At 63.1% G+C, this 135,703-nt stretch overlaps 5 protein-coding genes across 16 annotated transcripts; 1 reads left to right on the top strand and 4 right to left on the bottom strand.

Moving 5' to 3' along the window:
- Nucleotides 1-22,918: 22,918 nt before the first annotated feature.
- Nucleotides 22,919-44,145, bottom strand: MICALL2 (MICAL like 2). Of its 5 annotated transcripts, none has more exons than XM_061207824.1 (17): nt 43,827-44,145; nt 35,543-35,591; nt 33,090-33,231; nt 32,124-32,281; nt 31,340-31,452; nt 30,345-31,118; nt 28,478-28,746; nt 27,510-27,603; nt 26,497-26,651; nt 25,904-26,068; nt 25,264-25,328; nt 25,054-25,177; nt 24,849-24,939; nt 24,666-24,739; nt 23,982-24,096; nt 23,484-23,530; nt 22,919-23,130 (listed from the first exon to the last, which is right to left on the bottom strand). In XM_061207824.1, the coding sequence occupies exons 1-17, from the start codon at nt 43,967-43,969 to the stop codon at nt 23,036-23,038; spliced, it is 2,673 nt and encodes an 890-aa protein (XP_061063807.1). In that variant the 5' UTR covers nt 43,970-44,145; the 3' UTR covers nt 22,919-23,035. The 5 variants fall into 5 exon arrangements, with proteins under 5 accessions (XP_061063807.1, XP_061063808.1, XP_061063809.1 ...); XM_061207825.1 differs by having other exon boundaries at nt 25,054-25,153; XM_061207826.1 differs by having other exon boundaries at nt 32,157-32,281.
- A 9,359-nt stretch (nt 44,146-53,504) lies between these two features.
- On the bottom strand, nt 53,505-82,716 carry INTS1 (integrator complex subunit 1). 2 transcript variants are annotated; one of them, XM_061210062.1, is made up of 47 exons: nt 82,360-82,716; nt 81,486-81,776; nt 79,036-79,232; nt 78,810-78,947; nt 78,421-78,580; nt 78,166-78,271; nt 77,880-78,066; nt 77,648-77,793; nt 77,417-77,558; nt 76,984-77,160; nt 76,226-76,334; nt 75,504-75,624; nt 75,000-75,077; nt 74,209-74,366; nt 73,471-73,567; nt 71,111-71,202; nt 70,871-70,931; nt 69,584-69,781; nt 69,179-69,308; nt 68,682-68,861; nt 68,423-68,572; nt 67,836-68,015; nt 67,653-67,757; nt 66,495-66,662; nt 66,265-66,418; nt 65,248-65,409; nt 64,461-64,607; nt 64,065-64,163; nt 63,673-63,797; nt 63,036-63,290; nt 62,359-62,518; nt 61,978-62,118; nt 61,648-61,822; nt 61,436-61,559; nt 60,578-60,708; nt 59,976-60,063; nt 59,642-59,868; nt 59,293-59,416; nt 58,193-58,326; nt 57,618-57,810; nt 56,954-57,081; nt 56,561-56,673; nt 55,694-55,807; nt 54,779-54,849; nt 54,314-54,405; nt 54,042-54,151; nt 53,505-53,863 (listed from the first exon to the last, which is right to left on the bottom strand). In XM_061210062.1, exons 1-47 carry the CDS (start codon nt 82,415-82,417, stop codon nt 53,748-53,750), a joined length of 6,612 nt encoding a protein of 2,203 aa, XP_061066045.1. In that variant the 5' UTR covers nt 82,418-82,716; the 3' UTR covers nt 53,505-53,747. The 2 variants fall into 2 exon arrangements, with proteins under 2 accessions (XP_061066045.1, XP_061066046.1); XM_061210063.1 differs by having other exon boundaries at nt 66,307-66,418.
- An 18,530-nt stretch (nt 82,717-101,246) lies between these two features.
- Nucleotides 101,247-112,908, top strand: MAFK (MAF bZIP transcription factor K). 4 transcript variants are annotated; one of them, XM_061210187.1, is made up of 4 exons: nt 101,247-101,422; nt 105,421-107,099; nt 109,346-109,425; nt 110,263-112,908. In XM_061210187.1, the coding sequence occupies exons 2-4, from the start codon at nt 106,646-106,648 to the stop codon at nt 110,695-110,697; spliced, it is 969 nt and encodes a 322-aa protein (XP_061066170.1). In that variant the 5' UTR covers nt 101,247-101,422; nt 105,421-106,645; the 3' UTR covers nt 110,698-112,908. The 4 variants fall into 4 exon arrangements, with proteins under 4 accessions (XP_061066170.1, XP_061066172.1, XP_061066171.1 ...); XM_061210188.1 differs by lacking the exon at nt 101,247-101,422 and adding an exon at nt 104,722-104,919; XM_061210189.1 differs by lacking the exon at nt 105,421-107,099.
- Nucleotides 112,909-115,507: 2,599 nt separating this feature from the next.
- On the bottom strand, nt 115,508-123,488 carry TMEM184A (transmembrane protein 184A). 4 transcript variants are annotated; one of them, XM_061209282.1, is made up of 11 exons: nt 123,288-123,488; nt 122,825-122,988; nt 122,454-122,630; nt 122,020-122,124; nt 119,703-119,868; nt 119,109-119,199; nt 118,923-118,998; nt 118,722-118,813; nt 117,770-117,939; nt 117,100-117,297; nt 115,508-116,295 (listed from the first exon to the last, which is right to left on the bottom strand). In XM_061209282.1, exons 3-11 carry the CDS (start codon nt 122,628-122,630, stop codon nt 116,177-116,179), a joined length of 1,194 nt encoding a protein of 397 aa, XP_061065265.1. In that variant the 5' UTR covers nt 122,825-122,988; nt 123,288-123,488; the 3' UTR covers nt 115,508-116,176. The 4 variants fall into 4 exon arrangements, 3 of the variants coding, with proteins under 3 accessions (XP_061065265.1, XP_061065267.1, XP_061065266.1); XM_061209284.1 differs by having other exon boundaries at nt 117,770-117,846; XM_061209283.1 differs by lacking the exon at nt 115,508-116,295 and adding an exon at nt 116,305-116,991.
- Nucleotides 123,489-130,870: 7,382 nt separating this feature from the next.
- PSMG3 (proteasome assembly chaperone 3) lies at nt 130,871-132,766 on the bottom strand. Its single transcript, XM_061208797.1, has 3 exons — nt 132,356-132,766; nt 131,924-132,161; nt 130,871-131,366 (listed from the first exon to the last, which is right to left on the bottom strand). The coding sequence occupies exons 2-3, from the start codon at nt 132,137-132,139 to the stop codon at nt 131,214-131,216; spliced, it is 369 nt and encodes a 122-aa protein (XP_061064780.1). The 5' UTR covers nt 132,140-132,161; nt 132,356-132,766; the 3' UTR covers nt 130,871-131,213.
- Between the last annotated feature and the right edge of the window lie 2,937 nt (nt 132,767-135,703).

Raw genomic sequence — 135,703 nt, 5'->3', positions numbered from 1 at the left:
CTGATTGATTAGCCCCGCCCATCACCAACCAGCTCCCCCCACCCCGGGCACCCCAGCCCCCTGGAGAATGGCTCTCCCCAGAGCAGGGCAGCGGCGGGGTCCCCAGGAGGACCACACATAGGGGTCGGGGCAGGGGGCTGACAAGCCCTATCGGCCTACAAGCCACCCTCTTCCCCATGCAGGAACCCTCTCTCTCCCGCCCTGTCCTTCCCTCCTCATTTCCTGGGTGTTTTTCGCTCACGCATTTGTTTGTTTTTCAACTTATTGATTCATTTAAAATATATTCATTTCCATCCTTGCTCCAAACTGGAAGGAAGGTGACACCACCTCATTAACCCACCGCCAGCCACAAGCTGCACCCCCCCCCGGTGGCACTGCACCCCCGGGGACCAAGGTGACTGTCACGCCCCTGCCCTGGCTGAGCTCCTGGGTGCTGAGCCCCTGACATGCGCACTGTTGATGGAGCTCAGGGCGCTGGGGGAGCCTGCGCACCTGAGGGCAGAGGACAGGCCCCGGGAGGTGGCTTCTGGGGGGAGGGTGTGGATTAGTGGGGTGCCAGGCATCACATGGCAGGAAAATGGGGGGCTGCTGGGGCCCCAAAGGCACCGGCTCCTCATGAGTCCCAGAGCCAGACCTCACCCCCTTGGCCTCCGCTTTCAAACCTGCAAAATGGGGGCATCACAGCCGCGCTTTCCAGGAACAAAAAGGCTCAGGGTCTTCAGGGCCAGAAGACACGGCGGCCACCCGAGGCCACCCAGGCCACATGTCCGCGGATGAGGCGCTGCAAAGCACTCACGAGGGCAAGTGGGTCCGTTCCCACCTGGCGTCGGAGTGTGTGGCCCCCACGGGTCCAAATTCCCAGGCTGGGGCCTCGCTCCATTCTACAGGTGGGGAGAGTGAGGCTGGGGGGCCGGGGGTGGATATTGCTCAAGGTCACACGGGCCCTCTGCATGTCCCCCTCCAGTGCTGAATGGTCACCTTTGGCTGTTGTTTGAGGATTTTATTTCCCAGCAGCAAGAAAGGATTGTTTTACTCAGCAAGTGTTCCAATGAGCTTTCCCCTCTCTGGGCAGGGGTGAGTCCCAGAGCCCCCCGGGGTGAGGACAGCAGGGGTGGGAGGGGCTGTGGGTAGGTGATGGAGAAGGGGCGGGGCCACACGTCGGCCAGTCAGGTGGCTGGAAGTGGCAGCCACATGGCCACGCTTTAGTGTCCATCCTCTGACACGGGCAAGTGGGCTGGGGGCTTCTGTGGACGGGGAGGGCCCTGTCGCATTGCCCAGGTGCAGACAGCTGCATGTGCGGGCCAGCCGGCGGGCCTCGGGGAGCCTGGCGTTGGCGTGTCAGTCACACACCTGGAGGCCGCCCAGGCTCCCACAGCCCATGCCAATTAGGAACTCACTTTACATTATTTTAATTTGTCTCTGGGGTCCTGGAAGGAAAGTCACGCGATTATTATTATATTTTGGCTGGAAACTGCAGCCACCATTATATAAATTACATATAGTTGAATCCACCAGTTTCTTTTAAACAACCATGTTTTCCCTTCCCCAGCAACAGGCAACTTCTCCTCACCACTCGCCTCCGTGCCCCTGGTGAGAACTTTCTGGCCCTGGGAGGAGGAGGGAGGCCTGCAGACCACCCGACCGCCTCACCCACGGGGGGCAGGGGGCTTTGAAATCCAACCCTTGTGGGTCTGCCCCTGCGGCACCACTGCTCGCTGTGTGACCTCGAGCTAGGTGCCTACCCTCTCTGAGCCTCAGTTTTCTCACCTGTGACAGCCTCTGCCTCAAAGGGCTGGCGTGAGGTTTAAAGGCAATAATGCCTAGATCGCCCTCGGGGTGGTGCCCACGGGGAGCATCCTGCTGGGAAAACTCGGTGTCCAGCCACCCAGCCCGCAGCACGGGCACCTAGTACTGGGGTCTGTTTTGTCAGGTGTGGGGGACACACAGACTCAGAAGTGATTATCCTGAAAGAAGAACATCGTGTTATGATCACAGCCCCCTGGAAACAAGAGGCCGCACACACGCAGGGCCACGCCAGGAAGCTCCGGGGTCAGGCAGGAGGCAGGGGCAGGGGCGCTTCGGGCCAGGGGCTGTCCCTGGTGGTCTGGGAGCTGCCGGAGATGAGGGCAGGTGGACCGTGGCCGGGAGTGTGCCAGCCTGTGGGGCAGGGGGTGGGGCAGGCTCTGCATTAGGTGTTTGCCTCTGAAAACACACTCTGGCAGGCGAGTCCTAACTGTGTCTAGGACTTGGCTAACCCTGGGGAGGGCTTAGCAAGGCCCCGGATGTCAGAGCACCAAACATACAGAAAATAAGAAAACACAGTTAATGCAATGGCATCAAAGTGATGCCAGCGACTGATCCCTCTGTGAGTGCTGAGAGAGGAGGCTGCCCAGAGCACAGGCGAGGACGCTGAGGCCCAGGGGGAAGCCACATGCTTGAGGTCCCCCAGGGAACTGGGCAGGGCCTGGCGAAGACCAGCCTAGGGTGGCCTCAACCTCCTTGGGCTTCGGGCTGTTGGGGGAGAGAGGGAGGAGCCTGCCGGTGGGTTGGATGTGGGTGGACGCAGGCCGTGTTGGTCTGTGTCAGGGTCCCACGATGCCGTATCTGTGGCACACGGGTGCATAGCCAGGGCTCCATAAGCACTCGTTCTCTGGGTGACCTTGGACAAGCCCCTGCCCCCTCCAGCCCTGTCTCCCTGTCCACACTGCAGGGGATGCCATGTTGGGTCAGGGGCTAGGCTCTCAGATGGCACGTGCCCCTCGCCCTGGCACGCTTGCCTCTGGGAACGTATCCCACGATGCTCTCGGACACGGGGCCCAAGTGGCGCCCCAGCTGATCCCCGCACACCCCGTTTGGCGGTAACTGCCTGGAAGCGACTCACAGAGGGGCTGGTGGGCTGGGGCTGCAGACAGGACCCTGTGCCGGACCCTGTGCCGGCCAGCAAGACGCAGGACGGACGCTGTCACCGTGGGGAAAGGGGGGAGGTCAACTTTATTCCTCATACAACCACAGGGTGCTTCTGGATACACAAGAGACCGCTGGCGGGCCTGCCAGCCCGGGATCCGCAGTGAAAGGGAAACTTATTTGTCAGCCCATCCCTTCCGTGCCCGAGATTGTTTTTTACCATGTACCTGTGTTACTTTCTTTTTAAAGAGATTTCAAGCACTTCTAAGTGTACATCCAAGAAAATTGAGAACATTTGTCCATGCAAAGATCTGTACACGGGTGTTCAAAGAAGTGTGACTTACAATAGCCAAAACGTGGAAAGAGCGCAAACGCCCATCACAGGATGAGTGGATAAACAAATGTGGTCCATCGGCACCAAGGAATATGATTCAGCCTCAGAAAGGAAGGAAGCACTGACCCCGCTACAACATGGATGAACTTTGAAGACGTATACACAAAAGTGAAAGAAGCCAACACAAAAGGACACATACCCCACTTATTAAAAAAATGTCCAGAATAAGCAAATCTACATAAACAGAGAGGGCTGGGGGTTGGGGAGGACGGGGAGCAGGGCTTCTTCCGGCGGTTATGACAGTGTTCTGGGATCAGGTAGCGGTGATGGCCACACTGCTCCGTGTGTGCACTGAAAACGCTGAACTATACACTTCAGAGAAGAGCGTTGTACCGTACAGTGTGTGAGTTTCCCAGGGCTGCTGTAACAAAGCACCACAAACTAGGTGACCTGAAACCACAGGTCCTGGAGGCCAGAAGCCTGAGCTCAAGGTGTCGGCAGGGCCAGCCTCCCTCCAAACACTCTAGGGGAGGGTCCTGACTGGCCTGCTTGCCTCCTGCGGGGCAGGGGGCATCCTTGGCTAGTGGCCGCATGTCTCCAATCTCTGCCTGCGTCTTCCTGTGGCTTTCCCTCTTCTTGTAAGGACACCAGTCACCCTGTTTTAGAGCCCGCCCTAAAGACCTCATCTCAGTTGGATTACCTCTGCAAAGACCTTATTTCCAGCCAAGGTCCCATTTACAGGAACTGGAGGTTAGGACTTCAGCATATCTTTCAGGGGTCACAGTTCACCCCACCGCATATGTGATTTGTATCTCAATAAAGCTGTTATTTATTCTAGAAGGTTTTAAACAATAGAATATAAAAAGAGAGAGAAGAAATATATCCCAGTGTAGGGGCACGGAGCCTGAATCAGTTGGGGAGGTGACCTCACAGAGCAGACGGGACACCCCGCTGGGGAGACCTCTGCCACCCTGGGCTCTGTGATAATCTCTCGAACGTTCCTGAGAACAGCAGCAGTGATAACCGTTCCTGAGAACAGCAGCAGTGATAACCGTATCCCTGGCCTGCGTCTTGGTCCCTCCTCCTCTGCCCTGTATCACCAGGCCTTCCTCTAAGGTCCGCCCCTGGCCTGCCCTTGAGCTCTGGCCCCGCCCACCCCTCCTGGCACCTCCCTCCCCACCCCCCACCCCCCGCAGGCCTGTCAGGCACCCACGTCCCCAACTTGTAAAGTAACAACCTGTCACACGCACAACCTCTTTGCACCCAAAATGTTCTCTGATCTGTGTAAACTGCAATTGAAGCTGCAGCGCTTGATATTAATATCTTTTGTTTGTGTGTCAGGGTTCTGCAGAATCTAATTAAGGCGTGTTCTCTGCGTATCCGGGGTGTTGGAACAATTCCACGGAGTAGACAATGCAAGCTGTTGACCTGCAAGATAAACTGTGCTTGTGGAGGATTTGGGGGTGGTGGGCAGGGGGCACACGGCTGTTCTTTTCTGCTGGGGCACCAGCCTCCCTGCCTACGGGTCACCCCTGTGTGTGGGTGGCAGAGGCATCTTCACTGGGGGGCGTTTATCACAGCAGCGGTTTTCTGTGTGTACTTCTGTGTATACACACGTGCACACGCACAGGTACACACGCACGTGGGAGCTAGGCCTCCCTGGCCAGGCGACTCCTGTCTCAACAGCCCTCTCCCTGCGGTGTCTGCGAGGTGCGAGTACTGACCCATTACACAGATGGGGAAGCCGAGGCCTGTGATGCATGTGTTCAGGTGGGAGCTTGGCTGACTCTGAGCAGCCACTGGGTGCCAGAACAAACCCACGTCTGGGAGGGCTGGGCCTGGGCTCGGACCGGGTCAGGTGAAGACACCCAGCCCACCCTCCAGCGCAGGCCCAGGTGAAACTGTCATCCCTCCTGGACAGACGGGGAAACCGAGGCCCAGAGAGGGCAGGGGCTTGTCCATGACACACAGCGAGCTGGTGGCAGAGCTGGGCCCTTCCTGACCCTGCGGCCCACAGCCTGGAGGCTGAAAATAAGTGTCCTTCAGTTTGAGGGCAGCTTTGGGACCCTTGGACCTGAGGCCCTGGCCCCATGTGTGGTGACCTTGGCCAGCGCCCGGCCCACTGCGACTTCAGTTACTCCCTGGGAGGAAGGGGTGAGGAGAGCATCACAGCAACGCGGCCTGCCCGCCAGCCCTGCCCAAGCGGCGCCCAGTGGGGGCGGGTGCTTGGAGCTGCCGTCATCACTGCTCCTGTCCCAGCTCTAGGGTCGGCGACTCCACCGCCCTGCAGTGTGCCCACTCCAGCCCGCCCACCCGCCCAGCTCAGGACCTGCCTGCCCGCCAGTGCGCCAAATAGAGTTGTTCGCTCCAGGTTGGGGGGGCATCCTTTGGGCTTTCCTCTCCCCATCTGCAAGATGCAGAGGGGATCCCAGACTCTGAGTGCCCCGAACAGAGAAAACCAGAGGCCAGGTCTGCTGAAGTCCGGGTGGGGAAAGACTCCAGGACCCGGGATGCAGGTGGAGGAGGCCACCCCGACGGGGCACACGGTGAGGACAAAGGCCTGCAGACAGCCTGAGCTCTGGATTCAGGGCAGAGCAGGTGTTTGGGTGAGAAAACCAGTGTGACCGTGCGCTGCGCGGGTCTGCGCCCGTGTGTCCATGTGTGTAATGGATGGGCAGGCACGCGGCTTACGTGTGCATGCAATCGGGTGCACGCAGCATCCGTGCACAGCGTGTCCGGCTGTGCACAGCGTGTCCGGCTGTACACGAGGAATACCTGCCTCGCGGACCCGGCAGGGCCTCGCCGCCCGCGCCCCTTAGGAAACGCCGCAGCACCACCTGCCGGCCGCGCTCCGGGCCGCACAGAGGGCGCGGGGCGCGGGGCGGGGCGCGGGGCCCCGCCCCTCCACCGAGGCCCCGCCCCAGGCCACACCTCCGGTGCCCCGCCCCCGCCCCTGGGGACGTGGCTCAGGAGGCGGCTCTGGGACCCTGACCCACTGGTGCCTTGGAGAGGCGGGCACCTGGGTCTGGGCTTTTGAGGTCCCGGCTGAAGTGGGGACAACTGCGAGGATTAAACACGCACCAGGGAGACAGTGAGCGCACCGCCCCGATATGGCCCCATTTCACAGATGCGGAAAACGTCACCCGCCAAGGTCCCACGGGGGGCGAGGCCGAGCGGGCTTTGAGCCCGGCAGCCTGGGTGCAGTGTGCATTCAGCCACGACCAGCAAACTGAGATGTATTTGTTAACTATTAACGAACCCATTCGCCCTCATACCGCTTTGTGGAGGTATGCTGACAGCCGCTGCAGGAGTGAAGGGCTGAGAATTGCCTGTATCCGGAAGTGACCTGGCAAGACTCACCCCCGCCTTCTGGGCAGTCTCCAGTACCTGACGTGGGCAGGAATTTGGGGTGCGGGCGGGAACGGTCAGGATTTCAGAGCAAAGTCAGTAGTGCTTGACCCCCTATAGGCCTCAGTTTCCACACTGTACGGTGGGGTGGGTAGGGGGAGCTAGAATAGATATTTTCTCAGGTTCTGTCCCTGAGCCTCGCCCCCCACCCCCAAGGCAGTGCAGGATGCCAGGAATCCATGAAGGACTGAGCTGGTGCAGGGACTGGGGGTTCAGGTGGTCTATCCCCTGGCCCAGCCCCCCGAGGGGTCCCTCCCGATGCCCATGGCTGTCCCTGACGGGAAGTTTGAGCGCCTCTGCCAGCATCTCCTGCCCAGGGCCCCACCCCCTACATCCCCCTACATCCCCCTCCAAGGAGGAGGCATCTCCGAGGGTACGGGGCTGCCAGGGGCAGGTGGCATCGCCCTGGTGCCAGCCCAGCTGAAGTCGCCAGAGGAGCCGGCAGAGCCTGCTGCCCCAGAAAGCCTCTTCCAAGTGCATGGTGAGTCCTGCACCGGGGGCGGGGGGGGGCCGGGAGGTCATGCTGGGGAGACCCTGAGGTGGGGGGGAGGGGCAACTGCCGGCCTGGCTCAGCAATATCCCTGACAAGCTTGACCTTGGGCAAGGCCTTCTGCCTGGTCTCCTCCTCTCCTGGGCCCCAGGCTCCTGTTAGCCGAACTCCTGCCCACCAGCTACTGTGTCACTCGGGGGCCCAGTCACACACAGCTCCATTCACACCCCAACTGTGCCCCTGACTGGCTGTGTGGCCTCGGGCAGGTCGCCTCACTTCTCTGAGCCTCAACGGCCTCGTCTGGAAAATGCGCTGACACCTGGGCTGGCTCTGGCCAGCGTGTGGGCCCAGAACCGGAGCCTGGAGCGGAGGAGGGCAGTTCTGCAGCCCCGGGTCTGACTACAGCAGGTCTCAGGAGGCCCCACCGTGCACTGGTGCAGCATCGGACGCAGGTCACTGCTGTCCACTCCGTCCTCACAACTGGCCCAAGAGTCAGGCCAGAGTGCCTTCCCAAGGAAGTGACGAGTCAGCTGTAAGCAGGGCTCGAAGTGGATCACGGCACCCCATCCTCAGGCCCAGGGGTCCCCCAGTCTCACACCTGGCCTGGCCCGGGTCCTGGACGCTGGGACTCCTGGAGAGAGGAAGTCCACAGAGTTCGCAGATGCTTGGAACGTGGCTCCTCCTCCCAGACAGGGGCGCAGCTGAGCCCTTCAACCCATTTTATGGACGGGCAGCCCAAGGCTGAGGCAGAGCTAGGGGGGGAGCCCGAAGTGTGTGTGCCTCTGAAGACCACCGCCGTCTGGACACAGCATGGGCGGCATGGCCACCCGGCCCCGCTAACACCCGGCACGTGGCACATGCAGCCCCTTTCACCACGGTCACATCCCCACACCGACGCACAGGCCCCTCTGGGGCCCCAGAGAACAGCAGGAGCAGAGAGGTCGGGCACCTGCTTTCCTCCGTCCTTGGGTTCAATCCCCAGCCTGCTCAGGGCAAGGAGGCCTGAGACCAGGGGCTCAGAACTAATGTCCCTCCAGGCTGTGACCATTTGCCCAATCCCCCTCACACACACATGTGCACACACATATGCACACAGGTGTGCCCAGGCTCACACCTGCCCACCCACCCACCACAGGTGTGCCTGCTAGGCTGAGCTAAGTCAGGTACCTACTTTTGTACGTTCAGACACTGGGCAGCCAATATAACCCTACAGACATCCACTGCAGTTGCTGGATGGATGGAAGGATAGATGGGGCAGGAGGGACAGACAGATGGACAAATGGAAGAGTGGCTGGTGGGTAGAGAGACTAAAACTAAGAGTGGCCGAGTACACTGCTGACACCCCCTTGTTTCCCGGTGGAGGTGGCTTACTCTGAGGCCTGCTATGAGCCTATTTTATAGATGAGGCAACAGAGGCAGGAGGTAGGAAGTGACTGGCACAGGGTCATACAGCGAGCTCTCAGTGACGCCCAGGACCTAGTCCTCAGGGAGGCACCTGCCTGGCCTAAGTGGCACAGGTGGTGTCGGCACCACAGCCACGCAGATCCCCTGAGACCGCAGATGGGCACCCACTCTGGCACCTCCGGCAGTCCTGTCCCGGCAGTCCACCTCCTCCCCTGGGCCTGCATGTCAGGCCTCAGTGACCTGAGGACCTGCCCCACCCACCTCTCTAGAGCCCCCCTCACCACATGGGCCAGACACGAGGGGCTCAGAAGCAGGGCACGGTGGGATGAAGGCCGGGAACTCTGCCCACCCGTGGCAATCACAGTGCAGCGTTACACGGGAGCTGGTAATTAAACACTGGAGCATCATCAGACACCCCAGCACGGTGCCTGATGAATTAATTACAAGAACACCAGACTCCCTACTTTTCAGCCTCCCCACTGAGTGTGGAGTGGTGGCCCTGAGCTCTCAAGTGGGGGAGACATTCTAGGACAGCAGATCCCACCCTCACGGCCTCCACAGCCCTCCACAGGCCCCCTCCCGCCCCCAGCGCCGTCAGCCACCCACGCCCATCCAAGCGCCCAGGCCAGAAACCGAGGTCCTCCTGGCCCCGCTCCCCAACTGCTCCAGACTCAGCTCCTGAGCCGCCCACCTGCCCCTCCCCTCACCGTCCTCTGGCCACCCCAGCCCCTCTCCCCCGCCCCTCCTGCACCCGAGTCCCGTCCATCCCACCCTAAAGGGCCTGGATGCAGCCACCGCCCACACTGGCCTCCTGCTCCCCCACACCACCTCCCCAGGCAGCCAGACTCATATTCTCAAAACCCAGATCTGATGGTGGGAATCTTCCTCCAGAAACCCAGAACCCCAGTCTAACCACGGGAAAAAGCTCGGACAAACCCAAATCGAGGGGCGCCCTGAAAAATACCTGACTAGTATTCCTCAAACCTGCCAAGGTCCTCAAAAGCAATGACAGTCACAAAACAAAGGAGGCCAAGGAGACGTGAGGACGAAATGCACGTGGGATCCTGGAACAGAAAAGGGGATTAGCGAAAACGAGGAAATCTAAGTAGAGCGTGGGATTAACTACCAGGAAGGTACCAGCCTAGGTGTCTCAGCGCTGACACCCACCGGAGTGACGTAAGGTGTTAACATGAGGGGGAATGGCGTGCGCATGTGCAGGGACCCTCCGTGCTGTCTTTGCAACTGCTCTGTAAATCTAAACTATTGTAAAATAAAAATTTGTTTCAAAATGAGAGAGAGTACGTACAAGGGATCTGATTAAAGTACGGTGAAATGTTCACAGTTGTTTAATCTTGGTGGTGGGTCAATAAGTATCTATTATATTGTTTTTTGTGTGTTTGAAATGTCTCATAATTAAACATTTAAGAAAAAACAAACCCAGATCCAATATGTCACCCCGGCCTGCCACCCTCCAAAGTCTCCCTTGAACTTTAGGATTAAGTGCAAAATTCTTAACCCCGCCCACAAGACAGACCAGGACCCTCCGGTCCGCCACTCTGCCCCTGACATCACACAGGGCCTGGCCAATCCCAGTGTCTGGCCGCCTGATGTCACGCAGGGCCTGGTGCCTTCCCTTCCGCCCAGTTCGGGCCCCTGGACCAGGCTCCCCTTCTGCAACTCTGGAAGGTTCAGCCTTGGCAGGGAGGGGTCACAGGTCCCAGCCCACCGTGAGGTCACCTCACTGGACATCACTGGTTGTGGTTCACGAAGCCCTTCCCTCCCCCAGGCCTGGGTCTGGGGGCCACCTGTGAGGCAGGCATCGTTCTCCCATTTCACAGATGGGGAAGCTGAGGCTGCCCAGTGATCAGAGGGATGTGGGCTAGAATCCAGAGTCTGTCCCCCGGTCCAGCGCTCTCCACCACGCTGCCCTCCCGGCCGTGGTTTCCCACCTGTGAAATGTTCCAGGGGCCATGAACGCAGCCTCCTGCCCAGCCTGGGTGGAAGAAATTGTCAGGCCCTTGTGTTCTGGGCCCTGTTACCTCTCCCCCCTCGGGTGAAGGACACCATATTAATCAATCGATCCATCAACTGATTAATTAGGCAAAAATGTCCTGAGCACCTAGTACGCGCCAAGCCCTGGGGATACGGCAGCAACAGATCAAGACGCTGCCACCGTGGGGCTTGTGTTCCGTGTCGGGGCGGGGGGCGCACAGTAAGCAAGCAGGCGCGTGATGTTCTGACTGGAGGTGTGTGACCGAACACAGGAGGGAGAGCGGATGGGATGTCATGGGAGGGTTCCTGGGAGACCCCCTGAAAAACCAAGACCTCCTTGAGGAGGTGAGGGAGCCAAGCAACGACTCCAGGAGGGACATCTCAGGCTGGCAAGAGCAGATGCAAAGGCCCTGAGGCAGGAGCTCATCTGCCCTCTCTGAGAACAGCAGAGAGGCCGGCGCTGCTGGAGCAGAGTGAGGGGACACGAGGAGAGTGGTGAGGGCGGCTGCTAACCCCAGGGCCTCCTGGGTGAAAAGCCCCCCAGGAGGACACTGGTGGTCACAGGCCACAAAAGGCCAGGCTGCTGGAGTCTAAGGACTGGCCAGCTGGTGGACCCTGGGTGTCATGGGCACCAACGGCACCAGGCTCATCCACCATCTTCAGAGGTGCCTCTGGTTTGGTGAATGTCCCCCCCGCCCCCACCAACCCCACCACAGGACTGGCAGGGAAATGGAGGCCGGCAGGGGTGGGACAGGAGGGGCGGCCAACAGTCTTCAGCGTCTGCACAGCCCAACTCCCGTTGTACCAAAGGGAAACCGAGGCCCCGAGGCATAATACCTGGCTCAGATCCCTCAGAAACTCAGGACAAGCTGCTGGGACCAGCTCTTGGGTCCCCTGCTTCCTCGGCCAGGTGTGTACAGGTTGGTAGGCAGGTGCGTGGCTTACCTGGTGGGCGGGTGTCCCAAGGCACAGCAGAGTGTTTTGGTGGGAGAACTTGGCCCTGTGAGGCCACGGCCCTGTGAGGCCAGCTGGGCCCAACACCTTGGCTTCAAGAAAGGGAAACTGAGGCCCCAAGAGGGCCTGCCCCTTCCCAAGATGCTCCAGTGCACCTGGGTCAGCTGGTCCCCCATCTTCCTGCCCTACCGCCCGGCCTCGTGACAAAAAGAAGCCTGGGCCTGGGGCTGCGGCCCACCCTGGACTCACCCTGCCCCAGCCTCCAAGGAACAATTTACCTTTCAGAGCCGGTCCAAGATATTAATTAAGATAAATCTACCTCAATTTTGAGATTCTCTTATCATGTAATTTATCAAAATTATGTTAATTATTTCTGTAGGGCAGCAAAATTATTACCTCTTTTGTGTCTGATTTGTATTAATATTCATAATTTAATAATTCAGCATCCTGGCCATCTGGTCCTGGAGCAGCTCCCTCCCCTCCCTCAGTCCCAGCCGAAGTGTCCCCACCACACCCACCCAGTGTCCCTGGGGCTGGGCCTGCCCCTCCCCACGCCTTCCGCGTCCAGCCGGGTGGCCACTGCACCCCCCCCTCCGCTCGCCCCAGGCCCGCCTGCCCCCAGCGCCCGCAGGTTGGAGCGCAGGTACAGCGCACAGGCCGCCACCCTCGCCTGGCAGGTGAGCCAAGCTGAATTGACATTTTCCACACTTTGTGAGTTTTACACTGTAATTTGACATAATTAATGCCTACATTACTGCTGATAATTTAGCTAGTTAATTAAACTCGGAGGAGATAATTAAGGAAAGGCTACTGCTTGGATTGCTAATTGTTTTTGTCATTATTTCAGGGGCCGACAGCTGCCGGCTGAGTCATCCTGTTTTGTCAGCTGACGGGTCATGTGACACAGGGGTCCCCCGGGGCCCCCCACTTCCAGGGGAGGGAGGCACGCAGCCGGCTACCTGGCTGCTGCCTGGAGCCCCGCCAAGCACTGCTGGCTGGTCCCGCCCTTCCCCCTTCTCCCCTCCCCACCTCCCCTCCCACTCCCCCCTCCTCCACTCTCCCCTCTTCCCCCTCCCCCTCCCCCTCATCCCCCTCCCCCCCTCCTGTGGGTAGTGACAGCCACCCCACACACAGAGCCCCTGCCTGAGAGCTGGCCTGGGGTCACTCGAAGGTCAGCCTGAGCAAGCCAGAGGAGGTTGGGGGGACCCCTCCCAGCCCCACATCCAAGCCCAAGGGCTAAAGTAGCCCTGGCAGCACCCCAGCCTTCTGCAATGGTCAGATAGGAGGTAGGACTTCCTGGGCCCACTGGAAGTCAGAATAGATTATCCCACATGGCAGAGAATGACGGGAGATTGTGGGAGCAGGGGAGGGGGAGAGAGGACGGTGGGGCGGGGCTGTGAGCCCAGCTCTTTGACATTGATGGGGTGGACGGAGCTGGGTTTGGAGAAGTTCTCTGACTCTGCTCCAACCCTCCCAAGGCCCCATGCCACCCACCCACCTGGTGGCAGGTAGATCTGAGACCAGAGGAAAGTGGGAGCTGCTGAGCTCCCCACCCCGCCACGGGCCACACTCCCTGGGACCGGCCGACAGCACCTCCTGCATACAAAGTCACCTGCAAACAGTACGGCATGGGGTGTATCACTGTCACCCGGTGTCTCCATTTTCCAGGGAAGCCAGGGCCCTGCTTGAGGCCACACCACAGACCGGATGCAGGCCCTGTGGAGGGCGGTGAGCAGGACAGACGCTGAGCCCAGAGCCACACGGTCCCGGATGGGCTGGGACAGCAGCTCTGCCCCCTGAGCAGGCCCTGAGGAGGGTGTGACTGTGCGTGCAGTGCCAGGTCCTCATCTTCATGGGGCTCACAGGCTGGGTGGGGGCACACACAGGCAAGGGGAGAGGGCCGCACCACGTAGCTGGCCGTCCTTAGGGTGCTCAACTTGGCTATCAGAACATGCAAGACAGAGGCTCAAACAATCCTGGTTTATTATCCCTCAGAACAAGAAGTCTACATGTAAGAAGGTTCTAGATTGGCTAATTCAGGGCTCAGCGACAGCCACGGGATGTCCACTAAGACCCAGGAGGCTTCCCTGTTTCTGCCCTGCCAGTCTCTGCTTGGTGGCCATATCTTCCCGCATGGTCCCAAGCTGGCTGCTGTGGCACCGTGAATCTCAAGTCCCACCGTGGCACCCCACATCCCAGAAGACATCCAGCAAAGATGGGAGGAGAGCAGTGTCCCACGTAATCATATTATTGTCTTAATGGGCCTAGAGAGGCCCATTAAGACAATAATTTGTCTGTCCTAATTGCAGAGAAGCCTAGAAACTCGAGGTTTTCTCCTGCTGAGCCTCCTACTTCCTTTCCGCTGTTGGCAAGAGCTTTAACTTGGACCAAAGGAACTGGCTTTCCTCTCACAGCAAAGCTCCTTTGTGGAATGCTTAATCAGTTTAGATGCCTCGCCTTGGACAAAAGTGCTCTTTTAGCAAATCCAAAATGTCCTTCCACTAGCTTTCAGGTTGGCTGCCTTCACTCCAAACTCACCTCTCTCGTATGACTTACCAAAAGCCGCAAGAAGTAGTCAATCAATACTGATATTCTGAATATTTTCCTACTATTTTCGCAGCCTTGATGAATTTGTGGTCTGGGATCCAAGGTACCACAGGTAACAGCTGTATCTAATTTTACGTGAGATCATCTCAATGATCACCAGCCTCCCAACTGGAACGTGAGCCTCACTGCCCGGTACCCGCCAGCCCCCCCTTAGACAATTCCACATCTGAGGTCCTGTTAGTTGTCACACCCCCACTCCTGGAAATAAATTCCAAATCATCTGCAAATATCAGAAAATCTGAGTAAAAGTTTAACCAGAAAGGAGATTATTTTCCCATATGTGGTGGGTTGAATGGTGCGCCCCCCGCAAAAGTTCATGTCCACCCAGAACCTCAAAATGTGACTTTATTTGGAAATGGGGTCATTAGGGTGCACCCTAATGCATTGTGACTGGTGTCCTTGTAAAAAGGAGGCATCTGGACACAGATGCAGACAGGCTGATGGCCACAGGAAGCGATTGGAGGGAGACAGCCACAAACCAAAACACCAAGGATTGCTGGCAACGCCAGGAGCTGAAGAGAGGCCTGGAACAGACTCTCCCTCACAGCCTTAGCAGGAGCCAACCCCACCGACACCTTGGTTTCAGACTTCTAGCCTACAGGGCTGCAAGAAAATTAATTTCTGGGTTTTTTTGGCTGTGCCACACGGCTCGTAGGATCTTAGTTCCCCAACCAGGGATCGAACCCGGGCCGTTGGCAGTGGAAGTGCAGAGTCCTAACCACAGGACCGCTGGGGAATTCCCAAATTTCTGTTTTTTTAAGTTACCAAGTTTGTGGTATTTTGTTTTGGCAGCCCTAGGAAATTCATACACCATAAGAAATCCAGAGATAGGGAGGTTCTAGGACTAGCTAATTCAATGATGTCATGAAAGACCCAGGTGTCTTCAATGTTTCTGCCCTGTCATCCTCAACATATCAGCCATGTTCCCCCTCATGGTCACAAAACAGCTGCTGCAGCACCATGCATCCAGACAGGTATGCTATCCTCCAGCAAAAAAAGAGGGTGTGTCCTCCCAGTGGTGCCTCCTTTATTGGGGATGAGAAGGGCCATGATTGGCTTGAATTAAATATGATTCATTTCCTAGGGTTGGGGAGGGGGCCATTTCTCCTGAGCCTACAGGACGGGGTGGGGTTGGGGGGCGACATCCAAACAAAATAGGGAAAACCAGCAATGTCTGCCATCATGCACACCCAGGGTCCCGGGAGTGAGTGGCAGACGAGACTGCAGCACACAGAGGCAGGAGGGGAATGTTGTGGGGTCTCTGGGGGGCGGGGGGAAGCAGGTAGAAATAGGTCCCCTGTGGGTGACTGGGCAGCAGACGCTCGGCCCTGCCCGCTGCAGCCTAGTCAGAGCTCGACTTTGGGCACTGGCCGCCCTCGCCGCCAGACAGCGTGGCCCCTGGACCCCCGGCACCATCACCCACACCTGCCCGAGGGAACCACGAAATCATCCGTGTGTGTCTCTGGCTCACCTTCAGGACTCAGGGCCCAGCTGGGTCCCACAACTGCCCCCGGGTGCCGGAGCAGGCGGGGAGGGCCTGCGGCCTCAGCAAGCCTGCGAATTATCCTGTTAGGGGTTGACTTGCCTCCCAAAAGATATGCTGAAGTCCCAACCCCCAGAAGCTATGAAATGGGGTCTTTGCAGGTGTGATTGGTCAAGATGGGCACACGCTGGACCGGGGTGGGCTGCAGTCCGATGACCGGGGTCCTTATAAGAAGAGGGGAGTCTGGACGCAGACCCGCAGGGAGAAGAGGGCCGTGCGAGGACACAGGTGGGCGGGAGCGAGGCGGCCGCAAGCGGAGGAGCGCCAGAGGCCCCCGGAGCTGGAGGAGGCCGGAGGGACCTCCCCCAGAGCCCTCAGGCAGAGGCAGCCCTGCCCGCACCTCAGTCCTGGACTTCTGGCCCCCAGAACTGGGAAAGGATAAACTTCCCCTCTTGTAAGCCCCCCAGCCTAGGGTGCTTGGTTACAGCTGCCCCCCACCCCGGGACGCTCAGAATCCCCAGGATCCTGCGGCCTACGTGGAGGCCTGGATGCAGACGACACTCCCCAGTGCCTTTGCAGCCCGGCGCGGCCACGCCGCGAAATTCTGAGTACAGAGCACGTCACGCTGAGCAGCCCTGGGTGGGGTGGGGGTGACCCGAGCTGCCCCCACGTGTTCCCCCTTTCCCTGATCACGGGGTTCCCACCTAAGGCTGCTCTCCAGCCGAGTCCGAGCTGCAGCCAGAACCCCCCTCCTGACTCAGGGCCCCTGCACAGCTGCCGCCCGCATTCGTCCCCTGACCCCCTCACCCTGCTCGCCTCTCCTGGGCCGTCCTTTCCCGCGGAGCCCCCTCTGGGACTGCAGCTCCCCGTGCTTGCCGTCCGTGCGCCGAGCCCTCAAGGCAGGAGCTGGCCTCTGGTCTGCGGGTGGAGCCCGGTGCACGGACGTGCCTGTGACCTCTTGCTGCATGAGCAGGGCGTGGCGGTGCGAGCCCCACACGGAGTCTCCCCCCGCAACAAGCAGAGATTTCTCCCCCCGAGGCGGGGATCTCGGCACGAGGGTGGACTCCCTGCAGGGTAGTGGGGAGACCCCGAGGGTTTCAGCCTCTTGGGTGAGTTGGGAGCGCGGGGAGACGCCCAGAGGACCAGGGGAGAAGAAAGCTCAGATTCGGGAAACATTTTGAGAGAAAACGGACAGGGAGTGGACAGAGCGGGGGCCGGGGCGGGGGCGGGGGCGGGGGCGGGCCGGGGGCAGGCCGGGGGCGGGGGGCGATGGCAGTGCCCACACCCCAGAGGTGATGAGGAATGAAGGGACACAGAGCTGGCACAGGCGGACACCCCAAAACTGGCAAACAGGATCGGGATGAGCCGTTGACATGGTCAGTAGCCCTGCCCACCAGAGGGAGAATGCAAGCCACGATTGCAAGGGCCGTGTGTATGATTTTGAATTTTCTAGTAGTTGCATTTAAAAAAAAAGTAAGAGGGATTTCCCTGGTGGTCCAGTAGCTAAGACTCTATGCTCCCAACGCAGGGGGCCCGGGTTGGATCCCTGGTCGGGGAACTAGATCTCGCATGCCACAACTAAAGATCCCGCGTGCAGGCAAATAAATAAATAAATATTTTTTTAAAAAAAAGTAAGAGACGAGATTAGTTTTGATAACATATCTTAGTGAATCCGATATATATGAAATGTGTCCATCTCAACATGTGATCAATATATAATTCTATAAGCGAGCTGTCACATCCTTTCTGTGGGCTCAGTGTTGGAAATCCCGCGTGTCTCTCACTCTGAGGGCGCGTCTTACCTCGGACCAGCCGCGCCGCAGGTGCCCGATGGCCACACGTGTTGCGCCCGCTGTCACCGTCCCCCAGGGCCATCTGAACGCCTCTCTTCCATGGACTGACAGGGAGGGGCTCTGTCGGAACTCAAGGCTGCAGCAGAGCGTCTTTTGCTCCCAGGAAGCCCAGCAGACCAGGCCCCATCCTCAAGGTCACACCTCTGTTCGCCCACCAGCCCACCCTCTGTCCCCCAGCCCTGGGGACCTTCCTTCCTGGACTTCTGCCCCGCTCCCCGTGCCCTCGCTGGCCCCTCGGCTTGTCCCTCACTGTGCCACCAATTCCTGCATCTTCCCCCCCGCCCCATCCTAGACACAGCATTTTACAGCTAAAACTGCCCCCGTCCCGAGAGGAGGCTCGGGCCCTGACCCCAGCCCCCCTCACCCCCCCCACGTGCTCACAGAGGGGGCGGGTCCACCCCAGGCGCCGGCCCCAGAGCCTGACGCCTCCGCGCACCCGTCCTATCACCTCTTTCCAGAAAGTTCTCCCTCATCAATAAATGAGAATAGAAATGGCCCATATGGAAATATTGTTGTCAAAACCACTGATTAAGTTTTACACAACCAGTGCGAGAGCAAATGAAAAGGTTTTAACTTTAATTTAAGGAAAGAGGAATATGATATAATTTCAATTTGTGATAAGATGTTCTCAAGACTGCATTTCGATTGGATTACATCCTCGCGGACTTTGTGAAGTGTCAGCTGCAGGTGAAGGTGCGGGGGATGTTCGTTATTAACAACGTAACGGGCCGGCGTTCACGCCATCCGCCTTCAGCAGCATCTCCTGGGCCCACCTGAGAGACCTCGTTAGGGCAGAACCTGGAACTCCGGCCTGGGACAGGAGGGCTTGGGGAGGCACCTAAGTGGACCCGCAGAGGGGCCCTCAGGACCTGCCCCGGCCACCTGGGCACAGGCCTCTGCTGGGCGGGGAGGTAGGGGGCGGAGGCCCAGGGTGGGGGGAGCCCAGAAGTCAGAGCTCCTGACTTGGGGGTGAACGGGAGCCAAAGCACCCTCGGAGGGGAGGAAGGTCCCAGTTTGCAGAGGCAGCGTGCAGAAGGGCGGGGTCTGCAGCGCATGCCTGGTAGGAGGAGGGGCTGGGACCCCTGTCCTCTGGCTGCACCCCTCCAGGGGGGTTGGGGGCCTGCTGGGCCGAGGGGATGAAACCACCCCAAGCTCACGTCCACCACCCACAGCACAGCGCCGGGTACGCGGCCTCCAGAATGCCATGACCTGACCGCACAGCCCCAAAGCCCCCCTTGGGGCTTCATGAGCCCCCAGCCACTCGTGTGCACGCCCCTAGGCCTACCCCGCGTCCACCACAGGCAGGGAGGCCCCTCCCAGGGCAGGACAGACCCCGGTGGGAAGCGAACGGGGTGGCCCGCGGGTCCCGGGGAGGCCCCTCCCCTGAGCAGGCCCGGCTCGACCCCTGGGCGCCCTCTCAGTGATTCCGCGATGAAGGCACAGCCAGCCCTGGGGTCAGTGGCCCAGGAGGGACCTGGTGGGTGTGAGGAAGCCTGGTCACACCTCAATGTGTCACGTAGAGACCTGGGCAACCCTTTCCTTCCAGGACCCCGAGAGATGCTGGGATGTGAAGACATAAGACCACACAGAGATTGTTTGTGGGGCGACTGTGGCTCCCGCCCGCGCTCAGCCAAACAGGGCTCCTCCCCTGGGGAGCTCCCAAGCGGGAGGGTGCCCTGGCCGGGGGAGCCCAGGCTCTGCTCCCCGCACCTCCCAGACGGAGGCCAATGACACCAAAACCCAGGCCCCAGCCATGCCCCTGCTTCCCGGGGGGCCAACCCCTGCATCCCCATCCCAGTGGTCCCCCTCTGCCAGCTCTGCCCAGCCAAGGACAGCCCTGCTGTCCCCTCCTCCTCCTGCATCTGTCCTTTGTGCTGTGTGACCCAGGGAAGGCCCTTCCCCTCTCTGGGCCTCAACCCTTTCCTCTGGGAAAGGAGGGGAGTTGGCTGGGGGGTGGGCACAGGGAGCTCAGGTGCCATACATGGGAAGGGCCAGGCCAGCCTCAGTTGTCACAGACCAAGACCACTGCCCTATGCATACCCCCTGACCTCCACCCAGGCCCTGGCTGAGGGGGGAGGCTGGGACCAGCCAGTGGGGGATGCAGGGGTGAAGGAGGCAGGTGGGGACACCCCCCGGGGTCTCACAAATATTTACAGCCGCTGGGGCCTCATGTGCCTGCTAATGCCCCGCTCCTGGTCAGGGGCCGTGTCGGATGGGGGTCGCCGAAGGGAGCCCCTCTCTCTGACGCTCCGGGGGTGGGGGCCCGCAGGCTGTGCAGACCCCTGCACAGGTGCGGGGGCAACAGCAAGTGGAAACTGAGGCTGGGGACGGGGTCGCAGCGTCCCGCGGGCCAAGCTCCCTCTGGGCCTGGGAGGCAGGGCCACCAGCTTTGAGATGCCCCAGAAAGCGCCCGAGCTCTTGAACCCCTTCCTGCATCCTTCCTGTCTCTCTCAGGTCCAAGTGGGGTGGGAGGGGCCTGCCGTGTGCCCTCCCACACCCCGTGGGCGCTCTGCCCACCTGAGCCCACGTACTTCTCCAGCCCCGGTGGGCCCCAACCACAGCAGGTCTGTGCCCGGCCCAGGGTTCAGGCAGGCTCTGTCCCCGGGGGGCTATGGATACCCAGCAGCTTCGCTATCCCCCTTCCCAGGTGAGAAAACTGAGGCCGGAAAGGCCGGCCGAGTGGTCCAGCGTCACAGCTTGAGATGCAGGTTTCATTCATTCACTCACTCACTCACCGGACAAAGTGTGCTGAGCTCCACCACGTGCCAGGCACCGTCCCGCGTGCTGGCGACACAGCCCAGCTCCCTGACTAGGGGACGTGGAGCATCCATCTCAGAAGACAAAACACCAAAATTCGAAAGGTGACCTCCAAGTGTTGAAAACGGGCCCGGGCGACGGGCAGAGTCAGGGGCTCAGGGGAGCCTCTCCGAGGAGAGACCTGTCATAAGGAGCCAGGCTTGTGGACGGCGGGGCTCCAGGCGGAGGGGCTGCAAGGGCAGGGCCCTGCGGCACGTCTTCCTGGAGGCCTTCCTGGAGGCCGGGGCGCGCCATGAAGCAGAGGCAGCAGTGGGAGGAGGCCAGCTTCCCCGGGGCAGGCAGGAGCCCCTGCTGGGTCGCTCCCCCCACCCTTCCTGCTGCAGCCACGCCGGCCCACTCCCCACCCTGAGTTCCCAACAGCCCAGACCCTCCACACGGCCAGGCCTAAGTCCGAGGGTCGCCTCGGCCCTGAATGTCCTTCAGTTCAGGCCCCAGGCCCTCGGGGCTGCGGGGTGTGTGTGGGTGTGAGGGGCGCTGCCCAGGGAACAGTCCTCCCTGAACCTCCCCCCACCGGACCCCGTCCACGGATGGGAACATGGTTCCTCTGGGCCATGTCTGGGGAAAGGCCCTGATACGTATTAAGCACCTCCTGTATGCACAGGCGGGATCTCAAAGCCCCAGGAACCACTCAGCAGACAGGGGCTTGCGTCCAGCTGGGCCTCCCACTCGGTGCCATGCCCTGCCGTGCCCTGCCATGCCCGGCTCCCCTCTGGGGTGTGGACCCCCTTGCGGTTGTCAGGGTCCCTGGGGCGGGTGAGCACTGGCTGATTCTCTTCCAAGTTGGGGGGCAGCAGTGCAGCCAGGCCCCGCCTGTACCCTCAAGGGTGGTCCCATGGTCTCCCCTGCCCTGCCCCCTGGCTGAATGGACGTTGCATGACCTGGTAACTCCCCTGCCCCTGAGGACACCTCCGTGCCTGTCCTGCCGTGACTGGGTTGTACGGGGCCTGCTGGCGGCTTGGGGCCTGGGGACGTGACCACCAGAAGGGGCTCTGCTACCTGAAGCCCACCCAGCACCCCCGGGGCGGCCTCTGGGCTCCCAGGGAGCAGCCATGATGGAGGGCAGCGTGCGTGTCCCCAGCAGGACCAGCCCCAGTTGCCCACAGCCTAATGGGCTGGACAATACACTGTCGGTGGAATCCTCCCTGCCCTGTCCTAAAGATGCCTCGTTCACCCCAGCCCACCCGGGGTCCCAGGACCACGTGGAGGGCACAGCCCTGGGAGTGCTGGAGGTGGGCCTCATGCTCCAGTCCCAGGCCACAGCTAACTTGCTGTGTGACTCCAGGGGGGTCGCCTTGCCTCTCTGAGCCTCAGTTTCCTTATCAGTAAAATGGAGCTCCTTTCCTGAGTGGCCCTCTGCTTCCCCCTGGTGGTGAAGAGGCCACATTGCCGCAGGTCCCAGGTGGGGCATGCCTGGAAGGACAGCTTGCGGGAGGGGCTCTCAGCTAAAGGGTCAGGCAGGCTGGTCCAGGCCGCCCTCCACGGCCCTCCTCCTAACACGCAAGTCCCACCAGGGCCTCTGCTCAGAACCGCCCATGGCGCCCAGCGCCTGAGGAAGGAAGCCAAGCTGCCCCACCTGGCCAAGTCCCTGCACGGTCCAGGCCCCACCAACCAGTCAGGGCCACCCATCTCCCTCTATCACCCCACCCTCCAGTGGGGGGCTCACTGTGATGGAGGGCAGCAGGCAGTTTCTGAGCTCCTCCACCATCACTGCTGGTCCAGACACAACCATGTGACCCCATCGACCTCACAGGCAACAAGCAACCCATCGGTCACCAAAGGCTCAGAGAGGGCAGGGCCCTAGCCCAAGGCCACACAGCTGAGCGGCACAGCCGCGACTGTGAATCCGTCTCCACGCCAGGCAGCTGCCCTCCTCGTCCCAGATCACATCCTGACCTCAAGTTCCAAAAATCCCCACCTGAGACCCTCCACCACCCCGTAAAGGCAGCAGGAGCAGTGAGACCTCCTGGGGCCCAACACACTCAGCCAGGGTCTCCCAGCTCTGCCCCCACCAGGGCCCACGGGGTCCTGACCCGGCCTGCCACCAGGTGGGGGAGGACTGGCACTTTGCCATCGCTGAGGGTCCACCGGGACCACCATGAAGGTCTCTGCAGTGGCTGCAGACAGCACAGGAAGACACAGCTACAGCTGCCGTACACAGGTGAGGAAGCTGACGCCCGGAGGGGAGGTTACTCTGCAGGTCTCCCGAGGGTGGGGGGCAGCGCTGCTGAGGACTCAGGGCTGGGCCGCAAGGAGGCTCTGCTCCCTCAGTCCTTCCCTGCATGGCCGTGGCCCCCCACCAGAAGTCGGGAAGGGCGGTGGGCCCCATTCCCTTGCTGGACGCCAGGAACTCAGTCCCAGGGCCCAGCCGGCCTCCGTCCTAAAGGTCAAAGTCACAGATCTTGACTGCGACCCCCACATGGGGGTGGGGCCAGCACCGAGTGCAGCTTCGAGACCTGTCCCGTCCCAGTTCCTGTAAGGCTCGTGTCTAGCCTGTCCACGCAGCCAGGTCAGGAAGTGGCTAAAATGCCCGTCTCAGAGGGCCCGAGCCAAGCCCAGAGGGTCAGCGTCTTCTCAAGGCCATGGGCACATCCACGCTGGTGCAGAAATGGAACGTGGCCAAGACCCCTGGGCTGCCCAGGAGCGCGTGACCACATAGGACAGGGAACCCAGGCCACATGGTCAGTTTCTTTATTGAGGCTGCCCAGACCCCACAGAGAGGGCGGTGCAGCTCCCGCCGCCCACATTCCTACCCCACCCACGGGTGAAGGTCCCGGAGCCCCGCCAGGCAGCTACTCGGGGGTCCTGCTTCTGCTCTTCGGGGACCAGATGTTGGACAAGCGGAACCTGGGCTTCTTCCTCTGGTCCCCACCACTCCTCTGCAGGTCTGGGGGACAGACACAGAGGGGTCACTCGCCCACCTGATGGCCAGTGCCCTGCGGCCTTCCCTGCCACCCGCAGAGCCTCCCGGGCCCCAGCAGAGCCCAACCCGCTGCCCTCCCCGAGGGAACCACCATGTGCCTGCCCTTAAGAGTGTCCACTGGGCTGGGCACGGCTGGAGGGCAAAGCACTCCCCTCACCCTGCCCACAGGGCCATCCGTGCTTCTTGGATCCCTCAAGCGATGGGGAACTCACTCCCTTAGGGTGAGCCTGCCATGTGGGTCCCAGCACCCACTCCTACAGGAGGCCCAACTCCCCCTGGGTCCAGCCCAGCCCCGACCTCCCACGCCGCCCAGTCACCCAGCTTCCGGATCATGTTCTGCAGCATCTCGTCCTCCTCTTGCTCCCTGAAACAGAACGGGCTGTGAGGACCACGCCCGCGGTGGGACTGCCTGGGTCGTTGTCACACCAGGGCCCTGAGCCCACCCAACGCCAGGGGCACCTGCCCATAAGCCACACCCTGGCACCACCCTCTCCCCTCCCAGGGCAGGTGCCTGCCCCCTCGGGGCCCAGCCCCTCAGCAGTGACCTGGGGACAGGAGGGGCCTGGGTGCACAAGAGGCCTCATCGGGGGAGAAACTCGAAGACAGGCTGCCTGGCAGGGCCTGCCCTCGGCCTCCGGCCCCACCTGCAAGACGTACCTGGTGGGTCTCCTCCTCCTGATGATCGATGATCGGGAGGGGAAGGTTCTGAGCGTGAGGTGAGAACCTGGGCCCCCCGCCCCTGGGCTCCACCCTCACCTGGGCCCCAAGGCCCTGCCCTCCCCTGGGCTCTACCCTCCCCTGGGCCCCGCCCTCGCCTGAGCCGGTCCTCATCCAGGAAGTCGATGATGTCACTGCGGTCGTTGACGGTGTTCACGTACTGGCTCAGCAGGTCCTGCTCCCGCTGCCGGTCCTGGGGGGACTTCAGACCCTCTGCAGGGACAGCTGGATCAGCCGGAGCCCTGCTGTCCCCACCCTGCTCAGGGACACAGTGACCCCACTCCCCAAGGGTCAGGCTCCTCCACTGGAGGAGGGGGTGGGGTCTTGGGGCCTATGGTGGGCTCTTGGCAACGCCGGTTGAATGAATAAGTGAATGTATGAATAAGTGAGTGGATGAATGAATGAATGAATGAGTGACTGAGTGAGCAAACGACCAGCCGTATCACAGACTGGGCACTCACTACCCGCCCCCTGCACACATTAACTCAGTCCTCACAACAGCTGAAGGAGGTGGCACTAGAACTGCCCCCACTTTGCAGGGATGAAACCCAAGCACAGAGAGGTTGAGTGACTCAGCCAAGGACACACAGCCAGGAAGGGGAGGAGCTGAAACTCCACTGCGGCTCGAGAGAGAGTGTGCCATGATCGCCTCCTCCTGGCAGCCAGCCATGAGAGGGCCTTGGAAAGCCCACACCCGTACCCACCTCCTGGGACTGAGCCCCCCCTCACACCCCCTCCCACCCCCGCCGGCCTGGGCTCCACGCTGGGTGCGGGGGACGCACCCGGCTTGGCCATCAGCCGGCGCAGCTCCCCCTCGATGTCCAGCTGCTGTTCCTCCAGGCGCTGGTCCCTGGCCCTGCCGAGGTGACACGGATGTGAGCCCGGCCCGGCCACCGGCCTCCCCGCGCCAGACAGGCCCGTGCGGAGAGGAGGGCTTTCCGGGAGGCCTCGGGGGGACCACGCACTTGTACATCAGCTCGGACTCCAGCCTCAGCAGTAGCTGCTTCTCGTGGATGAGCCGGAACCAGTCCACCATGAGGGCGTCCTCCGAGGCGTCTGCGGAGAGGAGCTGGCTGGGCACGGGGCGGGCGGGGCCTGCGCGGGGGCGGGGCCGGGGCCCAGGGTCGAGCTGGCAGAGGGCGTTGGGGAGGGGGTCGGCCTGGGGCTCACCCTCCTCGGCTGCACGCAGGCGCTTCTCCAGCTCCACACCCCGGAGCTCCAGGGCGTCCAGCTGCCTCTCGATGTCCTGCACCTGCCGCTGGATCTCCTCCTGGGGCACGTAGTCAGGGTGCAGCTGGGGATGAGGACGTGGTGAGGGGGTGGGGGCGGGGGGCCCCCCGGGGCTGAGCCCCTCACCCACCTGCACCCTAGCCTACTCACCCTGACCGGGGAAGGCACTGACTCGCCAGGCGGAACAGGGATGCCGGCTGGGCCCGAGGGCCTCCCTGGAGAAGGGGCAGGACAGGCCTCTTCAGGCACCGGGCCCAACGTGACCCAGGCGTGGTCTGGAAGGGGGCCTGACCCCCCACCCAGCCCCATCCTCCCGGGACACCCCCTACACCCCGGCTTCCCTGCCGCACCCAGCAGGCCCCTGGGCAGCCCCGGCTGGTGTCCAAAGGGCGAGAGGCTCACAGGCCCCGTCCCCGAAGTCCCCGTGCCCACCCGGGCCCCTGCCCTCCTCCAGGTCAGCAGCATCGGACACGCTGCCAGCACCCCGGCCACCCTTCCCACCAGCTGCCAGGAGCAAACGCTCCATCGTCGCTGAGCGTCTGCGGACTCAGGCACCAGGAGGCAGGTGAGGCCCCCTCCAGGCCTCCCACCCCGCCCAGCCTCCTCGCCCAGCCTCCTCGCCCAGCCTCCTCCAGGTGCGCGAGGCTGCTCGCCCCCAGGCTCGTCTTCCCTCCATTCTAGGCTCCGTGGGCTCCTATACATCTTCCAAACCCCCGCCGGGCACATCCTCCTAGAGGAGCCCCCTTCATCTGCACCCCAAGCAGGAACCGGGCAGCGTCCCTGGGCTGACCTGGTTCGCCCTGGGGAGGGGCTTTCTCCTCCTTCTTCCGGCTCCAGGCAGGGGCTTCCTTCCCCGAGGGCTCCGGCTGAAGCCAGTTGCCAGAAACGTCCAGGCTGGCAGGGACCGCCAGCTTCCTGCGGCGGGATGGGGATTGCAACGGGGAGGGGGATGCAGCTGCCCACGGGTGGGGGACAGAGTCACATGTCAGGTCAGCAGGCCCGGCGCCCTCCCCCCACCGCTTCCCTGAGCTGGGCCCCCCCAGAGGGGCACCAACACGGGAGTCAGCCCGCATAGCCACGTCCTGCCCGACGGGAGGGGTCACGTCCACGGGAGGGGGAAGGGGCAGAATCCTGACCCTCGACAGCACACGGGGCAACGAGCCCAGTGCGTTGGTGACCTGTGCAAGGGCGGCTGAGTGCTAAGAACAGACACGCACAGTCACGCACGCGCACAGGCATGCACACACGCATCACACGCACACACCCCCCGCCAGGACCACCAGCTCCCCTGGCCAGGCAGGGCCACTGCCCCCAACGAGAGGACCACCCAGACCCGGGTTGCCTGGCTGGGGACGGCCGGGGGGGCCTTCTGTCTGGCATTACCTAGGAGGCTGGTCCCGGCCGGGCCTGGTGTCCTGTCCACTCGCACAGGGGTCAGGGTGATGCGGACGCCGCCCTCGGAGCTCCCGGAGACCTTCTGGGGTGCATCACCCGCCCTCGGCTCTCCCAGGACCTGAGGCTCCTTCAGCTCCAGAGCCCTGAATGGAAGGCAAGAGGTCAGGGTGGGGGGGACAGGCTGCCCAGCACCCCTGTGCAGACAAGCCTGGGGGAAGCATGCCGGCCCAAAGGAGGGGCCTCGTGGTGCCCATCGGGCTCGCGTCCCTGACTCTCCCACCTCCTGGAGCACAGGTGCATGTGGACAGGTGCACCTACATCACAGGTGTGAGCATGTGTTCAGGTACCCACAGCCGATGCACACATGGGCACCGGCCCCACCCCTACCTGGGACCCCGAGCATGTGTGACGGACCCCCGCGGGGCACACAGGGCAGCCACCACACACTGTGGACCCGGACCAACATGGGCTCAGTCTCCTGTGTGACCCCAGCGGCTGTGACCTCATCCACGGAAGGCTGCAGTGGCCTTCTCTCCCTCTCCATCCTAACTGAGCTTTCTGGGGGGGCCGCCCCCTCTCCATAGTGAATGGGGGTCCCAGCCCAGCACCAGGGTCAGGCCTGGTGGGCGCACACCAGCGAACGTGCCCTCATTCCCCAGGGCCTCCAGACTGGTTCAGAGCGACGATACCGAGGGTCCTGATGGACCCTCCCTGACCTTCCAAGTCCAGTTACCCGAGGGCACTTGGCCTGTGTCACTCAGGCTGGCACGAGCTGGTTTCTGCTTCTACAGCTGACACGCACGGTGAGGCGTGCACACAGCCCTGCTGTGGATGTCAGTTCACATCCTCCCGGTGTGTGTGTGTGCTGTCATTCACCTGCAGGCACGTGTGAAGCGCCTACTGTGTGCCAGGCCCTGTGCGTGCCCCGGACACAGGCTCCTGTGCGCACAAACCCACGGCACGGGCATAGGTCCAGTGCCCCCAGCCCACCCACCCCTCACCTTTCAGCGGGGCTTTTCTTCTCCACGGGCTTCAGGCGGGCCCTCCATCCTGCCGGCCCGTCCTCCTGGCCCTCCTGGGGGCTGGCACTCGGGCCTGGGCGGGGGTGAGGAGGGGTGGTCTGCTGGAAAGGCTGCACCTCCCCCACCCCTTCTTCCTGCTGCCATCCCACCCTCAGGTACCCCTGCGGCCGGCCTGGCTCCCGGGAAGGAGCCCTGGCTGAGCTGGGGACAGGACTCTACCCTGTGCTGTGTGTGCCTGGGGGATTCAATTCACTGCCCCTCTCTGGGCCCCAACTTCCCCTGCTGCCAAACAGGCAAGCGTGTGGCGGGCGAGCCCCAGGGATGCAGACCGTCTGTGTGTGGGGCGGTGACGATCTGCAGGCCTCCTTGGCTCAGGGGAGAGTGGCCTTCAGGCTGGAGGCTCAGCCATGGGAAGGAGTGGGAAGGATGCTTTGCATGGTGCGTGCTCTGAGCCAGCTCAGTGACACCACGGGTGCCCCGAAGAGACAGCCCAGCACCCAGAAGGGACCAACTCTGCAGTTCCGCAGAAAGTGTCCAAAACAGCCCAGAGCCCAAGGCCAGGGCAGTCAGGGGGGCTTCAGAGCCTTCAGAGCACAGGGCCACCGTCGCCAGGACAGGGCAGTGATGACAGACGCACACAGACAGCGGCGGCAAACCCCACAGGAGCGGGGAGACCCCCCAGAGTGCGGCAAAGCGGGAGAGCAGCATGGCTGCCCACCGGGCGCTGTCACCAGGGACAGCGGCGCTGCAGGGACTGGGCCCCGGGGCGTCCGGCAGGTGGGCGATGGTGACACAGGGTGACGGATCCCCAGGCCGGACCCCGGGAGCCAGACTGTGCAACAGCAAACCGCGGCAGAACCGCAGGCCGGGGAGCAGAGCGGCCGCGACGCATGGCGACAGCCTGGGCGCAGTGACCCCAGCTCCACCCGTGACGTGGGGGCCCTTACCCTCGGCCCGCGGGGCCTCCGGCTTCAGCCTGGAGCCAGCACCCGCCCCGACGGCCCCTGAGGGTGCAGCCGAGCCTTTCCTGCCCGCCTGGGGCGGCGCGGACACCCGCGAGGTGCTGCCCACACTCAGGGCGGCCGGCGGCGCGGTCCTCGCAGCGGGGCTAAGGGCCTGCAGAGACGCCGACTGGGACCGCTTGGCTGATGGACTTGCTCCTGGGCCTTCGGATGTGGGATGGGAACCGGGAGCAGGGCCGGTGGCGAGGGAGGGCCTGTGGGTGAGGGCGCAGGTGTCGGGCATGGGTGCATCCGGAAGCCCCCCGCCACGACCCCCAGGCAGAAGCCCCTCGGCCTCCCCTGGCAGCTGCTCCCCAGTGCCCACCCTCCCCTCCCGAGGGATGAGGCGGGCCATAGGCAGACGTCACCCTCCTGTTCAACCCCGGTATCAGCTGACATTAACACACCCCCAGACGCACCGCACCTAGGGCGCTGCCGTGGGGTCTGCCCCCCCGGTGCCTCCCTCCTCCACCCACCCGCCCGCCCAGGAGCAGCTGGGCCTTCAGCGTGGAGGCCGAGCTCCATCCTGAGCCACATCCAGGAGGCCCACACACGGCCACCCTGCGTCCCCCCACGTGCACACGTGCAGGAAGTAAGGCTGTCGGCAGGGCCCCCGGGCACCCCCGCAAGCCAGGGAAGCTCCTCCGTGTGCCCCGGGCCCCTTATGCGACCAAGTTCTCTCCCCCTGCTCCTCCCCCATCCCAGGCTGGGCTCCCAGGAGGACCTGGGCCAGATGCGCCCCAGGGAGCACTCCCGGGGGAGTCCTTACACACCCTCACCCCCGACAGCCTCGGACACCCCTCAGCGCTGGGGCGGCAGGCGGGCCCGCTCTCCCCCGCCCTGTGCCCTCCCTGGGAGCCCCTGGCACCACCAGCTGGCCCAGCGGGGGTCAGCAGCTCCAAGCCGGGAAGGCCCCCCACAGGAGAGGCAGCACGAGGCAGTGGGCGCAGCCCTGTCGCCAGCCTGGTGTGGAAACTTGCTGGGCGACTGTAGTGGGGCCAATGGTGTCCCCCCAGATTTCCACCCCCCGGAAGCTCAGGGTGTGACCTGATTTGGAAGCAGGCTCTTGGCAGGTAAAATCAAGTTAGGATGAGGTCATCCTGGACTAGGGAGGCCCTGACACCGAAAACAAGCGCGAAAAGGAGAGGACAGACGCACAGAGAGGAGGCCGTGAAGACAGAGGAGACACGAGTCGAGGGCCGCGGGCGCCCCCAGGAGCTGGAAGAGGCAGAGGGAGCCCCCGCGAGCCTGCGGAGGGAGTGGCCCTGCCCACACCTGGAGTTCCGACTTTGGGCCTCCAGCTCTGTGAAGGAATAACGTCCGCTGTTCCAGCCACCCAGGCTCGGTGCTGTGTCCAGCAGCCCCAGGACAGCAGCATGGCGACCCTCCTTCACCCCGTCACCCCGGCTGCTCCGTGTCCATTGTGCAGAAGGCACGAGGCCCTGGGCAGCCCCGCTCGGGTCAGACCAGCCAACGCTCGGACCACCCCCGGCCTGTTTCCTCATCTGTGAAATGTGTCCTCACGTAGGACTGGGTGTGGCCAGGCCCCGGGCGGCAGCGTCACTGCACCCGTGCCCCCAAGCACGTCAGACCGGCTCTACAGTGTACAGCCGTGTCCCCGTCCTGCCGGCCACCTGGCACTCTGCTCCCTTGTCTACATCGCCACATTTCCCAGACGAGGAAACTGAGGCAGGGGACATGCAGCCCCGCCGTCACACAGCCCCGCAGGGCCAGAGCCCAGAAGCCCTCCCCGGCCGCCCCAGCCCCTCTGGCCTCCTGGGGTCGCACCCCCTGCCCCTCCTCCTCCACCCACCTGCCGGGTGCCTGAGCGCCAGCCGCCCCCAGCTCGGGGAGGGCCTTCCGGAGGAAGCTCAGCGCCTGCTCCCTGCTGCCATCCCTGGAAGGAGCGTCCGCGGCAGCTGGGGCCCTGCCAGCCGGGCCAGGGCCGGGGACGGCTCCAGGCGTCTGGAAGAACCTCTCCCGGGCCTGCTGCGTCCTGGAGGACGATGGGGTCCAGGCCGCGGCGCTCGCTGGGACCGGAGACGCTGGCCTTGAACTGAGCTTGGTCTGAGGGGCTGCTCCTCGGGGGGTTACCCGGCCTTGTGGTGTGGCCGGGCGAGAGTCCCGGGCACTCGGGGTCACGGCGGAACGAGGGCTGCCTGCCGGCGACGACCACCCCGTCGGAGAGCTGTTGGTCACGTGAGTGCTGGCCTTGCCACCCACAGGGCCCACCGAGAGCCTGGCCCCGGCTGGGCTCCCCGCGTGGACGTGGGAGCAGGCGGTGGCCAGAGGGTCAGCTGCAGCTGGAGGGGAACCTTTGGCAGTCGAGCTGCCCACCGCGGGCCCCCACGCCGGCGGCCTGGCCTTTGGCCCTGCGTCTCTCTGCCCGCTCGCCTCCTGGGCCTTCTTCGGGGAGCCAGGGGTCTTGGAGTCCATGGACATGGCTCCAGGCCGCCTGGGGGTCAAGCCCGGCAACGTGGGGCCGGCAGAGGCGGTTTCAGGGCAGTGGCCGGAGCAGACGAAGACGCCGGGCTCTGCCGTGGCCTTGTAGGCCCCCGAGTGCAGCGTGTTGGAGCACTGCTTACACCTGGGGGTGGGCGGGGAAACCGGAGGGGGCTCCAGCCACAGGCGCGTTCACTCGCGCCTCCCCAGAGCAGGCACACGTGGATCCCGGGTCCCCTCGTGCGGGTGGCGGCTCACTCAGCAAACACCTCTTCTCCCAGGCTCCCCCAGGGTCCTCATCCGGGCTGCTCATCCCATCAGCACGCACACGGGTGCACACTCGCGCACACACGCACACGGGCCCACCTGAAGCAGCTCCGGTGGTACAGCTTCCCATCTGCCAAGTGCCGCTGCACAAGATGCACATGCCGCCCGCAGACGCCACAGGTGCTGCTGACAGAGCCAACTGCAGCCTGGCCCTGGGGGGGAAGCCATTGACGGGCCTGCCCCACCTTCCCTCCTCACAGCCACCCCGTCAGCGGCCAGAAGATCCCACTGTGCAGACCGGAGGGCGGAGGTCCCAGAGAAGGCTCGTGCCCAGGCCGCCGGACTCTGCGTTCAGGGTCTCCAGCCTGGCCCAAGGGGAGCGGGCTGGGGGCTGACTTTGGGGGTCTCCGGGGGCCAGGAGGCAGATTCTGGCACCTCCTATTCCCACCCCAAGGTGCAGAAATCCTACCCAATCCCCAGTGCCCCGCCCCAAGTCATCACCCTGTCCTGTCTCCACCTCTGAAAAGTGGGGCAAGCCTACCTCACTTTGCAGGGCTGGCCTGGGAGTGAAGGACATGCCCACGTGCTCTCCTGGCCCTACGGGGTGGGGGGGGTGGCCTAGGCAAGACACCCGCTCGGGGCCCTACTTGGCCTTCGGGGTCTCCCTGGCCTCGGTTTACCTGTCTGTACAACGGGGATCATATCCCGACCACCACTCGGGGAGCCAGTCCAGGGGGCAGCTGAGGCCGTGTCTGGGACCCGAGGGGATCCCACCCCACCCTGGGCACTGTGGGTGAGGGACACACTCAGGCCCAAGAGCCCCACTCAGTGAAAGCTGGTGGAAAACCCAAGAACCAAAGGGAGGGCGGGCCAGGGCGCTTACAGCCTTCCGCTGGACAGTGGGGTTTGTGCTGACCGGAGACAGCGGCTGCCCCCGGGCTGGGGTGGCCGAGGGCCTGGCAGGTTGGGACGGGGCCTTCTTTCCAGACGGTTCCTCACTGGCGTCCGACAGGGGCCTCTTCACGCCGGCCATGCCCCCGACTGGCACGAGACATACAGGGTCAGGGGCCCCGGCCCCACATGCTGGCTCTGAAAGACTCTGGGGCCACCCCTGGTCCGGGTTCCCTGGAGGTGCCAGTGCCCAGCCCGAGACCTGGAGCGGGGGGTGGGGATGGGCGGCCCCTGCTCTCTGGGGGCCGGGGAGGGGTAGCCCCAGCGAGCATCCATTCCCAGCAGGGGCCTGGCCTCCCCCACGCTCCTCCCCTCCCCTCCGAGAGCCCCGATCTGAGGTCAGGGAAAAGGGACTTTCTGTTTCTCCACCAAGTAGGGCTCTAAGGCAGGCTGGCCGTGCGCCCAGAGCGATTCCGGGGATTTCTAAGCCCGGGTGAGGCGGGGCGGGGCGGGGGGCTGGCACTGAGCTGCTGGTGCACAAAGTGGCTGGAATGATGAACCCAGGGCGGCCCCTCCCCTGCCCGGCCTGCTCTCAGCCACCCTGCCAGGGCCAGCTGACCATCAGCACCACGTGGGGGCCTCTGCAGCAGGGCCTGGGAGCCCACACGGGGTCAGCCACGCCGCCCGAGGCAAGAGCTGTGCGCACAGATCCCAGGCGAGCAGACGGGCGAACCCAGGCCCAGGGAGGGAAAGGCGGGGAGCTGGGTGTGTCTGCCCGGTGGACAGGGCGGGGGACGGCTGAGCCTGCTCCAGCAGGGGCAACGGGAGGCCTGGGGGCCTGGACCCCGCTTGTCACTTGCAGCAGGACGTGGAGGAGGTGGCAGCACCCACGGCAGTGCTGGGTGCGGGCTGGGGGGCCGGGCGAGGACCCGAGAGGGAGGGCCATGCGGGCACTCACTGGGGGAGCGCCCGTGGAAGTAGTTGTAGTACTGGGACACGTAGGTCAGGATGCTCAGCCGGTCGGGCACCTTCAGGGCCACCATGTCCTCGGCGTCCAGCAAGGCCGGGATGCCCAGCTGCTCCTCAGCCACACGGAAGGCCTGGGTGGGGGGGGGTGGTCAGTGGGGTGGGCCGGGAGGCCCCTCCCCCACCTCGGCCAGGCCATCAGCTCCCCCCGGAGGGAAGGTGGGAGGGGCCCGAGGCAACAGAGCCGCTTGGAGCCCAGAAAGGTCTGCGTTCAAGGTTCGAGTCCTGCTCAGCCGGCATGGCCTCCCTGGCCTCGGTTACCCGTCTGTACCCCGGAGAGCACAGCCCAATCACAGGATCGAAGGAGCGCTGGGGCCCATCCCGGCAGGTCCTCGGTAACAGCAGCTGAGGCCATGGCCCAGTCCTGAGGGGGCCCTGCCCAGCTCGGGCTATTTGCTCTGGGACTTCAGCCCCAGGTCACCGTGGAGACCCCCTCAACGGCCCCCACACCCCTAAATCTGTACGCCCCTGGCCGACACCGACCTTACAGGTCAGGGGGCAGCTTTCTCCATGGGAGGAGCCTTCCCCAGGCCAGGGGGGACACCTGTGTCCTAGGAGACAAAGCCGGGCAAGGGACACTCACTGGGCGGGGGTGGGGGTGGGCTCCCCGCCCCGGGGGACGCAGATCTCTGCTGCTGCTTCTTCCCCGCCCCCGCCACAGTTGCTTCCTCTGCCCCCTCCACTCTGCAGTGGCCTGTGGGGGCTCCTCCCCCGTCCCCTCCCTCCCCTCCCTCCCCTTCCCTCCCTCCCCTCCCCTCCCTCCCTCCTCTCCCTCCTCTCCCTCCTCTCCCCTCCCTCCCCTCCCCTGTCCTCCCTCCCTTCCCTCCCCTCCTCTCCCTCCCTTCCCTCCTCTCCCTCCCTTCCCTCCCCTCCTCTGCCCTCCCTCCTCTCCCCTCCCTCCCTTCCCTCCCTCTCTCCTCCCCTCCCCTCCCTCCTCTCCCCTCCCTCCCTCCCTCCTCTCCCCTCCCTCCCTCCCTCCTCTCCCCTCCCTCCCTCCTTCCTCTCCCTCCCCTCCCTCCCTCCCTTCCCCTGCCCTGCCAGCCCAGCGGGGCTCCTGCCTTCACACTCTAGCCCTCCCCTAAACTACCACGACCCCCACCTCAATCTTTGTGCGTCTAAGATGAGGCCCCTGGGCTCTCAGACCCGCAGGCTCCAGCAGTGACCACCCCGCCACACTAGGAACAAAGGCCTCCTATTGCCTCTGACTCCTTCAAAATATTGACTTGGCCAAAAAGTTCGTTTGGGTTTTTTCGTAGGATCTCATAGTAAAACCTGAACGAACTTTTCGGCCAACCCAATATACCCAGAAGCTGGCCACTCCGGCTGCCAGCGCCGGCCCCCTAACCCCACCCTGCTCTCTGCACAGAGCCTGTGGAACCGAGCAGCTCCTATAGCACAGCAGCCTTCAGAGAAGAAGCCAAGTCCCCCCACACCCCAGCCTCCTCTCTCTGTCCCAGCCTCACCGCCGCCCACCCGTCCCTCTGTTCCCGCCGCACCCCCCTTGCTGCTTCCCACAAGCTTGGTGCCCTCCAGCCCCAGAGCCTTCACCCCTGCAGCTCCCTCTCCTTCGTCTTCACCCAGCGTCCCTGCCCCTCACCACGCCCCCACCCCACCTCTTCCCTGCGGCTCCCGTTCCCGCCCACACGCTATCCGTGGTCAGCGTGGTCCGACGACCCTGTCACGGTGGACACATCCTACTCCGAGCCATCCACGCGTGGCTAGTGAGTGCCTGAAACGTGGCCAGTGCAGCTGAGGAACTGAATGTGTCATTTTATTTCATCTCAGTTAAGTTAAATTTAAATTCCAATCGCCAGCACTGGGGGTGCTGCCCCCAGACTCGCAGACCTGACGGGGGCGGGCGTCCTGCTCGCGGCTGCACCCCGGCAGGGACCACAACGGAAGCGCAGAGAACACGGGCCAAGTTTCTGGGCATCAGCCCCGTGGGGTCATGGAGCTCATTTTGCAGCAGGGAAGCTGAGGCTGGCTGGCACAGGGTGGGGTCCCACAGCAGGATGGCTGGGCAGGACTTGAACCCAGCCAGCCTGAGAGCGGGTCCATCCCAGGACCCACCCGGGGGCCCTGCCCCACAGAGCCACCTCTGACCCTGCTCTGCCTTGGGTGGGAAGGAGGGTCTGGCCCTCCCCTCCCCTCCCCACCGAGAAAAAGAGGGATGAGGAGGCCTGGCTACGAGATCAGGGGCTATTCTGGGGAGCTGCGGTTGCCCAGCTCGGGACAGGCTGTAGAGCCTGGCGGCGAGTGCCCGGCCTCCCCCTGCCCACCTGTGGGCAGCAGTGACTCCGCGGCTACCCCGGGGGAGGTTGTGCCCACTCGGGTCCCTGGCACACGGGCTGGGGACGGCGCAAACCGGGCTGAGAAGGCACTCACCAGTTTGTTGTTCTCGTAAATGTTTTCCTTCCTGAGGGCATCGAAGTTTCTGGAAAATTAAAACACAAGTGTTCAAAGTAGCTCAGGGTCCAAAAAGGGAGGGGCCACAAGGGCCTCAAAGGTCATCTTGCCCAAAGGGGGAAACCGAGGCCAGGGGTGGGGCAGTGAAGGAGCGAGGTCACACAGCGACCAAGAGGAGGGTAGGGCTGGGCACCAGGCCTCAGGTTCTGGCCCTGCCCTGTGCCCGGGGATGCCGTCCAGCACCTCCCGTGACCTGGGGCCCAACGGCCCACACAGGCCCCCAGCTGCAGACTCCACCCCTCGCCCTGCAGAGGCTGAGCCCCACCTCTGCGCCGCCCAGTTAGGTGCAGCTGGAAGCAGGCCCTGGGTGGCCGAGCGGGTGGCCCAGCCAGGGCCCAGCTCAGGGTGGGCTGCTTCCCCCTGGGCAGCTCACGGGCCTGGTGGGTCACGGGAGGCCGATGTCCTGGGGTTGAAGGGCTCCTGTGGGCGGAGCTCCACGCTGCCCACTGGTCAGGGCAAGCCGGGCCCTCGTTCCACCTCCCGGTTCCCACCATTTGCTTTATTTACCCAGCGCCTCCCATGAGCGCTGCTGTTCTCAGCTCTTTAAAAATATCAACTCGCACCTGCAGACGCCGTCAATGCCCGCCTCTCACAGATGAGGCGATGTGGCACAGAGAGGCTCCGTGACTTGCCTGAGGTCACACAGTGGGAAAGCAGGACCAGAGCAGGGCCTCGGCCCCAGCGTCCAGGTGTTTGGGGTTCGAACGTGCCCACCAGGTGCCCAGCCGTCCTCCCGAGGGGGCAGACCCTCAAGGCTAAGAATATTAGAACGCCCGCTGCCTCCCACACACACTTGACCATAGGGGTGCAGGGGCCCCAGGCCCGGCCAGAATGGTAGGCCTCCCCGGAGAGGCCAGGAGCACAGCGATTGTTCCGAAAGGAGGAGAAGCCCAGCGCCAGCTCCAGGCCGGTCCCAGCACTCCACACACACGCCCTGCACAGCACACCCGGGAGGGCGCTCTGACCGGAAAACACAGCCAGACCCCAGCAGGCGGCCGGCCCAGCACGGGACATTCGGCTACGCGGCCCAACACCTTCGGGAGGGCTGGTTAAATACAGATCTGTCTGTCTGTCCATGTGCTGGGCGGCAGCCTTGCACTCTGAGGTCAACTGGCTTGTTCTGGAAGCCTCGTGGCACAGGAGAGAGCTGGGGGCAGGGCAGGGGGGCCCCATCCCAACTCATCCCGGCCGTGCTGTCTGACCCGGGCGGGCCCTCCTCTTCTCTTGGGGCCTCAGGGTCCCCGTCTAAGAGGGTGACCACAGCTTCTCATGGTGAATTTGAGGGCGCTGGCTCAAGGTCGGGCAGGTGGCAGACAGAGGGGGGAGGGGAGACCCTGCGGCCACCTGGCCTAGGATGGCCTGGCTCCCAGCCCTGACCGTGCACTGACCCCACCTCCCTGACCCTGTGACATCCCCGGGAGGCCTATTACACAGATGAGGAAACTGAGGCTGGGGCAGCGGCTGGCCCTGGGCCACACTTTGGGGGTGGGAGAAGGACAGGGGCTGCGGTTGGCCCACCTCCCGCCTCAGGGGCCCCATCGGCCTCCAGCTGCCGTTCATCAACCTGCCCGGCTCTTCGGGAAGCCTCCCAGTTTCCGCCTGGACCACCTCCCAGGTAACATGTTCCAGATGTGAGACCACCCCAGGAGAACAGAGGGTGCTTTGTGCCCAGGACAGGACGGCGGACAGACCTGTCTGTGGGGGACAAATGGCCGGAGGAGTGGGAGGGTGGGCGTGGCAGCCCGACACCCAGCGATGTCCACGGCACGTGGAGTGGCCGGGCTCCATCCGCCGCCCCGGGGGCTCTCAGCCGTGCAGGCCCCTCCATCCTCAGCGACTGGGGTCTCGGGAGCGCCTCTCCCTCCCTCCCCCCACCACCCCTTTGAAAGCTCAATCTCTTCTCCAGACCTGCCCAGGGTCACTGACCGAAACGGCCGTGTCCTCAGCAAGATGCCCGGTGCTGGAGGGCAGGATAACAAGGTCTGTTTTGTCTCCAAACAAGAAGGAGAAGGAAGCCCTCTGCCCCCTGCATTGGCCTCGGTCCCCCCGGGGGGCTGCAACGGCTCCGTCTTGCGATCTGGGGCAGCCAGCTGCCCCCAGCGCCCTCTCTGCCTGCAGACCCACAGTGAGGGTCTCAGAGCTCAGCGTAAATCAGGGCACCCACGACGCAGTGCCAGCCCCCCTGAGCAGGGTCAAAGGCATGCTGGCCAGAGGGTGCAGAATTGCCCTTCCACTCAAGTTCAAGGACCACCACCCTCAGCACCAAAGCCAAGCTGCCTCCCTGGACCCGCAAGGCTCCACGGCTGGGCCGGACCACCCTGGCCAGTCCCATGACTACCACGCCCCTCCCAGACTGAGCTCCCTCCAAGCACCCCGGGGCCTTGGTTCACGCTGCTGCCCGTGCCCAGAGTGCCCCTGCCCATCTCCCGAGGCCTGAGCTCACATCCCCTCAGCAGGGGGTTCCGCCAGCATCAACTGGGTCCCTGAGAGCTGCGGGCCCGGAGCTCTGAGGCCAGCGGGCTGGCGGAGACGGGCGAGGGGTCAGAGCTGCCTCGCAAATCCCTTCAGAGAGTGCCAAGGAGAGGCCCGCCCGTCCCCGTCAGGAAGTCCAACGGGACCAGGTTTCTGCCAGCAGGCGAACCCCTGGTGGGATGGGCTGAATTGTCCCCCAAAAGAGGCCCGATGGAGTCCTAACCCCCACGACCTCAGGATGAGACCTTATTTGGAAACAGGGACTTTACAGAATCAAGTTAAAGTGGGCCACTGGGGGGCCCTAATCCAAAATGACTGGTGTCCTCACAAACAGGGGAAATTTGGACGCAGAGATGTGCAGAGAGGGAGGACGAGAAGGAGGCCTGGGGAGCAGACAGCGTCTGCACACCCAGGGCGGAGGCCCCAGAAGGAACCAGCCCTGCTGACACCCGCCCTGGGCTCCTGGACAGAACAGGTGGACGGCTCCTTTCTGTCGTCTCAGCTGCCCATTTGCAGGACCTTGATCAGCAGGCCTCGCGGGCTGATACCTTGGGCTGACCTCAGGGAGGTGGCCGGCTTGCGTTTAAGGCCTTCCAGGATCAAACCGCATCAGCATCTTCATCCGAGAACCTGCGCACCGGCGGGTGGGGACCCAGGGCACCCTCCCCAGGCAGATCATTTTTTTAGGTGAACTCCTGTATTTAAAATCAGGGATGTTCTGGAAATTCCCTGGTGGTCCAGTGGTTAGAACTCCACGCTTCCACTGCAGGGGGCACGGGTTCGATCCCTGGTTGGGGAACTAAGATCCCACAAGCCGCTTGGTATGGCCAAAAATAAAAATAAAAAAATAAAAATCAGGTGTGTTCTGCTATGACTCCAAGGTACCTGCCTGGGGCCAGGCACACAGCTGGCACTCTGTGAACGGTGCTGATGAGTTAGTTTGTCCAGTGCTTGCTGAGTGAGGGGCCTTCGGTGGCATTTGTTTACTCTTTCAGCACCGGCCTAATGAATGAGCTCACTGGGTCTGTGTGCCGTGCCCTGCCCTGGCCGGCGCCGGGCCTGGCTGAGAGAGCCCGAGGCACGCACGGCCCCTCCCGGCCTGCTTCCCGCCGGCCACAGCTGACCAGGGCTGCTGACCTCCTCCTGCCCCCAACGCCTCAGGGGCTCTTGGGAATGTGTACCCCCTTCCAAATTCCTGGAGAGCTGACCTCACGCTGTTTATTTCCTGGAACTAAATGCAACGGCACGGGGGTGGGTGCTGGGACTGGGGGCGGAGTGGGGTGTGGGGGGAGATGACAGAAGCCCAGCCTTTTTTCTGGGCATCCCCAGCACATCTGGAGTTAATCCCACCGGGAAGGGGAGCAGAGAGGGAGAGTGAGAGACAGACAGACAGACAGAGAGGCTGAAATACAGATGGAGGGAGACATGGGTACCAAAGTGCCCAGAGACGAGACAGGAGAGCCCACAGGGCAGAAGCAGGGGGGAGGCGGGGTTCAGGGACAGAGACACCAAGGCAGACACCCTGGAAGAGGCCAGGGGAGAGGGTGGACGGAGGAGGCGCCCGAGGCGGGGCGGGGAGGACTGGTCCCCCCTGCTGCAGGCCTTCCTCAGGCTGGCGCAGACCCCGACCCCGACCCCGACCAGGGCCCAGCCAGGAGGGGCCAGCCCGGGGCTCCTGCAGCGGCCTAAGGGGGAGTCAGGGGGGCGTCGGGCCGAGCCCCTTCGCAGCCGTGGGCCCCCAGGCCAAGAACAGAGGCTGCTGTCCCCAGGCAGCTTCCTGCTGACCACGAAGCCGGCGTGGGAGGGGAGGCCGGCGCGGACCCGGGGCCCAGCCCCCTCTGCTCTGGCCCAGGAAGCGGCTTCCGGGTGCCGGCCTCCGGGGGTGAGTCTCCTGACACCCCACGACGGTGCGTCTCCAAGAGCAGCCAGGGAGTCACCCCCACTTCTGGCCCAGCCTGGCGGGGGCCCCAGAGCTGCAGGGAAAGGTCAGGTCGCCTCCCACGGGACTGAGGAGCGGGGGAGGCCTGGCGAGTTTACACAGAACCCACTCCCTGACCCCCAACCCCTCCACGGCTCCCAGAGGGCCGGCCGCCAGCACCCCTCCCGCCCCAACGGCCCTGGAGAAGGAAGCCCAGCCCCTGCCTCTGGGAAGGGCTGCCGCCCTGGCGTCTTGCCTGCCCCCCCTCCTCCCGCCCTCCCGGCCTCCTGGAGCTTCAGTCCCTCCTGGTCCAGCTAGAGGGGAAGGAACACTCCAGCCCCACAGGTTTACTGCCCGGAGGCAGGAAGGGTGTGTTTGTTTTGAGCGGTTCCTGCGCTCACCTGGCCACTCGGCGGGCGGATGTGGCGTCACTGGGGAAACAGACCCTGCGGGCGGCGGGCACCTCCAGGCCCACCTGCGAAACCTACAGCTATGGGGTGGGCACCTTCAGCTATGGGGTGGGCACCTACAGCTATGGGGTGGGCACCTTCAGCTATGGGGTGGGCACCTACAGCTATGGGGTGGGCACCTACAGCTATGGGGTGGGCACCTTCAGCTATGGGGTGGGCACCTACAGCTATGGGGTGGGCCCGGCGGCCAGCCAGGCGCAGGGATGGGCCGGCGGATCCCTGGGTGAGCCTGAGACCCGCACAGCTGTCCGTGTCCCCGGGGGGCGACCACTGCAGGGCACAGGTGAACTCGCAGACCCTGGTGGACAGAGCCAGCACGAGGACAGCCAGGCGGCCGGAGTCCCCAGCCGGCGGGCTCAGCGCCCAGCTCCTCCTTTCACAGCCGCTCTCCTCCGCTGGGGGCCAGGAGGAAGCAGGCTCACAGGAGCAGGAAGGTCAGGGATGAGATAAAGGGAAGGACTTCTTGGTGGCAAAGCTAGGAGACAGGGAGACAGGATGTCCACTTTCCTGCTGCCGGAGGGTCTTCACAGGATGGGGAGGGTGGGGGTGAGTGTCACCGAGCCTGAGCTCGGGGGCTCCCCCGGGAGGACGGCCACCCCACGAGGTTCCTGCGTGTTTCCTCCCCCTCGTGCACCACTGGGGGCCGGCGGGGTGGCTCAGGGCTTCTTGGTGAGACTACCCCTCCCCCAGCCACCAACTTGCCCAGAGGCATCGCGGGGACCAGAGGTAGCGGAGGGGTATTTAAGGCACAGACACAGGCCCGTGACACACATGGGCCCACACGCACGGGATTCGATCAGCCGGTACCTGTGGAGCCCCTTCTGGGCCCCGCCACGTATGGGAGCCTGACTGGTTCTCCACTGCTGCCTCAACGACTGTCCGCAAACTGGGCGCCTTAGAATAACAGACATTTATTCTGTCCCTCCCAGTCTGGAGACCAGAAGTCTGACATCAAGGTGTCAGCAGGGCCAAGCTCCCTCCGGAAGCTCAGGGGGAGATTCTGTTCCTTGTCCCTCCCAGCCTCTGGTGGCCTTCCCTGACTGTGGCCACGTGCCTCCACCTCTGCCCCCGTGGCCTCCTCCTTCCAGGCACCTGCAGAGCCCTCACCTGGCAGCAACGGCCATACTTGCTGGGCCCCAAGCGGACGTCCCTCATCCACGGACCTCCGACTGCGTGCTGCTAACTACTGAGCGCGTGTCACGTGCCAGACGTCGTCCAGGCACCGGGGACACAGCAGTGAACAAAGCAGACAGACATCCCCACCCTCTGGAGCCGAAAGTCCAGTGGAGGCAGGTGACCAATGACCAAGCCAGCAGTAAGTGAGGTAACTCACTCCCGTGTGCGAGGGTACGGCCTCCGCCTCCTCCGCCCAGCGTCCTCCGTGCACAGCCTTCACCACCCCTGGAGCTGCCTTGAGCTTCTGTTCATTTATCTGTTTGCTGTCTGGCTCTGTACCTAAACCGTCACTCCCTGAGGCAGGGGCCAAGGCCACAAGGTACAGTACACAGTGCTGTGTATACAGCAGGCACTCAGTAATGGCTATGTGAACTGCTGTAAGACACCAGCTTGTGCCAGCATGTGGACACACCCACATGTGCACGCCTGTGATCACCCGCGGGCAGTGCGTGCTGGGACAGGTGCGCGCGCACACACACACACACACACACACACACACACACAGGCCTCTAACCCCAGCACAGCTGGGAACAGATGGAAGCTCCCGGGGCTCGGAAAGGCCCCAAATCTCCATTTACTCCCGCGCGGCGTCCTGAGGTTGCTGGGCTGGCAGAGGGCGGCACCCTCTTTCCCGCCAACGGCAGACTTCTCCCGCTGACCCGGTCCGGGCTGCCTGGGCTCAGCCACCAGCCAGCCTCCCGGGGACGCTGCCTGCCCCAGGCTCCACTGCCAGTCCGTCTCCCAGTCTCCCAGTCTCCACAACCCCACGCCCCGGCCCCCCACAATCAAAGCTCAGCTTCGGGTGTTCAGAGTGGAAGCGCGTGCTGCCCCGACATCTGGCTCTGAGGGCAACTAAGGCAAATCCGCGGGCAGGGAGCAGAGAGGGCTCCCCACGCGGCTCCACAGATGCATTTCACAACCCCAGGGGGGAGGAGGAAATCCGTGCAGGCCTCTTTCTTAAGACTAGCTTCCCCATAGAGGGCGGTGCTTGGGGACAGTCCCTGGGGGTACAGCGGACATCTGGGTGCAGGGGAGGAGCCCCATGTGCCAGCCCTGGTTCTGCCTGACATGCTTTGTGTCCTGAACAAGGCTGTCTCCTCTCTGGGCCTCAGTTTCCCCGTCTGTACAGCAAGAGGCCCAAGGGCAGCATTGAGAAGGTGCTGCCTCTGGCTGCTCCCAGCCCGAGCCCTCCCTGGCAAACACGCTCCACCCACCCCTGGTTCCAGCCATGACTTCTCAGGAGAACACTTTTAACATTTGACAAACAGCATGCTTTTTCCAGGAGGCGTCTTCCAAGGACACCCTTCCTGAGCCTCCATCCGCCCAGCCCAGGCACCCTCCCTGGCAGCTGTACTCATTGTGAATTCTCACGAGGCAGGGGGGCCAGGCTTCACAGCACAGAGCTGTCTCAGCAAGCCGGGTCCCAGTCACAGCCAAAGAGCGTTTGCTGAGTGAATAACAGACCTGGAGCGGGTCCAGGGCGGGGACAAGATCTGGCAACAAGGCAGGGCCAACCTCCCAGCCTCGACCCCTAGACCCTCCTGGGGGGAGACAACCTAGCCCCCTCCCCTCCCCACCTCCCAAGGCTCCCATCTTATGCCCCATCACCCTAGGGTCAGGAGGCCCGGCCAAGGGGACCTGGGGGGTGGGTGTCTCAAGCTTCCTGCTCTGCATTGGCCCCTCCCCCACAGTGACCCTGGGCTGCATTCCTAAAGGTGCCGGAACAGGCTGGGGGACGGCCAGTACCACACAGTAAGACCCGAGTGCCCCACACCCCCTGATCTGGTAGGTAGGTCCCAGGACAGTGGGGGTCTCAGAGGGCCCAGAAGGGCAGCTATGCCGGCCCTTTCCCAGGGAGACCGACCGGGAGGGCTGGCTGTGGCCGGAGCCCAGGACGCTGGCCTGAGTCACGGACTGACTAAGCCAGCGGGGGCGGCCGGACGTCCTGGCTCCGGCCCAGCTCCACTTGGTGGTCGGGCAAACTGAGGCGCTGCAGGGGCCACGGGGCGGGCGTGCCTGCAGGGTCCGGCTCCGCTCGGCCCCAGCGCGTCCCACCAGGCCCTGGGCCGCGAGTTCTGACCGCGGCCCATTGCCCCGCCCCCAGTCCGAGCAGCCCGGCCTCAGTTTCCCCGCCGGAGGCCGGCGCGCGGGGAGCGGGCGCACTCACATGAGGTCGGGCCGGTGGCGGTGCAGGATGGCGCAGAAGGCCAGGCCGTCGCGGAACGACGTGGTCATGTTGGTGATGCTCACGTCCTGGTAGCCCTCGCACTGCTGCCGGCACCACTGCTGCAGCGCTGTGATGGCCGCCATGAGGGCAGCGGCGTCCGCCCGGCCGGCGCCGGGGCTCCGAGAGCGCTCCTGGGGGCTGCGGCCCGGCCCGAGCCCGGGGCAGAAGAGGAGCCCGCCCCAGAGCGCCGGGAGGACTAGGAGCCGGCGGGAGCGCGTCGGGAGTCAGCCCGCCAGCCCCTGTCCCCGGCAAGGCCACGCCTCCGCCACCACAAGGCCCCGCCCTCCAGGCGCCGCTCCTCCCGGCCACGCCCCCGCCACACAAGGCCCCGCCCCATCAGGTCCCACTCCTCCCGGCCAGGCTCCGCCCCGGAAAGGCCCCGCCCCCGAGCCAGGACCGGCCCTGGCCCCGAACAGGCCCCGCCCCCTATAGACCACGCCCAAGGCCCCGCCCGCCACTCGCCTCCCGCCCTCCCAGGGGTCCGCGGGAGGCTTCAAGACTGTCTTTCTTTTCAACGCCTCCGCCACCACCCTCCTGGAGCAGTGCGGTCAAGGCCACTTTACAGACGGGGAAACTGAGATCTGCCCGAGGTGCAGCCGGGCAGGCCGGCCGGTGGCCCCCACCCCCGCCCGGAGCGCAGCAGGAACGCCCGTCGCATTTCTGGGCTTTGAAAGGACTTTCCCATCCGCCCTCTCTTGCCGGCGGGCATGTGAATCTCCCGGATTCACGGAAGAGGCTGCGGAGGCTGGGGAAGGGGCATGGTGCCCGAGGTGGCCCTGCCGGGGGGGGGGGGGGGGGGGGGGGGGGGGGTGGGGGGTGGGGGGCGACTCCCTCCAGGAGTCTCCCCGCCTGCGGCCTGTGCGCACGGGCTGCTCCTTGGGCCTGAGACCCCTCGGGGGTCTTGGTGTCCTGATCTGTTTCCCAGTTTTCCACTTTGAGCATCTGTGACCCAAGTCATTAAGGAAAAGTACCTCTTGTGGGGACCTCAGTTATTGGGCTGCTCCCCTCCACATTCTCGGGGAAACCTGTCTGTGGGCATGGGGACAGACAGCCAGAAACACTGACACCAGACAAGTGAAGTGACCCCGCCCACCCGGCCCCAGGCCCAGGGCTTGTCCAGATGGGGCCTGGCAGGAGGGAAGGTGTTTTCCTGAGATAGGCCTGGCAGGGGGGCAGGGTGGCTTCTGTGCCCACTTGCAGGAGCGGAGACAGTCTTCCAGTCCAGAGCCAGCTCTTCCCTGCAGCTGGACCCTGTGGTGGCGAGCTCCCCGTCACAGGGGGCAAGCAGGCGCTAGACAGGGAGCCCCTGTGACCTGGGACTGTCGCTGGCTGTGGATGCTGCCTGACCTGCTGGGGTTTCCCAGCTAGAGGACAAAGGGCAATGTCCTACCAGTTCAGTTGGACTGGTGGCTAGTCCCAGAACCAGGAGCCAAGTGGGTTTTCCTGACCCCCAGGGCAGCATTTAGGAGAACTGGAAAAGCTGGTGAGGTCGGGTAAAGCCGAGGTTGGGGGTGGGGGTGGGGGGTGGTGGTCACAGGGCTGGACGAGAGGCAGACAGGGCTGGGGGCTCAGAAGGAAGAGGAGGAGGTGGCCAGAGCTCTGATTTTGAGGAGTTTAAGCTGCACTCTTGCCCCCACTGGCCGCCACGTGGCCGCCTCTGGGGACAGTGACTTGGGAGGCGGCATTTGTGGGAGTGTCCCCATCAGCACCTCACACACAGCACGTCCTTCTGCTGGCCCTGCTCCTCTCCAGGGCCCCCCAGTCCAGGACACCCCCAGCCTACCCACTTCTCCCCACTGCGGCCACCAACATCTTGCCCCTGACCACTGGTCAGTCTCCCTCGGCTCCCTCCTGCCCTCTGGCCACCATAGTCCACCCCTCCCCAGCAGCCAAGGGATCTTTCTAGAAAGTCAGTTGGACAAGCCCTTCCTTGCTTGGCCTCTGCAGCGCTCTGAATGAAGTCGGGGCCCCTTATCACATCTCCAGCTGCTCCCTGGCCTGCCCTGCCCTGCTGGCCTCAGAGCCTCCACCCCTCTTGCCTCCTGCACTCAGCCACTCCTGGTCCTCCCCACCCACAGCCAGCCCATGGCGTCCTGCCAGCTGCTGGGAACACAAGCCTGGGCAAGCTCCTTGGCCCCTGTCCTCTCACTGCCCACATCCCGTCCTGCAGGAAGCTGACCACTGCCACCACCTCCACAGCCACCAGCTAGTGTGAGCCTGGGTTTCTACAGGAATCTTCTAACCATGGCTCTGCTTCTGGCTTGCCACCTGCAGTCTATTCTCAACACAAAATCTTTGATGACCACGGGAGCCAGAACTTGCCCCTGCCACTTCTCCAGCCCCTCCTCCTCACAAGGAAAGCATGTCCTCAGCATGGGCCATTGTTACCTCTCCCATCTCCCCTCCTACGACCGCCCCAGGACCTCAGCACTTGCCATTTCCTATGCCTGGTCCGATGTTTCCAGCCTCCCTTTCAGGTCAGTGGGGCTGTTGTGGCTGAGTTCTGGCCAATGGAGGTGATGGATGCACCTCACACTCTAAATCTTCCCCGGTCTGCTGGCCAGAGGCAAAGGACCTACTAGATGATGGGGCCACAGGTGGACGAGCTTGGGCACTGCAGGGTCAGGCAGAAGGTCATCACTGACCGGGGACATCCAGATTGGCCTCTGGGTGAGAAATGCAGGCTGGGTCCAGTTGCTGGAACTTTGGGACCTGTTTGTTACAGCAGCTAGCATTCTTACCCTGACTGAGACACATACACAGATAAACGCAAAATTGCCCCTGTGACAGTGCTCCAAGGGACACACAATGCCATTAGGTGGTGAAGAAGGGGCCCTTGTCTTGGTCCAGAGGCCGGAGATGGCTTCCCTGGGGAGGGGACATGAGAACTGAGACCTGAAGGGTAAGTGGGAATTGGGTTGTCACAGAGGAAAGGGAAGAGTGTCCCAGGCAGAGGCCCTGCAGCAGGAACAAAGTCACAGAGGAGTACCCGAGGAATGGAGGAACTGGGCAGGAGGCGGGATGCGGCTGGAGAAAGGGTCGGGGAGGGCTTCTAGCATTTTCACACCCATTTTCTCACTTAATGCTTAAAGCCACTCTTTAAAAGTGGGTTGACCCTACCCATTCTGCAGCTCAAGAAAATTAGGTTCTGAGGAGAGAGGAGACCAGTGGATCAGCCAGGCAGAGCTGGGACCTAGAACCCGGCATGGTGGAGGGCCCGAGGAACCCGGGTCAACCCAGGCCGCTGCCCTGCCCGAGCGGCTGCCCTTGTCTGGGTCAGAACTTCCAGGCCAGGTGTCTCAATTTCCCTCCCCTCCTGCTTTCCAGCACGTGTTCAGACCCCTCGGTGATGATGGGGGCCCCTCCCCGGGAGGAAGGCTGGCAAGGACATTGCTGGGGACCCAGGGACAATCCGGACCAGGGCAGCACTAATTTGCATCCAAAAAGCCAGCTCCTGGAGGATGCACCGCCTACTGGGCCCCTAGGACGGTTCTTGGTGGTGGGAATGGGCACGACACCTTGGAGTGGTGGGGTGGGGGTCTGTAGCCCCTTTAACTGGTAGATTGAGCCCCAAGTAACAGATTTGACCAAGGCTGATGGCCTGAGCTGGAACATAACCGGGGGCGCCTGTCCAAACACAGCAGACCTGGCGGTGCCCTGGGCTTTCAAGGCAGAGCGGGGAAACCAGGAGAGGCAGTAGGGGGCGAGAGAAAGAAGGGGGGAGGCATCCATCCACCCACGCGGCCCTTCCCCCAGGACTTCTCAGAGCCTTCATCCCCTGCCGTGCACCGTGACTCCCAAGGGAGCGGCCACGCTACACAGGGGTTCCCAAACTGACTTACCCACAGAACCCCCGCTGCAGGGGTGTCTCAGGAAACGAGTGCCACACAGAACAGAACCGGGAGCCCGGCTTGTGCGAAAGACATGCTTGGACTCCAGCGGGCAGGTCTGGGTTGGCAGCCTCGCTCAGCAGCTTTGCCCTGTCACCCTCACTTCTCTGAGCCTTCACAGCAAGGTGGGGGCCCTCATCCCCAGCAGCACCAGGCTGAGCTGTGGAAATGCGGCTCCTGCCGTGGTAACGGTATTGCCTAGCCGGGTAATTGTGATCGATGCCGCCTGTCTTTACATTGATTGGTTTGGACTCGTTAAGGATATCATTCACGTCACCATCGCACCCTGATGGTGCATCACCATCACACCTCACCTTTAATACGTGAAAAAGGCAAATAGCGCTGTCTAGGTTTGGCTTTCCTCAAGCTCGATCCATGAAAAACAATTAATCTTCATGGCCACTGTGGTTGTGAGAGACGGATGCTGGAGGGTGGTAAGCAGAGCCCCCCAGAGGGATGCCAGCCCCTTGCCGCCTGCAGCGGTACCACCTTGAGGGGTCACGCTGGCTTCACAGCAGAGCATCCAAGGGGTGTCCCCTCATTCCCCAGTTCCCAAGGCCATGGTTGGGTCAGCCAACGGCTCACGCAGGCGGCTGTGGCTGCCCACACCCCAGGCAGGACGGAGCTGGAAGCTGTGACACCCCATTCTAAGGGGCCACCCATTAATTAATTAGGCCCAACGAATAATGCATGCTGCCTTGTGTATATTAATAGCATATGTATACAGCGTGCTATGGATAGTATACGTTCTAGTCCGAACACCTCACAAATAATTCACAACCCACTCCTTCCCCGGGCTCCGGGGGAACCTGGCCGGTGCTTCGGCTGGGGCTTGTGGGTTGCTTCCAACAGCCAAATTTTACATTTCATTATAAATGGCTTTGCTGGGCATGTCGGTAACTTTTACATTTCCATCCACTTTATTATTAATGGCTTTCCCGAACTGTAGCAGCCCAACGCTGCACACGATGCGTTATAAATATTTGATCTGGCATCTATAGTCTGCCATTTATCATTTATAACGGGTTACAAAAACATTATAAAACATTTACCGCACATTTATAGATCATTTTTGGCTACCACGACGATGTGTTACAAATACATTATTAATCCTTCTCACGCCATTTATAGGAACCCCTTGTAATGGGGCCTGGCCCTCCTGTCCCATTACCAGCGCGCAGGGGCTGGCAGGGGCGCCAGGGAGCAGGACCAGGGCGGAAGGAAGCCTGGCCCTGCCTCCAATGGCTGTGTGTCCTTGGCCAGATCACAGCACCTCTCTGTTCACAAAGCAGGTCACAGTGACAGACACCCTTCACTGAGCACTTCCTCCGTGCTCACAGTGCCCTGAGACTCAGGCGTTATTTTCACACCCCTTTTATAGATATGGAAGCAGAGGCGAGTGGTTTGCCCAAGGCCATAGTCAGGGAGCGCTGAGCTGGCCTCAGACCCCTGGGGTGCCTCCAGAGTTACCTGCCCCAGGTCTGGGGGTGAGAGGTCAGTCAAGGCTGCCCCTGGCCTTGAAAGGAGGACTGGTGGACTCCAGGGGTGGAACACAGAGACTCAGGGTGAGGGCGCCCAGAGTGGGGGGAGCCAGGGTGGGTGGCCTGGGGCGGGGGGACCTGCACTCTGGCCTCTGACCTGGCAGCCCCCCAGCTCCTGCCGCCATGTGCTTTGCCATCCCAAAGGCTCTCCTGGCCACGCTCTGGCCTGTGGGCGCCTGGGGTGCCGTCTGTGATGTGGACCCGGGATGAAGGGGTCCAAGGGGTCTTTGGGACCCAGCGTCTCGGGAGGCCCCCAGGAGGCTGGCCCAGGTGTGCCGAGCCGGTGGCAGTCAGCAGCTGCTTCCCCCATCACAGGGGTCAGTGGGGGCCTGGGCTCTGCAGCCAGAAGTCCCGCCCCATCCCACTCCTCTCCCCGCATGTGGCCTGTGGCCACTCACTGGACAAACGGCCACTGAGCCCCACAGTCCCCTCCAGGCCACACTTTATGCCCGGAGGGCACAGACAGGAGACCAGGGCTGTGGGCTCACCACCCACACGTGATGAGAGAGCTCTGTGCCCCGATGCAAGCTGACAAGCCAAGTCCTCACCTGGAAAACTCCTGCTCATCCTCCAACTCCTACTTCGTCCTCAAGCTCCTACTCGACCCTCCACCTTCTTGAAATAGCCCTTCCCAACTCCCCCAGGCACGAGCCTTGTGGGGTCTGACCTCTGGTCCCCCTGGGGGCCCAGCCTGGGCCTGGACTGGGGAGAGGGCTCCAGGGTGAGACCTGGGCTCCAGTTCTGTCTGCCTGTCCTCCTTCCCCAGGGAGGGATGGGGCGGGCAGGCCCTGGGAGAGCCCTCAAGCCACACCCCTCCCTGCCAAGACACCTGAAGTAACCTCACCATGGCCTGGGTCAGAGTTTTAAGTGACTCTGAGGGAGGAAACTGGGGAGAGGGGAGGGTCCTGGTTCAGGACCCCGGGGCAGTTCTACCCCATGTGACCTTGGACAACTAACTGTGCCTTACTGCCCTCATCTGCGAATTGGGGCCATAAGCCAGCCCTCCCAGTGCGAACGTGGGGGCCCTGGTGCTGGGAACCCTCGTGGGGAGACCTGGGGGCCCTGGGGCCCCAGCTGCCCACGCCTCTCTGGCCCTCTGCCCGGCTGCTGGCTGTCTGGCCTGTTTGAAGGTCAGGGTTCACCCCTTCCCAGGACTGAACATGAAGGAAACAGGCGAGCTCATCACCATGGCAACGCCGCACCTGGTCCCACCCTTCCCCACCTGCTGAAGCCGGTTGATGGGGTGCCCTTTGATCCTCCCTGGGGGGGCCTCCCCTCCCCCAGAGCGAAGGGGACTGTGGGGTCCGGGCGGGATGCCTCATTTTCTTGTCAGTGGGTGAGCGCAGCCCCTCTTAACAAGAGGGAGGCTGAGGCCCAGAGAGGGGAGCTCAGCTGCCAGGGTCACGTGCCAGGACAGGAGCCCAGGTGGGCTCCGCCCCGCCCCCTCCACCTCTCCTCCTTCCTGACACTCAAGGAGCCCCTTCCCCAACCTGACCTTGGACGGGTCAACTTCCCAGGCCTCGCAGGCTGTGAGCCAGGCGAGAGCAGCCCCTGTGGAGAGCCCGGGGCCGGGGGCTGGGGTGGGACACACGGGCTGACCTTAAGTCTTTGCCCCAGCCCCCCGGCCCGACCCCACCCCGGCTCCCGCCAGGTCTGGGGCTTTGGGCTCTTGGAGGAGACTGGACTTCACTTCCTCCCTCACCTGCTCTGCACACCCCAGGCCAGGCAGACCCTGGCTGGATTGACAACTCCAACCACCCAGCCAGACCCCCCACCTCCCAGTGTGGCATAGAGCGACAAACTGAGAACACACAGCACCTGCGGGGAGAAAGCACCTGACCCTGGGTGCAAGAAGCCTTCCTGGAGAAGGTGCCACAGGAGCTGAGAGCTGATGGAGTGGGAGCTGGCACAGTGGGCAGTGACGGGGGAGAGCGGCCCGTGCAAAGGCCCTGTGGCAGGAGGGAACGTGGCAAGCTTGGGCTTCACAGTGGACGTGGCTGGGTGCTGAGCTGAGGCAGAAGAGTTGGGATCCAGAAGGTTCTACCTGGCTGTGCTCCTGTACCTTGGACCTCCCCGCTCAGCACCCAAGCCCCATTGCGCTCTGCGGGGCACGGGCTCTGGGTTCAGGCCCACACAGGAGCTGGCACTCCAGCTCCCCACTCACACTGTGTAGACAGGAGCAGGTCAGGTGGCCTTGACCCCGAGGGGGCTCACCCGGCCTCCAAAAGCCCACACTCACCCCACACACATGCACACCCACACCCCTGCCCGCCATCCGCTGGGCCCCCTGGGCCCCTTCTCCCCGAGGCCCTGGGCTGGGCGCACCTGTGTAAAATGGAGCCGGCTGGATGGTGTTCATGGCAACGGGGACCATCCAAGCAGTGCTGCCCTGCACGCCCGCTCTGCCAGCACCCTCCACGCACCACCACCCATTCCCACGGGCTGTCCCCAAGGGTCCCGCTGCCCCCCACTTGCCAGGCAATGCTGCAGCGCCCAGGCTGGCAAGCACGGGTTCCGTGGGTACTGCCCGTGCACCAGCCACCCGCCCGCAGCCCCACCAGGATGTCTGCCTTTGCCCGCAGAAAGGTGAAGGTGGAGGGTAGTCGGAATCCCGGCTCCCCCAGAGCCAGGCCGCGTCCCATCCCCAGGCTCCCCCAGGCCTCGGCCCTGACATTGGTGGGACTGGGCAGGAGCGTGGTCCAAGGGCTCCCCCAGAGCCTGCCTCTGCCTGCTGGGCCCTCACACAGCCCAGTGTCATGGGTGAACTGCCCCAGCCCCCATCCTCCCAAACCCCAGGGGGCCTGTGCTCCCCTGGCTCTGGGTGAGGCGGTGGCACTTTGGGGCATGCAGGTGTCCCAACAGCTGTCACCCAAGCCCAGACGGGCAGGGCCATGGCATCCTGCAAGTGGCATGGCACTTCCTGGTAGGGCACCCAGGGCAGGAGGCAGGAGGGGGCCCTTCAGCTCCATGTCCCTCTCTGCAGGGACTGCAGTGGGGCAGGAGCTGCCAGGAGTGGCCAAAGGCCAGTTCCACGTGCCCCTGAGCAAGAGCCACACAACGGGGGCCAAGAAACAAGCCAGACGGGACAGGGGGTCCTGGGGCTCCACCAAGGAACGGGCAGGATCTGGATACTGAAGGGCTGTCGTACGGGCAGTGGCGTGGTGGCTGACCCGTCAGGGGCTCAGGGGAGCAGGGAGGCTGGTGAGAAGCAAGGACGGGGAGAAGGGAGGCTGGCAAGGCCGTGGCTGACCAGGGGCCTGTGGGGCTAGGGGCACAGCCCTGTCCCTGGTGGGCACGGAAGCAGTGACCGCCCCCCACCCCACAAGGGTCTGTCCAGCCTCAAGCAGGCCGGACTGAAGAGCCTGGGTCTGTCTTTAGCCTCAGCGCCCCCTGGTGGCCCCAGCTGAGCAGGAGCCGGGCAGACGGGGACCCTTTTGGGGGAGGGCACCGGAACCTGGGGGCCATCAGGGAGACTGGGGCTCTGTCAAGTGCTGGGCGCTAACGGGAGCAATGGGAGGGAGGAGTGGGACGCCATCTGCATCGAGCCTGGATGGGGTTGGGACGGCATTGCCCTCAGATGAGGACACTGGCCTGGAGACGCCAGTGCCGCCTGGGGGGACCCCGGGGCCCTCACTAGAGGGAGCACTGCTCCTTGCCCTCAGAGTCCCAGGGCCAAGTTCTTGGGCAGAGCCCCACCCCCGTCCCCTGCCCCAGCACCGCAGCTCCACGGGGAATGCGCCCCTCCGTGGCTGCACTGTGCCAGCCCTCACCCGCCAGCACGCGGAGGCTTCCTGGAGCGATGCCCGAAGCTGAGGGTCTCGGGGAGCTGAGGTCCTTTTTGGGGTGGGAGAGAAGACTGCTCTGCCGACCCCCAGCGAGCCCCGCTCCCTCCAGGAGCTGATGAGGCCGAGCCCGTGGGCAGAGAACTCAGGGGCAGGGGGCGCCTGGGCACTGTCAGCTCTCCCCCAACCCCGATGCTGCCTGAAAGTGGGGAGCTGGGTGGAGGGCAGGGAGGAAGGGCCGAGACTGTGCCCAGCAGGCAGGCGCCCTCCTGTCTCCAGATGGACACCGCCACGTGCCCACCCAGGAGCAGGCAGGCTGGCCGGGCCCCGGGGGCAGGGCTCCAAGCTCCCAGGTCCCACTCACTCCCGGGGTCTCCAAGGAGGCAAATCACACAGGCAGCAGTATCGGGGAGTTCAAAACGTTTCATTTGAACCCAGCCCCCCGCCTCGACTGTCTAGGATGTCAGCATCCCTCCCAGCTGGGCCGTGCCCCCGCCACTCCACAGGCGGGACAGCCTCCGGGGCAGACGGCCCCCCCACTGCTGGCCAGGGGCGGCTGGGCGTCGGCTCTGAGTGCTGGCCCTGCCTGCCTTGGTGCTCCCGGAGACCACCAGTGGACCAGGCATGCAGTCGGGCTGCGGCCCGGGCTCACATCACAGCCTCCATATGCAGGATCCTCAGGGCCTCGGAGATCTGGGCGCTGGTGTCCATCTGGCCATACATGCCCACCAGGAAGGCCCGGTGCAGCAGCACGGCTGCATGCTCTGGGGACAGACGAAGACCCTGTCAGGATGCGCTGCCCTGACATCCTGGCCACGGCGGCCAGGTCATCAGGCAGCTCTCAGAAGTGGAGCCTCTGGTCTTTCCCCGAGAGCCCGGCCCCGGGTACCGAGGCCTCCGGGGGCACCAGGGCCTGGGTGGGTGGGGTCGGGGCGGACTCACCCTGGCAGAGGAGGGTGTACTCCGGCAGGTTCCGGAGGGCCGTCTGTGCCACTTCAAAGTCCCGGCTGCCCAGGCAGTACATGAATGTGGGCAGGAAGTCAGCTGCGATGCTGAAAGAGCCACGTGCTCAGGTTGGCGCCTCCCCCCGTGCCAAGACGGCCAAGGCCCCGACGCCTCCCCAGAGCCCCGTGCCGGGCCCCACCGGACAGGAGGAGCGGGAGGCCTGGCCCAGGGCACCGGGCAGCCCGTGGTGGCAGGTGACGCCGGCTCACCTGGGGTTGCTCTGGATGGAGCGCAGGGCCAGGCTGAAGGCCAGGCTGCGGCAGGACTCCTCAGCTGAGCTCATCAGCCGCTGCAGACTGGTCTGCGGGGGCGGGCGCGGCGTCAGCAGGGCCACCCTCCCGTCCAGGGGACCCCACTCCCTAAGCCCCCAGCCCCCTCAACACCCCCGTCGCTGGGCCCTGGGACCTCAGGCCCCATGAAGCACACAGGAGCTCCAGCGCAGAGCGGAGGAGCGGGCCACCTCAGTTCTGGGCGGGACTGTGGGCATCTGGGGCGGGGCCGGGGTCTGACGTGGCGCCCGCCCCCGAAGCCCAGCCGCTGAGGGCTGAGCGGGGGGCACAGCAGGAAGGAGGGTGGGGGCGGCGTCCCTGTCCGGGGCCCAGCGTGGCTTTGCCCTCCTGCCCCAGCCTCTGACACGTGTCCCAGTTCCTCCAGGCACGTGGCAGCTCCCGCACCGAGAAGAAGCCCAGGATCTCGGGTCTCCGCCGGGACATCTCATCCAGGTCGCTCAGAACCTCCAACAGATCTAAAATGGGTAGAAAGCGTGTTGTGAGGGCAAGGCTGCAGCTGCTGGGCTCAGGGGCGAACCTGTCCCCCACGCAGCCCAGAGGCTAGAGGGGTGGAGTGCCGGGGCCAGAGCCCGCTGCCCCGCAGCACACCTGCCGGGCAGGGACCCCGGCCCGGCCTCAGCACAGGCTCTGGCGGAGGAACCTGGTTCTACAGGTGCAGCACGGCTGCGCATAACATCAGCGCCACTGCCTCCTGCAGCTTCCACAGCACCCCTAGTGCTTGCTCAGGCCAGGGGGCCCCCAGCACCTCGGGACGGAAAGCACTGGGGGTTCCGCTGCCTTCCCAACTACCGAGCCAGCGACCCCAAACCGGAGGTGCTGAGGGGCCCACGGATCTGCATCTGCACCACGCTCCCCAAATGTCTGCCCTGGCTGCCCCGAAGCCACACTGCAGAAACATGGTCCTGCCCCTCCCCGCAGGTGGCCACCCAGGCCCTCGGCTCCCCCGCAGGGGACCAGGGGCTGTCGGCCAGCTCCCCACCAGGCCCTTCTTCCTCGGTACCCACGGGGACTCCAGGGGGCTCCCCAGCGCCACTGGCCAGCAGAGGAGCCGCCCCCAGTCTCCAGCCCCGCTTCTCCCCCCGACCCCCTCTCTACCCACCCCTATTCCCACTCTGAGGAAAGAGCCCAGCCCCTCCCGGGACCTGGCAGGGGCCCTGCTGTCTTCTGGATGCCCCACCCAGGAGAAGCCTGGACGGCCAAGGGCCGCTGTGGGACCCAGGATGCCGGAGGGACAGAAAGGGAGGCCACCACCCACCGCGGGGCCGACCGGGCCTGGGGGAGCCAAACTCCCAAACTTACCCTCGACCGTCTGGCCCCGGGAAAGCCTCTTCACATAGGGGGCCATTTCAGCTGCAGTCAGAGGGGTGAAGAGGGAGATGCTGACCAGAGGCAGGGGACCAGCCGAGCTCTCGTCTGCAAGACAAGAGGCCAGTGCTGTCAGGTGGAGACGTGGACGGCCCGCCCCAGGCCACTGTCCAGAGGACCTGAGAGCCCCGGACACACTCGACACCGAGGCCGCAGGATCCATGTGTGTAAGCGAGGGGCAGCCTTGCTGAGCAGTGCCCGGAATCACACCAGACCCCCAAAGATGCGGCCCCTGCCCTGGGCTGAGCACGGTGCCTGGTACACAACGGGTGCCCAATAAATGCGCTGAAACGATGAGCCTGCTGGGAGCTGCCTGGGAGACGCGGCCCTTCTCTCTCGAGCCTCTCACCCAGCACACTGTGCACGTGGCCTTCCCTGCGGCCCCGGCACACAGCAGGTGCTCGATAAACGCGCCTGCGTGCAGAGCGCTGTGCTAGGCGCATCCGTGGACGGCCGAGAGTCACGCTCAACACCAGCGACTTGGCAAACCCAGGCCAGAATGGCCGTGAAGGGCCAGCATTGGACCTGGGCCCCCGGGGCACTCGGCCCATTCACAAATCCACCGCGTGCCCGCTAGACACAATGCTGCAGGTGCTGGGTCGCCCCACTGTAGAGGCCACAGGATGGGGACGGGGACGAGGACAGAGAACAGAGGGACCTGGTTGGACCCACAGAGAGCAGGTGCTGTAGGTCACGCTGGCCACAACATGACTCGGTGCTTTGCGCGTGTCACGGACCCGGGGCCAACGATGCCCGAGGGACGCCCAGGGCAGTCCAGCCTGCAGCCCCGGCCCCACTCACCCTCGCCCTCCTCGTCCAGGCCTCGGTCGGCCCTGCCGTCCCTGCTGGGAAGGCTCAGCCCCGCCAAGAGTGACTTGAGCATCACCAGGTCACTGCTGTCGAAGGATAGGTCACTGGGGGAGCAAGGTTCTCCGTGAGGACCATGCCACAGGTGGGAGGCAAGCAGGGCCCCGTGGGCAGGGGCTCAAGAGGTGCCCCGGGGGCCGAGGGAGGAGGACGCCAGCTCAGCATGGCCCCGGCGCAGACCCAGCATCTACAGCCCTGCCGCCCTGGGCCCCGGCACCGTGGGCAGTGTCCATCCTCGCCACCATGCCCCTTGGGAGCTCCCAGCCCTGCGCGCCACCACGACGGGACCCCGGCCGGAGAGGAGCCGTGCCAGACGTGCGCACTCACTGGAGCGCGTCAGAGTGTTTCTGCAGGAAGGCGACGGCGGCCGGGGCGTTGCACGTGATATACTTGTGGGTGAACTGCACGAACTTGCTGATGAAGGGGGCCAGGTGGCGGGAGGACTTCCTGTAGTTCTGCAAAGGGAAGCGCAAGGGGGGGAGCATTCAGGGCCTGAAGCATCCCCTGTCTTGCCTGCATCGTTCCCCCTGGAGCCTCACAGTACAGAGCCTGGACACCACCAACACGCTGCCCTCTGCCGGGCAGCATGTTAAGGTCCCTAAGGGTCAGGAGTGACCTTGTCCCTCATGAACCCTGAGGAGCATGGGGTCTCCCCAGGCATATGAGCAGCTGGGGGCCTTCCCCGGGTGAAGCTATCCGGCAGGCAGGTGGCCTGGCCCTGCCCCTGATGCAGCCGAGGGGCTGTGCCCTCACCCAGCCGCCTCAGGTGGACAAGGGGACGGACCCTCAGTCCTGGTCAGAAAGACCGGGGCTGCCAGAGTCGTGGGAGCAGGAGGGGGACGAGCCGAATGGGGAGAGAATTCAGAATGGTGAGGGAGCAGGCAGGGCGAGCAGGGTCACCGGCTGAGAAGGGCGCAGGGAGAGGGACCAGGGCACCCGACCCCTGGGGACTCCTGGGGCCCAGCATCCGGAGGGTGGGCGGGGCACCCACCAGCAGCAGGCGGAGAAAGGAGAGCAGGCAGTCCCACAGCGCCCCCTGGTGCTCGCTCTGGAACACCCGCGGCTGCAGCAGCTCCAGGATGCCCAGCACGTGCAGGAAGAAGGTCAGGTGGTTCTGCTGCCGGAACTCCTGGAAGTTGAGGTGGTTGCGGCCGTGCAGGAGGGCAGCGATCATGGGCAGGTGCCTGGGGGCGACGCGTGCGCTCGGTGGTCCTGGGCCGTCTCCCGCAGCCCCCCTCCCCCCGCCCCCCGCGGGCCGACATCAACTTGCACTTGGAGACCACCCGGAGCCCGCTAACCCCCACCGTGATGTTCTGGGCCACTCACCTGACCCCCCCTTTCCCGCGTCCACCAGGCCCCTCCCCCCGAGACTCAGCTTAGTCAGGAAGCAGCCGAGGCCCTGGCTGCCCGTGACGACACCACCAGTGTCCGTCCACCCGCTCTTAGCCGCAGAGCCCGCCTCAAAGGAACGCCTGGTGTGGGAGCCGCTCCAGGCTGGGGCGGGGAGGGCACCCTGCCGGCGAGCTTTGCCCACTCGGGCTGCAGGCGGGGCAGGCCAGGCGGTACCTCAGCAGCAGGATGGGGTGGGCCACAGCCAGCTTCCGACAGGCCATGCTGGCGTCGGCCACTCGGTTCTCGGCCGCCCGGGAGTCACTGGTGTCCGCGAGGAGGGTGATGAAGCGGTGAATGAGGGCGTCCAGCTGAGAGGGACGGGGGTGGTCAGAGCCGGGGCCGCCTGCAGCCCTCGCACCCTACCTGCCCGCCCCCCGCCGAGTCTGCTGCCCGCCACTGCAGGGGCTACGATGGGGCTCACCGGGCAGCGTGCGCACCCCTGCTCCAAGGTCCCCGGACCCCAAGGCCCTGGCATGGTCCCTAAGGACCTACGCAGTGACCCAGAGAAACCTGTTCTCTCAGTGCTTTCTGATGCTCCTGGGGGTCAAACAGGCCGTGGCCAGAGCTCCCAGCCAATCTCAACACTTGGTGTGTGAGGTCACCCTCTCCACACAAACAGAATAAAAGCTCTACATTAACTCGGATGAGAAAAACCAACCTTACAAATAAAGCATAATTTTAGGTGTGTAAAACAAGGAACACACAGAAGTGGAAGGAAGCACAACTGGGAAAACATCAACTTCCCTCCCCGTCCCGAGAAGCAGGGCAGGCGGCAGATCCGACTCCAGGGTCCAGCCCAGGGAACGTGGGCAGGGGGCCCACCAGACCCCCTGCCCCCGCCATCACCCAAGGGAGGTGAAGGCAGATGCCACGCAGACCCGCACACGGAGGCCCCACGCTGGGCCAAAGGCCGGTGCCACGGCAGGCAGCCAGGAAGGGATGGGGGTGCTGGGACGCATGCGACACCGTCATACACGCACCACGCGGCCTGTTGTAGTCAACGGTCCCTTATCAGGGAACGAGGGGGACACCCACTCTCCTCTGCTCCACACCCAGAGGACTTCTTGGAGGAGGAAAAGATCGTTTCCAGACCCTTCGAGAGGTCGGACAGGCAAGGGTGGCAGGGCAGGCTCTGCCCTCAGACATGCCATCGACACTCACCAGGTGCCTTTTTTGTCTTTAGATCTGAGAAAAAGCATTTCTCTACCTCCCAGTTGGCGTTTCTACCTCCAAGTGAAGGACAAAGGCGGCCCGATGACCCCGTAGGGCTTTACCTTGCAGACGCTGCTGCCGGCGGCCCCTTCGCTGTGCAGCAAGACGTCAGGCACAGGCACCCGGAGGTCTGGCCGCTGCAGGTAGAGGTGCACGAGCAGGTCTCGGCAACGCCTGCCCAACACGCTGCGAGAGACCAGAGACCAGACTCGGGGTGGCCGTGGGACCAGGGAGCCGCTGTTCCCACTGCGGGCTGCGTGCAGAGCTGGTGTGCCAGGCCCCTCACCCCTACCCCACCCCCACTGGCGGCCTGGGCTCATTCCCACGGTGCTCATATCTGAGCCACGGCCTCCCATCACACAGGCAAGGGGACAGGCGGGGGCTCCGGAGCCCGGGGTCCAACACCCTCACCTGTCAGCCCACTGCTGGATGCAGCTCGTCAGGTGCACCGCCACCTTCCTGATGCCCTCATCGTCACCACGGCAGCAACTGAGCAGCAGGGGCAGCCGGGCCTGGAGAAGGCTGCAGGCGCTGGTGTCCCCGTCCTGGCTCCTGGTCTCTGCCTCTGCCAGGATCAGCTCCACCAGGCCGATGAGCTCCGGGGCCTGGACCCGCAGCACCAACTCCTCCCGCCGCTTCTGCAGCCGGGCACCACCAGTCAGGCCCGGGCGCGATGGGCGCGCCCGCGTCTCACCATGTCCACCCGCCACCCCACCCTGCGGGCAGGGGACACCCCAAAACCTGCCTGAGGGGTACGCTGGTCCCTGCCCTGCCAGATTCGAGGAATGTGGATGCAGGCCCAGAGGAAGTCCAGGGAGGCCGAGGGGTCAAACCTGGAGGAAGCGAGACGGCTTGGCTGAGCACGAGGCACGTCTCCAGGCAGAGGGAGGCAGGGGATGGGGCGAGACGCTCCCTGCCGGCCGAGGGCCCAGGTCAGCTGTCAGGGGACGCGGGCTGCCCCACCTGACCTCTCTGCAGCTCACGGTGGCAAAGCTAAGGTCGGCCCCGCCCCACCCCACGCTTGCAGCCGCGCACGGGGGCCTCTGGTGCCCCCGCAGCACAGCACGGACGCCAGCCATTCACACGACCGGAGGACAATGAACCCGACTGTCTGCTTGCTGGTCACCCAGAGAAGGGACACCGGGCCAGGCAAGAAAGCCCCGGTTCCTGAGGAAGCCGGGGGGGAAGGGTGCTGGATCAGATCCCCCCAAGGCCCCCGACGCTGCCCTCTGAACTCGGCTCCCGGAGGAGTCTGGGCAGGGCGGCTGCCACATGGCACCCCAAGGCCCACACAGCCTGCGGCAGGAACAGACCTGCCGGTGGGGGACAGGGGTCTGGGGGACTCACCTCTCCTCCCGGCTCTTGCCCAGCAGGACATGGATACACTGGTGCAGCGTGGGCCAGCCGGACTGGTGCGTGAGTAGGGCTAAGAGGTAGGGTCGGAAAGACGGCACCTGCGGCCCGGGAGGGCCTTTGCCCTGGGGAGGGAGGAAACCTGGGATGGTCCCCGCCGGGCTGATAGCTCTGCCGGGTAGCGTCAGCAGATGACAGCCCACGTGTGCCGGCACAGAGCAGAGGAAAGTGTCCGTTTCGAGGCAGATCCGAGGCTCCCGCCCGGGAAGCCACCCAGCCCGGCCGGTCACTCCGCAGATTAAACACGGGCTGAACTGAATCCACTCCTCAGAGACCAGGAGGCACGCGAGCAAAACCCTGGGCGTGGGAACGCCTGGGCGGGCGGGGGGCACGGGAGCGTGACCGCCGCTCTCAGAAGCGCAGACCCGCCAGCGCGCGGCGGGATCACGGGCAGGTGTTGCCCAGCCCCTCCCCCGCAACCTGGTCAGTGTCTCCTCACCTTCCCCATGGCCAGATGAGCTGGGGGACCCCGCCACCCCCGCAGAGCCCTGACGTGGGCTCCGACCCCTCAGAGGACCCCACCCCTCGTCAGGGGGTGCTGAGCTCCACTCCCCCTACCGCCTCGTGCCCTGTGAGGACCTGAGCCCACAAAGGACCAACCCACCCCCCGCCCGCCCGCCTGCCTCCGTGACCAGATCTGGCCAGTTGTGGTGACCCGCTCAGAGGAAACGTGGGACCTGTCTGGCCACTGAGACCCAGGCCTCGGATCTGCTGGAAGCGACAGAGAGGCAGCCCCCCCTGGGGATGCCGGGTGGACTGTGGCCCAGGGCGCCGGGTCTGAGCGAGGCCCACCTTGCTCTGGGAGAACAGCAGCCGCTGCTGCAGGTCAGGGCAGCTGCTGATCACCTCGGGGTCCAGCATCTCCAGCCAGTCGACGAGGAGCCCCGAGCAGGGGCCCAGCCGCACAGCCTCCAGGCTGCAGGGAAGGTGGGTGGGCTCAGACGCGGCCGGCCAGGGCCGCCCCCCGCTCCCCCTCCCAGCTGGCCACCGCCCCGCCGGCTCACCTGCAGCCGTCAGAGTCCTGCTTCCCCAGGGCCGGGGGCTCCCCCTTCTCCTGCAGCAGCAGTGAGCTCACCACGGCCACGGGCCCCGAGGCCGGGAAGGCGGAGGCCGCGGAGAAGAGTGCGGCCAGCAGCTCCTCCAGGTGAGGCGACCTCACGGCGATCAGACCCCGGAGGACTGAGTGGGGCAGAGAGGGCACCTGTGTCACTCCAGCTCAGGGGGCCACCGGACTCCAGGACAGACAGCCCCGCCCCCGGGCCCTGTTCTGGGGGCGCCCAGGAGAGGGACCTGTGTGCGAGGCGGGGTCTTTGTGGCGCCCGGGGCCCGAGTACCTTTGCTGATAAGGTCGGGCTCCACGTCACACCCCTCCCCAGACTTGAGGGTGGCGGCGATGGCGCGGATGGTGGAGCTGACCACTTCCGGGTCCCCGCGGAACGTCAGGGCCTCTGCCAGGTGCAGGAACCCGCTCCGCACTGCAGGAGAGCGCCGTGTGACCCACAGGACTCCTGCCAGGGGTGCCGGGCAGGCGACTCCCCTCGGTTCCCACACGTACGCTCCCCTCTGGGGGGCCTCCCCAGTGCCCCGACCCCCAAACCGCTGGGCCCCACTCACCCCAACGCCACCCGGGACCCCTCTGGGAACAAGGCCCTGGTCCCCCTGACGCGACGGCAGAGAGCCCAGGACCCCCGCCGGCACCATCAACCCCGTCTCACCATCGCTGATCCGGCGTCGTGCCGAGTACTGGGCGGCAAACAGCTTGAGCTGGGCCTGCAGGGGCCCGGCCTCCACGGCGGGGCTGTCCAGCCACTGCAGGGTCTGCACGAGCACTTTGAGGAAGCGCGACGAGAAGCCGGTGTCCTGGGGCACGCAGCGCTGGGGACAGCGCAGCACGGCTCAGACAGGGCCGGGGCCGGGCGGAGCCGTCCCGCCTGCCACAGCAGGGGCCCCTCCAGCGCCCGTCCCCGCAGCCCGCAAGGGGTCTGCTGCCGCCCGTCCCCACGGGGCGCAGAGAGAAAACGATCGAGGAGGTAGTACGCACGTGGGCACACACAGGGGCAGGTAAGGTGAACGTGGCAGAACTACTGAACCCAGGTGGTGGATGCGGTGAAAGCCCAACACGCTCCCGCCCTGCTCACGGGAAGTTTCTGTCATAGAAGCCGGGGATCTATCCCCAGAACCACAGCAAAAGCTGCGTCTCTTCATTTAGGAGCAAGAGCCGAGGCCCACAGGACAGCATCAGGACACCCAGTCAGCCGGGGCCCAAGCAGGCCTGGCCACAGAAGCCCCGAGCCCAGGGGGACGGGACAGGGGACAGAAGCCTTGGCCGCACGAGGCAGAGCCCGGGCGCGGGGACTCGAGGAGCGAGGCGCAGGGCTGTGCCAGGGCCTACCTGGTACTGGCAGAGCTGGCGCATCAGAGGGCAGGCGAGGAAGTGGTTCTGGTGCATGACCATGACCAGGGCACCGCCGTGCGGGGAGTTCAGCAGGGTGGAGAGGGCCTGCAGGAGGCGCACCGCGACGCCCGGCACCTCGGGGCTCCCCTGGCGGACTCGCGCCAGCTCCCGGCCCAGGGCCTGCTGCAGCGCCAGGGCTACAGGGCGCGCGCTGGAGCTCTGCCACCGCGGGCTCGGGCTCAGCGGGAAGATCTGGTGAAAGGCGGCCATCAGGACCGCGCGGCTGGCAGGTGGGGCCTTCCCCGAAGAGCCCTCCTCTCACCCCGCACCCCGACCCCACGGAGGCTGCCGGCAGTTGGCACTGGCGTGCCCGGTCCCCAGCAGACTCTCCAGAGGGGCATGGGGTAGGGGCCAAGGACTGGGACGAGGCCCGTGGCAACAGGCCCAGGAAAGAGCGGTGGACCTGTGCACACACGTGCGCATACAGGTGTGTAAGCGTAAAGACGGAAACTGCGCACAGCTGCTCCGCAGCGCCTGTCACTGTGAGGAGGGGGCGAGAACACACGTGCCCAGGGAACCCCTGGCCATGGATTCCAGGCGGGAGGAGGGACCGGGGAGGGAGGGTGTCCCGTACCTGCAGGAGCATGCCGGCCAGGTCGTCCTCGGGGCCCAGAACCCGCACCTGTGTCACGGCCCGGGTCCTGCCCTGGCCCGGTGGCTGCTCTGGGCTGCTTTTGGGTTTCGGCGCCTCCGTGCTGTCTGCAGGGAAGGAGGAGCAGGTCGGCTGAGAAGCCATCACGGCCAGCTGTGGCGGGGACCTTGCCAACCAAGGCCAGGCTCGCCCGGCGGCCCACCGCCCCGACAGGAGCTGGCTCACAGGCCCTGCAGAGGGCTCTCACCCCGGGACCCCCAGCCTCGCCAGGCCTGCCGAGGCCCACGAGGAACAGGGCCCGTAAACAGAAGCCCGGACGCCGGCCAGAAGCAAACGCTTCCCGAATGGCCGTGCGAGCCGGGATGGGTGGGTACCTCGCCGGGCGGGCAGGGAGGCTGTCAGCAGGGAGTGGAAAGTCTGGCCTCCGGACGCCCCTCGCTCGTGCTGGACCTCGACCAGGTGAGCCATGTAATCTGCGGGGGGGCAGCCACGGGTAAACACGGGCCCCCAGGGAGGAGGGAAGCCCTCCGCACAGTGCCCACAGAGCTCCAAGCCTCCCCAGGACCCGGGAAGCTGGGCGACAGGGTCTTTCCGCAGAGAATCAGGCAGCGCCCACAGCTCCCTCCACCCTCCAACCCGAGGGGTGGCCGCAGCTCCACCTTCCTGCTCGCAGCCCGTCCCGGGGCTGTTCCACGCCACCCGCAGCCTGGCTCCCCGACCGCAGCCCCGCGGCGGGCCCGGGGCGCCCGGCCGAGGACCCCGGCTCTCACTCTTGTCCATGATGTTCTGCTCCAGGGTCTGGGGGTCGTGGGCCACCGCCTGGTCCAGGTACTGGAGAAGTTTGCTCATGCTGGACACGGGGATGCCGAAGGACTGCACGAACAGCAGCAGCTGCTGGGGCTCCAGGTCCTGCAGGGCTGAGGGCGGCTCTCACTCAGTGACCGCCGCCAGGTGACCCTGGCCCGCGGGGCCTGGCGGGGCACAGGGCCCAGAGGGCAGCTCCAAGTGTGGCTGGTGGGTCCTCAGGCCCCCCACCCTACATCCTGAGGCTGCGGGCCAGCCCTGCGCTCCCTCCAGCTCAGAGTCAAGGCTCCCCTGAGCGTGTCCTGCTGCACTTCCCAAGCCAACCCACCCTCCAGCCAAGACACCCCCCAAACTGCCCGGCCTGCCACCCCCGCTGGATACCACGCTGACCACCGCCGGATGCCCTTCCTCCTTGCTGCAGGCTGCCCAAGGCCACTCTGCGTCCCAGAACCAGCTCCGAGGCCCCAGCCCCTCCTCCTCCCCTCCGAATTCCTGGACCACTTGGTCTTCGTTCCTCCTCCAGCACCGCTTCTCACTGGAGGCCCTCGGCCTCCCCGCCGGACCACAAGGGCTTGCGGGCAGCTGTCAGCGCACTGACAGATCCACAAACGTCTGCTGAATAACAGACGCCCCGGAACCCACCAGAGGCCCCCGAGCTGTCCTCTCTCATCGGCAACAGCTAGAACACACGCCCAGGCCCGCAGCAGAAGGCAAGACCTGGTCCTCCCCGCCCGAGCCCCGCCCAGGCCATACCGGCGTCCACCAGGCGCGGGACCTCCGAGCGGATCATGCGCAACTTCAGCCAGTCGGGCAGCAGCAGCGCCTCTTCCGAAGTGTCCACCAGGAAGGCCGTGGGCAGGGGCTTCTTCTCTGGGAACCAGATGTCCAGCAGCGCCTGGAACTCGCCGTCACCAGCTTCGGGAGAGACAATAGGGCAAGCACCAGGGCCGGCTCAGCGAGGCCTTCCCAGACCTCGCCACCCTAGGAGCTCCGGCCGCACCGAAGGCTGAAGGCCGAGGCCAGCGCGTCCTCGGTTTATAGGTGCAAACTGGGGCTTCAGAGGATGGAGAAGAATCTACCAAGAGCTGAGCGCGGCCCAGCGGCAGAGGCTTTGCGCAGTTGACTTGTGTAATCCTCACAATCGCGGCATCGCCCCGTCCCAGTCGAGGAAACGGAGGTGCAGAGCTGGCCAGGCCGCCCAGGGGACGGTGTGAGGCTGGGGCCATCACGCTCTCTGGGTTCTGTGGGCTTGGCCAAACCGGCTCCTTCCAGGGCTCAGGCTGCACAAAGCCCCGGGCAGCCAGTAGGCCAGGCCGGCATAAGGTCAGCCTCCCCTGGACACAAGTAAGTGGCAGAGCAGCCCACGGCGTCAGCCACGAGGAGGGAAGGAGAGGCTGCCAGGCCGAGAGGTCTCAGGAGGCCGGAGGATCAGCTGGCTCTGGACACAGCCCACGGCCAACGAGTCGAGGGCCACACCCCAGGCCTGTGGAGAGGACCTGGAGCTCACTGCTCTGGGCACCAGTGTCCCCTCAGCTGGGCAGCCCCACGTGGACACCTCCACCTCCAAAAGCCACAGTGCAAAGAGGAGCAGGCACCGAGGTGCCAGCAACGCCCACGTGCATCTCATGACGACAGGACAGCGTGTGGGCCGAGGCGGCACAGAGTTTGGAAACCCCCAGCCCGTGGATCGGAAGGGCCGGCGGTGCCCGGGGTCCCGCCACGTGGAGGCTCTCGCGCGCGCCCCCAGGACGGGCAGGGAAGGGTACCTACCCCCATGGGAGACCCAGGCCCCACCGCTCACGGGCTGCTCACCGCGGGGCGGGCCCAGCGTCAGGAGGATGACCATGGCGTGGACCACCAGGATGTGCATGGTGGCCGTCTCCCCGCTAGTCCAGCGCAGGAAGACCTGGTCTTGCGACTCCGACTGGAGGCAGAGGAAGGGGGTGAGCGGGCCGAGGCGAGGGCCGCGGGGGCCGGCCCAGGGCGCCCGCCCGCCTTACCCAGCTGTAGACCTCCTCGCCCTCCTTGCTCTTGCGCATGCGCTGCACGTAGCGGGAGAAGATGGAGAGCAGGGCGGCCAGCACGGCGTCCGACTCGGCGCTGCAGGAGCGCTTGGAGAAGAGGTGGGACATGATGGTGGAGCGCTCCACGATGAGCCGGGCCACGTCCTGGGGGAGCATGGCGTCAGAGGGCGCGGGGCCCTCCTCCAGTCGTGCCTGGCCGACGGCCCCGTCCCCTCGGAAGGCCGCCCCGATGCTACGTCCGCTCTGCACAACCACCACCCCCCGACACCGGGCAGCAGACCGATGACGGATGGAAGGGCCCCACACGCAGAGCCCCGCAGCCGCGCAGGGCTGTCAACTGCCAAGCGGGCGGGAGGGGCAGCAAGAAGTGACAGGCTCCCTGGAGAGGGCCGGCCCCGCACGGAGAGGAGAGCGAGCCATGGGGCAAGGCGCCATCTGCCCTCGAGCGACAGTATCACACGCTTCTCGAGACCCGAAGGGAAAGGCCGTCTGCGAACAGCCGGACACCACGTTTACTTGAAACCCGCAGCAGTGACGCGGGGCAGGCTGGCCCCTGGACCAGACTCAGAAGGGCGAGGGCTCCAGCCCGGACTTTTATTACTGTCCAGCCCCTCGACGAGGAACCCAGGCTTGGACAGAATCCCCCTGCACACCGACCTCTGTCTTCAGCCCGTTCCCTCACTCCCTCCACTCACGCATTCTACAAAGACCCAAGGCCTCCAGAACCTCCGTCACTGTCAGCCGACCCGCTAAGGGGAGCGAGGTCAGAAGAAGGACGGCCGGAAAAGAGCAAGACGAAGTAGAAAACGGGCATGTGCTCAGCTCACAGGGCCTCCCCGGCAGGGGGCGGGATGCGGGCCCCAGCCGCAGACTCCTGGGCTGGCCTCCTGCCCCTTGGCCTCCCGGGTTGGCCAAGCCACACCTCCCCCAGCCCAGATCCACAGAGGCAACCAGGCCTGGATGATCACAAGGGCACTGGGGGCTCCTGCCCTCGACCCCTGCTCCGGACAGAAGGTCACCGGCAAGGCAGCTGGGCACTCAGAGCCCACAGCCGAGGGGTGGCCCCGCTGGCCCCGCATCCCGGCTGGGCTGGCCAGGGTCCCCCAGCCCCGCCCCCAGCCCCGCCCCCCTCACCAGGGCCAGGTCGCTGTGCTGGCTCTGCTCCTCCACGGGCGTGTGCTGGGACAGGTAGACCAGGTAGGCGCTGATGGTCTGCGGGTCCGTCTCCATGTGGATGGCCTGGGGATTGGGGGTGGGGAAGGCGTGTGAGCGCACGCCCCGGCAGGGCTGCCCGCCGCCCGCCCTGCGGCCCCTCACCTGCTGCAGCGCCAGGGCGGTGGTGGTCCTGACGCTGTCGAACAGAGGCAACCTGGGCAGGTCTCGCAGCAGCCACTGGTAGCCCTGCAGCGCGTCCGAGTCGCCGGAGTCCTCCTCCATGGGGGGCTCCTTCTCCTCCCCGTCCCGCAGGCTGCCCTCCGAGAGCACCAGGGACAGGCCCTGCAAGCAGACATGCGCCCGGTCTCGGGGTCACCCACTCCCTCACAGCCCCGCGCGAGGGGGCCGCTTCCTGGCAGAGACGTGGTGCGCTCAGAGCTGCCACGACTGGGGCGGAAGGAGCGCTACCGGCTCCCCTGGAAAACCGTCGCCAGCACCTCGGGAAGCACGGCAGGACGGCGACTGAGTTGCTCTCGGGACGTTTCCCATTACCACCGAGGGAGGGGGCCCAGACAGGGAAAAAGGGCTCTGAGCCCTGCACGGGTTATGACTGCGCCCTTTCTGTGCCCGAAAGTCAGCTAGGATAAAAGTCTGGGTGAGTAGAGATGCTCATCGTAACAAAAGAGGAGAGAACCGTGCCGGGGCGAGCAGGGAGCGCGGGGAGAGCGGGCCGAGGCCGGCCGCCGCACCTTCATGGCCAGCACCCGGGACGCCAGCTGGGAGGAGCCGAGGCGCCGCAGAAAGTAGTCCAGCACCTCGCACGTGGTCTGCTCGTCGGCCCTGGGGCCCAGCAGCAGGTCCTGCAGGCGGCCCAGCAGCTGCCGCTGCTTCTGCTGCCTCTGCAGGGACAGGGGGCCTCAGGGTGGGCCTCCAGGGCCGGTGGGCTGGGCCGGGGCTGGGGGTGGGGCCGGGGCGGGGCCGGGGGCGGGGACAGGGCGGGGCGCCGACCTGCCGCTTCTTGGCCTTCTGCTCTTTGCTCTCGCCCTCCTCCTCCTCCTCCCCGGAGGCGGGCTCGTCGGCAGCGTCGTGCAGCAGGAACTCGCACAGGCACTGCACGGGCAGCACGTCCAGGGAGCCCTCGCTGGACTGCACCAGGTCGGCCAGCCAGGGCATGGACTGGGAGGAGGCCTGGGCAGGGCGGCAGCCACGCGGCTCTTTCCGGTTAATCCTGCCGCGGCCCCTCCCGACCCACCTGCCCGCCATCCAGCGGGGACTCCCGAGGCGGCCCTGTGTGCGCCCCGCCGGCAACGTGCCACGGCCGCCAGCTGTGCTGGGAGCGATGTGCACGCCCAGGAGCCCGTCGCCATGTAGCCCTGTCTCTGGGTGTGCCCTCTTCTGGCCACGGTCTCATCTAACGGCACAGCCCACTGATGCCCCTAGAAGGTTCCCTGCCCGCCCGCCCGCCTGCAGCCAGCCTCCTCCTCCCAGACCCCAGCGGGACTCACCTGCCTCTGGATGATGTTGAGGAGGAAGTCCGGGTTCCGGCTCCGACACAGCAGGTGCCCGAGGCGGAGGGACTGGTTGAGGCCTTTCACCTGATCCAGGACGTGAGGGGGAGGCCTCCGGGGCGGCCCTCTGAAAGTTCCACAAGACCCAAGCGTGTCGAAGCCGCAAGCGTAGTGCTCCCCAGGCGACAGTGGCGGGTGAGGGCGGGGCCGCCTGCCTCCCACCTGTGGGCAGCTGCCCGTCTTCCCTGAGGCCCACAGTCCCTCCCCTCCCAGCCCAGCCACGGGGGCTCTCGGCTTCACCACGGCCCGGCCGCGCGGAGAGCCAGGACAGCGGCCAGGACGCGGCGCCCCCGCCCGCCCCTGCCAGCCCAGGCCCGGCCCCGAGCTCCGCGCAGCACATACTGGGGCTCGAGGCTGGTGAGCTGGGACAGGAGCAAGCTGCTGCTCTCAGTGATGGTCTGCTTGGTGGACGCAGCGGCCAGGTGCCCCTCGAACGCCAGGATCTCCTGCTTCTCCCGCTGCGAGACCTGCAGCTCCCGGGTGACCATCTCAGTCCGGGTCTCCTCGTCCGTCAGGGTGCACGGTGGGTACGAGTAATTGCTGGGGACCAAGCAGGAGGAACCTGTCGCCGGGCCACCCGGGGCTGGCTGCCACCAGGCGGCGCTCAGGGTGGGGGGGTCATAACTTAGGACGGCGTCCCTCGCCCAGGCCCAGCTCGAGCCGTCAGGCTGTGGAAGGGACCCGGGGGCGGGGGGGGGGGGGGGGGCGTCGGCAACATGGTCACAGTCAGACCCCCATGAGGGAGCTGGGCAGCCCTCAGAGCCCACAGCCGGCCACCCTCTCCTCCCACACAGCCGAGTGCTGGTGCCTCCAAAATCGGCCAATGTGTGTCAGGATCCTGGACCTGAGTGGCGTCTGTCCGGGATGGCCACACGGGACCCCTGGACCCTTTCCAACAGGCCAGGTGGCCCAGGGCGCACAGGGCACCCCGGGCCGACTCACGGCTTCAAAGACACACGCGGCTTTCTGGGGGCACGAGCAGCTGGGCTCCTGTCACGGGTCCTGAATCTAACCCAGCTTCCCGTGACACCACAGGACGGCCCTGCGGCGCGCAGCCTCGGGCCGCACCCGGACCCCGCGCGCCCGCTTCCCACACGCCACGGCCTCAGGCTCCGCTCCACCTCAGCCAGTGTCCCGCAGCGACCCTCGCTGCCCCCGAGCGCGCTGGCAGGCTGCACCCACCCCCGCCGCAGGAGCACAGCACACACACGCCACCCGCCCAGGCGCCCACGCTGCTTCCTCAGCTCATGGCTCGCAGCGAGCACAGTCACAGCGGCCCTGGCATCCGGCGCCCGCCGCGTCCAGAGGCGTTCCCTGCTGCTGACCCCGGCAGCGCTCACACCCCACCTGGCCCCGTCTCCATCCCGCCGCACCCTCTGGCTCCGGACCCCTCCGCTCTACGCCTCCGATGTCACAGCATCATCAGCCTGACCGTCCCCACGCCCACGGCAACACGACTGCTGCCCAGGAGGGCCCAGGGCCCCGCAGGCACACGGCACCGCCTGACCCCACTGCCCGCAGCCCAGCGAGGGGGCAGCCCCGCAGAGCAGGGAGACCGCAGAGCAGCGGGGGCCCCAGCGCGGCACCGGTGGGCCCGCCCTCCCGGTCCCAGCGCGGCGAGCCACTTACTTGGTCATCACCATCTCCATGAGCATCTTCAGCGTGGGGTACTCCTCCCAGGCGGCCAGGCCTAGGCAGCAAGGCGACAGCAGGTGGTAGCTGGGACTCCCGGCCGAAGGCCCACCCCCTCCCCCGCCCGTCCTCCCGTCCCCAGCCAGGCTCTGCTCCAGGTCCTGATAGGCAGGACGCCCAGGAGGGGGAAAGGTCAACACCGGCCCAGGGGACCACGGCTGGCCAGAGGGGGCTCACCGATGTTCTCTGGGTTGAACGCGGCGACGACCAGCAGGAGGGGCCACGCCTTCCAGTAGAGGGTGGAGATGGCGAGGTTCGGAGGCTGGTACCTGGGACGCAAGGTGCCGATGGCTCAGCCTCGGGCCACGAGGTCCCGACGGGAACGGGTCCAGGCCAGGGCGGCAACCGCCTCACAGACCCGAACGTCAGTACTGGAGCCTCAGTCACTCCTCTCTGGGACTTGCGCCCCCAGGATGTGCATGGCTGTACCCAGCACACCGCTCGGGCCCACCCCCCAGCCCTGGGCTCCGGGACACGTGCCTACTTCCCTCAGCCTTGGCCTCCCACCCTATAGCGTGGGAACAGGGAAAAGGTAATAAACACTCGATAATGCTAACTATTGTTGCTACTCTTTGCATCAGAAAACCAGAAAACACCCCAGTATCCATCGATGTGTAACCATAATAACTTTCAAAAGTCACGCATCATGCTATCATAATTACAGTCCTTTTAGATGACGCAACAGAAAGCAGCTAAGAAGCTGTTAGGAAAAATGAAATAAATCTGATATGATGACTTGGCAACACTCCCCAAACTCATCTATAGCTTGGACGCAATCCCACCACAATCCCAGTTGGCTTTTTTGTGGAAATTGACCAGAGGACCCTAAAATTCACGTGGAAATGCGAGGACCCAGAAAAGCCAAAATAATGTTGAAAAAGAATAAAATTGGAGGACTCACACTTCCCAATTTCAAAACCCAGCACAAAGTCACAGTAATGAAGACAGAAGTGTGGGCGTGAGGACAGGCATATAGATCAATGGAACAGAACTGAGAATCCAGAAATAAACCCATATGTTTAAGGTCAACTGATTACCCATAAAGAACCATGATGCATCCGCATGAAACAGAATGAAGTCAGAGCCGCACCTCACACCATATACAAAAATAAATTCAAAATGGATAACAAATGTAAACATTAAGGCTAAAACTATATAAAACTCTTAGAAGAAAACACAGGAATAGATCTTTGACACCTTAGATGAGGCAATGGTTTCTTACGCGTGACACGAAGACCCAAGAAACCAAAAAAAAAATAAACTGGACCTTATCAAGATTAAAAGTTTCTGTGTCTCAAACGGCACTAAAAAGGGATATATCTACAAATTATAAGTATGTTAAGGGTCTCACTCCAGAACCTATAAAGAGCCCTCACAATTCAACAACAAATATTCAAACAATCCAGTTTAAAACTGGGCAAAGGACTCAGAGAGACATTTCTCCAAAGAAGGTGTTCAAATGGCCCACAAGCATGTGAAAAGCTGCTCAATGTCACTAGCGATTACAGAAATGGAAATCAAAGCCAAAATGAGGGACTTCCCTGGCGGTCCAGTGGTTAGGGCTCTGCACTTCCACTGCAGAGGGCACAGGTCTGATCCCTGGTCAGGGAACCAAGATCCCACGTGCTGCGGCCAAAAAAAAAAAGGCCAAAATGAGATGCCACTTCACACCCACTAAGACGACTAAAATAAAAAGATGGACCATCAGTCTCGGCAAAGATGTGGAGAAACAGGAACCCTCGGACCCTCTGCTGGGAAAGTGAAACGGCGCAGCCGCTGCGGGAAAGTCTGGTGGTTCCACAAAAGGTTAAACACGTGACCCAGCAATTCTACTCCTGGGTATCCTCGCGAGAACTGAAAACATACATCCTCACAAAAACGTATCCGTGGAGTTCCCAGCAGCACGGTTAACACCAGCGGAAACCACCTAAGTGCGCGTCAACCAGCACACAGATCCACAAAACGCAGTGCCGGCACTTGGCCCCAGAGAGGGACAGAGTACAGGTGCAAAGTAAAGCTCGGAGGGACCCTGAACACGTGACGCTCAGTGGAAGGAGCCGCCACACAGGACCACGCGCTTTATGATTCTGTTCACATAAAGTGTCCGAAAACGTCCAGTCCACAGGGACAGAGCTGATGCGTGGGGCCTCAGGGCTGTGTGTTTGGGGGAGGGGGGACGGGGGCAACAGCTAGCGGGAACAGGTTCCCTAAGGGGACATGGCAATGGCTGCATAACCCCACGAATGTACTAAAAGCACCAAATCACAAACTTTAAATGAGCGAAGCATATGAGAAACGAGAACTGTATCTCAGCCAAGTGGCTTAAGGAAACGGAGCGCAAGCTCACTGTCGTCCAGAAAACACCGTGAATGTGTTCACACAAACGGGAAGCAAGCATCTAAGTGACGAAGACCAAAAAGGAGAGAACAAGGGAGCAGGTCACAGAGAGCCAGGCGACGGCAGTCAAGCAGGCCCTGGGTCGTTCGCCGCGCGGCCCAGCCTCACGGGTGTCTGTGGATGGGCCCCTGGAGCCTCACCCGGGCGGGAGCTGGATGTTCTCCGGGTGATGGTAGGTGCACAGGTTCAGAACAGCGTCAATCAGCTGGATCCTCTCCACCTTCAGCACTTCCATGTCTGAAACCCAGAAACCACACACGGCTCACTCGGTGGATGTCCAGGCCCAGACTCAGGCTGTGGACATCAGAGAGCGAGGAGACGGGGCAGGGGGGGCCGGGGACGACACGGGCACAGGGCAGGATGCAATGACACGCAGCCAGCATGAGCTGGCCTGGGGAGCCGGGGCACGTCTCCACCACGTGGCACCTGAGCTGGCTGGGGAGCAGGCAGGACCGTGGGCAACACAGCGCAGCTGGGCTCAGGGCAGGGCCGAGACGTGACCACACCCGTGTCTGGAGCAGAAGCGCCAGGGCAGAGCCTCCGGGGAGGCAGCGAGCCCCGCCACACCGAGGGGTCGGCTCCAGGCCCATCGGCAACGGGACATACGCACACTCTAGAACGGGGACCGCTCTGCGTAAGGCCACCGCAGTGGCCCGTTAAAGAGGCGAGAGACACACACTCCTGCCAAAGTTCAACCACATGGAGAATGGGCACAAGTCCAGGGTGAGCTCCAGAATCAGCCTAAGGACTAGGTTGCCGTCCAAGACACACGCACGGCCTGATGCCCGATGCCCATGAGGTCAGCAGCGGGGAGGGGAGGAGCCCAGTGGCGGGAGGCCGTCACCCACAGGGGGCAGGACAAAGCCCGAGGCTCTCACCGTCGGCCTGCACGGCTGCAGCCCGCTTCACCAGGTGGTCGGCCAGCTCCATGGCATCGGCGGGGCCCAGCGGAAGCTCCCGTGACAGCCCGATGACCAGGATGCGCATCAGTGTGTCCTCCAGGATGGGCACCTCTGAGCAGAGGCGGAGGAAGAAGCTGCGGGCGCAGCAGGGAGAGGCTGGGCTGGCGGGAGCCCACCCCAAACCCGCCGGGGCCGCCCACCCCCACGGCGGGCGACGAGGGGGCAGCCGCCCACCCTCCCCGTGGTCACTTGTGCCCGATGCCCCTGTGGACCATGCCCCGCCATCCCGAGGAGGAATGTGAGGGGAGCCCAGCCTCGTCCCGCAGCCCCCGAACTGTGACACGAGACGGGCGTGGAGCACAGGCGGGTGTGAGATGAGCACGCTGACCGGGCCCACAGTGGGGACGGACAGGAGCGACCGCTCAGAAGCACAGGGCAGGGTGTCCCCAGGCTCAGGGGACAGAGCACGACACTGGCTGAGGGAGGAAAAACGTGTGTGCAGCTGCTTGGAAGCGAGGAGGGGCAGGGAGCTGGAAACATCCCGGGGGTGCTGAGCTGGGGGGTCCCAGGGCACAGGCACCGGCTGAGTCCCCGGGAGGGTGCAGGGGACCTTGCACAGACACCGCGCCCTTGGGAAATGCGGCACAGGGTGTGCGGGGCGGGACAGAGACGGTGACCCTGACCAAGACCAGACAGAGCCTCTGGGCGGGCTTCAGCGAGCCTGGCCTGGGCAGCCCTCGCGGCCCAGGGCCGGAAGGCACGCTCACTTGCGGTCACTCTCGGGTGGCCAGTTGTCCCATTTGTAGTAGGTCTCGGGCTGCTCCGTGAAGAGCACCTTGTGGAGGCTGCAGGGTGGAGAGAGCCGTCAGGGTTGGAGTAGACGGGGCCCCCCGTCAACCCCGTCAGCCCCCACGGGCTGCGAAGCCGCACGTGCAGAGGGGCCGCCCGATTCCTGAGCTTGGCAACCCCACGGCACTTCTGGAGGGCCTCCAGCCACCCCCCAATAAGGCCTGGGGGGCTGGCAGGTGACAGAGCCCCCCAGCAGGGGGCTCCCAACCCTGGTCAGACGGGACCCCACCTCCCCTGTAAGAGAAGGCTCTGCCCGAGGCCCTGACGCCACACGAGGGCTGGCTGCTGCCCACCGGCCCCGCTGGTTCCTAAGAGGCTGGTGCCAGCCGGCGGCCCGTCACCTATGTGGTGAGCGCTGTCACTCGTCACCAGCCAGACCAGGGGGTGGCTGCACACCCCGAGCAGAAGAGCGCCGGCCGTACCAGTGCACGTAGTCTTTGGGCGCGAGCTTGCTGATGGAGGGGACGACGGTGTGCAGCCACCAGACGGCGTCCCGCTGGATTGCGGCCATCTGGTTCTGGAAGGAGCGCAGCACCTCCAGGTCTGCGGGGGACGAGAGAGTTACAGAGCCCGCACGGCAGCCAGAGGGTCTAGCTCAAGGCCAGGCGCAGGAAGGAGGCCTGGGCGGCACAAGCATCCTGCAATGTCTGCAGGTTAGACAGGCAGACCTGAGGTGGAGCAGGGAACTCGGCTAAAATAAGGTTCAGCGAACACCTGACCATCCTCACAGGCCCAGGGCAACTCGGGGAACTGAAACCCTCAGGTTCCAAGTGTCCTTCCAGCCAATCGCTTAAGGGGCCTATGCAGCCAGGCCTCCCCAGGATCAGCCACGAACCTAAGCCGGCTGACACAAACACCACCACCCTGCTTCCCCACCTACCCTTGGCCCAAGGGCCACGAGCCCGAAACGCCTTCACAACGGCACCAGGATCCGCGTGAGCAAACCATCCAAGCAGAGAACGGGCCTGGACCAGGAGCTGGTGTTCTCAGCCCAGACAGGAGGAACAGGAACCAGCAGCTTCCAGAAGCTCCCTCGGTCTCTAGGAGCTGTGCCGTGGGAGCGCCCCTTCCTGCCCCCTGCCTGGGCCTCGGGGACGGCCTACAGCCACGGAAGCACCCACCACTGCCAGGCCCGGAGCCTTACTCTTTTTCTCTCCTTTGTCCCAGGCGACGCCGGCCTCCTTCACCTGGGCCGTGATGCCCAGCATCATGGACACGGCCAGCACGTCTGTGATGTGCACCACAAAGCGCTCCTGCAAGCACAGCCCAGCTCAGCGGGGTCGGCATCCCTTGCCCAGGCCCTGGGCACACGAGCCGCCGGGACAGGAGGACGCTGGACGGAAGGAGGCCTTGGGACCAAGAAGCAGCCGGCAGCAGGGCCAGGCCGGGCCACAGCGAGGAGGCTCAGCCAACAGGGCTGGACTAAGCCCGCCCTCCCGAGAAGAGGGCCGCCCCGTGGGCTGTCTGCCGACCTGCCCGCGCGGCACTCAAGATCCTCCACCCTCGGCCCCAAGTCCTGCTCTCCAGCGGCACCTCCCACTGCCCCCAAACACCCCAAAATCTACGGCCCTCTGTGCACCGCCTGCGTCGCCCTGCCTGCTCACGCCGTCCCCTGGCCTCCCCAGCCCCGCGGCTACAGCTCTTCCCACCTCCACACCCAGCCCCGAGGTCACCGGCTCCCCTGGGGGCACCCGGCCAGCCCCTCCTTGGACCTCGCAGGATGGAGCCTCCGCTGCCTCCGGGATGGGCCACCGTGCACGCGGGGCACCCATCACAGCCCGGTGCACTCCGAACGGCACAGGGGAAACTGCTGGGCGAGACCCAAGCAGTAGGCAGCCTGCACGGGCTTGGGGCATGGGGGGCATGGGGGGCATGGGGGGCAGGGGAGGGGGGGCTGCCCACCTTGAACTCCATGTCCAGGTACTGGGGCTCCTTGCGCTCCTGCATGAGCCCAAGGCAGAAGGCCTGGAAGTTGATCTCGTGCTTGGTCTGCTTGATGATTTCGCGCAGCAGGGCCCGCGAAGCCCGCAGGTAGTCGTCCTTGTTGGTCAGCAGGTCCTGGAACACCATGGCCAGGAACTGGGGGAGAGAGAGCGCCACCAGCTGCCGGGGCCACCCGCCAGCTTCCGTCCTCACCAGGCTGCAGGAGGTCTTCCCAGAGCCCCCGACGAGGCCCCCGCCAGCTCCTGCTGCACGCCCAGGCCCGGCCCCTCGCCCCCCCACCCCCCAGGCCTCTCACACACGGCCTGGCACCACGCCGGCCGCCGCCGTGCCCTCGTCTCCAGCCCGGGCGCGGGGCGGGGGTCGCGGGCGTGAGGCCAGGCCGGGCTCCCACCTTGGGTGCCAGCGCGGGGCTGTGCTGCAGCACGGCGTAGAGGGTCTGCATGTTGTTGGGGTTCCGCGCGTTGGAGAGCTCGTTGAAGATCACGAACTTGATGGTGGTGCCCAGGTTGTCCTTGTGCGCGTTCAGCAGCTCCCTGGACGCGGGCCAAGCAGGCGGCGCTGGAGTGGCTGGGCCGCCCCCCCTCCTGCCGCCCCCCCGCCCGCTCCTCCCCGCCGGGCGCACCTGATGCAGAGCATGTAGTGGTTGAGCAGGACCTTGGGCTTGAGGCGGATCTTGATCAGGTGAGAGACGACGTCCATGTCCTCGGGGCCGTGCGTGCCGCAGTTCATGCACACGGACATGAGCAGGTCCTGGGCCGGCCGGGTCAGCTGCGGGGCGGCCGGGGCGGGGGCAGCGCCGTCAGCCCCGCCGCCTCGCCCGCCAGGGGGCGCCCCGCGCGCACGGCACCCCTCACCTTGGGGTTCTGCAGCCACATCTCCAGCTTCTGCACCGCCATCAGCCGCACCTCCTTGTAGCCGCAGGCGGAGGTGAGGAGCCGCAGCAGGTTCCGCGAGACGCTGTCGATGGGCTGCCGCCGGTTGAGCTGGTCGCGCAGCACGTCCAGGACGTACTCCTCCACGCTCTCCGCCAGCTCCTCGTACCTAGGCCAGAGGGGGGAGGCAGGCGGGCGGGAAGGCGGGCGGGCGGGGAGGCGGGCGGGCTCTCGCGGGGCCGGGCCGGGGGCCGCGCGGCGCACCTACCTGGGCATGAGCTGGCCCTCCTGCTCAGGGCTGAGCTTCTCCTCCGCAATCAGCAGCTCCGTCTGGCTGTCCTCCTCCTCGGTGAGGGAGGGGTGAGGGCTGCTCCCTGCACACGAGTGCCTCGTGGATACGCGCGCCCAGCCGGCCCTCGGGCACCCACGCCCCCGGCGGGACCTGGCTCCGTGGAGGGAGACGGCCCGCCCCGGCCCCCCCCCCCCACGGGGAAGCCCGGCCCGGCCGCCCAGCATCTCTCACCGGCACTGAGCTCCCCTCCACTGCGCCCCGCCTCCCCCTGCAGGAGCGCGCTCTTGGGGGGCATCTTGGTGTTGAAGGCCGTCTGGACGTTGTCCACGAAGGTCCTGCAGTGCGGGCTGTCCACCCAGATCCGCTCCCCCAGGGAGTCTTCAATGTACACCTGCGAGCACAAGGTCTCTGCCACGTCCCAGCGGCGCCGCGGGGAGGAGCGAGCCGGGTGCCTCCCCAGGGCCCCAGCGGACAGGAGCGGGGCCGCCAGACACAGCCCTCCGGAAAGAACGCTTTCAGTTGCCCCTGTTTTGCCCTGGGTGTCCAGCGGCGCACCCCACCTCCCACGGCCCTCTGCCCCCTTCACCAAAACAGCGATCTCCTGGGAGAGGCCCACTCACCTTGACAAAGATCTCGGGCCAGTTCTCATCCTCCTCGTACGCGGCCATGAGGAGGTTGCAGGCCAGCACGGACACCAGGCTGTTCCCCTTGGCCTTGAAGTTGATGGAGGCATCCCGCCGCAGGAGGCTGCACAGAGCCTGCAAGAGACGGCGTGGTGGCCGGGGAGGCCCATCTCGCCTCCACCTGCCCCTTCCCAGAACGGAGGAGGGGACGCCCGGCCCTCACCTCGATGACGCCCTCCGTGGCGAAGATGTTGGGCTTGATCTTGGCCAGGTACATGAGGCTCAGGTACAGGGTGCTGTCCGGCTTGGCCCGCGTGACCTTCAGCTGCTTCACGGCCCCGCACAGCACTCCCTCCAGCCTGTCGTCATTGCCCTCCAGCTCGGCCGCCTCGATCTCGTCCAGCAGCACCGCGGGCGGGACTGGCCGGGGAGACGGGGCCCTGTCAGGCGGGCAGCTCCGAGCAGAGGCTGCCTCGCGGGGGCCCCAGGCCACGGGCTGACTGGGCCAACCACCAGAGACCGGCCAGCGAGGGTCTCAGGGCTGAGCCGGTCTCCCGCGAGGACGCCGCCGGGCAGATGCTGCCCCGACCCGCGGGAACGACCAAGACCACGAAGGGTCGGCGTTAGCCAGGTGCCACCAGAGCCCTCTCGCCACACCACATGGCTACCCCAGGGTGATCTGTTCTTGAAACACCTATTTTCCTACAAGTTGGACATTTTTTCTAAGCTTTTCAGTTAGCCAGCACAATGTACCCGCAGCCTTCCTTCTCTTCTGTCGTGGCCGCTTCTTTGCCGCCCCTCCCCGGGTCTGTCCCGCAGAGGCTTTTCTGCTCCGTCTTTGCAGGGAACCCACCGGGGGCTTCGCCCCTCTCCCTGAACGGCTGCCCGCTGCTCTGCTCTGCTCTGCTCTCCACTTCCTTGCGCGTCCTCTGTCCCCCACCTTCCTTCTCGAGGGGAACCGCAGCTCCGGCACAACCGCCCCCCCACCCCACCCCGCCGCCCGCACTTGAGTCCCCGCTCCTCTGAGGGTCCCTCTCGGCCGGGCTTCGGCTCCATCCCATGTTTGCTTCGTGCTGCGTTTGTGATTGTTCCATTTTACCTATTCTCTCACTTCCATTACGATATCTTCTCTGACCCAGGGGTTTTCTTAGGATTGTGTTTTTAGATACCCAAACGATGGAAGGAGGCGTTGTTACTGATTTCTAACTTAACCGCACTGAAAACAGAGGATTCAACAGTAGCCCCTGAGTGCCGTCTACGTGCCAGGGAAAATGACAAATAGGCAGGGAGGATGGACCAGAGCTACGTAAGGTCCTGGCCGTGGAGATGTTCCAAGCACCAGACGCTATAAGTAGCTCAAGTCAGCCTTTTCTCCGTTTTGCTAAAGGTGTTTGTAAAATACATTATCATTCTGGACGTGCTTTTCATAATCATATTCCATCCAACCTTCAAAGCCACCTTTTCTGGGAGTCACGCGATGGTAAAACAATACCGAAGCACAGCCATCAGCGCAGAGGACCGTGGCCTGAGTCAGGACTCGGCCCCGCAAGCGCTTCCACTCCTGACCGGCACCAGCCGCCAGCGGAGGGCCCTGAACCGAGGGTCTGACTCGGCTCCCAAAGCACTGCTCCAGCCCCGTCCTCCGCCTCGGGTCTGGCCACTGCGTGCCCTGTTCCCCAAGCACAGGTCCCCGCTCCAGGACGCGGGCCTCCACTCAGTGGTTTCTCCTCCAACAGCCTGCACTGCCTGTTAAGATCCCATCCAGCCTTTCAGGCTCAATTTCACGCTACGGTTCCCTGATGGGCCTTCCCTCTCCCGAGGCTGTCCCGTGAGCACCTGTACGTGCAACACCTGGGACCGGTGTGATGTTTAACAGACCTGATCTACAGGGCATCGTGGGGCCACCAGAAATAATCAACGGAAAGATGGTACAGAGAAGTAAGGGAACGTGAGGTGCATACAAAATTAAAAGCTTTCGTGTAAACAGCGGGCTTGTGGATCAGCTATAACCTGTCTTTAATGCGGCCGTGTTACCTTTCCAAGCCCTTTGCTGTCAGGAGCCGGGAGAAAGGAGGAGGCAGCACAAGCCTCCTCGTCCCGGGGGGAGAGGGGTCCTCATGAGACGCACAGCCCCCGAGAACAGCACCTGTCTGTGCGCTGCCCTGTACCCCCCATGCTCGGAGCAGAGCCTGTCACACTGGAGCGAGCCTGTTCCCAGAGGGCAGGCGCTGGTGGCCCCCAGGAGCGCATCAGCCTCACACCAGCTCCGCCCCTAGAGCTGGGACAATGGAAATCCGTACAAGGCTTTCCAACCCAGGAGGCCCTGGCACACGCTGTCTGCTTCACAGAGAAGGCCACTGAGGTGTGCGCTGTCAACGCTGCTCCCGCTACGTGGCAGCAGCCCATTCGGGCCCCAGACCTACCTGTGCCATCTTGCCCTGAGTGACATAAGCACTTCCCATCGCTGTCACAGAATCTGAAGCACAAGTGGGGTGAAGGCACCCTTATGAGAAGTGCTTTGAAAAACAAACTCACAGATGACTCCTGCCCTCCATTCTCCAAAGAATCTACACTCTACCTACAGTGCTAAGCCGGAAGTGGCCGTTCCGAACCCCTGGTGCACAGACAAGGCGTGGGCTACATTCTCTGGGGGACGTCAGGGGCTGACCTTACCTTCAATCGGGACCACAGACGGTTCCTTAATCGAGGGAGAGATAGCACGTTTCTCTGCCACTGCGGCCTCAGCCAGGCGTCCCAGGGCACTCAGAGGGGGTGTGGAGGAGAGTTTCGGGCGCTTGGTGAGCCCGGTCAGGGCCGAGGCACCTGCCAGAGCAGCCGCAGCGTCCCGCTTGCGCTCCGAGGGCAGGCTGGAAGGGGCAGGCTTCAGCAGGGTGGATGCCGTTTTCGATTCAGTGGTCTGACCCTTCGAGCCCAGAGCAATGAAGTCTCCTGGAGGAGGGTGCCCTGCAGAGAAGAGACATGGAGAAACGGGCACCTTCACACAGCAGCCGAGGTGGAAAGGGTGTGTCCGAGACCAACTCCAACCTCCTGCGATTTCCGAGGGGATTAAACAAGGGCTGGGGGAGGCAAGAAACCAGTCACCCAGCAAGTCCACGGCAGAGCTGGGACCGTATGACGGGAGCAACAACGGCCAGTCACACGGAGCTTACTACCGACCTGGCCACCTCTAGTTGACAAGTGTCAGTCCCCTTAATCCTCAACGAGGTTCTGGAACAGGCAGCATTACTCTCACTTTACAGGTGAGGACAACCAAGCACAGAGAGGTTAAGTAACGTGCCCAAGGCCACACAGCTTGGAGTGGCAAAGCGCGGGGCGGAGGCCAGTCTGGCTCCAGTCTGCTTTTAGCCACTGTGTTTGTGCTGCCCCCTCCTCCCGGCTCGCGACTCCCAGAGCCGCCGGGACCAAGGGCTGCTCTTCGAGACCCCATTCCTGGAAACAGAGTTCGGCTCGTAGTAACGAAGCCGCGACCCGACAGAGGAGCCGGGCCGGAAGCCCCGAAGCCGCGCCGCCGGGAGAGGCCGCGCACCCGAAGGCTTGGCCGCAGCGCTGGGCCTGCGGACGGTGGTGGGCTTGGCCCGGTTCATTCTGTCCCCGTCCCTTCGCCGCTCCTCGCTGCCGACGCCTCACTTGGGAGAAGACCAGCGCAAGTCAGTCGTCCGCCGCTCGCCCATTCATTCGGATCCACCGTCCGGGGTTGGGGTTCGGGGCGAACGGCCAGCCCCGCCGAGCGCAGCCACTCCCGAAAGGGCCGCGCGACTCCGCCTCCCCGCCTCGGACCCCGGGAGGGTCTGTCTCGCCGGCAGCCGCTGCCCAATCACTTCTAGCGAGATCACCTCTGGCCCATCGCCCCGGCGCCCCGCCACCGCCACGGCCGCCCCGGAACCGGAAGCCGTCCTCGGAGCCCGACTTCCGAACACCCGGCAGCAAAACAGCGCGGCAGGGGCGGGAAGGCGAGGAGGCGAGAGGGTCCGCAGGGTCTGCAGCGCCCTCTGGCGGCGGGAGGCCGGCGGGGCCTCGCAGCCGCTGATCTCTACCTGGCGAGGCGGACGCTGTCACCCGCTCCTGCAGGTGAGGCTGACCTTAGAAAGTGACGTGCCCAAGGACAGCCAGGAAGGGTGGCCTCGGATGCTAACCCATACGTGCTGGAACTTCAGAGTCCTCTCCCATTTGTGGGTCAAAGGGCAGGTTCTGGGTCCCCTGGTGGGGTCCAGGAGGGAGCCCAGCGGCCGCGAGTGGGCAAAGCCGGCAGAAGGGCGGGGGCCCAGGTGAGGCCAGGCCCTCATCAGAGCAGCACGGAGGGCATCCATCAGCCTCAGTTTGCCGGCCTGCGCAGTGGGTCACGGTGATATTCACCAGGTCTGCTCAGTGGCAGAGGACTTGGGGTCCATGCTCAGACCCTCGCGTCCTCCTCTTACTGGGGGTCTTCATGCCGTCCTGGGGCTCTGCACCCCGCCACTTGCAGCGGGCAGTCTCCCTCGAGGGCAGCCCTGACGGGTCCCTGCAGGGCGTAGCGGGGTCCCTGCGCGAAGGGCGAGGTGCTCCTCACAGACCAAGTGCGTCAGAAAGGCAGCATTGCAGACAAACGAAGCGGGACGTGGGCCAAAGCTGTGAAATGGATTTTACTCAGTAACGGCTGCGGCGGGAAAAGCGCTGCGTTTTAGAGGGAGAAGGAGGGGGTGGACCCAGGTGAAAACTTGCAGACGGTGTCTTGACGTCTGGGCGTGACGCTCGTGGGCCCGAGGCCACCAGAGGCGTTAGGGCAGGAGGCCTCACCGACTTCCAGCCACTGAGACTCGGTCCAACAGCTCAGGCCGTGCTTGCCTGCAGCCTGGAGTGCAGAAGGGCCTGACTTCTGGAATGTGTTCCTCGTCCCCCCTCCACCCTGAAGCCCCCACCAGCCACCATCCAAGATAGCGTGCCATCTTGGAAGCTCTCCCACCCATCGCAGCGTGGAGCGGAGACAGCCCTACCCAAATTGCAGACGCGGGAGCAAAATCGTGATTGTTATTATTGTAGGTCACTAAGGTTTAAAAAACCTTTTGGGGACATAATTTCAAACTTATGGAAAATTTGCAAGAATAGTACAAAGAATTCCCATATATCCCTCACCCTGTACCCTAAAGGTTAACATTTTACTATCTTTGATTTATTCATTTCTCTCCGTTCAGATTTTTTTTTCCTGAACCATTTAAGAATTGCAGAAGAGTCCCCTTAACTCCTAAATTCTTGAGTGTATGTTTTCTAAAAATAAGGAATTCTGTTATGTAACAACAACAGTACAGTTATCAAATCAAGAAATTAACATCAAAACAATACTCTTCGTTATGCTAAGGCCTTATTAAGACTTTGTCGGGACTTCCCTCATGGCACAGCGGATAAGACTCCATGCTCCCAATGCAGGGGGCCCAGGTTTGACCCCTGGTCAGGGAACGAGATCCCGTGTGCTGCAACTAAGTGTTCGAGTGCCACAACTAAGCCCGCGTGCTGCAACTAAGGAGCTGGCAAGCCGCAACAAGGAGCCTGCCTGCCACAAGTAAGACCTGGTGCAACCAAATAAATAAATAAATATTTTTTTAAAAAAAGGATTTTGTCAGTTGCTCCTATAATACCCCTTATGGTGGGAGGCCATCCAGGACCCTGCAATGCACTCCGTTGCCGTACGTCCCAGAGACCCTTTCGTCTACAACAGTCCCTGAGTCCTCCTTGGTAGTTCACGACCTTGACAGGCCTGCTTGTCCAGGACTGCTATTCTGCAGAATTCCCCTCAATTCGGGTTTGTCCAATGCGGCCTCATGAATAGGTCCAGGTTATGCACTTTTGGCAGGAATGTCGTGGTGATACTAAATTCTTCTCTGTACATCTTATCAGGAGGTACATGAGGTTAATTAAGCCCATTACTGGCAAAGTTAATTGGATTACTTGGTTAAGGTGGTGCCTGCTGGATTTCTCCTTTCTCAAGTTACCACTTTGCCTTTGTAACAAAGAAGTGCATGAGAGATAAGTGGAACATGCCTTGAGACTGGACAGACTTCTTCCCCCTCAAACTTTTTTTTTTTAATTTTTATTTATTTTATTTTATTTTATCTTTGGCTGTATTGGGTCTTTTGTTGCTGCACACGGGCTTTTCCCTAGTTGCGGCAAGCGGGGGCCACTCCTTGTTGCAGTGTGCAGGCTTCTCACTGCGGTGGCTTCTCTTGTTGCGGAGCACGGGCTCTAGGTGCGTGGGCCTCAGTAGTTGCGGCACGCAGGCTCAGTCGTTGTGGCTCGTGGGCTCTAGAGTGCAGGCTCTGCGGCATGTGGGATCTTCCCAGACCAGGGCTCGAACCCATGTACCCTGCATTAGCAGGCAGATTCTTAGCCACTGCGCCACAAGGAAAGCCCCCCACCTCAAACTTTTACCAGCTCAGTTTCAGCACCCTGGATGGCTCGAGCCAGAATCAGTGATGATGATGATGGCGATGGTGGTGATGATGATGATGATGATGGTGGTGATGGTGATGATGATGGTGATGATGGTGATGGAGATGGTGGTGATGGTGGTGATGGTGGTGGCGATGGTGATGATCATGGTGGTGATGATGGTGATGATGATGATGATGGGATGGTGGTGATGATGGTGATGTTGGTGATGGAGATGGTGGTGATCGTGGTGATGATGATGGTGATGATGATGATGATGGGATGGTGGTGATGATGATGGTGATGGAGATGGTGGTGACGGTGGTGATGATGATGATGATGATGGTGGTGGTGATGGTGATGATCATGGTGGTGATGACCGGGAAGAGGTGCTCTTCTTTCCCTTATTCTTTCTGCATTCCTGAGCTGGCATTCTACTGTCAGGAAGAGCTGTCATGTCTTCTCCATTTATTCATTTATTTTTCCCATCGGTTTGGACGCTTGGCTTCTTTATTCAGCAGATTATAATCCTTTACTATTACTATTTATGTGATGCTCAGATTGTCCTAGGTTTGGTCAGCGGGGGCCTCACCCAGCTGGTTCCTGTCTTCTTTTGATGTGACTCTTGAAACACTTTCTTGCTTCCCTCCCTTCCTTACTTTTCAAAGCCACTAAGTTTTGTGGTTGTTTGTTACACAGGAATGAATAACTGATATAGATGGCTCAGAGGGAGGATGGAAAGAGTGAAAGATAGATGAAGGATGGAGCAAGGGAGGTGAAACTCAGTGAGTGGAGAATGGTACCCGCCACCTGAGAGGGGAAGACAGGTGGGGGGAGGACAGGTGGGTGGAGGGACACAGGGGTGGGCGGACCGCTAGGGGATGAGTTTGGGTGGATGCGTCAAGAAATGCCCCCTCTGCATCAGCCTCCTGGCGGCCTCCCCAACCTGCCCCATCAAGGCTGCCCCTGGTGGCTCTGGAGAGACCCTCCTTTCAAACCTTCGAGTGGGAGCTGGGCTGCGGCTGCTGCAGACAGCTGGGTTCTAGGAAGACCGTCAAAGGGAGCCATCAAACCAGGGCCAGATTCCAGCAGAGACTCCGCCCAGTGCTGGCCTTCCTCTGGGGGACCTCCAGCCGGCCCCCATGCTGTGTGAACTCACGACCATCGTGGGGAGGGGGGGACGTCTAATGAGAGGCTCCATTCTGTGAGCTGTGCCCAACCTCTGACCCAGCCTCCATTCCTAGGATTTGACCCCAACTGTGCAGAAATGTAGGCACCAGGTTGCTCTTCTTGGAGACCCAGTGTCCAGCCACCTGGACTGGTCCGTGCGGCCATGGGGCATCCAGACAACACACTTCTCAGACGCTTCTGCAGAAGGACCAAATGGCCCCTTCTGTGATGAAGCAGCCCAATTGGTGGTGAAGGGAAAGAAGCCATTCATGCACCAGGATGTAGGAAGTGACCACATCTATCTCAAAGTGGGAAAAGTCTGGAACGAAACACACCCAGTGGTCCCTATGGTTACGGGGGTGGGCGGGGCAGCCATGCAAGCTGTCCTCTCGGTGTGGTTCATTTTTGCAATTATGTGAATGTCCCAGAAAAAGAAGTTTCCATTAGGGAATGAAGAGCAGTGTGCTTGCCCTGTGGGATCCTCCCACAGGGGCCACTCAGGTCCCAGCCTCCCTCTCTGTCCCAGGACGGGACAGGCATGGTCCAGGCTGGCATTTACGGTGCGGGTCCCGCCCGGCATGCTTCCTCCATCCTCTTTCTCACTGGACACAACCTCTTCTTCCTTCCAAACCCAGCCTCCCAGCTCAGTCGCTTCCTCCGTGAAGTCCTCAGGGGTTCCCCTGCCAGGGCAGGTGGCGGCCACTCTCCTGCTGGTACCTTCCCACAGCGATTCGCACGCCTGTGCGGCTGTGCTCAAGAGCAGTGCCCCTGAAGGACAGTGCCTGGCTCTCGCAGAACACAGCCTGCCTGCCTGCCTGAACTTTCTGGACAAGCCCCGAGGCTGGGGTCGGGGTCATGGAGGTCAGAGGTCAAGGGGTAGATGGAGGGATCTTTCCCTCGGGGCATTCTGGGGCAGCAGCAGGCCAGGGACTCAGATGCACAAGCGGCATCGGGGGACTGTCCCCCACGCTGCCGCCCGTCCACCCGGAGGATCGACCGCTCCTGGTCCAGGAGAAAGGAAGACGCTGCAGAGGGGCAGCGAGGGGCCACCAAGCAGCCCACCCAGGATTCTGAGTCCAGCGGGGCCCAGGAATCTGCATTCCACAGTCTCCCCGAAGATGCAGGGTCTCCAGACCTCCCCGAGACCCCACTGCGTTAGCTTCCTGGGGAAGCACCTCAGGCCGGGCGGCAGAACCACAGACCTTTCCGCACCCAGTCCTGGAGGCTGGACGTCGAGATCAGGTGTCCCAGGGCCGCGCTCCCTCCAAAGGCTCTGGGGGAGGGTCCCTCCGGCCTCTTCCAGCTCCTGGGGGCCCTGGGCTTCTGGGCTCGCGCCACGTCCTCCGTCTCTGCTGCCGGCTTCCCAGGCCTCCCCTCTCTGCATGTCTCCTTTTCTCTCGGTGGATTTAGGGCCACCCTAACCCAGGATGATCTCAGCTCGAGATCCTTACCCAAATTATAGCCACAAAGACCCTATTTCCCAACAAGGTCCATTGCCACAAAGACCCTATTTCCCAACAAGGTCCATTCTGAGGGTCCTGGTGGCGTGTGTTTTGGGGCCTCCTTCCCACCGACGGCATCGCTCCCCCTTCCATCCCACCCAGCACCCCAGCCTTCTCGCCGTCTCTGGGACACACCAGGCTCCTGTCTCAGGGCCTCTGCTCGGGCTCTTTCTATGTCAGGAAGCCCAGGTGCTGCCATCCTAGCCCCCAGAACCACAGCCCGGCCCCCTGTGGGAACTGCTGCCCCCAAAAGCTCCCTTTAGAACCCTCGCCGCCCCCGAGATCCTATGACTTACCTACCGGTCTCCTTTTTAAGGCCTGCTTCCCACCTGACTCAGCCCCCAGCAGCACCTGGCCTGTGTGTCCCCTGCCCGGTCCAGGGCCACAGGCCACACTCAGTCATCGTGGGTGGGGTGAGTGGACCAGGTGTGCAAAGCCCCAGAGTAGAGGGAGACCCCAAGCAGAGAAGCCATGATGGTCGGGAGCTGGGTTCAGCCTGGAGGGACACGTCTGGCGGGCAAGCCCAGGCCTCTGACCCCTGCAGTCCCAGGTCATCTGTACTGTGTCCCGGAGCCACGCAAGAGCCCTGCCCCCTAGGCTCCGGACCTAGCGACTGCGTGGGGGGCACGCACGTCCGCCGGGCCCCCCGCGGCTCCACGGAGGGAAGGAACCCACCGATGCCAGGGCTGGGGTTGCCGCAGGTGGGAGTCAGAGGTGAGAGGGACCAGCCCAGGCCCCCAGGGGGGTGGGTGCGGAGGGCAGGGCTGCAGCTGTGTGTGTCTAATGGCCTCTGGGCAGGAAGCAGCTGCTCCCGGCTGGGGACCTGGGCCCCAGGCTGGGCTCCAGCCCGGGCGGTGTCTCCGGGCTTAGGCCTCCTTGCCTGGGTCAGGGGTCCCCAGCCCAGCCAGGCCCGGCCCTTCCCAGCACTCACGGTGGGGGGAGTGGGATTTGGGTACCCCCTGGAGCAGCCACAGAGGGGCGGGGGGCTGGTCGGCTCCCAGCTACCTGGTCTCCTAAATTTAGAAACTGCCTCACCCGCACTGGAAGCCCCGTCAGCCTGGTGACTGGGCTTCAACGCCATGAGTCAGTGTTTGTGGGGACTCAGACACCCGCGGCCGGGCAGGGGCAGCTGGGTGCCCATCTGCTCTCACGCGGAGCGTTCGGGAGTTTCCTCCGGGAGTGAACAGTCCTGTCCAGAGCGCGTGGCCCTGGAATCTGCCTGTGTGATGCCGCTGCAGGGAGGCCGGGCCGGGAAGACGGGTGCCCCGGGCGCCCCCAGCCTGAAGCCGGCTTTGGGGGCCAAGAGCTGGGACTGTGCCGGGCAGATCCTGGCCGGGAGCGGAAGCCCCAGGGGCCGCCTCTGGCCGGAGGGGGGGAAGCGCTTTCCAACAATTGTCTGAAAATAGAACGGGCTGGCTCCCGAGGAAAGGAGTCCCCTGCCACGGGAAGGGAGCACATGGGAGCAGGAAGCCTGCCAAGCAGGGAGGGGCCGCAGGCCTCCCACCCCGGGAGGCCCCGAGGCCTTGGTTTCTCGCTTGGGGAAGTGGAGCTGAGGAAGCAGGCCTGGGGTGCAGCCCGCCCCCCACCCCCATGCGTCTCGCAGAGGGCACGCTTCCTGCCAGACCCCAGCTGTCTCTGCTCACCCCCTTCATCCAGTGAGGGCCGGAGACCTGGCACACTCTGCGGAGTTCAGCAGTCCCCCCACCCGAGCACCCAGGCCCCCAGGACCAGGCTGGGCACCTCCCGGGACGAGGCTGAGCCCAGGGCCCACTTCTGGTGCAAAAGCAGATGCACCTCGGGACACAATCCACCTTGGGACACGCTGTTTCCACGCCTTCCAGAGACCGCGAGGGGGCAGGAGGCTCGTGTCACCCACAGAGAGCAGGGCAGAGAGGAGCCAGGTGCCCCTGAATGGGGGGCGCGGGGGGTGCTGGACCTTTCTTCCTGCAGAACCCTGGGGTTCCAGGGAACACAGTTGGAGAACCAGTGCAAGGGGACTAAGGAGTAGGGACCCCCAGGCCCAGCCCCACCCTCCCAGCCAGCACCTCACCAGATTCCAGGCTCCCTGGAATGGCTGAGGCCCAGCAGGAGGGGAGGGAGGGTATTCGTTTCTTTTGTTGTGGTGGCTGAGGAAGCCCCAGGGGCACCCGGTCAGCTATGGTGGGGAGAGGAGGTCAGAGGTCAAGGGCACGAGGCTGGCAGGGTTGGGGTCACTGGGGTCACGGCCAACATCAGGGGGGACTGAAAGGGGGCCTGGATGGGGAGGGTCTCTTCTCCAGGCACAGCACTTCCTCTGGGGGCAGCAGACCGAGACCCTCAGTTCCAGCCCCGCCTTCTCTCCCACCCTAAGGCTGGTGCGGCGGGATGCAGGGCACCGCGGCAATGACCGCGTCCCTCCCGGCCTGTCCGGGGCGGCCCTGATTTCACCTCTTCCGTCTCACTGTCCCGACACGCCTCAAAATCTCCCCAACACCGCCGGTGGGGTGGCTACACAGGATTTAGTTTCCTTGTTTGGGTTTGTCAAGTTTCCTGCAAAGAGCATATATTAGGTTTGAAATTAGAAAAATACCCTCAAGCATTTTTTAAAAAATAAATAAATTTACTTATTTATTAATTTTTGGCTGCGTTGGGTCTTCGTTGCTGCGCGCGGGCTTTCTCTAGTTGCGGCGAGCGGGGGCTACTCTTCCTTGCGGTGCACGGGCTTCTCATTGCGGTGGCTTCTCTCGTGGCAGAGCACAGGCTCTAGGTGCACGGGCTTCAGTAGTTGTGGCACATGGGCTCCAGTAGTTGTGGCTCGTGGGCTCTAGAGCACAGGCTCAGTAGTTGTGGTGCACGGGCTTAGTTGCTCTGCGGCATGTGGTATCTTCCCGGACCAGGGCTCGAACCCGTGTCCCCTGCATTGGCAGGCGGATTCTTTTTTTTTTTTTAATTAATTAATTTATTTATTTTTGGCTGCGTTGGGTCTTCATTGTTGCACACGGGCTTTCTTTAGTTGCAGCGAGTGGGGGCCACTCTTCATTGCAGTGCATGGGCTTCTCATTGTAATAGCTTCTCTTGTTGCGGAGCACAGGCTCTAGGCATGCAGGCTTCAGTAGTTGTGGCACATGGGCTCAGTAGTTGTGGCTCGTGGGCTCTAGAGCGTAGGCTCAGTAGCTGTGGCGCATGGGCTTAGTTGCTCCACGGCATGTGGGATCTTCCCGGACCAGGGCTCAAACCCGCGTCCCCTGCATTAGCAGGCGGATTCGTAACCTCTGCGCCACCAGGGAAGCCCGGCAGGCGGATTCTTAACAACTGCGCTACCAGGGAAGCCCTCATGCACTTTTCTTAAAAGCAAATACATACATAAATAAAAGTCCCAGAGATTCTAACACACATCCCAGTCCCACTTTTCCCTGTTGACACTTTTCTTCGAGAAGCACCGCCACAAACTCATACTACGTCATGTGTTCAAACTTTGGCTCAGAAATTAGGGACAGATATTCCCAGGTTGTCTTGGTCCACCATGACGTTCTCAGGCTGAGGAAATGCCAGCCAATGGAGCGAGAGGAGGCCCAGCCTCCAAGTGGGTGACATCCAGGCTGCATTGGTCATGGGATGGATTATTCACAGCCCGGGTTATTATCTCTCCTGGTCCGGGGCTAACTGGGCTCAGCTGGGTGGTTCTTGTGTGTGTGCGTGGTGGGGGGAGAGGCAGGTGCAGACAGATGGGCTGCAGGCATCCGCATTTCGTCTGGCCACAGGCTGGGACCTTAGCGGTGGCACCTGCACGTGGCTTGGGCTTCCTCACTGCATGGCACCGGGTTTCCAGGTCAGGAGGTCTGAGAGACAGAGCCAGGCAACACAGAGACAGAGCCAGGCAACACAATATAGTAAGAAGAATGTGTTTGGTCTTCTTCCAGCATTCCTGGCACAGAGCTCAAAGCCCTTGGAATTTCCTGAGGGACAGGGCTGTCTTTGGTCATTCCTAACAAGCCCCTTTGGACCACACCTGAGTTTATGCTAATGAGATGACTCAGGGTGGGGCCCCTAGTCAGCTGCTGGTGGAACCAACCATGTGATGGGAGGGTTGGAACTTTCAGCTGCACCCCACCCACCCCTGACTCCGAGGAGGGGAGGGGCACTGGAGATGGAGTTCAATGGCCAATGGCCAGTGGCTGGATCGATCTTGTGTACATAAAAAACCTTGATGAAAACTCTAGAAGGAGAGATCCTAGGAGCATCCAGGTCGGCGTACACAAGGTGTGCGGGGAGGGCAGCTGCCCCAGGAGGGTGTGGAGCTCTGCACCCCAACCCGGCTCTGCACACGCCTTGCCTTGTGCACCCCTTCCATTGGGCTCTTCCTGAGCTGAAGCCTCTGCGATGCACCTGTCCTGAGTATAATGATTTCCTGCGTTCAGTGCTTTGTTCATATGGTGAATTATTGAACCTGAGGTCGGGTTCATGGGAACCCTGGAATTTGTAGTCAGCCGGGTAGGCTGTGGGGAGCCTGGGGACCCAGGGCTCAGAATGGGCACCTGAAATTGTGGGGGGACCTCGTGGGACCGAGCCCTCACCCAGGGGAGTTAGTGGTGGAGTCGAATAGAGTCGTAGGATGCCCCGTTGGTGTCGGAGAGTCACAGGATTGGCTGGTGTTTGGAAAAACCAAGCAGTTCCTTTTATGACCTGCCTGGACGGCACGGCACTTCCACCGTCCTCTGTGGGTCAAAGCTGTCACGAAGGCCTGGCCCGGTTTCCGGGGAGAGGACACCCGCTCCACTAGTTGGAGGATGATGTTTTCGGGGCCGTCCCGGGGCACACGGCGCTACAGTCGTGATTGGCGATTGGCCCACCGCTGACCACGGCATCCGGTAACGAGCCGTGCCCGTGGGTTGGTGGACACATGGGCTGTTTCAGTTTGGGGAGATTACGAATAAGGCCAGAATAAACACCTGTGCACAGGCCTGTCACTTGGACCGACTTCACTGCACCCAAATACCCAGGCGTGGTTCTCTGTCCTCCTTAACTTGGAGATGACAAAGCTGTCTTGCTGGGTTCTTCAGCGGGGGTGTGTGGGGGGGGTGGCTAATGAATGCATCTAAGTGCCTCACCCTGTGTCTGGGGCAGAAAAGGACTCAAAGCTCAGCTATTAATATCCTTGTTGTTGTGGGAGGGTGGGGGGAGACATGTGACTTGCATTTCCCCCGAGCAGTTCCTTAACATTTTGTGTTGGATAATTCTTTGTTTTCTGGGGCCGTCCTGTGCATTGTAGGATGTTTAGCAGCATCCCTGGCCTCGACCCACTAGATGCCAGGAGCAATTTTTTTTCTTGGTAGAACAGGGGGAAGAACCATTCAGAATTTACTCTTAAATAGCCCACAGCATCTGCAGGGAAAACTACAGGCGTTTCTCCGCAGATCGCACATACACAAGGCATTATTGGCTTCACAGGTGAGAGAGCCTCTGGTGTGTTCTCTGTAACAAAATCCACATCACCGAGTAAACAGGTACCATTATCGTGTTCACTTACGATTCCAGAAGGAAAGGCACGATTTGGCAAAAAAAAATAAATAAATAAAATGTTTTTTTGGATCCTAAAGTCAAGTGCAATTATTGAGAGATGCACTTCTGATAACAGTCTTCGTCACTTCTCCAATCTGTGACTACCAAGAATACAAGAATGTGTCCTGTCTCGGCCAAGTGTCCCCCAGGCCAAATCATCCTGGATGAGAACCCCTGCCCTCCAGCATCTCTAAATTCCAAGGGCAGGAAAGGCGTGTTTATTTGCAGAATAAAAGGTGTGTCTCCTGGGGTGAGGGAGGGAACACAGCACGGGTCTCCCTGCCCCACGGGTACCTGGTAAGAACCTGGTAGCAGAGCAGTGGTCACTGCTGGCCCCCACTCGTTGTAATTCACAGGGTTTGGGCCCCAGGCCCGCAGACAAGGGAATGAGCAAGTTCAGTGACACACTGGTGGCCACGAGCACAAGTTTGCCATCACCTGGGTCTCAGGTGTCCCACCTGGAAAATGGGACCAAGTTGCATCTGTGTAGCCGTGGGTACCAGTTTGAGGAGTGGCTGCAGACCCCAAGAGCAGCCAATATGCCCTCTCCAACTGGCCGGCCGGCAGTTGATGGGCTGGAAATATTAGGGGGAACCCCCCCTGGGGGGTGGCGCTTTGCAGAGGACACTGCTGTCGCCGGCAGTGGGGCAGGGGGTTGCTGGGGGAAGGGAGGTTAGGAATCTTGACAGAATTGTTCTCAAGTTGTGACTGGGAATCAGCTATATTACTTAATAATACATGAACATACAATAATCATAATCGGGGCTTCCCTGGTGGCGCAGTGGTTGGGAGTCTGCCTGCCAATGCAGGGGACGCGGGTTCGAGCCCTGGTCTGGGAAGATCCCACATGCCGCGGAGCGGCTCGGCCCGTGAGCCACGATTGCTGAGCCTGCGCGTCTGGAGCCTGTGCTCCGCAACAAGAGAGGCCGCGACAGTGAGAGGCCCGCGCACTGCGATGAAGAGTGGCCCCCGCTTGCCACAACTAGAGAAAGCCCTTGCACGGAAGCGAAGACCCAACACAGCCATACATACATACATACATACATAAATAAAAAGAATGTAAGCAGATAAGAATATCATTAAAAAAAAAATCTTAAAAAAAAAAATCATAATCATGATAACGGGAGTCTTTTCCTTTGAGAACAGTTGGCCTTTTACAAAGAGCTCCCCTCCCCCCATGTGATCCTCAGTCAATCCTATTCCCAGTTCAAGGGTGCAGAGACAGGCCCAGAGATGACCACAGAGAGGAGCCTTTGGAAGCCAAACTCTGCTTCCTCCCTCTCCAGGGCCCCTTGCTCCCCTCCTAGATTTGAGATGCCGAGGGGCCCCTTTCCCCTTGGCTAGAGGAGGAGGAGACCCTTTCAAGACTGAGGGTTCCAGACCGGCTCCTGCCCCAGCCATGCCGACCACCTCCTTCACCCCAGAAGCCAGGAGGGGATGAGTAGGCAGAGCCTCCCAGCCACCCCCAACCCCTGCCACAGCCCTGCTCCCCGGCGGAGGACCAGGCTGCAGGGAGCACTCCCAGGAGGGGCCTTGGCCCTGGGGAAGCTTTCCCGAGGGAGGGACCAGGGACGGCTGCAGCCCAGCGGGGCCCTGAGCGCAGGTGCGTCAGTGGCACGGTGGAAGGCCAAGGAGGGGTCCTGGCTCTGCCCGGCCAGTGCCCTCCTCCCCGAGCCTCACGTCCCCCATCCTCAAAGGGCGGACATGGTCAGCACTGGGCAAGGGGAGGGAACCGCTGGCCGGGCCGAGGGCAGGAGTCATTTGTTCTTGGGTCAGCAAACATCCCCCAGCAAAGGCAGCCCCGTCACAGGCGTGGGGTGCCAATACCGGCCCTTCAGTTCCTAGAGAGCCCCGCTGGCCTGCCCGTGGAGGGGTGGGGCCTGCAGCAGGTGCCCCATGGTCCGGCCCATCCAAGGTTCCAGCCCCCTACCTTTCCGGGGTCCGGGGCTCTGGGGGCAACTCTGGGGATCCTGAGGGGTAGTAAGTGCTGGGAGCCCCTCGCGGCTAGAGCTACCCCTCACCTCCCTGCTGAGTAATTGATCTCGGGGCCCCAGTGTCCCTCCCTTTCCCTGGACCTTGGCCAGGGCCACCTGAGTCTGCCCACGGCACGCCCGACCTCCAGCTCTCTGGAAGGAGGGGGCGGGGTGGACCCTGGGCCGGGAGGGGGGCCCAGGCTCCTCCCTAAGAACCAGCTCTGCCCAGCTGGGCGATGGGCAGGTCTGTCTACCCCAGGCGTGGGCCCTGACGGTCACAAGACTCTTCCCAGGGCAAAGAGGAGCAGTGTATCTGGGTAAGCAGCACTGTCTCTGCCATAAAGCGGTCAGAAAAGGACCATTTATTAAGGCCAACCAGGGTTAGGGTTAGGGCTGTGCGAAGGTCTTCACGGCCATTTAGAAACTGCACTCTCACACCAGTCCTGTGAGGTCGGCATAGTTCCCTCCATTTTATTTCATTTTTAATTTGATTCTGTAGTTTTGAATAGCTAATACATTTCACGGTCTGGCAGTCAGAATGACATAAAGAAGTTGACACAGCAATCTCGTTTCTATCCGCGCCCCATCATCCCCCAACGGCCAAAGGCAACCCTTTTCCTTAGTTTCCTTTTTATCCTCCCAGGCTTCCTTCTGCAGGTACAGACATGAATACAGTCGCTGGCCCTCCACGGATACCAAACTCTGAGGATGCTCGAGTCCCTTACATAAAATAACACAGTATTTGCATGAAACCTACGCACATATACTTTCAATCATCTCTGGATTACTTATAACATATAATACAATATAAGTGCCATGTAAATAGTTGCCAGTGTGTTGCAAACTCAAGTTTTTGCTTTTTGGAACTTTCCAGAATTTTTTCTCCCAAATATTTTCAGTCTGAGATTGGTTGCATCCCAGGATATGGAACCCAAAGGTACAGAGGACTGACAGTATACATTTTTATATCCCTCCCTTCCTTACACTAAAGGTAGCACATCACACCCCCAGTTCTGCACCTTGATTTTTCATTTACAACAGACCCCGAGGTCTTCAGTGTCAGTGTACGGGGATCTCCTGCATTCCTTTTGCATGGCTGCGTATTACTCTGTCATACAGGTGTCCCACAGTTTATTTAGCTGGTCCCTTGATGAGGACAACTTGGTGGTCTCCCATCTTCCTTTATTATAGCCGCTGCCCCAATGCTGAGCTCGTACACCCCCAGTTTCACATTTGACCAGGTGCCTGTGTGGCACAGATTTCCAGGAGTGGGATGGCTGGGTCAGAGGACAAGTAAGGTCCAAGGTAAGTGTGGAAGAAGCTGCCAGATGCCCCTCCTGCACCCTCACCAGCAGTGTGCTCAAGGGCCCGTTCGCCCAGCCCTGCCATCAGAGGAAGTGGTCTGCCTTTTGGATTCGGACAGATGAGCAATGGCATTGCAACGCCATTATCACGTGCGTTTTCTCTTATGACAAACATCTTTCCTGTGTTTGTCATTTAGATGTCCTTTTCTATGAAGGATCTCTTCGTATCCTTTGGTCCTTTTTAATATTTATTTATTTTGGCTGCACCGGGTCTTAGTTGTGGCACATGGGATCTTAGTTGCGGCATGTGGACTTCTTAGTTGCGGCATGTGGGATCTAGTTCCCCAACCAGGGATTGAACCCCAGCCCCCTGCACTGGGAACACGGAGTCTTACCCACTGGGCCACTAGGGAATTCTCTCCTTTGCTCCTTTTTATTTGTCTTTTTCTTTTACAGTTCTAGGAGCCCTCTGTACATGAGGAAGACAGTCCTAGTCTATACTTTGTGTTGTGACTTTGCTTATGGTGATTTTTGCCTTAAATTACTTTATTTTTTAAAAATTATTATTTATTTATTTATTTTTGGCTGTGTTGGGTCTTCGTTTCTGTGCGAGGGCTTTCTCTAGTTGCGGCGAGCGAGGGCCACTCTTCATCGCAGTGCGCGGGCCTCTCACTATCGCGGCCTCTCTTGTTGCGGAGCACAGGCTCCAGACGCGCAGGCTCAGTAGTTGTGGCTCACGGGCCCAGTTGCTCCGTGGCATGTGGGATCCTCCCAGACCAGGGCTCGAACCCGTGTCCCCTGCATTGGCAGGCAGACTCTCAACCACTGCGCCACCAGGGAAGCCCTTAAATTACTTTTATGTGTCTGGATTTTTTTTTTTTTTTTTAATAATTGACATATGTTACGTGGAGCTTTTATTTATTTATTTATTTATTTATTTATTTATTTATGGCTGTGTTTGGTCTTCGTTTCTGTGCGAGGGCTTTCTCTAGTTGTGGCAAGCGGGGGCCACTCTTCATCGCGGTGCGCGGGCCTCTCATTATCGCGACCTCTCTCGTTGCGGAGCACAGGCTCCAGATGCACAGGCTCAGTAGTTGTGGCTCACGGGCCTAGTTGCTCCGTGGCATGTGGGATCTTCCCAGACCAGGGCTCGAACCCGTGTCCCCTGCATTGGCAGGCAGATTCTCAACCACTGCACCACCAGGGAAGTCCTATGTGTCTGGATTTTTAATCATGACTAGAAAAACCTTTCCCCACTGCAAAATTTTAAAGGAAGTCACTCACGCATTCTTCAATATTTTAATGCTTTTTTAATCTTATTTTTTTTTATTGTGGTGACATACACATAACGTGATATTCACTATTTTAACCATTTTCAGTGTTTCAGTTCAGCGGCATCAAGTACATTGGCATTGTTGTGCAACCACCGCCATCCATTTCCAGAACCTTTTCACCATTTTATGGTTTCTTTTTAAAAATGTTAATTCTTTGATCCATTCAAAATGTATAATACTGCTGTAGCGTGTGGGTAAACCGTGGACCCAACTTTATCTTTTACTAAATGGTTATCATGTTGTCTCAACATCATTTATTTAAAAAGCCCATCTTCATTTGATTTTATCAAGCCCATTTTATTTTTTTATTTATTTAAAAAAATTTTTTATTTTGTATTGAAGTAAGTAGAGTTTATTTATTTATTTATTTATATTTATTTATTTACTTATTTCTGGCTGTGTTGGGTCTTCGTTGCTGTGCGCGGGCTTTCTCTAGTTGCGGTGAGAGGGGCCTGCTCTTCGTTGCAGAGCACGGCCTCTAGGCGCGTGGGCTTCAGTAGTTGTGGCACGTTGGCTCAGTAGTTGTGGCTCGTGGGCTCTAGAGTGCAGGCTCAGTAGTTGTGGCGCACGGGCTTAGTTGCTCCGCAGCATGTGGGATTTTCCTGGACCAGGGATCAAACCCGTGTCCCCTGCATTGGCAGGTGGATTCTTAAGCACTGCTCTACCAGGGAAGTCCCAGAGTAAGTAGAGTTGATTAACAATGTTGTGTTGGTTTCAGGTGTACAGAAAAGTAATTCAGTTATACATACACATGTATCCTTTTTCAAATTCTTTTCCCATTTAGGTTATTACAGAGTACTGAGCAGAGTTCCATGTGCTATACAGTAGGTCCTTGTTGGTTATCTATTTTACTTTTTATTTTATTTTTCAAAATATTTATTTATTTATTTAGTTGGCTGTGCTGGATCTTAGTTGCAGCATGTGGGATCTAGTTCCCTGACCAGGGATTGAACCCAGGCACCCTGCATTGGGAGCACAGAGTCTTAACCACTGGACCACCACAGAAGTCCCTGGTTATCTATTTTATTTTATTTTTTTAAACATTTTTTAAAATTTACTTTTTATTTAGTTTTGGCTGCGTTGGGTCTTTGTTGCTGCACGCGGGCTTTCTCTAGTTGCTGTGAGCGGGGGCTACTCTTCGTTGTGGTGCACGGGCTTCTCATTGCGGTGGCTTCTCTTGTTGCGGAGCACAAGTTCTAGGCGCGTGGGCTTCAGTAGTTGTGGCATGGGCTCAGTAGTTGTGGCGCACGGGCTTAGTTGCTCCGCGGCATGTGGGATCTTCCAGACCAGGGCTCGAACCCGTGTCCCATGCATTGGCAGGCGGATTCTTAACCACTGCGCCACCAGGGAAGCCCCTGGTTATCTATTTTAAATATAGCAGTGTGTACACGTCAGTCCCAAACTCCCAATCGTTCCCTTCCCAGCTCCTTCCCCCCCCACCCCCCCCACCCCGTAACCATAAGTTCCTTCTCTAAGTCTGTGAGTCTGTTTCTGTTTTGTAAATAAGTTTGTTTCCCAAGCCCATTTTACAGTCGGGGAAACTAAGTGAACCGATGTGAACAGCTCCAGCACAGGTGTGATCTCTCTCTCCCGGGTCCACCTAATGCAGCCTCTCCAGGCCCCACTTTCATGGTGTTGATGAGACTATTTAGAGAGTGCTCTTAGCAACCAAAGGTTATATGAAGAGACTGCAGTCCAGTTAGGGAAACGAGGACACTGAGGAGAGAGTCAATTACCCTGATCACTCACTGTGGTGTCCTGCTGAGAGGGCCACAAAGCAACAGCCTCTGAGGACAGAGGGTGTGGGCTAAGGGAAGGGGAAACACCTTTCAAATTCCGGCTCTGAAAACATCCTGGAGAGACGGGCTACTGCTGCTGCCGCTGTGTTTATTGGCAGCTGCTCCTGTTGAGGCCGGCGGCAAGCTCCAGCATGCCTGGTTGCCCCGCGAGGCCAGGGCGCCCCAGCAGAGCAGGTCGCTCAGAAGGAAGCCCACCCATGGTACCGACTGCAAACGCAAGACCCGCAAACCTCTCGGCACTTTCTCCCATTCCCTGAGGGGCCTGAGATGGTGGGAGGCCTGCCCCCCTCTCCCAGAGCCTCGGCATTTTTCCCTGTTCTCTACTCAGAACTCAGACTTGCGGCCTCATTATTATTCCTGAGAAGGATCCAGGAACCGTCCAGGGGCTTGGCCTCCCATCCAAGCGCTGGGGAGCGGGGAGTGGGCCAGGCCGTGTGACTGGACAGGTCACCTCCCCAGCTTTGTCCTCCGTCTGCAGCGCACGGAGGCTCTCCTCTCCTGGGGTGGCCCTGACCTGAGGCCGGGCCAGCATGCTGGTTTTGCCTTTGCTGTGTCTGTTTTCCCGTGGCAACCATCAGCTGGGCCTTAGGTGGGCACTGTTCCAGGGGTCTTGGACCCCTAAACATAGAGGCTATGGGTTGAAGCCATTTATCACCATTTTATGTTGTTCTCTTTCCAATAGAAGAGAAATAGTTCTCTTTACTCGTATCTTGGTCAAGACGGGAAATCAAAAGATAGGGGTGCCTATCAGGAGGGGACTCCAGGTGCCCTTTCCTCATTTGTGGGGCCGGCCTACCCCGCAGACAGGGAGGTGTGTGTGTCCCTGGACCCATCTCCTCTTGTGATAAGACCACTAGATCGTCCCCAGACACGGGCTTCCGCTGCGACCACTCCTAGGGAGGGCGGGGTCTCCGAGGGCCCTGGTGAGGCTAAGGGATGCGCGGGGGTGGGCGGTGGGGTGTTTAGGGTTAGGGTTAGGGGAGGCCAACTGGAGAATACGAATGTGGAGTCCAAACAGGAGCCTGCCCTTCCCCCGAGCTGAGAGAGGGCGAGCTCGAGGGAGAATGGGGGTGCTCCCGGGTCGGTTCGACGTATGGGGACGACTGCCGCCACGTGTGGGGCGCAGCGCACGCCGGGGCCGCCACCAAGCAGCGCGCACTGCACCTGCGGCCGTAGGTACCGCCTGCCCGCCTTGCACAGGTGGGCGCGGGGGCGGAGCCTCCGGGTGGTAGGAACCTTGGGGAGGGGCGTCGGCGCGCGTCGGCGGGCGGTGCCTCGGGTGGGCGGGGCGCTGACGCGCGCGCGGCGGGTGGGCGGGGGCGGTGCGCGCGGTGGGCGGGGCGGCGTGACGCGCGCTGACGCCGATCCCGGAAGCGGTGTCAGATGCTGGGGAGCCGGGCGGGCGGGCTGGCGGCGGGCGGCGGGGAGACTTGTTGTTCTTCGCGAAGTCCGAGCCGGAGCGTGCGGCGGAGGCGGTGGCCGACGGGGAGCGCGAGACTGAGCGCGAGCGCGAGGAGAGCGCGTGCCCGCGAGGAGCCGCCGCGCGCCCGCGCCCCCCGCGCGACGCCAGGTGAGGAGCTGCCGGGCAGGGCTGGGCCAGGGGCCTGGGGCCGGGGGGCCGGGCGGGGGGCGCCAGCCGCTGAGTCACGGCCCCCTCGGACCCGTGACCAAATTGGGCCGGACCCCGGGACCCCGACCCGGCCGGCGCACCTGCCGCCAGGTGTCCCGTCCCGAGCGCGCCGCGCGGGCTGGGGGCCTTCCTTCTGGGGAGGGGGAGCGCGCCCCCGACCCCCGACCCCCGACCCCCGACCCCCGACCCCCACCCCGTGTCCGGAGGCGGCGGGCGCAGGGCGGGCCGGGAGAGGGCCGGGTGGGGAGCGCGCCGTTCCGGCGGGCCCGGTGCCCCCTCCCGGCTCGCCCCACCTGTTTTGCTCTCAGGCCCCGGAGGTAAGCTCCGGAGGAAGCGGGGGCCACGTGCCGGGGAGCGCGTGGCGACCGGGGCGACTCGGGCCTCGCGCACCTGGGCGCTGCCCGGCTCGGCCGCGCGGTCCCGCCCCGGCGGCGCTCAGGCCCGGCCTGCGCTGCCCGCGCCGGGGTCCCCACCGCGCCGAGGGTGGTCAGGGCGAGGAGAAGGGGCCTCGCCGACCAGGTCGCGGTCCGAGCAGCCGACCTGCCGGGGTTCACGGAGGGAGGCCTCGGTGTGGGAGCTTGGGGTGGGGAGGGGGACGGCGAACGCGTCACTTCCCGAACCCCATGGCTCGCGGCTCATTTTTCTCCTCTGTGAATGGGGGTCTCCATCCCTTCTAACTGGAAATGCGGGTCCTTCGGTGCCTCTTCCGAGTTCAGGACACAGATGATGTGTCAGTAGTCTGCCTGCTTCCACACACCTTCTCCGGAACCCAGGAGGGAGGGAAGTGTTGGGCTCTGGCCCCGGGTCTGCGTTGGAAAAGCACATCGCTTTGCCCTCCGTCTCCTGTCTCCCGTTGTAGTATCCTCACGCGCCACGTGTCCTGGAGTCTTCACCCAAGCGTCACTTGCCCACTTTCTGCCCACATTCCCGGAGCACTCGGTGTTCGGGTTGCTGGAAGTCCCCTGATCCCTTTCGTGTGTTAATGATTACGCTCTTGTTTACCTTCCCCACGGCCCTGGTAGCCCAGGCAGAAGTGAGATCTTCCCCCTAACAGTTCATTCAGAGTTGACCAGCACTCACCACCCCTTTGCCAGGTGCCTGGCCTCACTCGGGGAGCTCCCGCGACTTGCATGCCCACACCCAGCCCATGGTGACAGATCAGTGGCTCCCCCGCAGTGTGGCTTGGCGGCCCCACTGCCCTCCCCTTGCCCCTTTATTGGCATTGGCGAGGTTTTGCCCGCACAGCGGTTGCTGCACAGGTGTCTTAATGAAGTACGGCTGTGTGCCATGTGTGCCGTCTCTGGAGCCCGGTCTCCAAGCCTGATGTCTTCAGGGGGATGGCGCTTTTTAAAAAAGCGTTTGTCTAAGCGGGTGGGAGGGCCTGGGAAGCTGAAGGTGGGCTGTGCCATGGGTGGGGCACACCTGCCCCTTGTTGCATCCTGGATGGTTGACACCTTTCTGAGAACTTCTCTCCCTGGGTCCAGTAGGAATGTTTGATTGAGTCTGAGCTCGGTAGAGGGTGTCTGCTTTTATGACTTAAAGCTAGACCTGTCGCTATTCCAAAATAAAACATTTATTAACTCAGAACCACAAGTGAGGCTTCTCCCCAGAGCGCATTTGCCTCTTGTGCTCGAGCATAGCTGGCCTTTAAGGGCTGGCTTCCAAGTTCAGCATCGCTCACTTTCAAGGTGGTTGCTAAAAATGGGAGTTGAATCGAGGCTACTGGGGAAGTCGGCTCCGGGGCTTGCTGCGTTCCAGCCCTTTCTCCAGCCCTGCAGCTGAGGCTGCCTCCAAGCGAGCCAGGTCGTTTTCTGGACCATTCTTTGTCCACCGCGGTGCGTTCTTTCACTCTCGGGCTCTGCCATAGCTGCAGAGTTTGTTTACAATCTCGGGCAACCTAGAATTCCTGCCCGTGTCCTGGCTGTTCCCGAGTCTAAAGGTTTCTGGATGGACTTTCTGGATGTCGGGTCCAGTCCGCACGGGAAATGGAGCCCCGGCCAGCTGGGAGCGTCCTCTGTGTGGCTGCTCCTCGGAGCAGTAAACAGTGACTCACCCTCCCCTCTGCTCCCCGCCTCCCTGTTCTCTGCTAATGGAAGATGCATTGCTCCGGTATTTACTTTTGCTTTTTATAAGTCACAGACTCGTCATGTTTCCTCTTTCTTACAGTTCCAGGAAATTGAAAGTGTCATCTTAAAATTGTAGGATTTTAGAGCAGGTAGAAATGAACCTGTGTGGTCTCAGTCTACACACACACACACACACACACACACACACACACACACACTCTCCATTTTATATGTGAGGAAACTGAGCCCCGAGCCTCCTCGCCTGCCTGTGGGGCGGGGTCCCGTGTCCGGGGTCTGTGCAGCACCTGCCTGCTTTTCTGTGCTGCCCGTCTGGGTGCCCTGGGCCAGGGGGCAGAGAGGAGACGGGGTGGAAGCCGCCCCAGGCCCCCTCCCTTCAGTGCAGTGCTAACACACCTGTTTATGCAGCAGACCTTTCACCTGCCAGGAGTTGGGGGGAGCAGGTAGGTAAGAGGGTCCCCTGCTCTCCATCCAGCGAGGGAGGCAGGGCTTGGACAGAAGGACCAGGTCTTGGGCTCAGCCCTCGATGTGTGCTCAGGAGGGGGCACCCACCTACCACAGGGAGGGCAGGGGAGTCTTTCTGGTGATGCCAGGGTTGGGGGAGGGGAGGGCAGGGGGCTCAGAAGTGGGAGGGTACCCAGCACAGATTTGGGGGGGTGGAGGCCTGGCACGGCAACAGGTGGTCAGGAGAGAGGCGGGCTCAGGAGGGACTCTGGGCAGGGGGGCTCCCTCTGCCTGCTCGGGGGGCTGCATCTGAGGGACCGAGATAGGAATCCAGACGAGACACAGGGGACCTGAGCCCAGGCGGTGCTGTAGGGCCGGAGCATCTACAGGGTGATGCAGGCCGAGCCTAGCAGGTGGGCATGGAAGGAGAGGTGAGGCCTGGGGGGCCGTCATCACCTGAGCTGGAGACCCAGGAGGAGGGCAGGTGTGGAGAGAGGGTGAGCCTCCGGGGCCCGTGCAGGCTGTGGGTTCTCCAGGGGCATCCCTGGCTGGACTTGGAGGTTGGGCTGCTTGGAGCCCTGCATGGCACAGCTGGGCTGGGGGAGAACAGAAGCCAGAGGGGGACACCCCGGGGGCTTGAGGGGAGCAGGGCCTGGCCTGAAGCTGGGTGGCAGGAGCAGAGGGGCACGGGGCGTGGCGGGTGCGGGGAGCGTTCAGCCTGCTGTCAGCCCAGCAGCTGCCTGAGTCACCTCTGGACGTAGCCAGGATGACACAGCTTCCTCGGGCTGCAAAGGCAAGGTGACCAGACGTCCTCCGAGGCAGGCAGACAGTCACGTCTTGCCGGAGGGCGGCCAGCCAGGGCCAGCCTGGAGGCCGGGTGCGGGCCGGGCTGGTGGGGTGCTCGTAGAGGTGCGGCAGGACACACACCCCGTCTCGGGGAGCTGGGGCCGGGCGGTGGGAGCCCTTCTGGTTCTGGGACCTGTCTTCGGCTTGTTCGTTCGTGGGATGAGTCGATGTGTGCTTGTTCGGCAGATAGGTGCCCGCTGTGCGGCCAGCCAGAGGGGCATTCAGCCTGGGGTCTCTCGTGAGAAGGTCCCCAGCCCCCAGAGCGGGGGCAGCCGCGTCACGGTGGCTTCTGGCTCTGGGGTTTGCTCTCGGCTGTGGGAGTGGGAACCTGCCCTCCCTCCTCTGACCTGACACCCTCGAGGCCTGGGAATGGAAGGGCTGCTCCGTCCGCTTGTCTTGGGCTGAGGGGCACGGCGCGGGCCGGACAGGAGCAGTGTTTCGAGGGCCCACCCTGCTCGGTATCAGAGACGCGGCTTCTCATGCTCAAGCTCACGATCCGGGCAAGCGGGCTAGTTGTCCAGTCTAGGCGAGAATCTGAAACTCTAAACCCTCCTTTGCTCCTAGGTAATCTAAAGCCGGGGCTGTTCGGGTGGGTCAGTGCTCCTGTCAGCCGCTGGCTTCCCTGATGGAGAAAATGTCCCCTGGGCCCTGGACCCTGGCCCAGCCCCACGAGGGCCGGAGCGCACGGGGGAGGGCCAGGCCATGAGTCACCTCAGGAGCTAGGTCACAACCGAGGAAGGGATTTGCGAGAGGGAAGGTAAGAAGTGATCCTGGCCCAGGCTCACCTGCCTTCTGGAAGATCAGTCCTGAACTGTCAGACCTGGCCTACCTGCCCTGCCCTGCTCCTAATGAGCCCGGAAGGGGAGGGCCAGCCCAGCTCCCAAAGGTCCTCCAAACTCTGCGGTCACCTGAATTGCCTCCATCTCGGCTGCTGGGGTTCCCTTTTCCTAGAGAGGAAGCCCTCTTCCGTGTTCAGCTGTACGTGAGAATGGAGTTTCCGGCTTTGGGTTGAAAAGCAGCCTTAGTTAGGCTGACGGTCTCCTGGAAGGTGCTCTAGGGTAGAAGTGCTGGCTGCGCGCCGTCTGGCCCAGCAGCTCCTTCAGGGCTTGGGGAGGGGGCGAGCGGGGGGCAGCCCCGCCATCCGGCTCCCAGTCTAGCGCTGGCCACTGAGCTTCGGGGGTGACCCCACCAGGACGAGCCCGAGGGCTCTCTGCACGTGGCGTTGCCAGGTTCCGTTACTCGGCGGCTGGGACGCAGTGCCCGGGCGTCCTTGTGCGGGGCTGTTGGAGAGGCGTGTGGGGTGACCAGGCTCCGACGCGGCAGCGCTGGCACTGAGCACCCCTGCCCATGCCCGGCTGCTGTCTCCCACCCCAGTCGGGTTCCAGCCGAGTCCCAGAGACCAGTCCGTCCTGTGTGAGCTCTGCTGGCCCGTGAGGAGGTTGCCTGATGTTCCGTGGTTCACAAATACCTTTTTAGGGTGGTTGTTTCCGAAAACAGTCGTTTTATAAACTCTTCTTCACACCTACAAAACTCTTCTCCGAACCTCTTTCCAAGAGCGAGCTGTTGTTTTTCTGAAGTCTGAAGTGACGTGAGGTCAATACTTTGTGTGTTTTGGGTGTTGGGCGAGAGGTGAGTAACCGTGCCGCTCCTACCCCTGCACCGAGTCCGCAGCAGGGCCCCTGCCCCTGGGCCTGCAGCCCTGACTTTGGTGTGAGCCCGTCGGGCAGGCACTGGGCCGGGAGGAGCAGGTCCCTGAGGAGGGGGCAGAAGCCAAGGCAGTGGGGTCACGATGCTGAGCAGGGCGGTGGGTGTCTGCTCCCGCCCCGGACTTGCCACCTTTCCCCAGGGCGGGGTGCTGGAACAGGCCCTGCAGCCCGGGGGGTTGAGAGCGCGGCCCTCGGCCGGAGTGTCTCGCGGCGTCACCTGCGTGGCCCAGCTGAGGACATTTGGCACTGGGGCCCTTGGTTCTGATCTCCTCATTTTTCAGAAGGGAAGATCGAGACCCACAGAGAGCAGGGGGTCTGCTTCATCACCCGCAGCTGGTGGCCAGCCCCTCGGCTCCATATTTACGCGCATTTGTGCCATCTGCTTGGACACAGAAGGCCTGAGAACTGAGGAAAGCTCCCGGAGGTCAGACCCCGGCCGGGACCCCAGCCGGGACCCCAGCCGGACCGCTCTCTCCCGTCTCTGCCGAGGCTCCTCACCCGTGGTCCTGGGCCCCAGTAGCCCAGGTGGTGGACGAGGTGGGCTCAGAGCTGGTGGACGTGGCCTGAGGGTCTGCCCGGGCGACCTTGACCTGGTGGACAGGGGCGCCTGACGCTCGTGGGACCTGTGCAGAGGGCAGGGGGCCGAGCCCACGGGGTGCTGAGGCCCAGGCCTATGTACATCCTGGGAATGGGCGACCCACCAGGCAATGTCATGGTGGGTAGGTCCCCAGGGGAGGTGTCCCTGCCCTGAAGGTGCCCGGGTCCCGGCCAGGCCGGTACGTTACTGAGGGTCTGCTCGGGATCCGAGCGGAGGCCCTCCCCCCCCCCCCCACCGCCCTTCCTTTTCCCACCGGGTGGGAGCTGGTCTGGGTGGGTGGGCGGGGCCTCAGTCTGTGGGAATGTGAGCCCAGCTCTGTAAACAGCTGGTGACTCACCGCCCAGCTATGCCCTGGCGTGCTGGGAGTGAGCTGCAATGATAGTGGCTCCTCCTCGCTCGACGTGGAGAAGTTTCTCATGGCCTCCCAGCTGCCTGGCCCACCAGCCCTCCCGGTGGCTTCTCCAGCCCAGCGTTGACCCCTGCACCGGAGGGAGGGGTGGCCCGTGGGGCACTCTGGGGTCTCCCCACATGCCAGGGGTCAAGCCACAGTCAGGAAGCAGCTCTTACTTCCCTACTAGGATTGCCCCGAGTAGCGGCTGCATGTCTGTCTGAGCACACATGTAGCTGCGAGGAGCGCAGAGGGGCACGGCTCCCCCCGGAGGCCATGCTGGCCCTGCTGCCGTCCTGCTCTCCCGCACCAGCGCCCTGGAGAGTGGCTGTGTTGCCGGGGGCGACCAGGGGTCCACAGGCCTGGGTGCTGAGACCCTCTGGTGGTGAAGGGTGGCGGGCCGCGGAGGCAGGGTGGGTGGGTGGAGGGTCCAGGCAGTGCTACAGCGAGGGTCTCAGGGCTGCAGGGCAAGGCCGTCCACCCAGGTCTCCCTCACCTTGAGATGGAGGCTTTGCTGTGGCTCCATCTCTGGCCCCAAGACCGTCCTTGGGTGTTTCTCTGACGTTCTCTCTGCTCAGTTCACCTCGTCTGGCATTCAGAACTTGGGAGGCAGACCCCGACCCTGTAAGCTGGCAACACGGCGCACCAGCGAGTCGGGCCGGGTCCTCCCCATGCCTTCCCCAGCCGCAGGCACGAGGGGCCTGCTTGTTGCCCCACAACCTGTGCTGTCTGCTCGGCCTGCCCCAAGCCATTGTTGCTGTGGGCTTCTCTGTTTCCATGACGACCATCAGGGGTTGGCTACATCCCAAGGTCGCCATGGCAACTATCAGAGGGGAATCATGCTTGGGATGCTTTGGCTGGCTTTTTCATGAATGATTAGAATGTGTGACACAATGCAGACGCGAAAACGAGAAGGGCGGGTGGCGGGGGCTGGCGGGCGGCAGGCGGCGGCAGAGACGGCTCCCGCCAGACGGTCAGTGAGCTCTGGAGGTGGTGTCTCCCACCTCCCCTGGTCGCAGGCTGGCTGGCGTAGGGAGCCCCCGCCCACGCTCTGGGCCTCAGGTCATGGCTGTGGGGCAGCCTAGGTGAAGGTGGTGATGTCACAGCTGCAGTGCCCTTGGCGGAGGTAGGTCTGCTGGGGAGGGTGGGGGCTGGCCAGGGCGGGCACGGGGCTCCCCCCATCCGTAATTGGGGTGAGCTCAGCAAGCCAGGGGCTCCCCACCTGGCCTCTCGGGGGGCAAGGTGGGCCCAGAGTGATGAGGTCTTGCCAGGGCAGGGGCTGTCCCTGGGTCCAGTGGCGATTCACAGGGGCTAGGTGTGGCCTTTCGGGAGGGGGCTTTGCTGCTGCGCGCTTGGACCCCTGAACGTGGCGTCCTGCCACAGGTGCAAACGTCTAGCTCGGGGCCGGAGGCAGAGCAGGAAGCAGCCGCTGCTTCTGCCCGGTGCCAGCCCACGGCGCTGGCGCTCATGGCCCAGGCCCAGTGGGTGGGGGCAGCGTGGGACAGCCGTGTGGCTGCCAGGCCCCAGACAAGGTGCATGCAGGCCACTCTGCGGGCCGCTGCTGGAGTTGGGGGTGTGGCCAGGAGTCCTCCCGGGCCCCCCGGGCAACGGCTCAGGCCCAGCCAGGATGCCCCTGCTTTCAGGGTGCTGTGACTGGACAGTGCAGAGCGGGGAGCTGAGCCTCCTCGGGGCATCCCTGCAGGGGGCCGTCCCTGCTTTGGGTCACCTGTGACCGCAGCTTGCCCTGTGACCAGCCAGGAACTCATCACACTCGCTTCTGTGCTCTGTGATTTTCAGTTACCATTTCCAAGCGGTTCTGTCCGGGTGACTGTACCCAGGTTATGACGACTAATCCCAAAGCGAACAAGGCATTGAAGGTAAGGGGGTGGGATGGGCACGGGCCCGAGAAGGTCCCTCCCGGCCCCCGAAGCCCCTGTCCCAGGACTGCCCTAGAGTTGAGGAAGGAAGTCTGTCACCGGGTGTGGGGAGGGGCCGTGGGCTGGAGGAAGTACCTTTGGGAGAAGTGATGCCAGAGTCGGGGGCTGTGGCCTCGGGAGACGCCGGCTCTGGCATCTGGGGGTGGAGGGGTGGGTGCCTGCCGGCCAGGACGTACTTATCAGCCCAGCCCCGGACGTGGGCAGGGTGGCGTCTGGTCCCGCAGAGCCCCTGGTGGGGTGCCCACGAGCGGGTGCTGCAGCTCCGGGCCTGGCGCCGTGAGTCCGCGCCAGGTGCTGCCTCCCTGGGGCTGGCCGTTTCCCCGCTTAGGAGCAGAGCTGGGTCTGGCCAGAGTCGGCTCTCTGTGCATCTGTCGGCTGTGCGCTTCCAGGCCCCTCCTGGGGTCCCGCTGGGTCCACGTAGCCTCGTCCCACTGGCCTTGGCGGGACCTAACGGGCCTGAGGGGTGCAGGAGGAGGGGTTGTCGTCAGCCCCGCACCAGGCACTGGAGAGTCCCGGGGGCAGCACGGCCGGGCCGCGGCCTCGTGGGGTTTGGGCGACGGAGGGCGACCGGCTCTCGGCCGGGCGCGGCCAACGGCCCCCCTCGGGGGACACCCTGCCCCGTACCGCGTGCACGCTGCCGGGCGACCCCGCGGCGCCTGTCCCGTTCCCGGGGTGGAGGGCGGGCCGGCCTGGGGCGCAGAGGGGAAGGGAGCCGAGCCCTCGCGCTCGCGGCCTGTGTTGCCGTCCCCGCCCTGACCGTGCGCTGCGGCCCCACAGGTCAAGAAGGAGGCGGGCGAGAACGCCCCGGTGCTCAGCGACGATGAGCTGGTGTCCATGTCGGTGCGGGAGCTGAACCAGCACCTGCGTGGCCTCACCAAGGAGGAGGTGGTCCGCCTGAAGCAGCGGCGCCGCACGCTCAAGAACCGCGGCTACGCGGCCAGCTGCCGCATCAAGCGCGTGACGCAGAAGGAGGAGCTGGAGCGGCAGCGCGTGGCGCTGCAGCGGGAGGTGGAGAAGCTGGCCCGGGAGAACAGCAGCATGAAGCTCGAGCTGGACGCCTTGCGCTCCAAGTACGAGGCCCTGCAGACCTTCGCCCGCACCGTGGCCCGCGGCCCCGTCACGCCCACCAGGGTGGCCACCACCAGCGTCATCACCATCGTCAAGTCCGCCGACATCTCCTCCAGCTCCGTGCCCTTCTCGGCCGCCTCCTAGTGCCCGGCTGAGGGGCGGGGCCCCGGGGTGCCGGTCGAGGGTCCCATGGGGAGCAGACCCCTTTACACCGGAGTCGAATCGCGGACCCGTGCCGGGCTCGGGCCGTGGCTGGAAAAGAGCAGGATCCCGAGAGCCCGAGTGCCAGCTGCTCTGCACACGCACGCGCCCACGCGCCCCGCCTTCCCCTGGGCCCTGCCGCCTCGCCCAGGGCTGTTGCCAGGGCTCTGTCTTGCGCTGGGGGAGTTGGGATGTGTGGAGGGAAGGTCCTTGGGAGGTTCCCGGCCCAGACGTCTTCCGCCCCTCCCACGAGCAGCACGTCCGTCCCCTGCTCGGCCCCCCAGCCGGGGCAGGACCCCCTCACCGCCCTGACTGCCCTTGGGTGCCCCAGGAGGAACCGTGCCCCAAGGGGTCCGAACACCCCGGAATCCTGCTTCAGCCTCAGCCAGAGGCCGGTGCCCCGTGAGCGGGTGGAGGAAGGGCTGCATGTGCATGACAGCGTGTGCGAGCCTGTACACACGAGTGCGTGCAAGCACGTGTGCACGTGGACCCGTCCTCCCGTCAGTGTGCCAGTAGCTCTGGGGGCCTTGGGGAGCGGCTTGTTAACGGGGCTTGGGCGAGCCTTGGGTTTTCCCCTCTCTGTTGGGTGACCTAGGGCAGGTCCCCGTCGAGGAGTAGGAGCCGCCTGGCCGGGGAGGGGCGCCCTGGGGCGGGCGGGCACGTTCTGTGTGGAACAGGTGTGAAGGCGGCGGCGGCAGCCGCAGGCGCGGGCCGCGGAGCTGGGCAGTGGCGCCCGTGGTCCTGCCTGTGGGTCCTGCTGCTGGAGGAGATGAGAGCAGGGAGAAGGGTGGGGTTGGAGAAGGAGGAGTGTGGATGGTGGGGGGAGGTGACGATGGGGGCAGCACTGGGCTGGAAAGGTGGCAAGCACCAGCTGCCAGGAGTGCTGGGACGGGAGTGCTCGGACGGTCTGTCGGCAGAGGACACGGGGACTCTGCAACCTTGGTGCTTAATCATTGCCTGGACCCTTCACCCGCTCTTCCTTTCTGGCACTCGGAGCCACTGATGACTGGGGGGGTCTTTGCTGGGGTGTCCTTTCCCAGAGAGCCGCTGCGGGACTTCCCGCGTGGCTAGGCAGGGGCCGCCCCTTCCTGCCCCACCTGGGAAGATGCCGGGGCCGAGGGGCAGGCGGCCGGTCCCGAGCCCACCACAGGCCAGAAGCCCTGGACTCCAGCTCGTGGTTTCCTCTTGGCTTGCCTCCCACCATTTAGTAAGCCCCCCAGCAAGCTGCAAAGCCCCTGCACAGGGTGCCAGCCGCCCCAGGAGGAGTGGGGGGAGGGGGGAGGGCCCCAAGGGCTACAGACAGAAAGCGTCCCCCTGTCCTGGGAGAAGGCGCAGGGTCTGGGGCGTCTGGGTCCTTCCAGAGCCACGGCCGATGTGTAAAGAAGCTGTTGATACCATAGCCATGGTAGGTAATCCACATTGGATATCAATAAGGACCATGGGGATATTTAAAAGAGAGAAAAGTATATATATATATAAAATTATATACACATTTTATCGTACAGATTTTCATACCTTTTCTTCCTATTTGATACTGTAAGCGTCTCTAGGGCAGAGCTGCCTGGGAGTGTGGGTGGGAGTGGGACCACCGCCCGCACCTGGCTTCTCAAGTTGGCCGCTCGCCGCCCACCGCTGCCCTTGGGCCGCGCCCCAGCCGGGTGCCCCACGGGGCGGGCAGGCAGGCGGGTGGCCCGGGCTCTCCGAGCACCCGATCCCGCAGCCTCCACTGCCCGGGACCAGGCCTGGGAGACCAGCGTGATCCCTCCCCCTCCTCTCAGAGCGTTGAAATTTCATTGTCACAGTTTTAATATATGGATTTTTTAATTTAAGAAAACAGGCACAGCCCCCTGGCTGGGGGGGCTGGTTTCCCGTCCCCCGTGCTTCAGGCTCGCTCGCCGTCCGGGCGACACGGCCCTGCGTAAGCCCCGCTCCCGTTTCCAGCACCTCTGGCCACTCAGCAGTTTCATTTCAATATTTATTTTTGTGCTGCTTTTATCATGATATAAATTATTGAGAAGAGACCCTATGTCGTGGCCCCTGTGGTGTGACGTGCGGCCCGCACCCGCCCGTCCCCTCCCGGCCACACCTAATTTATTGCTGTACATCTCTGCCGTGACGCTTTTGTACCTTTCAATAAAGAGTTTTCTGGTTTCACGTCTTGCTGCACGGTTGGTGCTTTGGGCCAACCCTCCCTCCTTCCCCGGCCCGGAAGGCTGTGGGCCGCTGCATGTGCCGCGCCCCCATCCTAGCCCCCGTGGCTGTAGCCCCCGTGGGGGCGGGGTCACCGTCGGATGCTGCTCGTGAGTGGGTCTCCAGGGCTGCGCGCGGAGGGCTCAGGCAGGTGGAGGCAGGCGGGCTCCATTTCTGGGTGGTGGGTGGAGTTCCCGAGGCCCCTACTGCCCTGATGAGGATCCTCTGTCGGTGGACGCGGCCCCCCTTACCCGGGCGGCTCTCTTGGCTGGGGCTCTAAGGTGAGCTCGCAGCGGGTGGGAGAGATGGAGTCTGCCTGGGTCCGGGGGCAAAGCCAGTAAGCAGACTCTCCTGAAAGCCAGAGCCAGGGGCCCAGCCAACCTGGGCCTGCTGGCGGGGGAGGGGGTGCCCTGTCCTCGGGATGCTGCCGCCTTCTTACCCCACTGACGTTGGAGGGTCAGGTGGGTCAGCACTTGGCCTTGGCCTCTGAAGGAGGGTCAAGCTTGCAAGGAGATCTGCTGCTCGTTGGGGTTTCTGAACACTGGCAGCCCTCCCGCCCCACCTCTGCCGGGCTGACCAGGGTGGCACCTCGTAACCAAGGGACTGTGCTTCAGCGCCAGCCACTGGGCTTGAGCCCCATCCCCAGCTTCCATGTGGCCTCCGCCGGCTCCTTCCCCGCCAAGTCCCCGAGCTCCCTTCTGTGGAATCAGATGCGGGGACGGACGGACTCGGCACGGTGCGGTCGCTGTCGCCCCTAGCCGCTCGCTCGCTGTCTTCCCCCAGCTGAGCAGACCCCCGCAGCAGCCCCGGGGGAGCCCGCACCCCGGCCTGCTGCTCCCGGGAGCCCCCTGGGTGTGTCCCTGAGACCAGAGCTGGCAGCAGCCTCTGGGTGCAGGCTGGGGAGGCACAGACCCCGCCCGGCGCTGGGCTCCAGGGAGGTTGTTAAAGGGTTCCTGCCCCCAGGCCGCTCAGCTGCTCTGGGGGCCGCCACCCTGCGGCTTGGACCGCTGGGGCCATTTCGCAGGTGAGAACACCGAGGCCAGAGCATGTGGGTGAGACAACCGGCCTCCGTGGCCACCCCTGGCCCCACGCAGTGCGGCCTGGAATCGGGAGCCAGGTTTTCGTCAGAGATGGAGAGGTGGCCCGCGGTCCCCTCCTCGGAGCACCCACGCTTCCCCGTCAGCAGGGCCAGGCCCGTGAGGCCGGCAGCCCCTCTGACCTGCTCTGAGGCTCTGTCCCACCTGCAGGTGTGTTGTCCTCACTGCTTGACTTTTTTATGTCAGAAGAGCCTGGCCACGGGCAGAGGGGCCTGTGGGGCTGGGACCAGTGGGCAAGCAGCCCCTCTTGCCAGCTCCGTGACCTCAGGCAAGTGGCTCAACCTCCCTGGGCCTCGGCCACCCGCCCTGGGCCGTCGTGAGGATTGCGTGTGTGTGACATTGCTGGCCCGGTCCTTGGCACACGGCGGGTGCTCCCAGAGCGCCAGGCCCGCCTGAGAGCACCCCAGGACCGCACGCTGTGTTGGGGTCTCCGGAAGGCGGCCCTGGCCCACATGCCCTCTGGGTACACAGCCTTGGGCAACTCAGGCCCCAAAGCAGGGCGCCTCCAGACGAGGGCCTTGGGGCAGCACCGCCTCCCCTGGCTCACTGCAGGGCCTCTGCCCTGCAGCCTCCAGAAAACCTCCCTCCTGGGTCAGCGGGTCTCTGGGGGCCCCGTGGCCGCTCACAGACCAGCTGACAGACGTGGGGGCCTGAGCTGGGCCTGCCAGCCGCAGAGGGCGCGGTAAGGCAGATGGGGGACCTCCCAGCTGGCGGCAGGGAGGAGGCCGGCCTATCTTATCAGGCAGCCGGGCTGGGCCCGGGGAGAGGCCACTGGCCTTGAGTCCCGTGCCCCAGGCCCGGGGAACAAGGGGACAGGGGTGACCCCACTCTGCCCTGGAAACCGTAGGCTGGTTCCTGCCCTGCTGAGTCTCTCTGAGACCCTCAGCGCCTTTCCCTCTTTCCCTGGGTGACGTGGGAGCCGGCGGCCAGGAGGCGTGGGAGGTCGTGGCTGGGTGGTGCCCGGGCCTTCCTGCCGCAGCGCTGCCAGCTCCGCACGCCTGCCCGCGGGCACACCACCCGGCACCTTTCCCTGGCTCCCGCCCCACCCTACTGAGCGCCCCAGACACACTGGATGGACCAAGGCTCACAATCCGCTGCCGCCCCCTCCCCACGCGGGGCCCCCCGACGTCCAGGGCCCACCCTCACTCCCCCTGTCCTGTTCCGCCTCCTGGGTCCCAGGCTCCCGGGCACCAGCCCCCCTCCTCGGGCGGGGCTGGCATGGGGCCTTGAACTGGGGAAGCCAAGGCTCCGGACCGCACAGCCGTGCGCACGGCGGGGCAGGCCATCCCGGCTCTAGTCCGAGCTTGTTGTCTGCCCGCTCTCAGCTGCTACTGTGGCCCGCGGCCCCAGAGTGGACGGGGACCCTCCCCGCTGCACCCAGACTTCGCACGATGGGTCTCATCTGTCCGCCTCACTGTGGTCCATTCATTAGAGCACTGACCCTGCAGGAACACAGGCCACTAGAGTCACTAGAAAACCCAGGCTGTTTATGCATAAATAAGTGCAGTTCACCAGGAAGTCAGAGCCGTCCACCGGTGACCCCAGCCCCTCCCAGACTCCCAGCAGCCACACCGGCCCTTCCTCCACGGGGCCACCCCACCTCCTGCACTCTGTGCGGAGCCCTCCTGCCTGCAAGGCCCGCAGCTCTGGGCTGCCCAGCCCTGCCCGGGAGCTGTCCATCCAGGGAGGTCACCTGAGCCGATGGCCAAGTGAGCCTGGCAGGTCCCTGGGCTTGTCAGGCAGGCTCAGGTGCCCTCTTCTGAGGCCGAGGGCCCACCAGGCGATGGTGCGGCCCCGGGGCGCCTGGCAGGGCTACCAAGCGACCCGCTCCACTGGCCAGAGGTGGGATGGGCAGTGGGCTCCACGGGCCTAGCAGGAGGCTCCCAGGAGAGGCCTGACCTTTGGTAAGACGGTCGGTGGGTGAGGGGCCCTGTCCTTTCCCAGCGGCCTGGACCACTGACCCCAGCCAGGCGGCCGCTGACCTCGGGGCCCCCCTACAGCTCCTCCCTGGGGATCAGCATCCTCTTCTCCATGTTGCGGCTCTTCCTGCCCCCGCCGCAGCCACCATCCATGCCAGGGTGGGTGCCGGGCAAGGGGTCCCTGCCCTGGCCGGGTCCCGGGGCCTCGCGTGCGGCCTACTGCAGGTACTGCTGCGAGGCGGGCGAGAAGTTGTGGATGGCGTCCTGCACGCTGTCCTGCGGGCTCACGGTCTCCTTGAGGCCGCTGGAGATGCTCTGCAGGGGCGCCGTGGGGGCTGGCGACAGGCAGCGGGTGGGCTGGGGTGCTCCCTGCGCCCCATCATCTCCCCCCGTGCACCCGGACCCCGCCATCTGACCCTGCTCCCCACCAGCCTCGGGCCTGCCTGGGGCCGGGGCTCCTGCATCTCCAGGCCCTGGCTTCGGCCCGCAGAGGGTGACTCCTAGGACCCCAGAATCCCAGCCCAACTTCTCCACCCCGGCCCAGCACTGGGGCTGTCCCAGCCCAGACCCCTGCCAGGAGTGGCAGAGAGAGACCGCCGTGAGCTGGCCCCTATCTTCTCTCCGCCCTGGTGTGAACCCTTCACACCCTCGGCCACTCCAGGCTGACCGGTCCAGGCTCAGGCCACCCCTACCCAAACGGGCCACTCTTTAGGGACACCAGCACCAGCCACCCCTTGGCCTCTCCGGTCAGGCTGGTCCAGGCACCTGGGTATGGTTGCTGGGGCCCCCCAGGCTCAGGCGCTGCGCCAACCCCCTATCACCGAGGGACCCCGGGGGGCCCAAACATCAGGTCCAGCCCATCTCACTCAGAGTTCAGCCCGCCTGCCCGCCGGCCTGCCTGGTCTCTTCCCCCGGACCACGTGCAGGTGAGGCACCTGTCTGGAGCTTGGGTCCTCCGTGGGGCCATCTCCCTGCCCATCAAGTCGACATTCCCAGGGCCCGTGGGCGAGACGGGGGAGAAGGACATGGTGCTGGGGGGCCCGGGGAGGGCGGAGCTGGTCAGGCCCACCCTGTGATGGTCCGGGTGCACCAGCGCCACCTTCCCCACCCCCGCCCGGGGCTGGCGGGGCCCCGAGTACCTGGCGAGCGCTCTTTCTTCTCCGAGTACACCTGGCAGGTGAAGGCGTAGCGCAGGGCGACAGAGGCAAAGAACATCTCGATGCAGATGGCGAGGTTCTGGTAGCCGGCGGCCACCGTGCCGGCCCCCACCCTGCTCCCCTCGATGACCTGGGCCTCAGGGAGGACCCCACACCTCTCCAGGATGGCCAGCAGCATCCCTGGGGGGTGGTGATGGCCACTCAGGTGCCTGCCCCGGACAGGAGGCTGGACTGCAGCCAGCCCCAGCCAAGAGTCCCCCTGAGGCCGGCCTCATGGGCTTGGCGGGGGTCTGCAGGGTCTGAGGTCCAGAGGGGCTGGGAGCCTCCAAAGCCGGGGCCTTGGCACAACGGACATCCAAGAACTGCCCGAGCGCCTGTCCTGACCTCTCCCCGGCCCCACCCCTCACCGTCCCCTGAGAAGTGGGGGCTGGCGGTGCCCAGAGCCTGGCCCAGGGCACGCCGAGGACAGGGCTCCACCGCCCCCCGCATGGCCTCTCCCCCACACATCGGGCCAGACCTGCCGGGTGGGGAGCCCACCGTCTCCCCCGCGCCAGGGGCTTGATGGCCTCCCGCTGACAGGGCCGCCTGCTGACCCAGCTACAGCTGGGGGATCTCTCTGGGCCCCAGCCCCTGCCTCAGGAGCCCCACCCACCCTGCCAGAAAGAGAGGAAGATGACGGCCTTGATGGTGAGGAACTTGAGGACAGGCTCAAAGGGCTGCAGGAGCTCCCTGGTGGCGAAGTAGAAAAGGAACAGGGCGTAGAGGGCCAGGCTCACGGAGGAGTTGTAGATGAGGGTGACGTAGAGGTAACCGCTGTGGATGCTGGGGGCCAGAGCCAGGGCCAGTGGTGAGGGTGGGCCCGCGCCCCCGTGCCGTCCTCACCCTCCAGCCGTGCCATTGGCCTGGGCCCCCAGCCTGGGCACCGGCAGTGGCGCAGACCTGGACCCTCCCTCCAGGGCCTGCAGATGGCACCCTAGGGGAGCGGCAGAGGAGCTGGTTGCAGGGAGTCGTCTCCAGATCCTGCCCCCTTCCAGGCAGGAGCCCTGCTGCCCCTCCCCTCTCTACCCTCCCAGGCACGGGAACAGCCCCCACGTCGTGGACCCACAGTCGTGCGTGGGTGCTTCGTGTACATGTCAGCGGTGTGAGCATGTGCGCACGCGCACTGTGTGCTCCCACGTGAGAGCACGCGTCTGCACGTGTGCGTGTGCGTGTGAGCGTGAGTGCGTGTGCACACGTGAGCATGCGTGCGCGTGCGCGTGCGCGTGAGGAGTTCGTGTGGACCCAGGGCGGGGGTGCGGGCCAGCGCAGAGCTCGGCTCCCTGGGCCCGAGCGCCCTTAAATCCACGCTTGCCCTCCAGTGGCCCTGCTGTGGGGTAGCGCTGGGGAAGGAGCCCATCGCTGCCTGGGCCGCGAAGCCCTGGAGTCCCCAGGGCACATGTGTGACAAGGGTCTGTTTGCCATTGCCCCCGGCCCTTTCCCAGGAGGAGGAGGGGGAGGGGATTTGGCCCCTGCTGAGCCCTCTGCTGAGCCCTGCCTACCTCCCCCGTGCCCCCCAGGCCGGGCCCGCCCACCCACTCCCTGCCCACACGCCAGCCCGGCCTCACTTGAAGTCCCCGTCGTGGTATTTGCCGAACGCCTGCAGGACGATGGTGACCAAGGCCATGATGGGCTTCACAATGCAGAACTGCAACGTGGCCTGGGGGTGGGGGAGGAGAGTGAGGGGACGGGGGAGGGGCCGAGGGACCCCCAGCACACTGGGCGGTGAGGGGTGGTCAGGGGGTGGCTGGGAAGGGCCGGGCACTCACCTGCTTGCAGAAACGCAGAAACCCGATGGAGTAGGACATGCCCCGAAGGCAGCAGGTGCCATAGAAGCAGCTGGGCCTGGGGTGAGGGAGTCCCTGAGGTGTGTCCCTGGAGGACACACCCCCAGACTGGCCTGGCTGCCCACCCTGGGCGTAGGGGTGCCCGGCGGGCTCTGGGGAGACGCTCACCGGATGGGTTTTCCCCGAATCTCAGCCATGATGGCACTCTCGCCCCCCAGGTACTGGAAACAGAGGCTCAGGAAGCTGTAAATGACAAAGGCTGCAGAGCAGGGGTGTCGGCAGTGAGCCTGGGCGGTCCACAAGAGCACCCGGCCTGCACGAAGGCTCCCTGACCGCTCAGAACTCCTTGGCGCCCATTTCCCAGAAGACAGCTGGGGTTCAGTTCACGCAGCAGGACCCACTCCTCACGGGGGCTCCCGGCCGGGTTCTGGGACCACATGCCATCCCTGGTGGGGGTGGGGCCTGCAGCAGTCACGGCAGCTCTGACGCCCCCCACCCCGTCTAGGGCCCGTTCCCCCTGCAGGCTCTGGGCAGGCCCAGCTGCAGTCCCGCCCCCAGCTTGGGAGCCTGGGAGTCTTGTATCGTTAGCGCCGCTAATCCCGACTGTCCCGCAGGGGCCTCGCTAAGCCAGACTCAGGCCTGGAGGGTGGGGTGCCCCGGGGCAGGCGGGGGGAGTGCAGGCGCCTGGGAGCCCCTCACTTGGCTCCCCCTGCCAGCCCAGCTTGGGGCCGCTCTGGGCCCCGGGGAGCCAGCTGTGCTCACCTTCGTAGCAATCCCGCACGGAGTCAAAGTAGACGTAGTGCTGGTGGCCCCCCAGGAGGAGGAGGCTGAGCCAGGAGTCGAAGGCATAGATGGGGACGATGAAAAGCAGGCGGATGATGTAGCGCTGCTCGTTGGGGACGGTGTAGGAGCGCAGGTGCAGGTAGATCTGGGTGGGCGGAGCAAGGCAGGCCTGGGGGACATGGCCCACCCGCCACCCAAGCGGGAGGAAGCAGAGCGAACCTCCCTGGGCCCTGCCCTTAGCGGACACTCTGCACTGGGAACATGCATTCACTCACGTGCTCCTTCATTCACTCATTCATTCAACGAGAACTTCCCCTGGGGCAGGGGGATGGGTGGCAGTCACGGCCCCCTCGTGGGCACGACTGGTCTGGAGAGCAGTTCGGCATTTTGACACAGAGGCATTAAAAGGGCTGATACCCTTTGACCCTTTCTAGGGATTTATCCCACGGAACAGATTTATTCAGAAACAAAAGTAGGATTTGCGTTCAAGGACATTCATCGTAGGGACACACACGAGACCGAGCACGGTGGTGGGGCCCGTGACTGAGATGCAGCCACGCAGAGGGCTACCCTACAGCCCCGAATCGCCAACGTGGGGAGACGCTCCGATAGAACGCAACCGGTCACATCAGGATGACAAACCGAGCAGGACCCAGGTGTGTGAAAAAGCAGGGTAAAAATGAAGGGAAAGACATCCCTGGACAAAAGGAAAAGATGGGTGGTTCTCATGTTTATCTGTATACCTTCCTAGATCGTCCACATTTTCTACGAGGACAAAAAAAAAACAGTGACAGGGTCTTTGGAAGGAAGAGGCCCCGGGGAGCCAGGCAAACAGGTAGCTGGCTGTAGTCCCAAGCAACTCTGGGAGGCTTCCCGGAAGAGGTGCCATGAGAGGAGGTGGAGAGAGGGCAGGCAGAGGGCAGGCTGTGTGCAGAGACCCAGCTTCTTAGGGCCCAGCACGGGGAGTGGCGGGGGCAGCCTGGCGTCAGAGTCAGGCTCCTTATCAGCCACTCCCTCCCCAGCTGGTGCGGCAGAAGGGCACAGCCTGACCAGCTATCAGGAGACGGACTTCTGCTCCTGGGCTGGCACTGCCTGGCTGCGGGCCTTGGCAAGCCACTGTTCTCTCTGTCCTTGGTTCCCCGTCTTTAAAGTGAGGGTCCAGTCTCTCTGTCCCATTGGGCTCTGAATGGGTGGGGAGGGTGGGACTCCTCCATGGGAGTGCGGGTGGGGGCGGGGAAGAGGGTGAGGCCTGGGAAGTGCCACCCACGGGGTCTCCATCAGCCCTGTCCAGGCTGTGGGCTGCCCAGGACGCTGGGCTCCAAACACACGTGCCCAGCTGGCACCCAGAATTACAAAAGGTCAGGGCAGGAGACAGAGGACAAAGCCAAGGCCCAGACTGTCGCTGGAACTGGCCTGGACCCAGGGCGTTGGGTGCCCGTCCCCCTTGCTGCTCCTTGTCCCACAAATCACAGCCGACACCAGACCTAAAGCCATTCTGCCACCAGGGAGGAAGGCATGGCTTCCCTCAGATGCAAATGCACCACCCCCCTGTCCAGATGCTCCAGGGCAGCTTGGTAAGACTCAGGGCAAATGCTGCCTCCTCCAGGAAAACCTCCCGGGTGGCCCCAACAGGAAGGGACCTCCTCTTCCTGCCGCTCTCAGCTGCACCTGGCCCACTAATACACTTGCCGTGTCCCCCTTATAGTCTGGTTATTTGAGGCCACACCTGGACACGCACCACACGGCAGGCAGCTCTCACTGAGAGGGTACCACCCTGCCTCAGAAGCCTCTGGCCACCTGCTTCCCTGCCAGCCTCTCCTGACTGCCCCCTGCCCCTGGCTCACCCCGCCAACCCAGTCCCTACGACAATGCCAGCCAAGTCATCCTACGGGGCAGCTCTGCTCTCAGCTCCCCCCAACGACAGCCTCCCCTGGCTCCCCAGCACCCCCGGGCTGAAGGCCAAACTCCCGCATGATGTCAGAGGCCCCTCCTACGGGTCCCGGGTGCCTCCAGCCCAGGCAGCCCTCTCCCTCCCAGCTCTGCTCGTGTCTCTCTGGCGCAGTCCTGGGCTCCCGAGCCCCTCCGCTGCCTGAGATGCTCGGGACCCCATTGCCCAGCCCTGCACTCGGGCACCACCTCCTGTCACCCGCTCCCTGGCTCTTGCTGCCAGGCCTGGCGCCGCTGCATCGGCGGGCTGCCTGTCTCCCCAGCTCTGGGCCCCTCCAGCCAAGCTCTGACCCTGCTTCCACTCCCGGAGCCTGGTCTCACTCCTTACAGAGCCACGTCCCAGCCTCACCAGCTTTCCCGGGGATGCTGCACCTCTGGAGGGGAAGGACCTTTCTGCTCCCGGCTGCGTGAGCCTGGGAAAGACCCCGGCCTCTCCCAGCCTCAGTCTTCTCGTCTGTGAAAGGGGACAGTACTGCTGACCTCAGTGAACAGGCTGAGGGGCCGACGAAATGCCCCGGGGGAAGGGCCTGGCGCCCGGCTGGAGCTCTTCCCTCTGCCTGGAAGAGGCCGCCCACCTTCGGGCCCAGCTCTCTCCCTCCCCTGCCCCCTCCCCTGGCCCGATGCTGCCTCCGCGAGCCCCTGGGCCTCTGGCCCGAAGGCCTCCGAGGTCTACACCCAGGCCATCGCTCGTGGACCCACAGCCCCAGTAGGGCTGGCCAGGGCCAGGCTGAGCTGTGGCTCACGGAGAGTGGGTCCCAAGGGAGCGCGCAGGGGAGGGCTCACCTGGTGGCCGGTGAGCACCAGGGCGGTCCACACGAAGACGCCCGAGACGCCGCGGGCCAGCGCCGTGGTGAGGAAGAGCTGGGAGGTGCCCTGGGAGCTGTTCCCCACGCGGTCCACCTGCGGCCTGGCGGGCACGGCCTGCGGGGGGGGTCCCAGGAGCCCCGAGGCATTAGTCATCTGCAGAGGCGAGGGAGGACACAGATGGGGGAGGAGGGAGGGCAAAGGTGCACCCAGACGCTGGAAGCAGCCCCAGTGCCTGTGAGGGGGAGAGAGCGGGGCAGGGACGGGGAGGCCGTGCTGAGCGGGGCACGCTGGGCTTCGGCCACCGTCCCTCCCGTGGGAGTTCCAGTCCGACCCTCCTGCCCGCTTGCCTGGGCTCTGGGCAGCCCTCTGTGTGCAGGGACCCACGTCCAAGGCCCGGGCCTGGGCGCCCTCTTCCCCAGGGTCAGCCACCTGGGTGCAGACACCAGCTGCCTGACTGTGTCCTGGGGCAGTCGGTCCCCACCTCTGGTGTCCCGGGCTTGCAGGGAGCCTGCTTTTCAGGGGCCAAAGACATCTGAGAAAGTCGGGGAGCCCCAGGTGCCCTGCCTGCCCGGGGTGGAGTCCGGGAAGCAGGCCAGACTGGCACAGCCCGCAGCAGCAGACGGGGTGGGGAGGCGCCCTGCACCCACCGGGCCTGCCTAGCCGTCTGGCGCCCAGCTTGGCCAGGGCCCCTGGCCACCCCAAGCCCGCTTGCCAGCCCTGGGTGCCCTGTGCTTCAGCTGCTCGTAACCCACTGGGGTGCCGGGCGCCTCCCCCGTCCCTCCAGACCTGGTCACAGGGTCTGGCACCTACCTCTCAGTCAGGAAGCTCCTGGGCCAGTCCTGGGAGGCCCGGCCTCCAGGGAAGCCTGGCTGGTCATTTGTGTGGCCACATGGCCCCCACGGGCGGCCCCAGCGGGGGTGGGACCAGGCTACCTTCTGGAGGCTGGGCCAGGCCTGGGGACAGGCGGCCAGCACTCAACTCCCGGGTGGCCCACCGGAGCCTCTGGCTGCAGGGAGGTGCCCAGGCAGAGGGGAGGAGCGGAGGGCTGTTCCCTCCCCCTTTGACATTCTATCCCTCCCCCGGCTGTTTGCTGAGGCAGCTGGCTCCCAGGAACCTGCCTGCCGCCAGGTGCCCTCACCTGCCTGCGCCAGAAGGCCAGGCAGCTGCTGCCTGGGCCTGAGATGGGGGAGGGGTCTGCAGTGGGCCAGGGTGGGCTGTGTGCGTAATGGGTACGGGCTTCCAGTTGGGGTGATGAAAGTTCTGGAAGGAGATAGAGGTGGCAGTTGCATGACATTGAGGGTGTATTAAGTGCCACTTTAAAACAGGTAAATTTATTATGAGAATTTCACCTTGGTTAAAAAGGCCCCCGTCCCCAAGAGGTGCATTGGAAACATTTCTGTTTTTTTCTGCCAGGGGGCGGGTGGGGGGGAGGAGGGGGTGTGAGTGAGTCACAGACAGGCCACTGTGCCTGCCCTGTGGTCAGCCCTGGGCCAGTGGGAAGGGCTCACCCACCCCCGGGCTCCTGAAGGAGCCGGCAGGGTGGGGGGCTTCAGCAGTCTGCCACCCTGGGTACGGGGACTAAGTGCCCACACGGTCCTGTCCTTGGTGCCACCCGACCCTCCCTGCGGCCCTGGGTCGTGGGGTCAAGGACACTTTCAGAGGTGGGAGTCGGGGGCTCCCACGTGTCCAGGGTCCCCCAAGGGTACAGGAAGGTCTTGGGGGAGGCTGCCAGCCCCTCGGACACACCGCCCCGTTCCCCCACCCCTCCGCCCACACCGCCCCCCTGGGGAGTCCCCCAGACACGCCCTGAGGCCCCCATCCTGACTCAGGTAGAGCCCCGGGACCTGGCCCGACTCCCCTCACGGCCTCCTCCGGTGCCGACTCTCCTCCTGCCTCTCAGATGTCACCTCCTCTCTCTCTTCACCTCTTTAAATTCCACAGGCTCGTCGGGAACCCCGCGCCTTCCCCAGCCCACGCCCGGGGCGCCGGTGTCCTCCGCGTGGGCTCCCACTTGGCCCAGCAGGGCTGGCCGGTGTGGTCTGGCCCTTCTCCAGCCGACATGGGTTCCTGCGAGCCACGCGCCCGCCCCCGAGCCCCGCCTGCCCACGGCGCCTGGACCTGCAGCGCTGTCCGCTCGGCTGCATTTTACAAACCCGGGGCTCTCCTTCCTTCTCTGGCTTCCCGACCAGGTTGCTCCAGAGGCAGCCCCGGCACTCAGCCCTTCGCCTGCCCCTGCTCTCTGGCCACCTGGGCACGCCCCTGCACCTCGCTGGGGCTCTGCTTTCTCATCAGCAAACGTGAGTTTAGGGTCTGCCAGCCCCTGCCTGGGGTACGGCATGCAGGTACCTGCAATCCCTGGGGACCTGGGATAGCACCCCCTTGCCTTCCCCCTAGCCCTAGACCCCAGACCCCAAGCAGGGCCACATACCAGGCGCGGCCGGGAGCAGCAGGGGCCTGGGGTGGGTGAGGTGTGCTTCACCTGCTTAGAGGGCACGACTGACACAGGTACCGGGTCTGGGGGAGCGAGGGACTCAGCACCCCGGTCCTGGGAGGGGCCGGGGAGAGGCTGACCGAGCAGCCACCCATGGGGCTCTCTGGCCGAACGAGGCCCCACCCCTGGCGGCTGCTCTCACAACCGGCACCCACTCCGGAGAGGCGGCCTGGCCGGCCGGGCCTGATTTCCCTGCCCGGGGCTGGACGCTGACCAAGCCTCTCGCAGGACAGACCTGCCCGCCCAGATGCGGGCGGCCGGCGCCTCTGACCGCTGTTTACCGTGACCCGGTGACTAGGCCCTGGGCAGCTCCTGGCCGAGCTGTGGGGTGGCCGAGGAGCCGTGGGCTAGTCACAGACCTCAACGCCCCCCTCCCGACACCTGCCCTTCACCCCAGGGACCTAATGGCCTCAGTGTGGCACCGAACCTCCTTCCAGGCTCCCCCGCTGTGCCAGCCCCCCTTCTAGGCCGGCCTGCCATTTCCGGTGGCACACGGCTACTCTCCCATGGGGGACAGGCTCTCCCCTCCCGCCTTCCCTGAGCCCAGGCCCTTCCAGCTCTGAGCTGCCCGCTCTGGGCTGGCAGAGGCGGGGCTGGAGGACACGGTGGTGGGAGGTGTCCTGACACGCCCCCTTCCCCAGGCCGGCCCACCAGGGAGTGGCAGATGGGATTTGGCCCTGGGCTTTGGTGGCCGCCCACACAATGGCCACTGACTCAGCTAATGCCACCACAGCCTGGGCCGGGGTGACTGCAGAGGCCCCCAGCACGCCCCTGCAGCCTGTGGGTGATGAGTCCTGGCCGGGCCACCCACCAGCCTGGGGACCCCCGAGCCACTCCTCCCCTTCCTCTGGGCCTCGGGGGCCGGGGGGCTGAGGGTTCTTCCAGCTCTAGTTTGGGGGCAATTTGGGAAGCTGTGCCTCCCCGTGTCCAAGGTGCTGGCCCCTCTGGGCAGGGCACTGGGCCCCAAAGCCAGGCAGGAGCAGGGCCCTGGGTCCGACACGAGGGCTGGGACCCTGGCCTGGCCTCTCACCGTGTCTGTGACTTAGGGCCAACCGTGGGCCTCTCTGAGCGTCAGTTTCCGCGGGTGACGGACGGCCGTGTGCAGCAGGTCAGCCCTGGTAAGAGCGGGGACTCGGGAGGCTTTGCCCACTCCTCCCACAGGCTGCTGGCGCTGGGGGCTAGGCGCGGGGTCCCCCCAGCCTCGGGCACGTGGGTGGTCTTCCTCCACTTCTGGGCTGCCGGGCCGACCAGCCCTGCCCTGCAGCCCAGCGGGACCCACACGGGGCCTCGGAGGCTTTCTCTCTTCATTCCGTAGGCCTCCCGTCCTCTGTCCTGCCCATGCCCGGCCGAGCCCCTCCCCAGGCCTGTTGCCTCGGTCCCCAGGGAGAGCCTGTGACTCCCCAGGGCCTGTCCATACCTGCCCGCTGCCCCAGAGCAAGCTGCCCCAGCCCTGGGGGGCACCCTTCCATGAAGACCTGGGGCGGGGGTGCCGACCTGGGCCTGGCCCGGCTAGGCTGGCCTGAGACCCTTTTTGGTCACCAGGTGACATCCTGGGGCCTGGCAGGGGGCATGGCCTCTGGGGTAGAGGTGGGGTGGGGACAGAGCAGCTGTGAGTCTCAGAATTTCAGGGTGTGGGCGCTTCTCTCCAGGGATGCACGGGGCCCCAGCCCGGACACCACACCTCTCTCGTGGGGGCGCGTGCACACACACACACACACGTGTACACACAGGCGCACACACACATAGCTCACCTCCCTGGTGGCTCCCTCGGCCATCTGGCCAGGCCCCTGGGGCAGGTCTGTCGCAGGTCTCCAGGCCTGAGGGGGCGACCAGGGTTGTCCGGCCCCGCCGCCGGGCCTCCAGGACTCTGCCGTGCCTCCTCACAGCAGCCTGGGTCAGTCTGATACGATTGCTCCTGGCAAAGCGCTGGCCTTGCCCCAGACCCAGAAAACCCCTCCCTGCCGCCCGCCCCACCCGCCCTGCCAGGCCGGCCCTATCTGCCCAGGTAGCCCGGCCACACCCTCCGCTATGCCCTGCCCAGATTCGGGACCAGCCGTCCCTCCCACCCACCGTCCAGCTGGCTGTCGAGTCTCCGACATCCAGGCGTGGATCTTTTCTGGACCACTGACCAGGTGTGGTTCTGGGTGCTTCATCTCCCTGGCCCATCTGTGTAGGTGGTGGGGGGGTCCCACGCCCACTTCATGGTGCAACGAGTGTTAAACAGGGCGATGCGGCATCTGCCGCGCACGGAGCTGGGATGTCCACCCCCCACCCCATCCCGTTCACACTGCTCCGTTTTCCTTTCTCTGGTCCCTTCGCCCCTTGATGCCCCACGGCCCTCCTGCCCGTTCGCTCCCCCACCTCCCCCGTGCTCCGGCGCCCCCCGTCTTCCCACAGTCCTTCTGGAATTTACGAGTCCCCACACAAGACCGGGGTTGCCCCCTGCTTCCGGCTGTGATTACGACACCCCGACGACAGTGCCTCTGCCTGCTCTGAATTCGTTCTGACCCATCGGGCCATCACTCTCATCAGCTACCCGGCACCCGCCCCTGAGGTCCGATTTCACTGCAAGGCGCTAAACGAAACAGCCGACGCCAGCTTATCCAGCTGGGCCCCGCCGTCTCTGCCTTATTCCGCGGGTTATTTGTCGTAATTGGTTCAGGTGGATCCAGGGCTCTGTCAAACCCTGGATAAGCTGCTCAGACTGGTAACCATGGGTGGCCGCCCTCCTGGCCTCTCTTGACCACCAAGGGTACCCACTGGCCCTTGACTCTGAACTGTAGCCACAGGCCCACGTCCACTTAGGAAAAGGGAGCTAGAGGGAGGGGAACTTGGGGTTCTCTACTTGTAGCTCAGCAGGAAACCGTGTCGGATGAATCATACCGCGTTGGTCCAAGGGCATGGCCTTGAAAAAGGGAAACTCATCCACCAGTCTGTGCCGCAGGGGCTGGCAAATCAACTCCACGTTCATTATTTACATTTGGCCACAAATTGCTGGAAGTTGTAATTACAGTTTGATCTCTGGGTAAGCACCACGTTCAGCCTTTCCATCTACAGGAATAACAACTTCCACAAAGCCAACAGCTCTGCCTGCGGAAACCGCGGCTTTATAGACCTCTTTATTGGAGAATGTATCTCTCCTCCTGAATTATAGCAGCTGGGAGCAGACCAACGCGGAAAGCAAAGGGCCAAATGCCTTTTCATAGGAGTCGCATGTCTTGATTTATAAGGCAGAGCAGAGCAGTGAGGCACTGGCTTCAATGACGGAAGCCTTTGGTCTCAGCCTGTATTCTTTAATAGCTACCAGACAGCCTCGGGCAGCTGTGAATAAGTGCCACTCGGGAAGGCACTGGGGACCCTGGTTTCAATTATACGTCTGTTGCCCTACCATGTTCCGGGCGGGCAACCGTGGGACTGCGCAAATAACAGGGGCTCAGGTGTGTTTACATCCTGGGGCCACCACTGATCACCTGGGGGTCTGAGCGACTCGCCCTGTCCTGCTGAGCCTCAATTTTCTCCACTGCCTACCTGCCTCTTAAGGGCAGTCATAAGGACTCAGATGGTGTGTGCACTGCCAGGGCCTGCCTCGCAGGAGGCCCCCGCTCGGAGGCTGAATCAGAGCCAGGCAGAAGCACGGAGGCAAGTCTGCCTTCAGTGTTGACGAGGCGGACGGCCCACTCCTTAGAGAGAAAGGGGTCCAAAAATGAGTGTCAGTGAGGGCCCGGGTGACGGGGGACCAGCGTGGACTCCAGGCTCTCTGCCCACTTGCAATCCCAGCCCTGCGGCTCGGTGGCAGCCACGCCTCAGTTTCCTCATCTGACATGTAGATGAAAGCAGTGGCCTCACGGGGTCGTCGTGAGGATTGAACGCGTTACCACGACTGCATGAAGGGCTGACCCCAGACCTCACCAATAGGCAGCGTGGGCCCGTCCTGTCGTTGTGCACTTAGGGGCCAAATCAGAAAACCAGAGCTGCCAATCTGAACTTAGCCCCAAGGTGGAGCCCGACCCATGGTTCAGGTTCCCCGCTGATCAAGCGAGAGAAGCATGTTTCCACGGACAAACACATCTGACTGTTAGATGAGGGGTGTGCATAATTACAGGCTGATTCTGAGCAAGGAGGGTCCTGCCCGGTGGTGCTCCAGTGTCATCGGACGGTGCCCTGCCCTTGCCCCCGGCCCAGGCGCCGGTTCTCCAGGGGCTGCCCGCCCCCTGGACCTGCTGACGCCCCGCACATCTCCTTTACTCCACAGTGCCTGTGTCCCCACACCTGCCATGACCTGCGTCACCTTTGGGGTCCTCACACGTGGATGGACAGGGCCTTCCCTTCTTCTCCAGTTGGTCAGCTGCTTTCTGGCCTTTAAAACTAGTGTCTTCCGGGCCCTCCCAGTGCAGACGCCAGGTGGGATCTTCTCAGGAGAAAGACTGCACTGAGAGCAAGCAGGGAGGGAGGGGCAAGGCTGTGGAGACATCACACCGCAGTCCCCGAGCCAGATTTGGCCACCGAGGAGCCCTGTGTCTCCCGGGGTGGGTCTGCCTGTTTCCCCTGGTCGGGGGTCGGGCCCTGGGCCCCTCAGGCTCCCCGCACAGGAGCCCACAAGGTGCCGAGCCTGCTCGAGCAACAGCACCCCCTCTGGGAAGTCTGGCGGATCCCCACGTGTGACTCCCTGGCCCTTCTGATGCTGAGGTCGCCTGGTCACCCCGTGAGCCTGGTGTGCACCTGTGGGTTTACCTGACTGTCCCCAGAGGGGATGTGAGCTCTGCAGGCTGACGGTTCCCCCCTGGGAGTCTGCTGAGGCAATGAGCCCTTGAAGACAGCTTTCCTCCGTCCCACCTTCAACAAACTCACTAAGTTCTTTTCAAGTTGGACCAGCAGTGCAGCCTCTCCCATCACCTGTCCTCAGCAGGGGTTTCTAAAATCAGACTCAGAATTCCAGAGGCTTTTGGTTCCAAGAAAACCAAATTAAAACATCCCTTTCTCATCTCATAAACACTCGGATCCACCCCCGGTGTTCCCCGGAAGGGCGTCCTGGCTGCCCACTCCGTTTCAGGATCCCAGCTGGTCTCTGCTTCCAGACCCCGGCTCTCACCTCAACTCTCCTGCTGCCCCTATTTTCTAACGAGACTAAGAGTCAAACAGCACAAAGATTTACCGGTCTGGTCTCTGGTATGATTAGTGACCCAGGTCACCACATCTGGAGGGATGAGGGACCCCAGGTGGGTCCCAGGCCTGGGCACCTACGGGCTGTCTTCCATGGCAGACACGCTGTCCTGAAGCCAAGCCTCGCCTCGCGCTTCCACCAACCCTTGGGATATCTCCAAAGGGCAAACCCAGCCTGACTTGCAAGCCTTCAGTGGCTCCTCGCAGAGCTCAGGATCAAGTCCCAAGGGCTCAGCACACACAGAAGGCCCTGGCCACCTGTCCCCAGCCCTCGGGCTTCACGTGCAGCCGGCCCCCAACACCCTACAGTCTGTGCTTCTCCCGCCTCCTGGCCTTTGCTAGACACACCCTCCTCCCGCGTCAGGATCCCCTCGCGACGGAGCCTTTCCTGGGCAGCGGGGCGCTGCCTGGTCTGCCCCACGCAGGCCCTCCCCGGCTGACCCTGTGCCCGTGGGGTGATGCACGTCCACCCCCAGCCTTCAAGGACGTGGCTCCGGAGGCTAGGGTACCAGCACACAGTGAGACCTCGAGCAGTGTCTGTGGAACGGAAGGCTCAGAGAAGTCACAGGAAGAGAGGCAGGATGAGGGCGCCAGCAAAGCCGGCTCCTGGGAGCCGTCCCACCGTGTGAACCTCAGGCCGAGTTTTCACCAAACGGGCTTTCCTCCCCCCTATGGTTCACTACAGTGAACATACACTGTGTGCCTGAAGTTTGGCAGCGTTGTTAAGAAGGACAGTGAAGTATTTTGGGATGCGCATTTACTTTTAATAAAAAAAAAATTTCCCCCAACAATTCATCTGCACACTGAGGGCCATGACTCGTTCCGTCAATTCTCAACCATGTGCAGCTGTGTGGACCCAGGGAGGCCCGCTCACAACGCCCCAGGACACGTTCCACGCCCTCCCTCCACAGGTGAGGTCAGCCCCCAAACCAAAGTCGGCCCGAGACGTGCATGTTTCTTCCAGCTTCAAGGACCAAAGCCAGATAAAGCCCCTCCTTCTGACTGAGGGAGGGTCTTCAAATCCTTGAGAGGGTGTCTGAGTCGCCATGTGGCCCTGCTGGACAGCAGGGGTGGTTACTCCGCGGTCACCACACCTGGCACGTCCGGATCTCCTCCTTCAAGGCCGTCACCCCCTCCAGGCTCTTGTCCTTCACGGCTAGGGCGAGAAGGACTGCTCTGTTGCCAGCTTCCTGAGACACAAACGCCACCAGATTCTTGGCGAAGACATGGATGAGAGGCTGGCGAAGGCAAGGAGAGACCACTTTAACTGCAAGAAACCTGTTTTCTTCTTAATGCCTTCACTGAGTACCCCTGAGGGACCCAGAAGGGCTTCCCACACCACCATTAAAGCACCACCCGGTAAGTCCAGCGCGACAGTGATTCAGATTCAATGAGACTCTCCAGACACTCCAGTCTGAAACACACTGGTAAGGAGCATCATTAGATTTGCCTCCTCAGTGCCTTCTGGCTCCTGTCTCTTCCAGCTGTCTTTACTCTGGAAGGACCCATGTGGGTCTGCAGAGGGAAACCCTGTCAAATGTCACAGGTGATCTTTCCTGAGCGGAGTAGGCACTCATCACCATAACGTGCTATGACAGGGTCAAAATGAGGGGAGGCCTGCATTACAGAATCAACTCCTCCCGGAGCAGCAGCCACCAAGGGCAGGCAGTTGCCCTCAAATGCACGGAGGCTCCGGAAAATGCTGTCTGGGGCTGGAAGCGGGTCTCGCCTACCAGATGCTCCACATCTGTACAGACAAATTACAGGCACGGGGAGCCCTTCCCAACCACTTTACCTCGTCCTGCCCGAGAAGAACTTTAGTGGTCAGCACGGGCTTGCCGACGTCACTGGTCACATTGCTGGGTTCCAGGGAGACCAGGGTACCCATCTTCCCGAACTGGGTCACCACCACCAGGATGTGAGTGCTGAAGGCTGTACAGACCACCTGGGTGGGGACCCCACACACCACTGCAGTCTTCTCTTTCGATATCACCAATGGCTTACCTTCCATAGCTGGGACTGCTCGATGGCACCTTCAGTTTACGTTAAAATGATAGGAAAAAAAAAAGTCAATCGATCAATGGCAGGTAGCCCTGAGGCTCCAAGAATAAGCATTACTGGGCATTAAAACAGAAACACAAGTAGCCCCATTCAAAAGCCTGTGCCTGTTCATCCATACAGGCTTCATTCGCCCGGAACTTTCTGGATCCCTTGACTAAACACATACGTATATACAGACAGGCGGGACGTCAAAATACGCTTTCGCCTCTGGAGGCAGGTGAGGACTCCCCTTCCCCACGCGTCGGCCCCCGCCGTCCTGCATCACTGTGACCCCCACCGCATCCCAACGGCTCTCATTTGAGTCTTGGGGGCCTGTCATGCCATCGCGCGCGGGTGGGGGGGAAGTCAGCGCCGCGGGTGCAGAAACCCGGCGGAGCGGGTGGCGGCGCCCGCGTCGCCCGTCTAGTGCGCCCACTGAGGTTTCGTTTTCTGCGTTTGGGGAAACCATCGGTCCCACGGGAGAAGCGGCACCCCCACCAAGGCGGAGGGCAGAGGGCGGCTGGAGCCGCCCGGGGCCCGTGGGGACGCCCACCCTCTCCGCCCCCGTCCGGCCCTGCCGGATCCCCAGCAACCCCGCCGCCCGCCATGCTGCCCGCGCTCACCGCGCCGCGCCCGGAAGTGACGCGCGTGGGCAATGCAGGCCCGCCCCCCGACAAACCCCGCCCTTCGAGCCGCAGGCCTGCGCGCTCGCTCCGCCGCCCCCCCGGAAGTGCAGCCCGCAGGGCTTCCGGTCCCGCCGGCGGCTTCCGGGCCCATCAGCGGCTTCCGGGCCCGGGGCTGCAGGGTTCCGTGCTGCCGGGCAGGGACGGGCCCGGCGCCGTGTTTGCGGGAAGGAGCCGCACTCCCCCCCCGCCGCCGCCCAACCTGCAGGCCTGTGGCTTCTCCAGAAGGGGGTCCTCGGGCCTTCCTGCCGGGGACCCTGCAGCTCTTTGGTTGGGGAACCTCAGGAGTGGGGTCTCGGGCCCCTTGGCCGTGGGCTCCAGGACCGTCACAGAAGCACAGGGAGCTGAGAGAGAAAAGCAGGGCCGGAGGGCAGTTAAAGCGCTGAAAACACTCCACTCAGGACCGTTGACATAGGGCACAAGAGACCTCAGTGTGGGACCCACCGGGCTCATCCCCAAATACCGTGTGGACTGAAAAAACAATGCACGACCTAAAAGTTGAGAGTTATGTTTTATTCGGTGGACAAAACTGAGGACTTAAGCCCTGGACACAGCATCTCAGTTAACTCAGGGACTGTTCTGAAGAGGTAAGGGAGGATCCAGGATACATAGGGGCTTTTACAACAAACACCGGGTAGTCGGAACGTCAGAAGACACTGTTCATTGAAGAAAACCAGACACCTCGAGTTAAGGAGTTTAGTGCTTTTCTGTGTATGGGAAGATGCCAGAGCCTGGGCTCACTGAAATCATTCCTTTGACGTGCACCTCAGCTCTCTGGGGCCAGTATCCTTTGCTTTCCATCCTGAGGAGTCCCCTCAGGGTGCAACGTCCGCGGGCTGTAACGGGATGGCTTGTAGGTTGCAACATCCTTTGTTTACTGTTATGGCAGGTGACGTTTTTCACTTAAAACCGCAAGGGCCAGTGGGAATTTACAGCCAAGGAGCAGCGTTAGGTCAGTGGGTGGGAAATTACTAAGAGGAAACATCAGGGGTTGGGGGTTTCTAGCCAAGGAAACCTAGCAGGATTCTTGCTGAAGGCAGGCCGGGGTGGTATCAAATCGCCTGGGGGTCGGTGGGCGATGAGGAACTGATCAGACCTGGGGGGGGAGGGTATCAGATATGAAGGATGGTGGGGGCAGTTCTTGCTAAAATTGGAAAATGCAGAAGTCCAAAAAGTGGAGGCCTGGTTGAGAAAGAGTTCAGGGAGTAGAGTTTGGTGTAGGAGAGAATCTTTGTCAGCGTCCTGTGCCTGGCGGTAACAAAGGCTTTTTAACTGCTCTAGGCAGTGCCAGGGGCCTCTGCCCTCAGAAGCCCATCTAGGATATCCTCCAATGTCCAAGGGCATAATAAGAATAGCTAGCATTTATTTGGCACTTACTATGTGCCAGGCGTTGTTCTAAGTGCTTTCTTTTTTTTTTTTTAATTTATTTATTTTATTTATTTATATTTGGGGCTGCGTTGGGTCTTCCTTGCTGTGCACAGGCTTTCTCTAGTTGCGGCGAGCGGGGGCTACTCTTCGTTGCGGTGCGTGGGCTTCTCATCGTGGTGGCTCCTCGTTGCGGAGCACGGGCTCTAGACGTGGGCTTCAGTAGTTACAGCATGCGGGCTCAGTAGTTGTGGCTCGCGGGCTCAGTAGTTGTGGCTCACGGGTTCTAGAGCGCAGGCTCAGTAGTTGTGGCGCACGGGCTTAGTTGCTCTGGGGCATGTGGGATCTTCCCGGACCAGGGCTCGAACCTGTGTCCCCTGCATTGGCAGGCGGATTCTTAACCACTTCGCCACCAGGGAAGCCCCTCAGTGCTTTCTCTATAGTAACTCATTTAATCTTAACATCCCCATTAAGTAGAGTTGTTATTATCCCGGTTTTATAGACCAGATGTTCAGGTTCAAAGAACTTGCCCAAGGTCACAAAGCTGATAAGGGCTGGATCTGGGCTTCGGACCTTTACCCTTAATTACTGGTCTCGCACGCAGCTCGCATGCCCGGGTAAAGGGGAAGACGAGGGACAGTGCTGCCCTGTAGCGGGATGATTTCTGGTTCCTCCCAGGGATTCTGAGAGCCCCCCCGGCCCCCCGCATACCTTCCCTTTCTGCATGTTGGAAGTGGTGTTGGCAGGGTGGGGAGTCTTGTCTGATGCTGCAGTAATTTGAGCCTTGAGCCTCTTCCTGAGGGGATGAACACCCTTCAAAACCGCACACTCAGAAGGCTTTCTCTCCGGCTCCCTGACAGGCCCGTCAGGGCACATTCTACCCCACCCCCAGCCTGGTCTGTCCACATCACTTAGCCCCTTAGGAAGCTTTGGGACCCCTCACGTCCTTACCGCCTTTTCTCATGATGTAATGGCTCCTTGTACAATCCAAGTTAAGTCAAATGAAGCATGCTCATTCCACAGTGATTTCTGGTGGCCTAAAAGAAAAAGGCATGTCTACAAGACATTATCAAAATAGACATAAAAATCAAGAGGAAACTTGTTTTTGAGCTTTCTTGCAGCCAGTTCACAGTGGGAAAGGTTGTGAGTTTCGTGGTTCCAATACTCAAAAAGGAGGAAACATATCAGTTTCTCAGGAGAGTCTAATTTTTTGTTGGTTCTAAATTTAAACACACATCCACCCCACACACACCCCAAAAGCCAATTGCCAATGTATTGCCATGTGAAACCTCTAAAAGGTTCATTTACTTTTATTCACCAATTCATGCATTCTCTCTCTGTAGGCAGATTGGTACAAGAAATCTGACCCTCCCCACACCAAAAACAAAAACAAAAACAAAAACAACCCTAAGTCTGAAATAAGCTTATCACTTTTATAAAAGAGATGTTGGAAGAACAAAGTGGATGACGTTTTGATGACACTGGCT

Source organism: Eubalaena glacialis, chromosome 13 (genome assembly GCF_028564815.1).
Source record: "Eubalaena glacialis isolate mEubGla1 chromosome 13, mEubGla1.1.hap2.+ XY, whole genome shotgun sequence".
Lineage (NCBI taxonomy): Eukaryota > Metazoa > Chordata > Mammalia > Artiodactyla > Balaenidae > Eubalaena > Eubalaena glacialis.
The sequence above is the reverse complement of the archived record's forward strand: the minus strand, read 5'-3'. Positions and strand labels throughout refer to the sequence as shown.

Coding starts and splice junctions, on each gene's coding strand:
- MICALL2 (XM_061207824.1), bottom strand. CDS start 43,969: ATGGCGGCCATCACAGCGCTGCAGCAGTGGTGCCGGCAGCAGTGCGAG. Junction 32,282..33,089: donor CTTCCACGGGCGCTCCCCCA/GTGAGTGCCCGC, acceptor GTCTCGTGCCAG/TCGGGGGCATGGCCGGCGTG. Junction 23,531..23,981: donor CTGGATGAGGACCGGCTCAG/GCGAGGGCGGGG, acceptor GTTCTGTTTCAG/GGAGCAAGAGGAGGACGAGA.
- MAFK (XM_061210187.1), top strand. CDS start 106,646: ATGCTGAGCAGGGCGGTGGGTGTCTGCTCCCGCCCCGGACTTGCCACC. Junction 107,100..109,345: donor TAGCCCAGGTGGTGGACGAG/GTGGGCTCAGAG, acceptor TGTGATTTTCAG/TTACCATTTCCAAGCGGTTC. Junction 109,426..110,262: donor AAGCGAACAAGGCATTGAAG/GTAAGGGGGTGG, acceptor GCGGCCCCACAG/GTCAAGAAGGAGGCGGGCGA.
- TMEM184A (XM_061209282.1), bottom strand. CDS start 122,630: ATGACTAATGCCTCGGGGCTCCTGGGACCCCCCCCGCAGGCCGTGCCC. Junction 119,869..122,019: donor CAGCATCCCCGGGAAAGCTG/GTGAGGCTGGGA, acceptor CCGCCCACCCAG/ATCTACCTGCACCTGCGCTC. Junction 117,940..118,721: donor TACCACGACGGGGACTTCAA/GTGAGGCCGGGC, acceptor TCTGGCCCCCAG/CATCCACAGCGGTTACCTCT.
- PSMG3 (XM_061208797.1), bottom strand. CDS start 132,139: ATGGAAGGTAAGCCATTGGTGATATCGAAAGAGAAGACTGCAGTGGTG. Junction 131,367..131,923: donor TTCTTCTCGGGCAGGACGAG/GTAAAGTGGTTG, acceptor TGCCTTCGCCAG/CCTCTCATCCATGTCTTCGC.
- INTS1 (XM_061210062.1), bottom strand. CDS start 82,417: ATGAACCGGGCCAAGCCCACCACCGTCCGCAGGCCCAGCGCTGCGGCC. Junction 65,410..66,264: donor GGCCTGGGTCTCCCATGGGG/GTAGGTACCCTT, acceptor TCTCTCCCGAAG/CTGGTGACGGCGAGTTCCAG. Junction 54,850..55,693: donor CCGGGGCCAGACGGTCGAGG/GTAAGTTTGGGA, acceptor TACCCATTTTAG/ATCTGTTGGAGGTTCTGAGC.